Source organism: Cavia porcellus, unplaced genomic scaffold (genome assembly GCF_034190915.1).
Source record: "Cavia porcellus strain 051 isolate PalLab524CR breed Dunkin Hartley unplaced genomic scaffold, mCavPor4.1 scaffold_31, whole genome shotgun sequence".
NCBI classification, from domain to species: Eukaryota; Metazoa; Chordata; class Mammalia; order Rodentia; family Caviidae; genus Cavia; species Cavia porcellus.
The window spans coordinates 17,550,550-17,694,728 of record NW_026947514.1 but is presented as its reverse complement, the minus strand read 5'-3'; the positions used below and the strand labels follow the sequence as shown (position 1 = coordinate 17,694,728).

The window sequence follows — 144,179 nt, the reverse complement described above, 5'->3', positions numbered from 1 at the left end:
TTGATCCTTAACTGCCAGCTACATGGCCTACTTCTCTTCCCTTCTTCCTTCTTCCTTTCCTTTCATATATATTATCATGTATTCTGCTGCTGCAAGAAAAGGAAGAAAAATAATCTATGGACATTGTTCTAGAAATGCCTTACTCTAACCAGATATACATTTTTAAAACTTTAATATTTATAGGCATCATTTGGATATTTTATTAAAATGCAGTAACAATAGGCCTTGTCTGAAATCTGATAACTCACATTTCTGACAAGCTCCCAGTCCACAGGTCCACAGATTGCATTCAAGACTGTAGTTGAGTTCTTTGAACCTGCAGTTGTTGGAGTCTGAAAATTCCAGTACTTGTATTACATGCCCAACTCATTTTGCACTGGATCCTTTGCTAACACAAAACAGAAAGTGAACAGATAATTTGCATTTCCAAGAAAATATTAACTACCAAGGCAAGTTCATGGGTATTGTCACACTTAGAAGCAGTAAAGATATCATTAATAAAAGTATCATAAGAACCATGAAACCATGCCAAAGGTTATGGATTTTTAAATAAACAGAAATGTCCTAGACTAGATTTAAGTCTTAGTAAAATTTCAATAATGAGCAACATTTCCCCTGATGTCTTAACCATGTTTTTAATGCAAAGGCATTAAAAATATGCAGGGGATCATAGGACAATAATATATGATGATAAACTTGTTTGATTACACTACCCAGTTGCTGCTGGGTCCAATTATCTTGGTGCTAAAATATCCTCTAATTGGGTGTGAAACACGTATCAGAGTTAATTATACTGTACACCACTATATGGGCATGAAATAATTAAGAATGTTTTCCTTTCTTAACTGGCCTAGAAAAGGTACATGCATTTCAAGTTTCAATCCTTAGAGACTTCTCTGAAACTCATGAGATCAGCAAGATATGAATTTATGTAAATTTCTAACCCTAGAATCATATTGAGACTATAAACCTCTTATCACAACCTAGATACTTGATCTATAAAAGTCCAGCTGTCAGTGTTTTATGAGGAGCACGTGCCCTTTGAAGCTTGAGAAGCTATAATAGAATGGGAAATTCCTTTTAAAATTATATTAGTCACTTAAAAGTACAAGTCATTTAGAAGTATTTTGGAGAAGCTCAATATAACAACAAATGCATCATATAATACTGGTTATATAAAGACTGAAGAGTATTGAAAGAGTTGGTTGATAAAAAATTTAAATGGCACCTAACTCTAAAGGAAAACATGGGCGGTAGGTTAGAATTGGGCATATTTATCACTAGGAGGTCAAAGCAACCCCTCCATAGTGCAAAGTCAAAAGACAAGCTCCTTGATCTCACTTACACGTGGAATAGAAAAAAAAAAGTGAACTCAGAAGTAAATAACAGAATCACAATTATCAGAAGATTGAGAGGCAGTGGGAATGGTTAGTTGCTGCTCAAAACATAAACTTTCTATTACAGTAAATCTAGAAATCCACATACAATAGAATTATAGTGAATAAAATGTGTACTCAAAATGACTAGAAAATTAAATATCAAATGTCTAATCACAGGAATGATGAATGAGATGCCAGATGTTAATTAGCCTTATTTAACACTTCATTTTGTATGCATATATCAAAATATCACATTGTAACACATAAACATACACGATTGCGATTTGTCAATCAGACTTAACATGAATTTTTAAATATGAAGACATAAATAACCAGGAAGATACACTGTTTACCAAATTCATGTGCATTAATCTCAAATATAAACATACATTTATATATTAATGTAGAGTTATGAATGTACAAGTAGCAAACTTGTAATTAACATGAATCAAAAATCTTCTGAAAGATCATGATTACTTCCCAAAGCCTCTTGATCCATTGTCCTGAAGGTTTTCGCTGACCTTGTTGGACTGGACCATACTGTGCTGGGATTTTCCCAGTCTAATTATATGTTCACTAGCTGATTCTTCCGCGGTAGATCGGTTTCTCCCATTAACTTTATGTTCCCACACTTCGTCCATTACTCTCTGCTCTCCTATCTCACTGTATCTATGCATAATGATGCGAAGCTGCCTGAGATCTTCTAGTTCTGTCTTTCTGCGGTTGCTCATCCCAAGCATGGTAAAACATAGCAACACTTAACTCATCTCCAAAAGTGCACATTCCACAGCTGCTATGGAATAAGGAGCCCAGTGAATCCTAGGTATTTCTGCCTGTTAAATAACTTCAAAAGTTGGAGTTTCTTGATAGGAATTTGGGAATGTTATCAAGTCTCTCCAGAATGATGTGATGAATCCTAAATCTTTGCTATATTTTTTAACCACCAGTATTGGAATCTGACTTTCAGAATTTTTTTTCTATGTGAATTCAATGAAACAATTCACTCACTTGATCCAAAATTATCTGAAACTAACCAAACCACCATTAAAAAGAAACTCATTGTCTATTACACCACTGTGATGTAAGGAACATTTTTTTTAGAAGGCCATGCATCTTGCTTCAAAATCTGTAGCACACAAACCATTACCAAGAATTACTTGAACTGTCATTTGCTCAGTTTGTAGTTAAAATTCAAAGTGCTTAGAATTTTTATTAACATTTTCTCTTATTCTTCTTGTAAATCTAGTCAGTTTTCACCACCTATTTGAACTGTAATCTGCCTTTTTGAGAAGATAAGTGGAGGGCAAAAGGGGAAGCCGTAATGGTGCCCTATTAATGTTAAAAAGCCAATTAACTGAACTCTTACAATGAAAAGAAAAAGTACAGTTGCCTAAAATGATTATATGATTATTAATTTACCAGAAATGGAAAACATTTGGTATTCACAATGTAAGTCACCTTTCCATAGTAAAAGCAAATTCATTTTCATTTCATTTCATAATATATCAGAATTGGGTGTTTCCAAAAGCTAGCTTAATTGCATAAAGTTTTACATAACTAAACAGTCAATGTAAATATTTGCTGATTATATTTTTGGTTTTGAATGCCACTAGAACACATATTCTTTAACTCATTCCATGATTATTTATTGTGCATCTTGCATATGCCGTGTATTAGTGACCTAAGTCTAAGGAGATTCAAGACCTTTACCATGAGAATTTATACTCTGTCAGATGAAACAGGAACTAATTCAACATCCAGATTATTATTTTATGACACATTATGGAAATACAGAAGAATATCAGATTTAATTTGGAGATCAGGATTTTGTAATGAAACATTATTTGAATGAGAACTGGAAAGAATCATTTAATCAAGTTGAGAGAAAGTCTTGCTTTGCAGACAGAAAAAAATGTGCCCAAGGTCCTGCAACTTGATGGAACTAACAGTGCAGAGAAGGAGGATCAAAGCAAAGGAATCAAGAGCAATTTGGGGTTTAAAGAATAAATCCCATGTTGCCCAACTCTCCATATCCTCTATACCACTCCGACTCTTAATCCCAACCAGTTTATTCTAAAACAGATCAGTATCAGAGGTCCTGTACATTTAAGGCTACCTGATAAGCAGTAGTTTGATCTGTCCAGTTTGGATCCAGACACCAAGACCACTTAGCTTTCCATGCATCTGGGCTAACCGTGACTCATTTCCTCCGTCTCCACAAGATTCTCTGCACAGCAAAGGGTTTCACAAAGGCTTTGTTCTGGGAAGATGGCTCTGAAAATCTGACGTCCAAACCAGATCTGCATTTTCCCTAATTCTGTGCTAAAGCAGATTGCATTGTAGCTGGCCTTTAAGTGTTCTCGGAGTCTAAGAATAACTTGAATGAAGACAAGCATCTGTCCAGAAAAACTTTTATGGGCCCTTATTTAAAATGCTTTGCCATGACAAATTCCTAGAGTTGTGATTTAAATTGTCTCCTTCCATTTTTACCATAGGAATGCATACGAATTTTGAAGTTCGGGAAACACATTCCTTTGTAACTTGGCAGAAGCCTAAGTGTTTTACTCTTTATAAATATGCAGTTACAGGACATAGGCCTGGTAGAAGTACGGGTAGTAGAACAATATTCCCTTTTCAAAAATTATTTAAACATCATAGATTTTAGATGTCATGAAAAAAATAGATGATAATACCTTTAAGACCTAGATTGCATTTTATGAGCAAGTTTTACAGTGCAGAGAAGGGTAAATATGATAAACAGAAGCAAGAATTAATAATTGGTTGAATGATTAGATACACTTGAAGTACATTAAGCACACTAAAAATATGGAATGAATCCTAAAGTAAACTATGGATTTTGAGTTATAATGAGGTGTCAGTGAAGGTTCATTGCTTGTAACAAATGCCCCACTCCAGCAGGGAATGTGAGGAGGAAAGGAAGGATGTATATATGTAGAGAGAGAGGTAAAGGGACTCTTCAAACTCTGCACCTCCTGCTTTGCTTTGCACCTGAAATTGTCAAAAAATTAAAAATAAATAAATAACATTAGCGTTTAAAATAGGTGAAAAGTTAATCCACGAAAAATTATTATAATTATTTTGAAAATCATATTTTCATCATGGTGCAGCTTCGGATTTGGAAACCACCACCACTTCATCTACCTCCATTTCAGCAGAATTGTTGAGAAGTTTCTGAGGGATGGATGCTCGAGCAGGGCATTTCTCCAGAGCCTCTTGTATTCTAAATACTGTACAAGGCACCTCTGTGAGACTTATGAAACAATTTTCACTTCTCTTCCCAATTTGTACATGCAAACAAATGCCAACTCATGGGAAATTAATTAAATTTCTTAATATGACACAGACAATTGATATTAGAGGGGTAAAAAGTAGGTCATGAACACATATGAGTATCTACTTTGTGAATTTGGCTTACAGGAGCACACAGGAGAAGGTCTGAAGAAAGAATACCTTCATGCCTATATATTATTTGCTTTTCTGGAAAAAAATGGAGTATAAGGGCAATTGGTGAAGCTAGGTTTGAATGTAAACTTTTAACTCCCAATGGAATAATTAGATAAGTGAGTTCAAAGTACAATAATGTCCTGGTAAGTATTTTTACTGCAACTGACGACCCAAGAACACCCCTCTCCTGAGTAGATTTTAAGGTGTGTCCAGTTCTAAGCCAAGGTAGGAAGAAGATGAAGAATATTCCGGGAACCTGTGGATCAATGCAGAGAAATATGCCCGAGACTCTGGGCATGGTGATTAATCTACTATCCTCTCAAGAGCTTCCAATTCTGAGATTTTAGCTGGATTAAAATTAATCACAAATACGTCTTATGAAAGCTCCCTTCGTGTCTCTTACGTGATTGGCATAATCATATGGGGACAGACAAAGATTTTTTTTGTTGTTATCCTCTACTTACAATCAGAAGAGAATAAGGTAATATTAAGTCAGGTCAACCTGAACCAAGAAAAGAAAAGTGTTTTGAATATCTGGGTGGCACTTACAGGAAAATCTCAGGGAAAAAAAAAAAAAAAAGAAAGAAAAAAACCACAATGATGTAAATTATCTTTTCCACTTCCTACGTCTGCTAGACCCAGTTCCGTATTTTATCAAAATAAATCCAATTTTGCAATTTCTGCTTTTAGAAAAAATAGACTGAGAAATCAGATTTAAAAAAACCTGGGAGAGAAATTCTTCTTTATCTTCCTCTTATCCATACCTCTTTCATTTTTCTTTTCTATTTTTTTTTTTTACATCCAGAAATAAATATTATTCAGTCCCATCTGGGAGCTGTAGTCATTTTTCAAAACCAATTTTTATAGACTCTTTTGTCTTATGCTTGCCATGCAGGTGTCTACTTTCTCAAGGTAACTAAAAGGTTCACAAGGATCCTTATCTAAACCCGATAAACAGAAGCAAACAAAGCCAAGCCTATCTGGGCTACCACAGACCTGATGGACTAATTGCCCTGATAGATCATTCTCTGGATGCCCTGATGTTGTTATTGCACCCAGCATAGCTGAGATAGCACATGTTTAACCCCTGACCTTCCAGCTGCCTGGGCCATGCTGCTCGGGAACTCACCGTTCTCCATCATCACTTCCTTCCCATGGCAGCCAGAAAGAGATCTGTTTCTAAGCAAATAGCAAAGGCTCTGACCCCGTCATGAGTCACCGGTCTGTCTACCCACTTCCAAGATGCCCCCTCTATGTATTTATTCAGCTTGTCAGAGTTCCTAACAAAGAAGATAGTGATTTTGTGTTAAGTCAGTTCATGCTCTCAAAATAGTGATTTCATACATCTGAAATATCTTAAATAGCTTGTGTAGGTTTCATATGAACAAATCCATCTTAGCCTAGCCTCTACTTAAGGTAACTTTTTCTCAAGAAAAATTTTAAAAGTAACAAATGTCAGGGAAAGAGCAAAAGAAAACTATTCCAGAGCCATTTATTATAGAGGAAGGAAATACCTAATTATTTTGTGCCTTAGGGGTGCTAATTTATAATTACTGTAAGACAAGCTAAATACTACTAGCAATAGCAGAAGTGAGAAGGGAATGTATTTTATGTGAGATAAGTCATCTTTCCCTTACTGAGTGTCTCACGCATCTTTTTCACAGAACTTCTCCCAGTCTAACTTTACCAGATACTGCCAACACATGGTGATTCAACTGCTGATGGTTCTGGTTGAGCATTTCTGTGCAAAAACTTCACTTTATGCAACCTCGCAGAACCATTAAACAGGAATAACACAACAGCAAGTGATGGTTCTTACAACCATTTGTGCTAATAAATGAAATTACATTGTCTTCAGGGAGAGGCAGAACACAAACAGAGAAAGAGAAAAGCATAATCATTACGGAGTTCATTTGAATTTCTGCTCATTTTGTTTCAATATCTCAAAATTAAGTAGACATGAACTACTGCAGGCTATTGCATTGGGAGAACAGATTCATTTGGGTGCATACTGTGTGCCAGTTTTCACTAAACCATTTCACATGCAATCAGAACATAATGCCTTAATGTTTCTCTTTCCAACAGCATGTTTAACCTGGGTTTTAGACCATTAATAATTTTTCACCCCCAAAATAATAAAGCATATTTGAGTTGTGAAATAAATTCCAGAGCACTAATGTTGTTACCCATCAGGATTATGCTTCCCACATAATCAATTCTTCCCCATTGAGGAAGCAGAATTGCAGCACTTGAAATACTGCATACAGCAACAAGAGACTATAGGTAAAGGAGAACAAAACAAGACACAAAGATAAATGATCAAAGTTACTTGTGCCTGCGCCTCCATACATAGGAGGCTCAGCATCAGCGCATGGTGTGGGTTTAGTCTCATCAAGGAAGCTTCCAGCCTAATTTTCTAAATCTGTTTTCTCCTCAATGAGGCTAATGAAGGCTCTCTAAGCAGCTTCTGAAATTTAAATGATGAAAAGTGCCAGGGAGGTGACTAGAATTAAAGAAAAAATCCTCAGTTCAGTCAAAACTCTGTCCTGCTTCTACTTGTACCACTAGCCAAAAACTCCTCATACAGTTTATCTTCAAGCTACTTTGGGAACAATCTAACTGGATTCATATACACTTTGGAAAGCTTAATCTATAGAGAGATAACTCATCGTCTAAAAAGAAAGTAACCTGAAGTTCAGTATTAATAAGATAAAAATTAGACAAAATCTAGAAACAATAACAAATTTATTTACTAGAAAATTTGGGGGACAATGCTAAACAACAAAATCCAAATTTAATACACTTTTTCACATGTAAAATGGGATAATAATACTTGCAGTATTATTTGCTAGCATTAAATAATACCGTGTAAGAAAAATACATAGCCCAGCCAAAAAGTCAGGCTTAATAAATGCTATTCTACTAAAAAAGTATTAATGATTGTTAACGTGAGTATGAGATGATTCCAAAGTAATTGAGAAAGCCTTAGTTCTTTTTAGTTCCCAATTCTTTATATTTCTCAAATTTCCACTGATTTAAATCCTTAGCAATCACCTTTTAAATATTGATTCGTGATGATGAAATATCTTTGCCAAATTCCTTTGCTCTGTTTCTTATCTACCTCTCAGGCCATCAATATTAACTCCTTCCATTAGGACAAGCTCTAGAATGTCAGGTGAACAAGAACATTCTTTTTTTACTTTTTTATGATTTATACACCCAAAGCCTAAAATTAATCACATCCTGTCATTGGATCTGATAGTGTACATCATGGGGCAAATAAATAATTTACTAGATTTTCAATAAACTCAAATAAAATTTGACAGAAAAATTGGACCTCAGTTTTCTATATTTTCATTTGTCTCTCTATTACCTATTTGCTGTAATATTTTTAAATGATAGGTTCATAGAGAAAATTTTGTTGTGTGTAGTACAATTTTTCTTTGCAACCAAAGGAAGGTAATATTTTTAACTACGTGATTGGTATGCTTACCAAATTAATACTCATTACTCTGCCAATTTAGATGCAAACACTCCATGGGAAAACCACTTTTTAATGTACTTTACTGAAAGGAATACTCACACCTTGCTCAAGGACTACAAGGGGTTAACATGCCAGTAATGATGTTTTTAACACTTAGCTCTCAATCCAATAAATGTAGGTAGCTGAATTTTCTTCCATATGAAACAAATGTGTCAGATAAATGTTGTAAATATAAAAGCAGAAAATAGGGAAGAAATAGTACTTTATATCCCACAATGAAGTGTTTCACAGTTTTTGTTTAACAAAACATATTTTACCCCACTTACACCTTGATCTATAGGACCCGACTGATTATAAGGCTGTAAATTGTGTGAAGAGTTCTGCATAAAAAAATAAAAAAATCCTAAAAGGACAGCAAGGAGGTCTTATATCATGGAGTCACCTGGACCCTAAGACTGAACTACGACTTTGGTAGTTAGTCGAAACACAAACTCTATATTCTTATTGATAATGAATAGAGCTACTTGTTTTATTTTCATAGGCCCAGTGCCCCTAAGCTGCTGAAATCTCTATTACCCACGGCTGGGATATTAATCCTTTGATTTACACTTTTTTTTTTTTAAGTCTCCATTTCTCAAATGTTGACTTAATGCTGAAACAATGAGAAATAACTTTCCCAGCAATTCTGGCAAACTGAACAGGGGAATAAGGGTGACCATTCTTTGTTCATTTGAAGATTTATTAAAAATGCTTTTGGTGCAGGAAATACTTTTTTTTCTTCCCCAGAATTAGGGGATATCTTCAGGAAACGCAGTAGATTAATTACATGAGCCCTGGCTCAACTTTATTTAAAAGTAAAACACAAGCTTTTAACATTCATCCAAAAAGGTAAAATTGCTCATTCAGCATTTTATGATGCTGAGGGATTTTTGTTTGAATGTTTTTTTGTTGGCTCTGAAACTGATAACTAGAGATTTTCTTTTTTCTTTTTTTATTATCCTTAGTAGTAGGGTGAGAGAGAGGGAGAGTTTGAGAATGCTGGGAAATTTGCCTGGGTTTTTAATGCGAAACAGCAATATTTTAAGATGTCCTGTATTTTTTTAAATCGACAAAGCAATGCATTAGTCTAAGCAGAGAAGTCTTTAAAACCCTAAATCTCAATTGACTTGATAAATTGACTTCCACAGGTTGGATTCCAATAAGTTGCTGAATCAGAAAACTCGATTCAAAGAAATTCAACTCAAACTGGATTTTCTTTTTTGCCTTTGGTAGAATTTTAACAAAAAGCCCGGAATTTTGTCTACCTTTTCTAGAATTTTTCTAAGGTATGTATTTCCTTGCATTTATAATGGAGACATTATATGACATAATTTTGCTAAAACTCGGGATCATTCCCCTTGGCTGAGATTCAGAAAGAAATAAGCAGGTATTGCATAATTATAGCACTCTGTGCAGGGCTAGACGCTGTGGGGAGAGCAGTTAGGATTGAGGGCAAGGCCATGGGAGTGGATCTCAACTCTGTTTTTCAGGAGCATATTTAGAAAACTAGAAGGGTCCTGAACTAAGCAAGAAGTGATTTTTAAAGTCACACGTCAAGACTGCAGCTCTAACGCCACATGGAGAGTTCAGGCTACTGAGAGACTGAATTTAGAACACTGTGCAGTGTCTTGGAAGATGGTAGGGTCAAACGGACCCAAAAGAAGGCGTGCATACTAACCTGCATCTTTTGAGAGGTCCCAAAGAGGAGGTTTAGCCCCCAGCAGTGAGTGTGGTTGTGACCGAGACTTTTCTGACAATCCCAGCTATGAAGCAGTCCAACCATTGCGCATGCGCTCAGGGCATTTGGAAAAATATATGGAAAAGGTGCTGTAAGTGTATATTTATGTTTATTTATGCAAGTTCTTCAGGTGCTCAACTTGAGTATAATAATTAAGGACTTATATTTAATTTTATTTTCATTTTTGCTTTTATTAGAAAATGTCGGCAGTTCATAATTATGACATTCCTTGTGGAGAGTTAGTATATGCACGAAACACATCTTAGATCATTTTAATCTCCTTCCTGTCTCTTCCATCCTTATCTTTTCTTTTACCCTTTCTCTTTTATGAAGGATCTATCTCTCTCTATGTTAAAAAAAAAAAAAACTGTTGGCATATAATTTCAATTCTGTCCTACTTTGCAAATGGACAATAATTCCATGAAATTGACCTCTGTGAAGCATAGTTTCCATGTTTGCAGAAAGGAGAGATTCATACTGGAATTATTTAAGGCATTCAAGGTATTTAGTCAAATGCCTGGCACCAAGAAATCACCCAATGTGTGCCTACAGTCAATATTTTAATTAAAAATATCTATTCATAACAGTAGACATGCCTTGGGCATCCTGGATCATCATTTGTAATCTTTTGCCTTCAACTTTCTGCATATGAACAGGCTGAATGCAGAAAAAGAATGAAGCCTTTACTAACAAGAGATGTGTTAGCTTATGTATCCTTTTGTAACTTGATTTGATGTCTGAGCTTGAAATTCCTTTTTTGTTGTTGCTTCTTTCTTTCTTTTTTTTTGATACCAGGGATCGAACTCATGACCTCGTGCTTGCTGGGAAGGTGTTTGTGCCACTGGACTAAACCCCTGGCCCCCAGGATTGAAATTCCATATTTTGGGCAAGGGATTTAGCTCAGCAGCATAAGCACCTGCCTGGCAAGTGCGAGGTCATGAGTTCAATCCCTGGTACAAAAAAAAATTCCATAATTTACTCCCCAACTACCTTCTTCTCAGATTATAATTACTACTGTAGGATGCATTAAAAACACAGGCCACATTTAGACCCTGGGATAGTGTGTATATTCCTAAACCTTTAAGAATTAATGAAACTAAACATGTCACATGCTACAATCCCAGCACTCTGGGAAACTGAAGTAGGAAGATAAATTCTTCAAACCCAACCTGGACAACTTAGCAACTTAACAAGGCCTATTCAAAACTAAAATAAAATATAAAATGAAACAAAATAAAATAAAGCTTTTAAAAAGAGCTAGCAGAGTGGCTCAGTGCAGGGTTCCTGAGTTCCATCTGCAGTATCCCCACCCCAAGAAACCCTCCCACAAGAAAATCTGAGTCTGAAATCACTCAAGACCGTCACCAAAGATGGTTCAAAATATCCCTGAAAGAACAGACTGAGCCAAAGATAACCATGGAATATTTTATCTCCTGAAGCAGTCAAAAATGAGTAAATGTAATAGTTGTAATCTTGTTGATTAAAAGGAAACTCTGCCTTCTTCTGTTCCATTATGAATGAAAACCTTGGCATTTAACACTGTTTAATGCACTTTTAAGATAATTCACCTCAAATTTTGAGATTTCAATGGTAGTGTTTTAAACCACACTGGATATGGGAATAATTAAAACATTTTTTGAAAAATGTTTCGATCTCTTAAGGTCTTGGCTTGCAATACCCTTTTGCACAACTCCCCCAGCCACCAAATTTCTTATAAAGACTAGCTCAAGCTGAGAAACTTGAACGGTAATATGTCAAATAAAATAAAAGATCCTCAATATATTTATCTTTGGAGTTAATTTATAATAAATCTGGAATAGATATTTTCTGCCAAATGAAACACTGCTAAGTGGATTTTTAAAAATTTTACCTACAAATCTTAGTCAAGAGACTATAAACATGGTTCTACTAGTCAAAAGACATTAGTTTGGAGACTTATAAATCCAAAAAGGTCAGGCACCTTGCCCCTAAGAATGCCAGCTGGTCAGGAGACAGCAGCCCACTGGGAAACAGGGGAGGGAGAAATTTTCAAAGCACTCAGCTAAATTCTGTTACAAGGTTTCCCATTAATAAAAGCAGGTAGTTCAGACACCAAATATAGTTTCCTCTGGAAAAAAAGGAATACTCATTTGGAGTTGAGGGTCTCTGTTCCCCAGGAACCAAACCTACTTTTAACTAGAAAGAGTAAGAAGTGATCAGATGTTTCCTTTATTTTCTTAGACAAGCAAATGCATTTTTTAAAAACTGAAAAATCAAATGTAGGCTCAGAAAAAATGTTAGACTTACAAAAGGATTTTTTTTAATGACACCTAAGGATCAAACATGGTTTTTTACCAGCTAATTAAGGTAATTACATATGCCATTGCATATATTCATTTGAATTAGCAAAGAAGAAAATAGCCATTCTCTAAATGCTGGTTGCTGTTATAATTTAGAGGGCAGGAATTAGTTCTGTTGTGATTGGAGAGAATTTATACTAGCATTTTCTAAGCATAGTTAGAAATATATTCTTTGGTTATATCATTAATAGATAAATTTGAAGTCAGTCATTACAGTAATATCTATTTTTTTTAAATTTATACAACTCAAAAGTCAGAACCATGTCAATGTGTCCTGGCAGCACTGGGCTCATCAACATTTAGAATGTATTAACTCACCAAGAAATGTACCTTACTTTATTTGGGGTAAAAGGGGTAGCAAATATATTTAGCTACCATGTCCCCTGTATGTTTTACAAAGCAAGAATTACTACTTGTTCACAAGGAAGCATGGAATCACAGTTTGACAGTCTGACCTGAGATAGCTTCAAACATTTTACATATTTCCAATAACCACTGAATCCGAGAACACAAGAATGATTTTTATCCTTTATTTTCCTATTCTGCAAGGACAATTCAGTACATGTTCATCCCTGAAAGGCTTTCTAAGACTTCCAGCTACAAAACGCGAACGCATGTTGCACCTCACAGATAGTTGTCAGGGAGCTCAGAGAGCTGAGAGCCCAGTTTTAACCTTTGTGAAAAGGCCTGGGGGGCCAGGAGGCAACACATGCTCAGTCAATAGATGCATCATCAGCCTGACACCCTTACTACGGGAAAATCTGGTAAAAGCATTGTAGACTGGAAATAACTCGCCCCAGGCTGACAAGTTTGAAACCTGATTGTCTGATGTTCCTGACATAATCAGTAACAATGTGACAATGATCAAAGAATATAAATCTAGTTATTGGATGTATAAGAAAATCTACATAAAGGATTGAATGGCAGAAACTGTGAGATTCAAAGGCATCATATTTCTATGCAGTTGGACAAATGATAGAATGATAAAATGTTTGTGATACATAGCCTAGGTTTGGGACTTCTTGTCCTTTCCTGGTAGACTGTGGCCTCCTCTGAAAGAACTGTGAATAAGACTGCACAAATGGAGATTTAGAACTTAATAATTTATCTCTTTATAGCACCACAGCCTCATAATCTTCACTATTACCCTTCTTATTTTTCCTTGAAAGTAAAGAAGAAGCTGGTCGCTGAAGTTTTTTCCAAGTCATAGACTTCATCCTCTCTGATGCATTACCAAATAAATGTATTCAGCATTTATGATATGCAATGATTTTCACATCATTTCTTTATAAATTTTCATTAGTGATGTTATAGATTTTTTTTTAAAAAAGCTCTAAAGCTGAAGGAGTTTAAACAAGTTGTTTAAAATCATATATACTTCTAAGTTTTAATTCTAAATTCAGGACTCAGGTTATCATACTGAATTTACCGTAGTGAATTTACTCTCAAAAATGTTAAAGAAATTTGCTCTTTAGGCCTGATTGGCCCTTAATTGGAGGTACTGGTGGACTGCATCACTCAGAATATATAACCTGCATTCTCACACTCTTTAGTTCTATTCTCAAATTTGATCTTTATGCAAACTCTGTCAGATGACAACAAAGTGACTCTAAACCATCCTGGAAGCTGTGACACAAGCAAGCAAAGATGGCAATGTCCTGCCATGCTTGGCATTCCTGAAAACTCAGGACAACGTCTACTCTTCAATTTCTGGAGGTATTAATATAAATATGCACTATTGCCTTTTTAAAACTTGTTCAAAACTCTTCTGAGCAAGAGCCCAACTAGAGCCTAAGTGCCTACCCACTCTATCCTTCAAGCATTCTTTTCCTAGTATACAAGGGAAGCAGGGATTTTATTTTGCAAACTCCATAAAATACTGACAATGAATTATCACTTGTCTCATCTCGCCTCATGCAACTTAGTCAAGTACCATCCATAACTCTAGGTAGAAAGCTAGTCTGCTAATGGGACCAACAATCAGGTCACCATGAGATTATACAACACTCCCTGGTCATGATTTGTTAGTGTTGCATTTAATTTCAACAAATTATATTAAAATGCATAAAATCATACATAAAATATAACTTGTCGTATAGTTCAAGTTAGCTACAACCCAATACATAATGTTCTCTCCACCCAGTTTTGAAACAATTTACAGGTAAACAAAGAAGTTAATCATGTAGAAGTAAAAATAGCTGTTATGTATGATAAAAATTGAAGGACATGATGTCCGTCTCTAACTGTCACGGCCTCCTCATAGTTCCTGGAATTAGCAGTGCACCTGGAAGCTCAGGTACACTGATCAGTCGCTGCAGTCTCCCCCACAGTGAATCATCCCTGGGAAAGTGGAGCCTGGGGCCAGGCTGCCTGCATCCTGCCTCTGGTTATGCTGGATCTCCAGGAGGGACAGAGACCAGGGCCACTCTTTGATTACCAAGTTCCTTATCCACACACAAACTGACAGCTCTCTCTTCTGTCCTAGGAAAAGAATATATGACAGAGTGGAATAGAAGGCCAGGGATGTTTAGGGAAACTAGAAAAAGGGGGAATAATTGAACTCCCAAGTCATAAGAGGCATACTAGGAATTAAATGAAGTCACAGGAAGATCCTTTCACATCTTTGATCTCTACATCTGCTTAGGTATTTGTAGCTCTCATATAAATCTTCAAAAAAGGCAAATTCTTCTATCTTTTATCTAATCACTGCTGTAAAATCAGTTGTCTGTTACTGGAATAGGCACAACTCACTGGAGAATGGGTGACATACACTGGGATTTTCCTCTTTCCCCACATTAATGTATTTTTTTTTCTCTGTAAGTTTCTCAGACTTTCCTAAAAACTTTCAAGGGACTTATGCCACACAGTCAGTGGGGGCACCCAGCATCTATGCTCCATGACAGAATCCAGAGGAGCAGGTAGGTGCTTCATGATGAAATCTCAGTACTCCTAATCTAGCATGGATGTTCACCTTTCTCCCTCCTTTCTCCCTCTGTGTCCTTTGAGGTTTATAGAATCACCTCTCCATTGTCTTGTATTATTCAGTGGCAAGGGATAAGCATAGGCTCTCTGACAGACAGCATCCAAGGACAGATTCTTTCAGTTAAAATCTCATAGATGTAGTTTACTATTAACAGACATAACGACCAAGCACTAAGAGTAATAATCTTTTAAAACTCCTAAGACTAGCACTGAATTAATGCTACTGCTCGATGAGGGTGTTTTTTTTCCCCCAATATAATTTTTTGTCTATTTTGAGAACCAAATCAGGACTTTCTAGAACTTTTGTATAAACTCTCCAATCAGTACATTCAACCCATCTAAACCTAGTTGATCCAAGGGCACCATGTGAGGTCTGTTTTGATAACATTTTATCAGACAATTCTAGACTGAAGACTGACTCTGATCTCATACAGTAATTGTCTGCTTTGACTGTTTTGGCATTGTGTTATTTGTCCTGGCATAAATGAAATTTGTTTTCAGAAAGCATATGGTGAGCTCTTGAAAACACTGACCTCATCTTCTATGTCTCTCTGATCCCGCACGACGTGTGTTCCCTGAATGTTAATTGATTGGCTGAAGAACTTGTCCCTGCCTGACACTGCGTTTGTGAATAATGCTGCCTAATTACTCATATTTCTTTATCAAGAGTGTCATGTTTTCATACAACTTAATGGGGATAGTAGGAGGAGGAGGTGGAGGGAGAGGACTAAGGAATTAAAGCCAGATAATTAAAATGATTTAGCCCAGAGATATTCTGCTAGTTAACAGCAGATGTGGGACTAAAGATTTTATTCTCTTGACACTTACTGTGATGAAGATTCCCTGTCACCATGCTAAATCTTTCTGGGCTACTCTGGCAGTTTTCCTAGTCTGGAAAGCTATCTTTATAATCAAAATGCATATTTTGAGAACTGATGCCCAGAGATTGAGAATGAGTAGACTTGAAGCGAAACACAGAAGTCAGCATTTGGAGCAGTTACTCAGCGTTCATGTTAAGCACATTGCTACTGCATTGTAATCTGAGGAACACAATCTTAGTCTTATGATCAGTCTGTCTGATTACCTCCTAATTATTCTGTTAGCTATTTTCCCTTAGGTAAGTGCGTGCATGTGTGTGTGTGCATGCACACACGTGTGTGTGAGTATTTAGAAGTGGCCAAACACACCTGTCACCCATACAACTGACTTTCATTTTAGTACAGCAAAAGTGACTCTGATCGTCCACCACCATGACTTTGACCACCGTGATTTTTATACTAAGTCAAAACTAAGCCAATGAGACCAGGATATAGAACATAAAATTATTCCTGCTCTCCATTTCAAGCTTCTCATTGTAGTGAGTCAATTAGAATGAATTAATTTGAAAGTTTCTAATATGCTTGACAAAAGAAATAATAGCAACATATTTTCCAAAAATTGTTCAAACAAAGCTAATTTCACTTACTATTGTCTATTGAAGGGTAGGAGGCCTAAATTCCGAGGCAGCCTCATAACACAAAATGTCCAACATGCCGTAAACTTATGTTCTTATTATATACTGTGGTCTATCCTGATTAAAATACAAAGTACGTAAGATTAGGAAAAAATGTCTGTGTGGCACATTCTTGTAATCTAGGGCTGGCATGATGTCTAGAGGACAATGCATAGTCAACAAATCTAAAGAAATAAAAACTTATAGGAGGCTCCCATTACCCATAAAAAACATTAGCACACAAGCGTTTATGGTTTAGTCCAGCATCCAGCTGCTGTTCAACAGGAAAGAAATGCAGTTCTCTGCACTGCTGGGAAATTTCAGAATGCTATTATGACATATATAAAGGACTGGCTGTTTTATATGAAATATAAGTGAAGTGTTTACAGTAAAAATACACCCTCATTGCATAGCTATAATCATAATTATTGTAGCTATTATTATAAATATTGGGCCTTAATTAAGGGAAAACTTTCTCCAAAAAGACTTCAGGTAGTTCCTGAACCATGGAAACTAAGGATTAAAGTCTTCATTTTATAAACTCTTCTGAATTCATCTGAAGACTTCATCTTCAAAATTCTTTGAAGATTATAAAGTCAGGATTCTCTGATATATAATTGCAAGATTTTCTCTGAGTTAACAAAGTTATGGACTTCCCATCAGTTTTAAATAAATGTCTTCCTATAGCTCACACATACTGAGAATAGTTTAAACATATAATGAATAATTTTGTGGTATTTAAGAAAGTGTCCATAGCATACAACTTTCAACCGGACAGTCTATATGTACATAAAGATATATCAATGTATCCTTAGAAATATATTTTTAAAATTTTAAATTTTAAAATCTTCATTAGTATATGTTTGCAGTACATGATGACTACTGGAAAGATTGTATATATCCATAACTTGTCTTCTGTAGTTCAGAATGGTCTCTTTTGATTTTTAGTATCCCAAAATTCAATTTAAGTTAAATATAAATACAGAGACCTATGCTCTATCCATAAATCTTCACAGTGAAACTTTTAGACCAACGTTACACTGCAATAAATTCCAGTTTACCCACAGTCCAGAACACTAGGATAGGGTATTAAATGGATTTTATTGGATTTGTGTAAATGCTCTCTTCAGTTTTATGTTAAAAGGAAAGGAAGTGTAACTAACATACCATTAAGGCTGTGGTCAGAGGAAAACAACCTCCAGGTTGCATCACGGATAGACAGAATCTGCCCGGTTTTCATGGCCTGATCTTAGCTTTTTATTTCTTATGAATCACTTGGAAAATCCTAAGGCAAGCATGAGTTTCCTCTGAATAGGTTCACTTGTAAATGTATAGTCTTCAAACTGGTTTATAACTTCAAATTATCCCCAACTCCTAGAGAAATTAAGTTCAAAGTCTTACATATTAGCATTTAAAAGACTTCTAGCTGAGGTCAAGTGCCATTGCAGGATGCAAAACTTTCTTTTTAAATGCTGCTTGCACAGAATGCTTCTGTTGGTGCGGAGCCTTCAAGAAGCTTAGATCTGAGAGGGGCGCCAGCCATGAGAGCTGCTCCCTTAGGAATCATGAAAGGCAGCTGAGTGCAAGACTGGGTTTTCCTTAGGGAAAGCATCCCTTGATCTCTTTTTCTTTTGGAAAAAAGTCTCAAGAAATAATCTCCTTGGGAAATTATTATAAGAAGCATTTTCTTTTTGGATATTTTTACTTATCAGCATATCAATCTGATGTATGAATTACAAGTGTTTGTGCCATGCTTGGTATGTCTCTGGTATACTAGCAAAGTTGTAAGAAGTATCAAGGGCCTTAGGCCTCGAAGAAATGCAGAATTATTTGTGAGTTTTGAATAAATCTTGACATAAAGATACACCTACTAAAAAATAGAATGGATTAAATTTAGAAACTTTTGGCATTATCATGTGTATCAGTGGACAAATAAACAACATGTTTTAGGTTACAAAGTATGATGTCACATGTAGGTACTTAGTTGCCACGGTGTATATGGGATCTATCCATCTACTGCTCTCTGGTTACAAGAGAAGAGGACACATTTGTTAGATCTGAAGCTAGAGGAGGATTTTGGGGAATAATCGCAGGAAAAAAACTCTTATCCTCATTTTCCTTTCTTAGTAGCTAAATTTAGAGTGTATATACCACAAGCTTTTCTAAGAGACCCACACTGATTTACCTGGGAATTTTGAAAGTGTGCGATGAGGTAAATTCTATCAGTGTGATGATTGAAAAATAATCAAGTATCTTAGGTTCAAGAAAAATGGTACCTGGATGTATCAGCTTTGGAAGATTTGGATGCCTAGACTGTGCCTTTGACTGGTACATTACTCTGTTTAGAGGATGGTCAGCATGCATTCTTCCCAGACAGCTCATGAGTCTGGGAAGAAAACATTAATGTCCCACTGTGGCTGATGATGCTTCCAAAGGTGATCACAGCATGTCCCATTCCATTTCACATGCTTCACATTTTGGTTTTATCAGATCCCCACCGATAGTTAGATCATCTTCCTGTGGAACTGAGGGAGCTCTTTCACCCCTCTGAACTACTGATAGAGCAGAGGATCTGAGATTTCTGAGTCTAAGTCTTAGTGAGGCCTGGAAACTTCTCTCTGTGCTTGGTAGAACACTTGCTCTTGAGGCACTCTTGTTTACATTATGCTGGAAGAATCCCAGTCCATGAGCACAGGGTGTGTAGCTGCTCTGCAGACAAATGCATCACAGCTCACTGCCAAAAAACAGCATCAGTTTCCAGAAGCTGGAGTTATCGCCTTTTACAACTGGCCCAATACAGGGTCAGATGACTTCAGCCCCGGTGCAATCTAAGTACAAAGGTACTTTGCTTCACCTGACGTTATCAGGTTTCTAAACCTTTTCCTAGGCCCCCAAGGGTGTAGAGGGGATGATTTTAAAATAAAGATAATAGAACTGATAGTACTGCAGACTGATGACATGAAGGCACAAACAACAGGATGGAGTCACAGATAAGCCCAAGTTTTCAGGCTGCTGCAATTTTTGGCTAATATCACTACACATCAAGATGTGGAACAAAGACCAAAAAACAGAAATGAGATAAAGATAAGGAATAAATTTTGAGCATACTGAGTTTGGTGTGTCTTTGTGGTATCCATGCCGAGATGTCAAACAGCTGGATAAACAAAACTCTTTGAAGTTCAAGACAGAGATTGCTACGAACACATAGAATAAAGACACATATGCAAGTTATTACTAAATTGCAGGAGTGATTTAAAACTCAGAGAGTATTATGATGCCCCTCCACCCAAATTTGCTAGGTAAAGATTCCAAAGAAAATTGGGTAATTCAATAATTTAAAAGAGATTATAGATTTAGATATATATGTTGATACACCTTTTGACATTTTAACTTCTCTGAAATCAGAATGCTTCTTAAAGTTAATGAGTTGCATAGTGTACTTGACCATGAATTTTCTTAGTGTTACCAAAAATCTGTATCTTACAATCAGTGACTTCATAGAATCAATAAGATAAAGTAACCCTTCAAGCATACTGCCTGCACTATTTTCTATATACATTTTTCATAACCTTTTAACACCTTAACTACTACAGTGTTATACTAGGTAATCAGCAGATCCAGGATGCTTTCAGTTTTCAAATGCTAATTTTATGGTTTGAAATCCAAATGTCCTGCAAATGCTAATGAATTAAAAGTTTGGTCCCTAGCTTGCAGAGCTATTGGGAGGGATGGAAACTTCGGGAGGTGAGGCCTGCTTGCAGAAAGTCCCTCATTGGGGTCCAGCTCTGAAGGATATGTTAGAACTCAACTCCCTTCCCATTTGCATTTCCTTCACACCATAAGGTGTGTACTTTTGCTCAACCACATTTCCCACCATGATGCTCTACCCTATCATAGGACCAAAGGATGTGACCAAGTAACCATGGATTGGAACTTATGAAATCATAAACCAGAATAAATCTTTCCTCCTTAAGCAGTTTGCCTCAGGCATTTTGTCACAGTTATGATAAATTGCTTAACATAGATAAGATTATTTGAACTTCCAGGTTATAAGCAAAAAATCGTAAAGTAAAAAAGCATAGACATTTTTTAAAAAGAAAGGTGTTGTTATTTAATCAGATGTCTATTGATTAAAAGTGAAAAATTAAAGTATTCAAGAGAATCCTACTATTACTAAATAACTAAACTATAATATGTGCTTATTATGTGTCTCATGCTATATATTTTGCATCCATTATTTCAACTCTCACAATAACCAAATCAAGAAAGCCTGTTATTATCATACCTGTTATTATCCATTTGGAAATTAAGTCTCTAGTGATAAAGTGTAATTCTTTCCAGGTCTAGGTAGTATAAATAAGAATCAAACTCAGATTATTAGCACTGAAGCTCATTATTCTTCAGTATTATTCTGGTCGTGTACATTTTTGAAGTCTCAGATAAAATTTTAGCTGTGTGCAATATAGGATAACAAGCTCTTCAATTCAAAAGAGAAATGGTGAAGGACAATGATACTCTGGATAGATTTTTGCTAAAATGAAGATAGATTGGAAAATTTCTAAGATTTTCTGTACAGAAACACCAATAAATAAATAAGCCTCAGTGCTTTCAAAATGCAAAACAGTTTGCCAAGGAGTCCCAGTTTTTATGAAATTTCGATGTTAAGAGAGAAGAAAAAAGTTAGATTCATAGGGCTCCATGTTGGCTTGAGGTCAGATTATAATCTAGACAAAAATAAAATCCTCTGTTTGGGGCTGACCAAATTGTAAACATCAGCTAAGTCACAATTTTTATTCTACCTGTGAATGCAGAATGATTTTTGTATTTTTAGGTGGCCATGATAAAAAAACAGCACATACAAAATAATATGAGATCCAAAGTCCAGCATCCATTAATAAAGTAACCCTGACCCTTGGGTGTTGACAAGATGCCCAGGGCTGCTTTCATCCAGTACCAGTAGAAGGAAGTAATTGGGACAAAGACCTTGGTTTACCATCTCCTCCTGCTTTATGAAAAAATGTTGCTGAGCCCACATGCTAAATGAAAATGGAAAAAAAAATACATATTTCAAACCAATCATTCATAATACCTGAAAAAGTAAACACTAACAGTAAATGAATATATTTCAGCTTTTAAATTGTTTTAGGGAAAACCCATCCAATTCCTGCTCCAATACCTGGTCTCCTTTTAGTAACTCCAATTCTCCATCCAATCACGCTTGACTACACTTAGGACCTAAAATATCCTCTTGCTGTCTGCCTGGTGCACCTTCCCTTCCTGTTTGCATGTATTTTTGTTATTCATGGCTCAGCCATATAACCTTGCAATAAAATATATACATATAAATTAAAATTTTTAGACTTCCTATAACTGTAAATCTATAAATGTGACTTTTTTCTTCTGAACTGAGTTATCAATATAATTACAATCATGTATAATGGACCAAATGATGTAATTATTTTACAGATTTGATTAACATTATTAGACTATCAAAAGAAAAATTTATTGTACAAAAACTCTTAATAAGATAGATTGGGTTGTTTGATCTATGTCTTTAGATTCATGTGTTATGAATATCAATTTCCGATAGAATAACACAGGACTCAGAACTCAATTTCTTTACCCTCACCTACCTTATTTTGTTGTGGTCTTTGGATTTTATTTTTTTGAGATGGGGTCTTGCTAAGTAGTCCAGGCTGCCCTTGACATGACAGTGATCCTCCTGCTTCAGTCTCCCAAGCACAAAGATGCATGAACCATTTTGCCCAAATTTCATTATTGTCTCTGTTTATAGATGTAGAAGTAAGAACATTTGTTACATGAAATCAATAGTTAGGAACTGCAAACATTGGAGAGATTCAGTTCATAGACCAACTTCTCGAGATTGCATAGCGATCTAACAACCGAGATTATTTTGTGATACATCAGTCTTCTATTCAATCCAATTCTTTTTTTTAAAGCTATTTTTAGGAAACCACTAGACTTTCAATGGAATTTATTACACAGTCCTCAGTGACTCATTTCCCTATCATTAATTTTTTCATATCTGGAAGGTGCCTGCCTGCATTTCTGGGCAGATGCATGGAGCCATGTATTTATCTTATAACTGGACGTAAAACTACCTGCCATCCAAGGGAAACAGAGAAGTCCCATGCCTATATGATTAATTTTAAGGAAGTAAAAGGATGATTAAAACTTTAGTGCTATAGGGTTCTCTTACCTACTATGAAAATCTGTGCAAATTTCTAAGATACATGTATTCCAGTGTGAAGATCATTGCACAAACAGATATCATCATTTTCATTGTATTGATTATACTCAGCTCTCTAATTCCACATGGCAGGCACAAGGTCTATGTAGTTGTGTTTAATAAATTATACTTCTATGTTGATTCTATAATAAATTATACTTCTATGTTGATTTGGTTATGTGACAATATTCTTCCATTTAAATATGATCTCTTTCTCCTTTGTGATTCACATGTGAACTATAAACTTCTAGATTTCTTATCTTAAAAACATTCCAAATATCTCAGATGTCTGAGACAGTTTCCCTCTCAAAAAATCTCCTTTTAAATGCAATACAGCTTTTCTTTAACAAATCCTATTTAAAAATGCTTCCAAACCTTTTGAAATAGAGGAACAATGTGCTTTGAGCTGTGACAACATGATAACCTTACCTTTTAAAAGTATATAATTATTGAAATACCATGTTAATTAGTACTCCTAGAGTTAGGCTATGTTCACAAGGTAAAGAACTCAGCAGAGGTGGCTTCTGGCCAAAATGAGACTGATAAGTTGTTAATTAGCTTGGCCTATTATTTATATGAATGTGTTCATTCTGCATATGAGTATAATGTATATATATGAGCTACTTAAATTATTAAGAAACCTGATACATTACTAGTTAAAATGATGTAATAAAATAATCTGAATTTCTAATCTCCATTTTCTAAAAGAACTTATTTATATTCTGCCTCTTTGCTATGATTATTCTGTATCCAAAAAGTAAACGGATAAATTGCAACACAGATCTTCTGTTCATTACAGAATAATTTTATGTACCCAAACACTCACACACACACACACACACACACACACACACACACACACACACATCACATCTTTGTCTAAAAAGGCAAAAAATAAAATTGATTCCACTCAATTTCACCTAAACCTGCTGCTTCACTTTTATAAGACTGAAAAACCAATTAAACTATGTAGTTTTGCTACCTATAGAGGTAGAATTAGTTGAAGTCTCTGTTTTTGTCTTGACAGACGAGCCACATATTTCAAGCTATCGCCTTTTTTATTTTGTGCCAGAAATTGAACTCAGGACCTTGTGCTTGCTCAGCCTTTGCCTTTCTGTGTCTATATATGTTTCTTGGAAATACACAAATAAAGTCACTGAACCCATTAGAACTCCACGGTATTTCTAAAGTAATCATTGAGCTTTTTCTTTTCTTTTTACTTACCAACAGCAACTTTTGTTTGAGGACTTGGATTATTTTCCTGAGATGACCATTGCCTTACACAAAATCCCTGACCATACATACTGTGGACGAATAAATCTAAAATATTAAATTTATATGAAGTTAAATCACATGTATATTTATATTTTATATAAATTATAAATTCTGGTTTCATTGCAAGAAAAGTTGGCCTAAACTTTCTAGACAGGTACCATTTCAAATAATATGGTTAATAATGTGTTATTTTGTCTCTATTGCTTTGGATATAAAAATTGAAAACTAATTATACAGTTAAATAACCAGGATACAAGGGTATTAAAACATAAATATAGATTTTCTGTCCCTAAGTTCACTGCCCATTTAAAGTACCATGCTACAAAAGCACTTTAATTCAAAGAAAGAAACTATCACCTGTGGGCAAGCAATTAGAGCAAAAGCATTCAGTATCCAAAATAAGATGAGACTCTCCATATCTCTTCCTTTTAGTAAAAAGTAACACACAGAAAAGATGGTTCAGAATTTTCCAGGTATATGCAATTAATCAAGTGTTGACTTATTCTTTACTAAACATAAATCAATGTAATTCACCTAAACACAGAGCAATTATTTACAGTTGGGTTAAGGCAAGTAAAAGTCACACATTTGCAAGCATTTCAAAAATGCCCATCCTTTATCATCCCAAACACTATAACAAAAAGGCACATATTTGAATCAATAAATTCCACACTATGTTTGCATAAATGGGCCAACAGAAGTTTATATTACAATAGTATCTTAAATCCTCCAACACAAGCCTGAAATTTGAAATATTCAACAGAATTAGAAAGTCCATCAAATGTCTTCCACCCCATCTCAGTTGTTCTATAGCCTCTAGTTCCTCTAATTTCAAGATCACCACAGCATCAGAGCTGATCATTTTGCAGTGTGAGAGGCAGATCAGCCTTCTTATCTAACTCCTTCTTTCCTACCTAGTAAAAATGAGATAAACAATCTCTTTCTTCTCTACATGCCTTCCTTTAATGGTGGTAGTTATTTGAAACTGTTATCCCCAAGCATTGTCTTCCATCCTTGAGGAAACCCAAGTCAGCTTCCTTCTGACGCTAACTTCGAGACACTAAAACCATAGTTATATATAAAACATCAACTATCTCTGTGATGTACTGAGCTGTGTTTCTCCTAAGCTCACATGTTGAAGTCTCACTTCATCAGTGTGATTAATTTGGAGACAGGGCCACTAAAGAAGTAAATGGGGTTATATAAATTCCTAGGGCTCGGCCTTATTCCAGTATGACTCGTCTTTTTATGAGACAGGAGAGAGGTGGGGGTGTGGGTGCACAGAGAAAAGGCTCCATGAAGGCATAACAAAAAGACATCTTTGGCAAGCCAAAGGGAGAGGAGTTTTAGGAAACCAATCCTTTCATCGCCTTGATCTTTGAGTTCTACCGTCAAAACTGTGAGTAAATAGATTTCTATTTAACACAACCCAGTCATGGTGCTTTGATATGGTTGTCCTAGGAAAATGACACATCTTCCACTCTCTCAAATCCAAAGGTATTACTTTTCATTATCCAATGTTTTTTAACTTCTCAGCAGCACTTGATAGAGTTGAATATTCTCCTAAAATGTTTCTCTTGAGGAAACACAGTCAACTAGATTGTATCGTATCTTCTCACTCATAAGCTTTTTTTTCACTCCTTCTCATTTCTCCACTTGTGAAGGTTAGTGTTTTCCATTCCAGGAACTCATTCTCTTTACTAACAGTGCTCAGTTGCTAGGTGACCTCACCTGGATTCCTGGCTTCAGTCAGTCATCAACTACATGTTGATGATGATCAAATTTATGACTCCAACCTGGAATTCCCACCCCTCCAACCTCCACACCTAAGTGTTCTACTTGTTGTAAGACATTTATGCTTGATTATCTTACAGACATCACAAACTTAACATGTTCTTCACTCAGATTTGAATAGTCCACAGTAACCACTTCCAACTAATCTATGCCTTTTAGAGTGTTCTCAATTCATTTCATGGAATATTTTGCTCATCCCCAAAGACTGTATTTTACCTATGATCTGAATTTTGTCCATCACCAAATTTGTTGGCTTCAGATTACATCACTGAGTTTGTTTTAAAAATGAAGGAAAATTTAAATGGTCATGAACAATGAACCAAACTATTGTGCTACACACAGTTTAGATCCCTATCTGTTACAGTTAAATGTGTCTCTGAAAGTTAATCTCCAAAGGAAAAAGTACCGGAATGTGAAACCTAGTAGGAAGTGCTTCGGACAGGAAGGCACCATTTATTTTGTTGGTTTTATGCTGAATGATTATAAAAGAACATGTGTTGCAAGTGTGATTTCTAGTACTTTCTCTCTCTCCTTTTCTTTCCACAATAAAATAGTGCAATAAGAAAGTTCACATCCCACATTGGAACTTTGATCATGACCTTTTGGCCTCCAGAACTATTAGGAAATATGCTCCTATTGATGTTACTCATCTTTAGTTACTCTGTTGTGTGCACTGGACTAAACATGCCGTTCATACACGTGTCTTATTTTAAGAGGACACCACCCTTCCATGCAACACTAATTAAGAGGACATGTTTTTTTTTCCTTATTTATTATTATTCTACTCCTAACAGATTAAAAAGGAATGGGTTAAAATCCAAAGTCAATGAAATCTATAGTCTTATTAACCAACCCATCCTCACTGTAGCCTCATCCAAAGAAGCTCAGTTGGTTTAGGAAAGCTGAGTGATATAATCACTTGGTAAATTTGGGGTAGAAAATGATCCAGGAGTAGTAGTGAAAGCTCATGTGCACAAAAAAGCTAAGAACACAGCAAAGGACAACACACTGATGCATAAAGAATTATGTATAAAGAAACAAAACTGAAGGAAGAAAAGAACATAGCACCTATCATACTCTTAAGAGAAGACTTGTTTCCTAAACATACCAATAGGTCTATAGTCTTTTCAAAGTAATAGGAATAGATTTCTTTTCTTAACTAAAAGCTAATCTAACAAAGTTACCAGTTAAGTATGCTAAGAAGTCTGTATTATCTCTACTGGAAATGAGTCTTTCTTATGTGTGAAAAGAAATGTTAATGCTTGCCAGAGAGTGTCAACAAACAAAAACAAAAATGCAGTTCAGTGATCAACTGTTTAGCTTATTGGGAGCAAGCAAGGCTTCACTGAAAAGGCAGTTTGTTAAAACAAGCACAACCAATGAACTGCTTGCAAATGGTATCGATGTAAAAAGGTAAGGAAGCTCAAAATTATGCAGTCATCTTTTCGATGGAACTTATAGTAGGTGTAGCAACTGTGTAGTCTTTCACTTTGCTTTTAATTTTCAAGTACTCTAAGCTACAGACCAATCAGAAGCAGGAAAGATTGAAGATAATCTTTTCTTGGAGGATGGAAATTACATCTTGATTGGTGATGCTGATTTTGTGGCATCTATTGTGTGAAGGTGACAGAGAAAAATAGACAGCCGAGACATTAATCACATAAAATCTGTCACTAAGAAAGGACACAACCAACAATTTTACCATCAAAATGCAATCCATAATCAGGAGGAAAGGGAATTACTCACTGTGTGATTCTACCCCTGATACTAATTAATTAGATGCCAACTGCTAAACATTGGAGCCAAGGCAGACAAAGGTCTATTTTTTCCTTTTGCAACAAAAGCATTTATCAATGGACAATATACATTTCTGCAAAATTTTATATGTCAGCTTGAGATTTTAAATGACACATTATGCCTCTGGTAACTAAAGCTCTGATAATTAAAATTTCTAAAGCCTTGAGTATAAAATTGCAAGATGAAAAATTTTTCAAAATTCATCATTTGTAGTTTCCTCCTATTTTTGAGACAGCATAGTGTGTTGCTGAGAACAAACTTCTAAGCATTTGTCATTAACATAGGTTTAAATTTTAAACCAACAGAAACAAGTTTTACATAAAGACTGGAGTGGCATACATTTTTTGTAGACATGTGGTTCATATTTTCTGTTCAGAGTTTTTAAAAGAAGTAAAATATGAAGAACAGTGAAGTAAAAAAAATTGTCTTTGGTCTTTAGATTTCAAATTCATTAAAAGATTTTAGAGAGGTAGTTATTTTATCTGAATTGTTTTTCTTTTCTTTTATTCCTACCCTAGTTATTAACCAAATTAGAGTTATTACCCAAATCATAGAGGTCCTAAAATCAGGCCCAGAGGGAATTGAAGGGCAGCAGCTTTTGTGCATGAATCTGTGGTTTTCTGTTCAAAGAAAGCCATTCAAGCATTTGACAAGTTTCTTTCTTGTCAGTGTTTTGGGGAGGGGATATTAATACGGTGTGTCTATGAGGATACTTGGGATATGAGAGCTGAGTGGCCTATAGGAAAAACCCACAGAACTGATAGGAGTGAAGCTTCAGTGTTTCCCCTGGAATGTTAGACTTAGCATGTGTTGTTCCATCTAGTACCAATCAAAGCTTTATCTAGTAGATCTGTGAATCAATGTTACTAATCCCCTTTTGTACTTCTTCACACATTTTCTGATGCCCAATAAGATCTCCAGACTGTCTGGATCTTCAACTAAATTAAAGGCCTCCATTCAAAATATTAGTTAGTTCTTACTAGACATAAATCATTTCATCTCTGCTTGGCACAAACCATTCCATTTTACTGAGGACTCAGCCGGCACTTCCAGCATAATCCAATCTTTTAAAGATGCTTTTCCTCCCCTCATGGAATCTTATATTTTCTGCAATGGACACAGAGCTAACACAAGAATTAACAGAGAGGGAAAAGAATTGGGGGAACAGAATACATTGTGATGCTGACTTAAAATGCAAAATAAAATCCTTATAATATGTCCCTCAACTCTAAATTCATTTATAATTCGAGTACCGTGATTGTAAATAAGAAGCAAATTTTTTCATACTTAACGTACTTGTTTAAAAATTGAATAATTTATATTCTTTAAATTTGAAAATGAGAGAAAAGCTGGCTTCCTAACAAAAATTTCTTCTGTTCATGTCCCCAGTACTAGTTTATTTTTTAATGACGTATTGTTGTTGAGGATGAGCAAATCACTAAGGATCAAACCTGAGATTTCACATAACTGACCTTCATTTTCTAATTCTAAACTCCACCTTTGAATCCTCTGTTTCCAAGAGGCCACCAACTGCCACTTGGAGGTGCCAATAATATGTTTTCAATGGTTTGAAATAAATATTTGATTAGGAATTTCTTCACAGTATAATACACATTGCATATTTGAGTAGATTTTTTGAAGCATGTCTACACCAACTTCACTTGTCAGAACACAACAATTTTAAATTATTTTATGGTGTTTTGTGTAAATTTCGCATTTGGGTCATAAATATCACTTAGGTTTTAAAATGTATGCAGATGGGTTATATCATGCCAGGTTATACTATGCCCATTCACTTATTGAGAATGCTGTGGAGTTTATGTATTTCAAATTGGTAGACCTTTTAAAATATTATATATAGTGATCACTTTACAGATATTTTTAAATTTTTTGATTTGTTTTCACAAAATACTAAAAATTTTTTTTCTAGGAATGAGGAGATTAGATCTTTATTCTGCTATATTGTTTATATGTGTTTTCAAGGTTTTCTGACTTTGGATAAATTTTTAATGATTAATAGCAATAATATGAATTGAGCTATATAGCTAGAGCATCAAAATATTAAGAAGGGTTGCTATGGTAATATTCTATGTTGGCAGTGATAAATGAACATATCATCAGGAGCATAATGCTTCTTAAAAAGTGAGAAATTGAAGAAAATATTTTCAATATAATCACATTTATGTGTATATAACACATGTAAACACCAACATGGCACCATATTCTTTTTCTCGCAGACATACATGTATTTAAAAATAAATCCTGAGAATTACAGTGAATGTCTACAGGCTGGAAACAATGAGTAGACCTCAGGGATGCGGGGAGAAAACTCAATGTAGGTGAAGGACAAGAAGTACTTTGCTTAAGCACACTGAAAATTAGATGCAAGGAGAGAAGGGGATTATCTCAGATCTGTGTATGTGGTGATCGAGAAAGGGGTAATATATGTGTTATATGCAAGGAAATATGCCTAATTTCTGTACTGAGAAACCCCCATATGGACGCTGTGGATGTTCAAAGATCTCAGAAGTGGCAGACACAAGCGGTCCATGCTGGTTGCCAAACCAATCACTGTGCCACACACCCCTTCCCTTTCATTCTGATGATGTGGTGATTTTGGAAGAAAGCCATTTCTGATTTAAACAATGAAGACACTGAACCAAGATAATGTTTAAGGAGTATCGTCACATCATGGGAATGAGAGTTGTTTTAGCTTCAGAGGAAAAGTCTGCCCATCTTTTTTACAAGCTACAGGATATTGACTGAGATGTTTGTTTCTGTTTTATAAACTTTGGTTTCCTTATCTAGCAATAAAGATAACAGTGCTTGCAGTGCTACCGTGAGATAACTCATTTATTTTATTCAAAAAATATTTATTGAGAGTCTTTCATATTCTACTATATCTTGGGCTTGTATGTAGCACCAAACCAATTAAGTTAGTTAAAAAATTACCCTTATGAATTTTAGTCACAGGAAGATATGACAATAAATAAAATAAGGGTAGTGTCCACCATGGTAGATAGTGATAAGCTTGAGGGAGATAAGGAAAAAAAAAAAAAAGAAAGAAAAAGAGCCACGAAATGGGGCAATTTCACTTTAAGTAGTATTGTTGAGAAAATCCTGGGGCAGAGTTTTAAATAAAAATCTGGAGAAAGGCAAGATAACAGGGAGCAAGAAAGGGAATTTTGGTGACCAGAGGTGGAAGCTACTCTCTCATGCTGAGAAAAAACAAGGAATCACTGTGACAACACAGAGTAGCAAGGAAAAAGCACCAGGCACTAACGGAAAAGAGGGTTTTGTGGGCTCTGGCACTGACTTTGACCTCTACAGGTAGGCAGGAAGCCCCTGAACTGATCTGAGTATGGGATGCATTTTATTTGAAGAGAGAATCTTCCAACAGCTGTATTGAGATAGACTGAACCAGAACAAAGGTAGAAGCAATAAACAAGCCTGAAAGTATTTTCAGTGACCTTGGTGAGGAATGATGGTGACTCAGCTGCATTTGCAGGGCCCATAAAAGAGGCAGGTTCTGTGTGTGAGTTGAATATGCAGACAGAATTGGAAGCGGAGTATGAAGAAAGAGAAGTCTTCAGACAAATTTCCGTAGCTACTTTCATAGCTACATTTGGAATTCAAACGTTATTTTGTATGGAAGTCACTAAAAAGAAACATTATAGGGAAATTCCTTGGATGCAGCATATTAAAATGCAAAGTGATGGAACCCCCGTTTCAGCAGCTTTCCTCCGTATGTCTGAGTGCTCTCAGGAAAATGCATTTTTTGATAAGCATGCTAGATAACTGGTTGGTCTACATATGCTTCAAAAATCACTGAAGTAGAGGATTTGCTGTTGTTTTCAAAATGTTAGGCATTCTTGGAAGAACTGATTAAATCAGAAAAAGTTAAAGAAACTCCTGGGAAGATGTTGCATTTTAATTCTAAGACAGGAGAAGTGGACAGTTGATAATATTTATTTCTAAGCCTGAGAAGTGTTGAGGTAAATGGGAAATAAATACAGTCAGTACTTTTTTCTTCTAATGAATGTAAAACACAAGAGCATGTCTGTGAAGAATATTTTTAATGCCTTTATACATAGGATCAAAGGATGGCATAACAATTGTACCAGAAGCAGAGAGGAGGAAAGAGGACTTGCTCTTTGCCAACTCTTTTGCCATGATTTTATATTCAGATTAAAGTTACATCTGAATGAACACTCGCTGAAACAAAATGAGAAGTGTATACCACTGACAACCCAATCTTACCCTGCACTTGAAGAGATAAATTGAAGCAGGAGAAAACATTCTTAACCATTTCACTTGTGATATGATAGACTTTCTCTTTAAAATGCAAATTATTAGTGCCATTTTAGTAAGGTTTACAAACTTGTTGATTGAAGGCTTCCAAAGAGATCCTAGATTAAGACTCCTTCTGGTTCTAAATAATATTCCATGCTAAACAATGCCAAGTGAACAAATGTCTGTTGTATTTTTTAATTAAATATCAGAGACTCATATACAGAAATCCTTTGTATCCACAAAATTCCCCTGACTTAACTAGTTTTCTTAAATCTAGTGAACTCAGGGAGAGAAGTTGCTTTCTCGTTTTAAACTGAGTACTTGAAAAACGAGATTCAGAACAGCAAGATTATTGCAATAACTCCTGGTAAAGATCTTAACATCTGTGTGTTTTTGAACTTTTTGTATTTGACCCTCTTAACGACATCTCCTCCTTCTGAACTGGAAGGTGGACATTTGTGAATAAAACACAGAGGTGGCTATTGCAGATGAAGTATGTGGATAAACATCAAGCACAATGGCAAGAGTCAGGTTTGAATAATTTTTAGAAATAAAAAATATAAAATAACTATCACACTTTGGCTTGGATATAGCGAGGAGGTTATAATCAACCTTTTCTCTCCCAGAAGACTAAAAACAAAGGGTGCCAAAGATACCATCTATTCACAAAGGAATATTGGCAGATTAGTGCATAACCAGGTAAATACCGTACAAATGCAGATCAATCAGAAAGCTCAGTGCAGACAAATGAAGAATAATTATGACTTTGATGAGTCTTCATGCCACAAGGCAATGCTTTGTAAGAAATGAAATATGAGACATTTTTCCAGAAGGATAAATAAAAGTCTTTGGAGGTATTCGCTATGCATCATTAATGGAGAAAAAACAGAATGAAAAAAACAAATCAATACAGTTAACAAGTCTTAATGGCTCCATTGTGTATTCACTTCACCAGATTTGAACACTGGAGAGAGCACAAAACAAAAGAAAACTTTTGAGTCTCAAAATCCTAGAAATGAGGAATAGAGGTGAAAATTCCAGCTAATGTTTGAATGGCAAAGATTTGTCCTAAATCCTCTCAGTTTTAGCTTTGATAAGTCTAAAATTAGAAACTAATGAAGCACACAAGATTTCCCAATTGACAACACCTAAAAATGTGTGGTAGTTATCTCACCTTATTGACTACAGTGAATTCAATAAAAAGGAATTACGTTTTTATGTTGAGGACGGACATGGAATCAAGACAAGGAAAATGCAAAGATTTAAACTAGAGGAAACACTGGTACTTTATATGGGGCAATACCAGCACCCTCCAACCTGAGTTTGGGCAATATCTGAAGACATTTTTTATAATTATGGCTAATAAATGTATGCTGCTATCTTGTGAGCAGGTAGTAGGAAGGATAGTACTAAATCTTGTACAATGTTACGATGAAAGTTCTCCACAAAGAGTCATCCCACACCACAATATCAGTAACTGCTGAATGACATTTAGCAAGTCAGAAAACTGAAGGCACAAACTCATTTGTAAATTACTCACTGTGTTAGAAAAACAACAATAAACAAACAAAAACCACAAATCACACTTTCCAAACTTGATCTTTGTTCAACTGATAAAGGAAGATTAAACAGGAAATGTCAATCTCTGAAAACTTTGATTAGGAGATTGGACTTATACTATTGCAACTGTGAATCCATTAGGAGTTTTTAAATATTAGGAACATATGCTGATCATCCAATCAAAGTTTGAGCATAGTTACTGGAGCATTTCTAACCATTGAGGATCATTCTATAAAAGTTTTCAGTGGCCAAATAAATGTGATACATGCTTGGTTAAACTACATCAGACAGGCTGTCCTCTACCACATTACATCTATGACACTTTGCTTAGCTATTATACCTTGTGATGCTTTGAAAGAGGTGGTAATAAATAGTATTTTTCATATGTATTCAATGAAACATTCATGGCTTTTACAATAAGTTTTTGTTGAAAACCACTTTATAATAAATTAAATTAAAGTTTGGGGGATACAATGGCAATAGATTCATGTAAGAGATATTGAGATGACAAAATTAATTTTTAGACCTCCAACTATGGAAGACCATTCAGAGTCAAGATGTTTTTATGCCCATTAACATGTAAATCTAGAGGGAGGAAGAAGATGGCCTAAGAAACTTCTAGAAGGATGATTATGCATTGGTTAAAACTGATATCCCAGTACTGACCAATTAGTTTAATTTTCTAAAATTCTTGGTTAAGAAGGGCTCCAAAGCAAAATCAGGAATCAATGAGGTCACACGTCTAGGAATTGCCTCTGTAGAAGCAAGAAAAGTACATGCAGTACAGATATCAAATATGTATTTTATACAGGCCAGAGTAGCTGTATCAAGAGTTTGTCTAGGGGCTTTAAAAGTTCTTAGCTCATGAAAATTTTCTTCAATGAAAAATTTCCTGTCCTAGAAATGTAAGTAGACAAAAAAATAAAAGTAAGAAATATTCAAGCACTATGTAGTCTAGACACCTCCTCATTCTATCTTTCCCCGTATCTTCTTTCCACTGACATCACTACAGATGATAGTATCTGGAGTTAATTAACTAGTCAAAAAAAGATAAGGCTCAAAGATTGTAAGGGAACACAAGATAAGCAAAAATATTTCTATCTTATCAGAAAAAAGATTTTTCTCTTTTTATTTTTTATTATTATTTTTATCTTTTTTTTTTACATTTTGTAATGACTTACTTTTTACCAACATTCAGTAAGGATTTGGAAATTTCCAGAGTAATTGAGTTTTATCAATAGACAATCAAGAGAAAAACACTTCAGTTTACAAGTAAATATTAGTGTAAAAGACTGAAGTTAGAGCTGAGGAACCCAATGAACTCTGGGTGATAGGTTGGGAAACATAAAACAAAAATTGGGGAAAAACCCCTTTAAAGCAGTACACAGGACCAGGGATGCAGCACAGCATCACAGGACCTGCTTAGCAAGCATGAGGTTGTCATTTTGAATCCTGGTTCCAAAATTAAAATAAAATAAAGCAACACCCAGTATATGTGACAGGCATAATCGGCAACCTCCTCTTTCCTTGGCAATTGTTTTTGCTGAAACTTAGAAATTTTGTAATTTATTTAATTACTCAGAAATGAGTTTTTTTACATCTTCAGTTTTTAGCTGTTTATCCTGTAAATTCATAGTAAAGAAAATTATAGGAATGACACTTGAAAATTATAATTTGTCTTAGAAACAGTGGAGAAGTACTTCAAGGATAATTTGTCACTTTGACAAGCTTAAAATTGTTAATGAAATTGGCAGGTACTTGTTTAAAAAAGATTAGATCTAGAATAAAAGCAAACCAGTAATTTGCAGTTGGACAATAATTGATGGGTTTATCAGATACATACTTACTATTATTGTCAACGAAAGTAATTTAATGTTCTTTCCTTCAGTTTCAACCAAACAAGCCCTGAGGATCACAGCTAAGAGAACTTTCTATTCAGCTTTTCATCTCCAATACCGGGCATAGATGTCCAGCAATGCACATGAGGGTCATTGTTCATATTTGCAGAGTTACTGTTTTCTGAATATCTACACCTTATGTGATATAATAGCAGATATCTTGCTTCAGACTCAAAAACCAAAACAACTGAACATTCTAGTCTATTTTGAGAGGCTTTGTAGATATCTCTAAGGACATAAAAACTGAGCTCAAGTAGATATAGACTCCAAAATACTTATTTTCTAACCATTTTTGAGGGGTAGGACTAGCAAAGTTAACATGGAGCAAGTAATTTTTTGTACACTACAAATCACAGCCTAGTATAATAGAAATCAATAGAAGCATTCGAATCAATAAATTTGCAAATATAATCCAAATAACTTGAGTAGTTACTTCCAAGACATGGCTTTTAAAATGTTTTTTTTTTTAAAGCATTGAGTTATGTAAAATGTATTCTATGCACTAAAGCTATGAAATTTTCAAGAGTTACAATCCTGATCACCTACTTGGAATTGTTCCACAAAAGTTGTTTTACAACTAATTATAAACATTATTTTTCAGTGGTTTTAATGAACCTAATAATGAGATATGGAAATTTTCTGCTGTATTGAAACACTTAACTAAGAGGAAATTAAGTTTAAATTAATGAATATTAGCCCCCATTGATTAGTCAGAATATGGATATATTGGTAGAACTTAAGACACTGAAGTAATGTTATATACGAATTTGTGAAATTTTGGAAATGAACATATTACATTCTTTCATATTTGTGATGTGATGGAATTACTTCTTACAACATGGAAAATAGTTAAATGTCCAAAGGACACTCTCTAAAACTGGATAGATGCAGTCTCATTCTAACAATATACTTGTTAGAAATCTATCACTATTTCTTTCTTTCTTTTGTAACCTCTGGCTCTATTTCATTAAAATGAACCATGTCATCAAAGAAAAAGCTTACAGCTGTGTTGCTAGACATATACTCATCTCCGCATGGCAGACAGCATAACTAGGAAGATCCTTTGAAGTCAGTGAGAATAAAATTAACGATAATGGTAACAATGATCTCTAAGATCTGCATTTTGGAACATGAAGACATTGTGCATTTAACTTTCTGGACACTAGATATTTTCTGTGAAATTGTAAACCGATACAGATACAGATATAGGTATAGATATAGAACAATATTATATATTCTGTCCAGTACACACACATATACATATACACACATACAGAAGCTCCAAGTAAACAAACTTTGATGTCTACCTGCACATTCTTTTCTAGATAAGCCAAAGGAAACCTCATCCACACACATCTGGAGGTCCTAAGCATTTGTTATAGCAGAGCAGATAATTAGACATGATGTCAGCCCTGCTGCCTTTGGCTCCTGACATTGATATCTGTGTCCTCCTTTTAGTATGAGTGTGTGTATAGTTTCTGAAGGGGCATTTGAGACCTAAAGCCCATTGATATGAATCAAACTACAGGAGATAAAATGTTGTATTGTTAGGTGGATGTTTCAGCCAAATGTTTCCGTACACTGAAGATTCCCAACAATTTGACATCACACTTTGGCACAACCTCATGGACTCTACATTCACTGATAGAACATGAAGAATGAAAGCAAAATTGCAGATGAAGAGAATAGGAAAGATACCGTGGCAGTGCTTTGCCTTTATGGCACCACTAGAGATGTTATCTTGAAAATTGGTAAAAGCCTGATACTGAGTAAAGGTAAATTCTCGATGAAACTATTCCTAAAAGTAAACAAATGGAACAGAAAATATGCAATGTTTATTTATTGAGAAAAGGCAGATTTTTTATGCATCTTATTCCCTAAAAATGAGACATTGCAGCATCTATGTTCCAAACCATTATTCCTTCTCGCTGTGGATTTCTCCTTGGTCTCCTCCCAAGTGTTTCTCTGAATTTTCAGATTATCTCTCTTCCTGTGAGTCACATCTTTTCTTTAAACATTTTCACATTTCCCCCTTTCTTTGTAGCTTACGTGTAACTCCTTGTTAAGCATTTCAAAATAGTACACATTACTATGCTGGAATATTTGTCTCCATCTCACACATTTTATTTTCAAAACTTAGTGGTCTTCAAATACTGTCTCCCTAAGTACCATAGTAAAATAAGGTTTATTTATTCCACATGAGTATGATTACATATTCGTTTTTTACAAGAAAGGAATGGTTAGCTCACCATTCGATTCTACAGTGCTTATTTTAATTCCATGTCTTTGTAAGGTCATTTCAAAATAGTCTCCAAACTATAATTACTTCTATGATTTTGTTTGTATTTGTCAGTTTTTCATTGCTAGAGCAAATACCTGACATACACAGCTTAAAGTAAAAAGGATTGTTTGGGTTCAGAGTCAATGTTTGTTTGGTTGCAGCGCAATAACATTATCATGGCAGGACACTGCAGAAGAAAAAGCTGCCCAAATCATTGTGGCTAGAAGTGAAGAAAGTTAGGAAAATCCAGGGAGAGGGCAAGGCGCTGGGCTATACCTCCACCTGCTTATCTCCTTTCACCAGGACCTGCCACCTACTATCACATTCAGCTACGAACTCATGACTGCATTAATCCACTGATCAGGTTGCTGTTCCTGTGATCAAGTCACCTTTCAAAAGCCACACCTCTGACACATGAAACTGTTGGGGCTCATTTTAGATCCAAATCATAACAGTGCCATTATATTTTTCTACAACATTCTAAATGGTATTTTAACACATGTGCCTCATGTTTACTCATAGATAAGTATCTGCTGCTTCTGTTCACTTAGGCAGAGACTTGACCTCTGTCTTACCCTTGCAATTTTAATCTCAACAGCTCTCTTAAATCTTACCATCTATGACCTGTTGCTCAATCCTAGTTAATTGTATTGCTTTTATAAATAAAGTTTTATTGGAATAAACCCATATTTACTACTTGTTTTCATATTGGCAGAGTTCAATAGGAAAAGCACAAATTGGATCATATCACCATCCTATTTCAGAACCTTTGGTGACTCCTTATAGCTGTCAATATAAAAGGTCACTTTTCTGAATTCTATCTGAGGACACATCACTCCATTCCTTTCTTTTTCCCTCTCTACACAGATTATATTCCAGGTACAACATGAACAACTTTAAATAAATTTCTGCAAAATTCCGTGTAATATCAGAAAACCCAAAAGAGTGTGTTAGGTCTCTACTGCAGGTTTTTCCATATGATTTTATCTTTGCTTAATTTAGCCAAATGTGTTGATGTGCTAATTCAATAGCTTCTAGAATTGCTCTATAATTTTAGCTGGTTATCAGAATCCTCAGCAGTAATTTATATTACAGTTGGTATTATTGCTGCCACATTTACTAGCACTAAATACAGTGCCTTGAAGAGAGTAAGGCTTCAGAAATGGTAATGATTTAAGTAATTAAAATATAGGTACCATTCACATACTAACAAAGAAAGGGAAAAATGTATTACATTAGGATGAACTTTAATTTGAAAAATAGAAAGGAAAAATCAGAGAAACAAACAAATTCTAAGAGCTATAGAAAAATATTTTTATTAACGTGATTATGTGAAATAATGTAATAATATGATATGTAGGAAGCAGTAAAGAATTTCATAGCTGTAATTCACTTTATTTAGTCCATGTTGTAAATATCTTTACATTTCCCATTCTATATTGCCTTCTTATGAGTCATCCATTGAAATTATTTAGGTATGCAAGTATTGTTGTTTGCAATACTTGCTTAGAGGAAATCTCACTACTTTGAAATATGCATGAAGTGCTTAGTACTTCATAAGGGAAAACTTATACTAAATCTCTAAACTTTGTCTTGTTATATCATCTTTAACCATCATAGGCATGAGTTTACCTAGAAGATGCATAAATGGAAAGGTTCAAATGAAAGAAAAGCAGTTCAGAAAATTAATGTTTTTACTCAGTGTTGTAGTTAGGGGTTGAACACAGAGAATAATTAGAATCAGGACATGGAGTTAATAATATTATTTTTATAATGGTCACCAGTAGTAAACATAAGAACCTGCAGGAAATCTATCCACAACACCAAAAGCATAGAATATTCAGTCAAGGCCTGTATCCTACAGTAATGTCTCACATGAGTCCAGATGAAAACCCAGAGCTCCTGACAATGCCTCCCATAAGTCCAACTGGAGGTCCAGAGCCCAGGACTCACACCAGTCTCTTTTACGCATCCATGCTAGAAAGGTCCAAAGATCAGTGGTGGAAGCCAGAAAGTCCATGCCAGCAGGGTAAAGGATCTGTGCTGGTGGGATGAGGGTTCTACACTGGAGCCCAGAAGTCACACTCACAACAAAGGCCAGGGCTATGTTGAAAGGTGCCACAGCCATCCTCAGCAACATGGAGGCTCTAAGCTCCTCCCATGACAAGCACAGTCAGGTTCATGCCAGGAAGCCAGCATGAGGAGTTCATCCTGGAGACCAAGTGGCACACATCTTCCTCTCTGGAGCCAGGAAGCAATGCTTGATGTGAGAACCAAAGCTTCTCCAGGAGAACCAAAGGCTCAAACAACAACTTGTAGGAGAACCCACAATGCCTCAACACAATGACGCATTAATGCCCTAATGCTCTCCTTCTCCTTCTCCATCTCTCTATTTATGCTGGCAGCTTCCTCAGGTGGAGCATCTTCGTTCAGTGCCATGCTGATGTAATTCAGTCGGCGTTAAATTGACCACCTGTTCTTAAACCATAACACTCAGAATGGTTCAATATCTGAATCTGGCAAAACAACTTCAAAATTGATCTTGGTATATTCTTCAATTAAATTTTCAGATTAAGAGTATTGAGATATACATATATATTGTGTACAGATTCCTTCCACACAATTATTTAAATGGTGTTGTTAGAGGTAATTCTGTTTAAATCTTTGCTATGATAGTTATAAAAGACAAAACAAAACTAAACTCCAGCTGATACATTTGGAATAAAATAGTTCTAAGAAGGAAAATATTAATCGAGTATTAGTAAATAAACAAATGATAAAATATTTAGAAATTAGAATTTTAGGACTTTGGAAGGTAAGTTTAAATGAAATATAAAGGACAAACTTTCACAGATGATTCCCACTGAATTTTAAGTCTATAGTATCAGAAGTGGCCTGGTTTCTTATTTATGTCAAAATAGCCCATTATCCATAAAAGGCTATGCCAAACAATTTATGAATCATTTGGAACTTTCTTTTTAATCTCACCCAACATATCCATGGGAAGGATTATTAGCATTCTTTTCCTAACTACAACTTCACAGCATTGGTTTCCAAAGGGAAATAAATGTGGAATATTATGTGATTCACATAAACAACTTGACTTATCCTGAGAAAGGAAAGCCCCCCTGCAGGTCCTAATGGTTATATGACTGGGACAAGCCATGTTTGAACTGTTTGAATGCATATCCCCTTACGTCTGCCTGGTGGGATTCAGAGTCACCCACTAGGCAGGGTTAACTAATGACTGAAATGAAATCCAGTCATTTAAGGAAATCTCAAAGGCTTCCTGGGGTTAGGTTGGAAAGATGTCACAAAGAGAAGGGCTGTACTTGATGCCCTGGCAGTGTTTACAGAACCTATAACACAATAGAGCGTGATTAATGAGACTCTTCAAACTCTACCCTGTGCAACAAGACTTTGTACTTGTCATGTCTACAGATCAGCCTTTATCACCACCATAATGAAAGAAATGTAAACCAGAACCTAGTCATTTCCTAGAGGACTTACTCTGGCTTTCATCTTTAAGTAAACTAAGGAGTTAAGGAGGAGACCTTCTCATTTTTTTCACGAGAATGACATTTTTGCTTTAAAAAATGCTTTTCTTTGAAATATCTTTACGTTTATCTTTTTAAATGTATATTAGGTAGCTATATAGATTACATATATTTTAAATGTATATTAAGTAGCTATATGGATTACATATATAACATATATAAATATATTACATATAAATTATGGATTAATATGTTCTTAAAACATGTAATTTATGTTAATAGAATATATCACATGAAAGTTATATTAATATATTTTATAATTTGTAAATTATGTTGATATATTTATATAACTATATTATATGCAAATTATATGTGAATATATTTATTAAATATGTCTATATGATTTAGCTAGAAATTGTCACCTTGTGACAGAGGGAACATCTAGGCCATGAAGTTGCTAAGCAATTTTCCTAAATTCTTAAATTGTTTGGGAACATATTTGATCTTGGAACCCTGTTCGATGCTGATTAATAAACTGTCACATATTTTTTTACTTGCACACGTTTTATAAGGCCTCAGTAAAAGAATCCGGCCAATTAGCAAATTTTCTCAATAGCTTCTGTAGTTTCTACTCTTTTTCTAAAGAGTGAGTGTAATGGTTCAAAGTTGGAAAAATGTGATTTGTATCCTTTGTAAAACATTTTGTTTTAAGAATTGGCTTTTAAAATCATCAGAATTTTTTTTTCCTGTGCACTGCAAACCCACAGCTTGTTAAATTCACTCACGCTCAGCTCTTTTCCATGGGGATACCATGAATAGGTGATAGCTGGCTCACAGGTCCAGTAGATCTGGTTATAGTTCTAACCTCCTTCATCATATGAACAGTTTCCCAGAGTCTGAAAAATAAGGTCTTCTTGACATAAAAAGCAAAGTGCATACAAACTCAAAGGAGAGCATAGAAACAAATTTTCAGCATTCAGTGGACAATGCCTGTTTGAGAAAAATGAACACAGAGTACCAACCAGGGCCTTTCCAGCAAAGAACCGTGACAACAGTGGTTTTGAAGCTCCTCTAGGAAGACTGTAAATCTGTGCTTTGTATTCTTCTATATCGTTGAAGGTAGATGTAGATTATTTTTCCTGGACATTTTCATCAACAGCACCCGGCAAAGCATGATGATAGTTTCTGAAAGTAACAGATATGACAGGTCTCTATTGAAACATTTTTTCTTTTGCTATTGCAGTTAAGTTTTTTTCAGGCCATCCTCCTGACAAAATGACATGTTTTTCTACTCCAGACATTACAGTAGGAGCCATCGAGAAGCACATCCTGTAGCTTTGCTTATTTATTTTCTGATAGCTCTGGAGGTGTTATCGTTTGAGCAAAAAAAGACCCTTGATCTGAGTTCCTCGATGGACAAGATGTTGTCTTTATTTTTGTACCACTCTGACAACTGACACTATGTCTGCTTTTCTTCTTAATTCATCCATATCATGTGTTCGTATTTTGCCAGAGAAAAGAAAAAAATGACATTCTTATAAATTGATATTTATGTTGCCCAACTTGTCAGAGAAAAAAGAAACAATTGTTGAACATTTGAAGGAATTTAACTGTTCTGAGGATATGTGAAAAGACTTCAAAACCCTATTGCCACAAACACATTTTAATAAGCAAACTTCTTACGGTAAGTCTAGTAAACAGGTGCTCCATGGATTTGAGATACAGAGAATCTTTTGATGTAAGAGTGTGAATAGTAAGTAATTCCATGCAAAAACAATAAAAGGTCCCTTTTGGATTCACAAATCTTTTTCAAATGTTGCCTTTTTTTCTTAGTTTATGTTTGCAATACATTTATACACATATTTATTTCCCCAAATACATATGGTGGCATATCTTAGATCGATCGATAGATAGATAGATAGATAGATAGATAGATAGACAAAACACCCCCATATATATCCCCAAATATGCATATATATATATATATATATATATATATATATATATATGTGTGTGTGTGTGTGTGTGTGTGTGTGTGTGTATCACATCTTGGTCATTTTTATTCCTTTTAACAGAAGAGAGAGGAAATTATATATCATTCATGCTTTGTTTTTTACAGTTGAGTTTTACATATCACGTAGATGGATTAAATCAAATTGGAATTCACCTGCTATTTTGAAGAACTCGGGAACCACAGGAGAAACTGTTTAGACTAGTGTATTACTGTCAGATTTCTACTCTTATTTACTGCTCTTAAGATAATTCAAGTCCTATGCATTGAGAATGTAAACCTAATGAGGACTTCACCAAAATTAAAAGTTCATAGATACTGACACCGTCCTTCTTAATTTTTTTAAAAATAATTCTCTTTAAGGGTATTTTCTACCTCGTGTAATTCATGGTTTCCAGTCCAGTGATTTGCTTCCTTAGTTACCCAGTTATGCGTCCATAGTGATGAATCAATTTTAGAACATTTCATGATATTATGACCCCTCATGCACATTTGCTGTTAATACACATTCCCTCTCTCTCTACCAGTCTTCCTCCTTACCAGCCAGTCATCTTATTTGTCTTCACAGCTTTATCTTTTCTGCATATTTCTACAAGTTAAATTGTAATTTAATTCATGTTTTCGAGAAATACCCATGTTGTGGTGCATATCTTTTGTGTGTTCCTTTTTGTTGCAAAGTACTATTTGATCATTCACAAGTTGATGAGCAGCTAGGTTGTTCCCAATATTTGAATATTATGAATAATGCTAAGAATAACATTTGTAAGGATGTACATGGACATAGTTTCATGTCTGTCAAGAAAAATCCCTGAAACTTTAGTTGTGAGATCATATATTATGTTCATATTTGACTTCTTAAGAGACCATCACATCAAACTGTTTTTTGAATTGGTGGTACTATGATACATTCCCACTGGTAAGGTATGATCTTAATATTTCTCTACTATTTGCCAACACTTGGCTCTCTTTTACTACAGTCTTTCCGTTGAGTATTAAGTAAATCTCATTTTGATTTTGCTTTAGGTGTATCTGATAAGTTTTTATAGGTTTATTTCTATAGATTTAAAAGTCATTTGTTTTATGAGGGTGGCCTGGCAGCCTTAGGAAAATATGACTTTTAATTCAGAATTAACTCAAAAATTTTAGAGGATCTTTGGTTTTGTCTATAATGACAAGTATAAATATTCTTACTTACATGAGAATAAAACATACTGCAGCCAGTGGGCCATCCTGTCGCCTGAGTATTTCAGAGATCTGACATCTGCTTCTTGAGGTCTCACTTTTTTTGCGAACTTGAATATATAATTTACACTTAACTCTTTATTACCTTGTCATGTGCATGTGGGCTGGGGAAATCCCAAATAAAATAAGTCCTTTGGGAAAGCTCTAAAGAATAAAGGCTCTACAAATAGAGGAATTTTAATGCTAATTGTCTGACTTTCTACTAGCCTGATATATGATCTTATTTTGTGTTTTTTCTGTCACACTTAAAATATCAAATATTAGGCCATTTATAAAGCGTTAAAGGAGGAATGAAACCCCAACATATAAACAAGAAAATACAGCATCCATAGAAACAATAAATAACTAATTCAAAACCAGAAAAATCACAACCTTTCTATAGTTTGATACTATGTTTGGGATCCAATACATAGCTTTTTAAAGCACCAAAGAAAATGGAAAGACTCTTTCCAAAATCATGCACTGATGATTTCTTCACAAAAAAAAAAATTTCCTGGACTTTTCTTATCCTACAGAACAAGCTCTTTGATGCTCCAGAATGAAATTTAATTCCTGGCCCCAAACCACGATAAAGAGCAACCATTGAAATAACAATAATCTCCTATACATTCATGGCAAATTAAGTTTTAGTCTATTTACAAAACACTCTATTAGCGGAAAGTCTCAAAACCCTCAAAGTGTGGAAGAAACACTATCTGTGAGCAGCTATTTCTTTTAAGATTTATCGTCAAGCTTTACTGTTCATTTTATTTTTCAAAAAATGTTTTAAGTGGAGAAAGTGGAAACATGAAAACCATGTCGTTCCAGCTGAGTAACTAAATGAGCTGACTCAACCCAGAAAAGCCAAACACTGAAGTAATTGAAGAAGAAAATAAAATAACGAAATAAAAGAACCACTGAAAAAGAGCATTACAGTGACTTCTCTTAGTTAAAAAGTGAAAGTGTGAAAGAAAATAGGACAAGCAATTTGTGTGAGCTTTTAAATGGTAGAATGAAAGATAAACTCAGCGTCCCCTGGGTCGAGGACGTTTGTTTTTTAGGTAGAGCAAAACTTAGTAGCAGGAGATGAAACTTAGGTTTATGTGGTGAGGCTTTGCAGACTAGGCAGTTCCATACCTTTAAAACCTGGAGATGTTTCTTAGAAGAAAATTACTAGCAAAGCAAGAAATTGCCACATAAGTAAAACTCCATGAAGAGTCTTTGGTTTTACAGAGTAAAATATGTGTCACCTTAAATTATGTTCTGCAAAGCACGCTAATTATATAAATAATGACAGTTAATTCTTATTTTGGGCTTTGAAACAGCTCACTTCAGTTGATCTTTGTATATCCACAATGGACAATAGCTTTAGGTTTACTTTTCTAATTGGACAGGAGGGAAATGAGACTCGGAACTATTAACCACAGACATAAAATGATGGAGTTAAAGTTAGATCTTCCAAGCTCACGGCTCTTTGAGAGTGCATACTGCTTGAGTGATGATAAAATTCATTACTGAATACTGCCCTTGCCTTATTCTGTAGGGTATAATTTATATTTTGAGTATTTTGACATGCACAGGGAGAAAGTACATACCATTTTAATGCAAAATCTTATTTACACATTCAATTAAAGGTGTTTTCTCAAACTAAGTTTCTGTGTCTAAGTTTCACTTCATCAGCATCAAACTTAGACACAGAAAGCTCAGTAACATTTTCTGCAATGGTAGTATCTAGGACTAAATAAGTCCCTGCGTAGATCTTTCATCTTTTTTTATACTCTTTTGAAAAAGGCGTTTCCTTCAGTTATTCCTCCCACTGTGGTTGGAGAATGTTTGTGTCAGATTTTGCCAGCTTCCTTTTGGAACACTGAGCAACTGCTCAACAAATGGCAGGTTTATGTCGGGAGGAAATCTCCACAGTTTAACGTGCTTTTGTTTCCTGTCCGTGTGTACCTTCTGTTTTGGTTCACCCATAATGTCTTGTAACCTGCACAGAAAGGCAAAGAAGCCAAGGCTCCGGGAAATAGATATTCAAGCAATTATGTACATACTGATTTTTCCACTGATTTTCTTGGCCTAAAAGGCTTTCCATGAGACAGAAGCTTCCAGGAGCTGAGGCTGCTGTATGGAGAAGCTGAGATATGAAAATAATGTCCCAAAATACCTTGCAAAACCAATATATTATCAAAAAAAGCCTCATCATCACTTCGATAAGGTCTTCTCACTAGTGAAAGCTGTTTCAGGGCACTAAAATACTGTGTACATACCAAATTGTAGTTCTGTAATGAATGTAAATATGTGCCTCTACTAGATTAGGAAACTTGACAGGATTGGGACTAGATGTATTGATCAAAAGATTTCTATATGTTTCCTATAGAAGTTTTATGGGTAAATAAGTGCTCTAATATATCATAGCATGGTGTTTCAGAATCAGAAGAGCATACATTTTTGTCATAGATTTCCACAAGTCAAGTAATACAAAGTGAATGTCGTAGATTTGGAGAATTTCCTACACATGAGAGAAAAGAAAAACCACCTCTCCAAAATACACCAGCCATGAATATCCTTACTGTTGTCTTCAGCTTACATGAAAGCATGCATTTTTCTCTATTTGCCTGAGAAGCATACTTGTAACACCAAGAAGTGTGTTTTAAACATTTAGCAGGTGAAAAGTTGCTGTGTTGGACACTTGGAAAAAAGGAATGGGAAATTTAATTATTTCTCTGAAATACCAGGAGCTTGTTAAGACAAATACATGAAGAGCTAGAATTCTAAAAGAGAATGAAATGAGTGCCATATTAATAGAAAACTAGAGACAAAAGAACTGAAAAAAAGGAACATTTCAAAAGAATCAATAGGACTTGAAGAATGACTAGCATTGAGAATTATAAAACACCTAGGAGTTGAAAATCACTTCATCATCAGTACACAGAGGAGTACTTTCCTAAGAAATTATGTGAGGTGTTACCATTCTGCACAGGAAGAATTCTCTGAGAGATTCTTCCTGAGTGAATGTCATATTTGTGACGTTTCAAGTAACATTAATGCTTATTTTGCTCATTTTATAATCCAAAATGCATAAAAATGGACTGGGTTAGTTACTCACTCTAAAAGAACAGGGTGTGAAAAGAACAGACAGTCTGACATGGGAGAATCCTGGAGCAAAATATCTTAGGTGGTATTAACATTGCCTGTGTTCCCTGACTGAATATGATCAGTAAAGACTATTTCTTGTCTAAGATCCCTAACTAGAATTTGGTCGTGAGAAAATATCAAACAAACTCAACTAAGGGAAATGCCTCATCATTACTTTTGAAAACCTGCATTATCATAAAAAATAAAGGAACTGACTGTCCCAGAACAGAGGAGATGTGATGACTAAAGACCATGAGATGGGCCTTTAGACATCACATCTGGAAATGACTTTAATAGGGAAAAATGCCAAAATAGGAAAAATTCTGCAGCTTTGGTAGGGAAAATGTAGCCATGTTAATTTCTTAGTTTTCATAAATATTCCAAGGTGCTATAAGGTGATCATATTGGGGGAAGCTGACGGTCTTTAGATTGGTGTAATCTGCACATTTTGAGGGCTGAGACTGCGTGATGTCATGATAAGATCTTTAAGAATAACAAGAAGTGAAACTTTTAAAGCGCTTTCATCTCTGCTGACTTAAAAGGTACAATGGCAGAAGACTGGTGCAGCCTGGAAGTTGAAAGTCCATTTTATAAGTGACCATTAGTGGCTCATAGCTGAACTTACCCATCGTAACTGTGAAGCATTTTGAACTTAAAATAGTCTTCCAAAGCACACTCTGTATTACTTTTACTTTCACTAAGTATTAGAAAAACAGGCCAATGGAGGTGTGTTTGTAAATAGATGAAGAATAATCCAAGAAACACAAGAGGCAGGGTAAAGGCCTGCAATCCTTGTTTTCAGTTGAAATAAAAACTCTTCACAGACTGATAGCTTAAGGATAATTAAAGAGCCAATCTTTGTTTTTCTTTTTTAATATCCAGCTTTCATTTTCATAACTCCTCTACCCATCTCTTTACCCTTATATGTCAGTGATATTTCTCAGCAATAATAATCTAATTATTAGTTCAAGGAGTCTGCAAAATTTTCACACTTTGGAGCCCCTGAACGAGTTTCCTGCTCTTTCTGTTCTTCTCTCCTTATCATCAGATTTCTAAACCTGACTCAGATGCGTCAGGTGGATAAAAATTTCATTTCAATGTGTTTTTTCCTGCTATTCTGTCTTGAACTAAAAACCTACAGAAATATACTTCCATAGGGAGAATACATTCACAAGACGGTTTATTTACAATCTAAAAACAGCAAGGAATGAAGATACAACTTGTAAACGTTTGCAACCATTTCCTCCCTCCTTGTGCAGTTCATTCATTTTCTGGCTCAGCAGCATAAATCTGAAAGTGAAACCTGTGCAGGTTCCATTTCGCCACGACACAGAACAGTGTTCTCAAAGAGGAAATCATTATTCTGTCCTCTCAGATCAAGGAGGAACCTCATGAGGACACTAGTACACTCACACAAGACGCTTAAAAAAACAGGTAGGAGAAGATCGGTCCTAAGATGTGGCCTGTCTTCCCTTCTGTGGTGGAGCTCCAGGAACTATCCCTAGGCTTTGCTGCCACCTTGGTAAACTAGAAGGATTTACAACGGAATTCTTCGCAGCGAGGGCTGGGCGCAGCTCGCCAGGGCTGTCCGGGCTGCCAGGGCTCAGAGAGACATCTGAAGTGGCTCTTGAGATTCTCACAGCTCCCAGCAGGTCGCAGAGAGACATTAGCACATCTACCCGGTGGGAAAGCACGCTTTCCCTTTCTACAAAACCCACGTGTCGCTCTCTAGTTTTTCAAAGCCTTCTTTTTTCTTTAGTCCGGAGTGGAGGTGGAAAGAAGGTGCTGTCCCTGGAAGGATGTGAGTTGGCACACTCTCCGAGAGGTCCCGGCTCCAATGGCTGTGACAGTGACCGCAGAGTCCTTGGAGGGATATTTTATTCTTCAAATTTCCTTTCTTAGTCTTCTAGATGCCTGGCTCGCAACCCCAGTTAACTTCCTGGAAGTGCAGAGCACTTAGTGGAGGCTGCTTTCTAAATGCACGGCAGCTAGGTTCTTTGCTTTAACCTCTTCGGAAGGATTTGGGAAATTTTTGCCAATTAAAATCTAAGCCCTTAGCGCCAATCTTGCTGGCTCAACGTTGGAACTCGGTGGTTACGTTTCTGCACCATCAGGCTTGTTTCTGTTTCAGCTGTTCTGGTACGGATGGGCCCCTCCCCACTCATTCCTGCTTTCCTCATTCACACATTCAACTCCTTCATTCGCTCTCCCAACCTGCCTGCGTCTCAGTCTCCCTTATCTGGTTAGGTCTCCGTTATTTTGTAGGTGTCATTTGCCCTACTCGTGCCCTGGCCGGATAAGTGGAAGGCACCTTTCCTGGTAGCTTCATTTAAATTTGGCACCAGTGGGTGGTGAACCCCACCATTCACCTCGCACACACAGTACAAAGCTAGAGCAGGAATCAGCTAAGAGTTCCACAATCTTCAAAGCACAGCAAGGAGAGGAAATAACACAGGGGGCGGGGGATAGAGAAAAGAAGTAAAGGAATTTTTAAAAAAAACAGCTTTGCTGGCAACTTCAATAAATCCGGTTACTGGATATATATATATATATATATATATATATATATATATATATAGAATTCCGAGGAGGGCTGGGTCTGGTCTGGATGAAACGCTAGGGCTCCTTCGCATCCTGGAGTCTGGCGCTGGAAGCCCGCCTCTGGCATCTTGCCTTGCCAGTGCCCTAGACAGCTAAAGCCCACACTGGGAACGCACGTGAACAAAGCTCTGGCCCCAGGAGCCGCCTGCGGTTTCCTAGTGGATTCCAGCTTCTCCCGGGAGTGGAGAGCGCACACAGGGTTAAGTTAGTTCCCTCCCTGGTAGGAGGGAGAGGAGGGGGAGGGGAAAGAGAGGCGTACAGTCTGAGGCTGGGTACCTTGTAGTTAGTTGTATGTTGGGAACCTGTCGCCTTCACTTGCGCGTTCGGTATCATCCATTGTCACCGCGGAGGACGGAGCGCTTGGAGATAACAGCCGTGCCCGCAATCTCCATCTCCGCGCCAAGGCACCGATTTGTCCCTGCTCAGGGTGCACTGTTGTGCCCGCACCAAGTGTCCAGCAGCGACAAGGTGGCATCTCCGTCTGGTCCACCGAGACCCAGGACCAGGGCAGCAGTTCTCAACGATGGGCAGGAGGGACCTTGGCGGCGACCCCTAAAACAATACCATGCCCCCGGAGCCCCACTGCTGCCGAGCCAGCTTCTTCCCTTTCCACCTCCCCGATCCTGTGGGATTCGGATGAGCCCATTGCGAGGAGACTCGGCCGCCAGGTAAAGGGACTGCGGTGTCAGGCGAAGTTTCTAGTAACCCCTGTAAGTGCGGCTGTGTGGGCATCCCGCCGCCTCTGGGTGGGGGGAGTCTGAACCAGTGGGGGTGGTCAGCCGGGTAGGGGTGTTTTGGGCTTAGTCTCTAAACCGCAGAAGAGAATAGGCTTCTTAGAGACACCCTGCTTTTAGAGACGATGATTTGCAGGTCACATCTAGCTTCTCCTAAGGAGTTTTGGAACTAAGCTCTGGGTCACATCTCACATCTCTTTGCTACGCGCATGGATCCTAACTGGGCGTTTCTAGAACCCCTAGGCTTGTGGGAGTCTGGCCGCTCATTTTCCCAGAATAAATCTCTGAACTTTCAAGAGTAACAACCTCCCTTCCTCATCTGCTTTTAATGCCACCAGCGTTATCAAGCGGTTACATCTAAAGCCACCAGCCCGCCCCCTGCCCGCAATCCTGGATAGATTAGCGGCTAAGAAGACGCAGCGGATGCTATTTCGTTTTCCCTAGAGTTGGGGGTGGGTGGTTCTTCTCTCAAAACCAAATGCCTCGACCCTTCTGGTTCTCCTGGGGCTGGCTGTCTCTGAGCTGGGGCGCTCACGCCTACCGGGGCCGCAGAAGGGGTTGGCGAGTGCGCGCTGAGCTCCGGAGACTGAACCTGAATCCTTTGCCCCGCGCAGAGTGCATGGGGTGGGGGGCAGGGCTCTGGCTGGAAAAGCAACTCCCCACCCTCTAGCCGGTGCTTAACACAGGGACTGGAGTCCCCCAAAAGGCTGGGAAAAGGCCTAGCCAGCTGTCACTGTGTCCCAGCTGGGACTCCAGGGCTTCCCAGAAAGATCCTTCCGCCCTGCTGACCACTCTAACTCGCCCTTGCGCTCACTTGGCGCCGGCGCGGTCATTTCTCTTTTATAATCAGACCTGAGATCAAGGTGTCAAGTTGAAAAGCCGGATCTAGACAGGGAAAAGAAACCACTAGGGAAGAGCATAGAGTGGGGCGGGCTAGATCGACACTTGACGCCTGGAAAACTCTGGGAGCATGCGAGGCTGCAGCCAGCTGCTGTGGCTGGGGGAGGCCGAGGCCACCGCTGCTGTCTCTGTGGGCGCTTTGCTCCTGGAACCTCCAGGCAAGATGGCACTCACTGTCTGCCCCCCTCGGGTTAGCGTCATCATTCGCACCCCCCTTCCCCTGGGAGATGAAAGGCTATGCAGGTGTAAGCCAATGCGTTTTACAGTCACCCTTGCATAATGCAATCGAAACCTTGCCCAGCGCTCTTGAGTTCCAGTAGCACAGTATCTCCCAGTGTGTGCACGTGTGAGCGCGGGTGTCAGCGCGCGTTGGAGGGATACGTGCGTGGTTTGAGAGACGAATCCAAGTGGTTTTAAATTGACGTAGGCGCTCGAATACATGAAAGCACTAGAAACGACAGGGATGCACAGGAAATAAAAACAATCGGGGAAGTGGTGCCAAGTGACTCAAGCTTTGAACTGAGGACCCTGAGTGCGGTCGCGCCAGGGGCGCGTCCGGAAATCATCCTCAGCCTGTCTCGGGCACCACCCTACCCCGGCTCTTCTACCCTGAATGCGATCCCAAGGGTGTTGACCCGGGGCTGCTTTCAAACTTGAAGGTTGCCTGGCCACACTGAAAGCGCGTCTCGGCGCAGCCGAGTGCTTGACGCGGGCTCTTTCTCCCTCTTCTGTTCAGATTCAGCCTCTCTCCGGACTTGTTAAAACATGACAGCGATTTACTAGAGGCTGTGCGCGCAGCGAGGAAATGGGGTGCACACTACACTCTGCCTCTAAGAAAGAGAACTCCCCCGGTTTCCTTCGATTTTTCCTTTTTAAGCTTTGCAAAGAGATTACGAAGCAGAAACGTTGGGCTTCTTTAACTGTCCAGCCAGTTTCTTAAATCTTTAAAACAGAATTTTTGATTTTCCATTGCAACCTACAGGGACGTAGAACTACGGTCTTTCCAAGCAGTAGACTATGCGATAGGAGAAAGTGCGATTTGTAAAATTATCGTGTCAAACTCTGGATGATAAAAGTTTCTTTAAGAAAAAAGTCTGGGACGAGGGAACCTCCGAGGGCCACGGGGGTGGGCCATCTCCCCAAGGCTGTCTGCTTTTGAAATAACGCCATTTTGGTTGAAGCCATGCTATATTTTTAACCTCTAATCTCACATTTCGATCATTGCTCAGAGTCTCAGTAATTGATCCTCCCGCCTGGAAGTACAGCATTAAACAGACACAGGGGAAATCGCCTTTCATGGTTCAGAGGGTGGCATTATCCCTCGGAGCTGGGGGGCAGGGCGAGCCTGTGCAGCAGAGAGGCAAGACAGGATGCCTCCGGGTCAAGGTGGCCCCCTCTGGGCTGGCCCCGGAGCTCTGCGATTTTCTCCTGGGTGCACAGGGTTAAAAGCTGAGTCTGACTTTGCCTCTAGGAAAGCTGAGGGTTGCAGCCGCTCCTCCCAAGCATTCTTTAAACCAGAAAAGTGGGAGGGACTCCGCGAGGGAGGGAGAAGAGGAGGGAGGAGGAAGGGAGGTAAAGAAGGCTCAAGGAGAGGAGCGCGCCAGAGCGCGAGGGACTGAGGGAGAGGAGGAGCGCGGAAGCCGCGGAGGCGAACCCGCGAATTCATTACTGTAAACATCTCCCGGGGGTGTCAGAGGGGTGGGGGCGGGGACCTCGGCGCCTACATTAGCCTGGACGCGCCGGGTCGAGGCAGCAGTGGCTTTGGAGCGGCCTCTGCACCCGCGCCGGGAGGGCGCAGCACTTGGAGAGGCTCCGCGCCCGCCCGGCTCCGCGGGGTCCATGCACGGAGCCCCAGTAGCGCCCGCCTAGCTCTCCCGCAGACCCGGGGTCTTTGGTCTCCAGGAGTCCGGGCGCCGCCCGCCGGGGGACTGCTCTCCACCGCCTTCCCCGCTCGCGCCCTACTTCTCTTGGGGTCCGGAGAGGGGGAGGCAGAGGAAGCGTGGAGGCGGGAGCAGTCGCGGCCGCAGCCGAGAAAAAGTGGCATGCCGGAGCCCTGGAGGCGGAGGTGGCTGAGGACGGGGGAAGATGATGCCGCGGCTCCGTAGGGGACGTAGGCGAGAGCGAGCCAGGCGAGCGGGGCGCCCGGGCGCCCACGGGCTTCGGGGAGGCGCGCGGCGCTCCAAAGCTCTGGCTTCCGCTCCCCCGCGCCCCGACGCTGCGGGCGACCGGGCTCGGCTCCTGCAGCCGCCGCCGCCGCCGCCGCCACCACCAGAAGGACGGAGCAAAAGTTTGGATCTGGGGGAGGGCGCAGCGCTGAGCGGGATTACCACCCGGGCTGGAAGGAGACCTCAGCAACCTCCGCAGGTAACGCTCCTTGAACCTTCTCCCTACAGCCAGTCTGCTGGGCTCCCGCTCCCCGTGGGTGCCTCCTTTTTTTTTTTTTTTTTTTTTTTTGCCCCCACCTCCCAGCACTCGCCAAGGTTTGGCTGAAAGTTAAAAGGGAAGCTAAGTTCAAGATCTTGAGGATGGGTACCTGGTGCTGGCAGATCTATGATGACATTGGGGGTGGGGGTGCGCCCTGCGCCGGATCACCAGCTGCGTGGGGAGATGAATCCCCCGCAGGAGTGGGCGAGAACCCGAAGCCCCAGCTGGTGCCCCATCTTGTTTGGCTCTTGGGAAATTTGGAATGTGAATCCAGGGGCTTATAGTGTGTGCCGCGGTGCGGGAAATGATGGATGTATTTCACCCCCTCCCCATTTACTTCTTCAGAAAAAGTGATTTAAGCCTACACTCATTTGTCTGCTTTGTTTAGCTGGCTCAGGACAACAAATTTGGGAAGAAGTGTGAATATTGCAAGCAAGGGGCAATGTGTATTTTTTTTTTTTCCTTTTGACATCAGTAGCCCTCTTTCCATTCACCTTCTGGCGTCATAAAATAGGAACTTCAGAAGTCACATTTTCCTTGAGGGATGAGATGAAGCATGCTAGACTAGTCCTTGGTGGTGTGAATTTGTAATGATTATCCCTTGTGTACGTGTGTGGGGGAGTGTGCTGGGGGTGGTGGGAGGGAGAGGGTGTTGCAGGGATGCGGATCCTCCTTCCCCTCCTTGATAGAGATGGCCAGCTATGCTGGCTTGGTGAGTGGCCTCCTGTGTACACTGAGCAAGCCCAGGGGCGCCACCGAAGACAGTCCACATTTTCCCCACAACAGACTTACTCAGGCTAAGAAAATAGTGGCTGCTCACTCCTGGAGAGAAGATTCTAACCCCAACTCCCCAGTCCCCTTTGGAGCCTCCACAGAGTTTAGAGTTTCATCGCAGCTGCTATCATCTTTATTATGATGATCATTATTAATTCACCTGGAAAGTCATCATGCCTTCGCCTGTGAATGGGAAACGGTTTCCAAGAGCTTTTGATTGATTTTAATGGAGGGAATCTCTTTGTAAAGCTTACAGTAAGCTAATCAAGTAAGTGCAAGGCAAAAATCCATGTAAAGGCTCAGGCAAGAGTGCAAGGTGCTGATTAGATTTCTTCACATGCTGCATTTGCTATGCAAAGCCTCTTCTAAATGGGAGCTATTGCTCCCCATTCAGCTGGGAGGCTCCTTAATCACACAGGGTTTCAGGGAGCTTTGGAGCATGTCCACTAGCTCACAGGCTTATTGCTAAATTTATTATGTCTAACTTCTCCCAGCCAAAAGCTAATATGAAGGCTAGCTTCCATATCAGGACCCAGATTGTCTGTGGGCTTAACTCCTGTGACCTTATTAAATCTCCAGTGAAAGGATCCCCAAAACATTCAAGGTAAATAGAATGCAGCTGGCATTTTGTCCAGGAATGTATTTGATGGCTGCACTAGGAAGGTAAAATTTTAGGTCAATATATGAAACATTATAATTGGATTATTATCATTTAAATTATGGAGCAACATATGCCAGTTACATATGATCAGCTGGCCACCATGTTAGAAGAAAACCAGCCTTCGGATAATTCAAATAAGAGGAAAAGTTGCTTATTTCCACACAGTCCTCTTGCTCCTGAAAGAACAACTTTTCTTTCTCCCCTCCTCAAATCCTGAAACAGGAGAGGGCTGAACCATTTAAGAAATTTTAATGATCACAGATGACAGGCTAACACTATATTGTCATGTTGAGTTGCAAATACCTGTAACTGGAGGAGGCTGGAAGATGACATTGCAAACATTGCTCCTTGTCTCTGCCAGTAAGTACATGGGATTGTAAGAAGGATTGAAGTAGCTGTACTGTAACAGAACCTATTACAAGCCTAGCATGGAAGGAACGGCAGCATGTATTTTTTTTCTTTTTAATGTCTATATCTTAACACTCCAGTAGTTTCATTGCAGTGTTTGAAATTCCAGGGGATGCTTTTAATCAAAGAAAACAGATTACAAATGATTCCACACTGGGCCATCCTGGTGTGGTGTCCCCAAAGCAGTCATGGCTTTTCCTGTGTGCTAAGTTTCAGATGATGTGATCTTATCCGAGTTTGACTTTGACCAGCTGGATCTAATTTGAACCTTCTCTGATGCCCGGTTACATTTATATTCTGTCCTGCTGAAGAGTTTGACTTAGGATGTCGACACAGCTCCCTAAAGCAATCTTGTATTTTCTCAGTTTGAAGTTAGGGTTTCAAGGAAGGTTCTGGGGTTGTCCAAGTTCAGAAGCCTCATTCTATAGAGACTCAATGTGAGCATCTCATTTAGTATGACTCTTGTGATCTGTATTTTGTCAGGAAAATTGCTACCTCTGTGCTATCAGCAGCATCTGAAGTAAAAAACTGCAAGGATGCCTGGTGTCTTTTGATTAAGCTTTCTGTTTAGAGGATTCAAGAAAGGTCAAGGTGATGGAATATGACTTCTACTCCAGTTACATCTGTCAGGATAATCATCTTTTGGTATCTTTAATTTTAATTTAAGTTCATTTTTTCACTCCATTTTAATAACTGTGGTTTCTACCACAGTGATTCAAATCCAGTCCATTAGTGACCTCTATCTGTGAGAAGTGAATACTTATTGTTTTTCTTCTTTCTCATCAGTTTGTAGACAATCAGAGGGGAAAATCCATCAGCTTGTGCATTCTTTCCAAATATTTCAATTTTTCAGGTTTTCTAATTTGATTTTTAATGCTGAGTTCAGTGAGGATCATATTATTTAATATCAGTAGTAAAATGGGATGGGCTAATAAAGTTCACTAAATGATTTCTCCATATAGTGTCAACAATGTGTGCACATAAATAAAACACCAGTGCGATCCACAGGTAATAAAGGGGCTGTAGAGTTGGATAGACTGTTATTTTGAGACTCACAAAGCTGCTGAATGCAAGTGAAATTTTATTGCCCCTAAGTGCTTACATAACAAGAGAAATTTGAGACGAGCTCAGAACATACATGGCAACTAGACTTCATAGTAGCTGCATGTCTGTCTTTAAATCCAGCTCTGCTTCTGCTGTGAACTCATGATGGTGATCCGGGAAGAGGAGGAGTGTGTGTGATATTTGTAAACACATGGTCCTTTTTAAAGAGACTTATAAAATCTGACTCCTTTGTTTTCTGAGCATATTCCAATAGAAATTTCAATTTTAGCAGATTATTCTAAATGCTAACTTCACTGAATTTTTTAGGTGGGTGGATACCATTATCTGACATTTTCCAGATGGTTTTTGATCTAGTGGTATTTGCTTATATGGAATTTTAAGGAGGTTTTCTTTCTTTTCCCTTGGGCAGATTTTAAGAAAAAAAAATTTTTTTTAAAGACCAGCCATTGTTATTATTGCGGTTAAACAACCACTCTAAGTACCTTAGCCAACTTTCCTACCCTTTCTGTATTCTACATTTTTTTTTGCTTTTGTCCAATTATATTTTCTTCTGAAAGTACATGTTGGGAGTAGAAGTATCAGCATGTTATTACTTGTTGCAGTAATAAGCGACCTCTAATTAAGTACCTGTTTATAGTAAAACATACACGCATACACACCCCAAGAATCATTTTTCAGACAGAAATTCTTTTCAAGGTTTTGAGTATGTGCCTTTTTTAAGCTCTATGATACAAATATTGTAATAAAAACATCCTGTGTTCTGACGAATACAGAGACCTATTTCAGGGGCACGAACAGTAAAACACTGTATTAGCAAAATAATCAGTGGTATTTTGAGTACATGCTTAAAATCTGTTAGAAACTTCATGGCTCTCTCTCGGCAAATTTCACATCTACTGGTCTTTTGGTTTTCTTTGATTCCTTCTGCTGTGGCTCTTTGAAGTGATTCAGAATTAAACAGTAGCTACTTTTTTAGGGAAATTCATCATGTTATGTTCAGGATTCCAGAAGAGTTAATGATGCAGAAAAAGTCCTGTAAAACATCTTTCTAAAAGAAGTCCTTCTCCTGCAGGCTTCTCACTTACTGGTCTCCTGTATCATTTGCAGTGAATTGGAACTCCGTTATTTATTTTTCAAATACCACCTCTAACTTAATTTAATGTGGGATGTGTTTCCGCAAGAGCACGCAGTACCATGTGTCCCAAGCTGCCCAGACAAAGCCGTGTGGTTGTTACCAATCTGTAATAAGGGAAGGTCAAAGAAAATATCCTCATATAATTTGGGAAGTCAAAAGGCCACATTCATGATTCTCAAACACTGGTCAGTTATTCTGCTAATACTTTATAAGGTTATACTTTTCCTGGCAGCTTAGTGGTTAAAGACCTTAACCAGTGTTGGAAGCGTTCACAAAATAAATTTCTGGAGCTGTTAGCCATTAGGTGTTTATTAGAGCTGACTGAGTTGAGATTTTTCTTTTCTTTTTTACATTTTCCCCTTCACTTTCTTCCTAGATTTCTTTTAAGGGTATGTGCAAGAAACTTGGAAAAAAGATCTCTTCTCAATCCACAGGTTATATTGTTACATTCAGTTCTCTTCTTTAGAGCTTTCAAGACAGAGATGAAAGGATCTCCCATGTACACCTTTGAAGAACCTCAGGGCTTTTGGTTCTAAATCCACTGGAAAATATCAGATCCTCAAGTGCCACAGGTGAAATTAAGGCCTCCGGACGCTGAAACCACTTTTCACAGGGACTAAAAGATCAGTGGCTCCCTGGATTGGTTTGTGAATGTCCTGTGCACTGAAGTCTACAGAGGTCACATGGCTGTGGCTGAGTGGAAAACATTAGACACATGTCAGTCCTGAAATAGGTTCACATGCTGGTGTCACTCCTAATCCCAGCTGCCTATGGATGTCATTTTCATGAGGGGCCAATGTCAAAATAGCCTCTGTGATCCTTTTCTCTCTCTCTGCTCCAGAATGTGCATTCAAGTAGTCAGAAGAAGGCATTAATTCAGAGAATAACTTAGAGTAAAACTCATCACACATTCTAGATAAAGAGAAGATGAGGGACCAGGGGAACAATTTGCATGGATATTGGTCATAGAGGATCCAAAGAGCTCTTTTTAAGATTGATTTCAGTACACAATCTTATCACCCCATGTACACCAACTCTTGTATTTTTTTGTTCTTTGATTAAAAAATTTCATTTGTTCTTCAGAACTGTCTCTGAAGTTGAAATACCTAACTACCTAGCTTCTGACCAGTTTACCAGAACACTGAAGAAGTTAGGGGCCCAGACAGTGTAGAGTTCATGATGAACATGTATCTGACATTTCATTACACAGATGGAGAAATCTCCAGATACAGTTTAATTCACGCTTTACAAACCCACACTAAATTATTAATTATAAAGTTGAGTGTTTTCATTAGAATAGAAAATATTGCAATGATGGAAATATGTAAATTTATAATAATAGAATTCACTATTTTGCATTAGATTACAAGTTTGTGTGTTCTCAGAAATTTTATGCGGGTGGCATTTGGCCTCTTAACCATGGTGGTTAAGTAAGGAGTAGAGGGAATATTTTGGAGGAAAAAAAAAAAGAAAATCTGCATATTCATTTCAGCATAGTCTTTTCCTATGTTCGACCTTGTATGAATTGCTTATCTCCTAGAGAGTTAATTTCCTCTGTGGAGAGCTCAACAGAATTGGTGAGGGGTCAAAAAGATTAATGTGTGTGAAAATGTCTTAATAATAATAGTGTTTATATTCTCATAAAGAGGAGTCCATTACATTTATCACTGTGTGATGTCTTATGCTCTCATAGGTTATTTTATTTTAGACAATAATTTAAAGTGAGAACTCTACCCTTCAGGAGATTTTATTCTTTCAAGTTTGATTCAACTTCTGATGTACCTGTTGAAACCACCTACAATGTTTTTTCATTTATCTAATGATAGCAACTATCCTTTATGACGTTGCTGTACTTTGATGCAACGACTATATCCTTTTCCATCGTGAAGGATAGTTAGGGTGGGTTGTGCTCAAGATCCTGACTGTCTTTTTGTGAAGCTTTATTTTGCTGATGAGAACTGAATTTGGTACAGTTTCCACCAAGGATCTATTTTGAAAGAAATTTCATCAGTATTCCCTGAAATGAATAAGATGGCTTCTGTTCCTTTGTCCTGTTTTAATACTATTTTTATTTTGGGGGAGGACCAGGTTCTCACTATGCACTTCAGGCTGGCCTTGAGCTCACTGTGTAACTCAGGCTGTCCTCAACTCACAGCAATCCTCCTGCCTCAGCCTCCCGAGTATACCACCACCCTTAATATATGGTTTCTGTTTTTCACTGGTTTTAAACTTTAAGCACATACATTGTTTTTTGTAAAACATCTGACAATTTAAAAAATTTGTTTAACAACAACAACAAAAAAAGGCAGGCTGGTGCAAAAGACCACCTCTTAATGTGTTGGCCAATCTAACTTACTATCAGCAAGTAAAAAGGTTTGATTTATTAGGATGCCAACATATATTCCAAAGATAGGTCTTATTTTAATGGTACTTGTATCACTAAACTCTAGTGGGAAGAATTTTTGCATTTATTTCTGTAGATTTTGTCCTGTTGGAGTTTTACAGTTGTTAGATGTGAGACACTTAATTTGAAATGAGGCAAAAGTGATCTTGCTTATTTCATTTTGCCAAAATTTGTTTACATTTAGGCCTTTATAAGGTTAGCTTATTGTTTTGTGTTGCTTAGTTGAAGGCTTCAACAACCCACGTATGTGTGAAGTGTATATCTGAAAATGTACGAACATGATTAAAAGTTGTGATTCTTGGTCAGAAGGAATATTTCAATCACTGGTTTGAGGTACCAGATTGGTGTCTAACAATGTCCCCTTCCATTTCTGATTTGTTGTTTTTGAAAATTCTGAAATCTGCTTTCATTTTTTTTAGATGATAGCTTTTTTTATAGTTCATTGTAAAGTACATAGCCATAGAATTATATTTTAAGGTAAAATTAATTTCACAGCTTGCAAAATTAATCTAAGTATCTTTTGTTTTGGCATTGTTGAGTGATGTAATAGTATTTTAGGCAAGATAGTGTTTTCTGTTGCTCTAAGGAGTTCTACTAATAAAATGAAAGTATCTGGGAATTAAGAATGCGTTTGTGTCTGTCTTCGAAATGTACAAGTGTAAGATTCAGGTGTGTGAAGAAGGTGGGTTGTTTCCCCCTACGGCGAGGTATACTCATCTTATTTAGCTACTATCTTTTTGATGTAATAAAATAATGAGATAATCTGCATCATTTCAAATTGGAGATTAAGGAAACTATACATGAAAAAAAAAACACAACACAGAACCAGAAAGTAGACATTTGTGTCATTTTCATGATCCCAATACAGATCTTATTTGTATAGGAGCAGCAGGTATAAACCAGATGCTGAAGAAATATTATTCATTGATTCATGCATGATTGACGGCTCCTACCACGGTACAGGCATAGACTCCAGGCTTGGCCTAGCAGTAAGATTGAAGAGTGCAAACCTAGAGAAGGCAACAGCTGTCCACCTAAGGATAATGGGCTAGTGAGGAGAGAGGGAAATACAGGACCAGACTGCATCTCTGTTTTGTACATGATTGAAAGCAGTGCAGGCAGTGCTGTTACAGGCCGTGTGCTTCCGGTGTACAGTAATAGTGAAAAGAACTATGTTTAAAGGGGATTGTCTCAGGGTCTAATGCTGGCTCTGGCATTTGTTCACTCTATAAGTGGGACCAAATTCTTAAATGTCTGTTAGTCTTGGTTTCCCCAACTAGAAAATGAAAAAGTGCAGAAACATAGCTTGTGGTGGCGTGCTTGTCTAGCATGGACAGGTCTTGGATTCAATTTCCAGACCCACAAAAACAAAACAAGGCAACACAACAGCAACAACAAAATTGGAGAAAAATATTTTCTACTTACAAAGCTGTTTTTCTGATTAAGATAATTATATAAAATATCAGCACAAAGTATGGGCTTGATAACACTGACTACAGGTCACCTCGTTCCCAAAATGATACCTATTCCATTATGTCACCTTTATCATTTCCCTGGAAACCAAAAGGAGGCTTTTCAATGGTTGAACATGATACAGCCTTTTCTATAAAGTGGTTTCATTGCTCTTGAGCATGGACAACAGCAGAACGTGAACAGGGCAACCAAGGAAATAAGCTTTCACACAGTGATAAAATGCTGGGGGTGTGTGACGTGGGATGATCACTGGGGAGGAAACTCGGAAGGGAGAAGAGAAAGGAAATGAGAAAAACTTCAAGTCAGGAAACCAGAAAGTGGGCTCAGATAGGCCCTGCCTGCCTGGGCGTTGTTTTCTCTTCATTGAAAGCATCATCTTTCCTAACTGAAAGTTTTGCCTCCACCTGTCCTTGGTCACTTAAATGTGTTCTTTCACCAAAAACTAGTGTCCACAGCTTTTGTGGAGTCCTGTGTCCAGACAGAGACTCAGCCCAGTCAGCCGTGGTTGTTATGTCTTTGCCAAGGTGCAGAGATTTTTATCCAAGTGAATTTTAAACTCTTACTTCACACAATTCACTTCATACATGACTCTTGGCAGTCATGAAGACATTTTATTGTAGAAGATTATCACATAAATTATGGATATGCTTACCTAATGCTTATTCTGTCCTTACAGAATGGTTGTACCTTGCTTACATAATGAAAGACATTAAAAGTGGGGTGTTACCATTGAGTTATCTGTCCAGTGTGGAAATATTTCTTGCGAAAGGTAATTTTCAACTAATGTAAATAAAGGAGCCTTTTCCTACTTCTGTACCAAAAACTTCTGAACAAATAAGCACCGGTCAAATGCACTAGTAAAATATACAATTAATCAATTAATTTACCATTATTATCAACATATATAGCATAATTTTTGCGTTCTAGTAAATTAGATTTATTTTTTTAAAGTATGTATCTGTAAATTTACTGATGGAGGAAGCCTCATTTAACAAGACCTTAGGCATACTCTAGTCCTCCAAATTGGAAAACACAGCTTTTCCTGAGCAGATCACAGATTATATAATGGGATATAAATACATATAATTAATCAAATTGAAGCAACAAGAAGCGGGCACTAGAGTATATTTTATAGGCTGCTAATATCTTAGTAGCTTCTGAAACCCAACATAAAACAATAAGACCTTGTTTTGCTACTTTAGAAAATGTAAGAGAGATTAAAATTCTTTGAGAAATGTTTTTGAAAAGTATTTTGTATTCTTACCCAAGTAGGTAAGGAACAAGTCCAGCAGTGCTGACAGCAATGGAATTTGAAACTCCATTCTAATAATCTTAGTCCCCAAGGAATGCCAGGCAGACATCCGTTCACGTCAGGAGCTTGGAACTAAGGATGGACAGTAGTTGAGTCCTTGCCTTGTGCCAGGGACCATGCTGTGTCCTCTTGGGTGTTTGGGATACTTTTTCAAAGGCTCTATTCCCACTCAGAAGTAACTCAGATGAGTCAGTTTATTGTCTCTCTTTCCTAAACTTGATTCATTTATTTTAATTAACTGGAAGACCTGGTTAAAAATACAGCTTTCTCAGCCCTAGCCTGGAGATTCTCATTTACTGAGGCCCCACTGGCGCTTGGGCTGTGAATTCTTGAAAGCCCCAAATTGGAAATTATTGACCTGGATAATTAATAATTTTTAGAAATTTTTTTTTCTGACCCAAATATTTAGTGTTTTTTTTTTTTTTTTAATCATTTGGTTTAAAATCACTTGTGACTTTCTGAGAGTAATTTGTTAGTGTGCTTCACCACTTAGGAAATATTGTTCTATTAAACTCCACTCTTCCAGAAAAGAACTTGATGGATCGGATATCAGAACGGGCTTCATTCTTAGTAACCACTGTGTCCTCTGTTGTCCTCTTCCTTGGGCTCCCCATCCATTGTCACGTTTTTGGTGTTCACAGATAAACACCAATTTTTAATATCATAAAAAAACACAATTATCACTATAGAATTTTAGTTATTTACCCCTTTGACTCTCCTGTCCCTCTGAATGTGTTGTCATAGGACATCGATGAACATCTGGATCTCAAACCAATACTCACACCTTGTTCCCAACCATCTATTCTGTGCAGAGAACCCATGTTCTAGAAAACGTGTGCAGAGCTCAGCTAGTACTTGGCCTTTCCTGTGTTATACTGTGGTGTCTATCTTACCATTGTGTCTCCATGGTGCTAACAGAACTTCCCACAGGCATCAGGCTTTGCATAAATATAAACGCAGAAGTTTGTCATTGCACATGTCTGCCCAGAAAGACAAGATCTTTGTAGACTAGGGCTTCCTGAGACTAGGGCTTTGTCATTCCCCTGGGTAGGTTGCCCAATGGGAAGAAATAAAAGTATCATGTTTCTTCTTCAACTCTAAGCAGGTTTGTCAGGCAAATGCTGACTGGGTGACCCAACCCTGATCAGTTTTGAGAGTCTCCAAGCCACACATGAGGTGATTTAGATGCTACACTAGATAGAGCTATTTACAGATTAAATAATTTCACTTCATGATATAGCTTTCTTGGCACCAAATAAAGCTACCAGTTAAGTAGATGCTCACACAGATATGTTTTATTTCCCCATAGGATGAAACATTTAATTCATAGCATTAACTTTCTGTATCTGCCTTGGCAGAATTAAAAGAAGGAAAGAACTTGTGAATTTTTTTTTCTCAGCTTTTCGTTCTTTGTTTTATTATATGTATTTTACTCTGAGTTTATAATTTCCTGATTATTTCTCTGAGGAGCCAGGTCCCTGCAGGGAACAGAGTAGAACTCTCTGGTCACTCTATCTCCGCAAAGCAGGATTCAATTAGATCGATTTGCACTTGAGTATGACAAAGGACATGTGAAGGTTTTGATAAGTTCTAAACTTATATGGTTTAATATGACTGAATCAATAATCATGATAATTATAGAAGTTGGCCTTTAGGTCTTTCTTATTTGGACAAAAGACAATTCAAGTAACACTTTTCTACCTTTGTAGTGAATTATGAATACAAGTGGTCTGTTTTTAAATGTACCCTAAACATACTCCATCATCCTCTTCCATTTTTCATCACAATTTTTGGTGGCTGAATAAACCAAAGAGGATGGGACATAATTTGATAGGTTCCTATGTCCTTGTTTCCTTCTGGCCTGTCAATGTATAGGCAATACTTTTCCATTCCAGTGGAAAAGACAGGGCGTGCCACCTGAGATGACTTTAGTAAATCACTCTTTACATATTGGCAGCTTCCATCACCCCAAGTTCTTAATGTTGCCTTTTCAGGTTGTTCAAAAACAGTGTGTTATCCTGGCTCTTTGAATCATCCCGAGTATTAACAAGGCCATTCTCATCCAGAAGATCAACACTGATAATGATGATCATAATGGTTAAAAATTCTAGTGTTGATCAAACATAGATTTTTTTAGGGTGTGGCTTATGTAGTTTGTACATATTATCACATTTAAATTTTCACAAAACTTCTATAAAGTAGATTCTGTTGATTAATGTTACTAATAACTCCATTTGGCACATAGGTAAACTGAAATAGAGTTGTTTATTGTACTTTGTAGTTATTGTCAGTTATCTTTATAGGGCAGGTGTGCATTGTATGACTTCCTGAATCAGTTCTAGAGGTTATTTATCCTTTGCTTACAAATCAAATGCTAAGTAATGACTACTGCCCAGTAAATATGAATGAAAAGCTGTTAACCAGTGTTCTAGCTGGTATATTTAACTGTTCTAATAGGCAAGTGTCTGAGGAATTAGGCTAGTCTTTGTATTTTTGAGTAAAAAAGATCTTTGAGCCCCTCAATGTACTTCTATAAAATGGGAATAGTGCAGAAAATCACTAACTGGAAAATAAAATGTGGCGATTTCTAGTACATTTTCAACACTCCGAAAGCCTCCAGAAAAAGCCTAGTGAATTAAGGCCTATGTTTGTTGTAAAATGACTTTCCACTCTTCTCCATTATCCCCTTACCAGCATTACTAATAAATAGTTAAATGGATTGACTTTAAGATTCACCTCTTTTTCCCTGTGGAGGTGATAATGGGCAGTGAAATGAACAGAGGCCAGTTAATAGCATAAAGAGTGTAGTCTCAGAAAGGGCCTGGGAATAATGAGGAATTGACTATGTTATAAATAGGTCATATTTGCTTCTTCTCTAAATCTATGTAATTGCTCAGGCAGCAGACTTTTATTGGGTGAAAAAATGACCCAGAAAAGGGGTTGGAAAGGAGAGTTTTATATTGATAGTTTGAAAAGAAGCATAGTATGAGTTTTTAGGTCTTCACCCGTTGAACTAGATTTTTAATAATCCTTTCCTTTTTGAGTTTCTGCTGACACACTCATCTGTGCATGTATAAAAGTCATTTTTGTTTCAACTGTAGGATGGTAATGAAGACCCTCAGTTATTTCCCCATGTTCTTCATGTGTAAACATTATTAATACTGCTGAAGTTATTTCTTCAACTGTTCACTTTTCTTAAGCCCCTAGACGGTGGCTTCTGTCCTTTCGTGTTCCTTTGTCACTCTCTGCCCTTTATCTGTCAAGAAGAAACTATAGATTCTCTTTCTGACCTGCATTGGTCTAAATAGGCTCCATGGAGGAGCTGTTTTGTGGAGAGTACTCCTAACTCTCTTTTGTTCTCTGTAAATTCTGTGGTGTTTTTATCTAGGGTTGGGCAGTGAGTAGACTCTACAATTTGGCGACTTGAGGTTTGCAGTGAGGAATGTTCCAGCCACGTGAATGAACCATGGAAGAACCAGTGTGGCTCATACCTGAAGCGGCTGACTAGTTTGTCTGGACTATCTATGTGCATCCTCCAAAGGTCAGCCTGGGGTGCTGCCTCTTCACCCTTCCTGCAGCACATGCTGAGCCCCCTGGAATTTCCGGGCAGTCAGTGTCAGTGTATTGTAGTCCAGCTAATCAATTCTCGGTAAAGTTCTTCCCGTACCTAATTCACCCTTGTGTACCAAACAAGATACGGTGACTAAGACCACTCCTGGGAGACATCCTTGTTTTCTTTTCTATTCTTTCTCAAGTTTTCTATCACAACTTTTATGCATTTTGGAAACAAACAAACAAACAAACAAACAAAAACATGTTCTTGTTGTCCACCTCGCATTGCTTCTGCTTGTGGCTGTTGTCGTGATTCACACATTTGTCTGTCTCCTATCATGTTCCTTTCCCTGACCTGTACATCACAAACGTGACTGCTTCTTGTTTCCGTGCTCCTAATATTGCTCCCCATCACTTACAGCGTTTTGTCTGAACTCCAGAATCTGACACTAGAGTGCCTCCTTCTGAAGTTTTCCTTTAGCTTTCCAAAGTAAGTTACTCTTCATTTCTGAAGTAAATTTAGGGCATGCCTTTACTTTTATGTTTATAGTGGGTTCAATCTGGGTATAAAATTTCAGCAAATACTTGGTCTCCATGCTCTGACAGCTCACTGAGGGCAAAGACCATGTCTAATAAATGCAGAGATGAACTGGGCTCAGCTGTCTATGAAAAACTTGCCTCTGAGAAACTTACAAATAGTCCAGTGCGGTGTCCATCGTTACGTGTTTTGATTCCCATCAGATTTTAAATCATGAATAACTTAATATTTATAAGTCGTACAAAAACTGACGTATATGATTTTTAAAATGATCTAATAGAAAGATTCCTTTGTTCTCTCCACGGAATACTTTTTTCAAAGTAGTGCGGTCTCTTGATTTCAAAACAGGAAGGTAGAACATTCCAACTGCATCATGAGTCCTCTGTTTGTATTTGTAAAACCTGTACTCTTTCCAAGCCTCTAGGCAAAAGCAAATAGAAATAATCAGAGGCATTAGAACTTGATTATGTTGAAATGGATTCTTATAACCAAGGCTTGATAGCCAAAATTAGTGGTGTGGTAGTTTATTCTGAAAGAGAGGCTTGTGATATTGCAAAACCATAGACTCCAACTTGTTGTAATCTGTGAAGACATCTGGATGTTTTGAAAAATATAATAATCACATGCTTTTTATTATCTTCATAATAAAAAGGAAGCACTGTATGAAGACATAGAGTGGGGGAGGGAGAAGGTTGGGGAGCTTGCATTTAAGATTGGATTTGGAGCCTGCTTCTGCCTCAGCCAGAAAAAAATTCTTTGAGTATATTTCTTCATCTTGGGGTCTGCTTTCTCAATTTTTAAGTTGAAATAAAAGTACTTGTAGGTCTGTCCTTGATGTACAGATCATGTGATACCTGGTACAAATCAAATTCCAGTGTGCTTTAGCTCCCTTCCTCCTGTCATTCAACTTGGAATGGTATAAATGTTGTGGGTTATAAACAGCTATTTTTTTCCCCACACAGCTAAGACAGTTCAATAAGACTATTACTGTTTTCCTCAAAGATCTCTCTGTGGGTCCACACTTGAGTGCTGCCTAATTTCTTCATAACTATTTTTTTCTGGGTCTAGAAGCAGATAAAGTATTTTAGAAATAGTCACCACTCTGTCTCAATGAGGACACTCATTATTGAAGAACTATTAAATAAATCACTCTCCTCTCTGGGGGGTAGTATTTTTCAGTAATTCCACCATGCCAAAATAGTGAGTCTCAGAATTATCAGAAAGGAAATACTCAAGCAAAATGGTCTTAAAAATAACTATGTGTTCAGGAATTAGGTTGATCAGTAGGAAAAAAGAGTATTTTCCTACTAAATTTCAGCCTATCGCTTTAAATATGAAAATAGTAATGTTCATCACGTATTCTCTAGGGGACAAGGCTGGGAATGTTTGCACTGGGTGGAATTCTCAGGTAAGAGCTTCTAAGAAGGAACATTTAGCCTTAGAGGGCCCTAGGGAATTTCCATGAGGAGACAGGTAGGGAAGATGAGAGCCATTGTAAAGAAGGATGCAAAAAAGGCACATCTATATGAATAGATTCCATCCACTTAACACTGCAGAGAATAGGGTACACATTTTATTTTATTCAGGATGAATAATCGATGTAATTATAATTAGCTAATGAATATTTCTTCTTTTTCTGCATAATATATCGCCCAACATTACTAAGATATCTTCTGTACAAATTCCACAATCAAGCAAAATTATATTTTTAGGCATTTTTTTCTGGTGGTTACAGAGAAGCCAATGATATTTTTTAGCCTTTACATAGGTTCTGGTTTAAAGTCTTATCAACAATCTAGAAATGCAGTGTTAGAAGATAAAGAAGGATCTGTAAAGCATATTTTTTTAACCTAAAACAAATTAGCAATTGTATTTTTTTTTTTTAATGAAAGGACCAGTTTCCTACTATAACAACACACTTGGGAAATCTGTCAGATTTCATGGGAAAATTCTAGCATTTCCTACATGAGCGGTCCTTAACAAGAATAACTAACCTGATGATTTGCCTTCAGTTTGTTCTTTGTAAGACAAGTATGCAAATTGGTTGGACCTTTTCTACTGCATACCTGTGTATTACTGGAACATGGCATTTGTAGAAAGATGCTTAGGAAATAGATTTCTGAAAATTTAGTTTGCAGTTAATTATTCTTCTTAGGTGACAAAGAGACTTCAGAATAATGAAATCTAGTAATAAATCCTAGACTTCATTTAACTGGTCATTTAGATGGGTTTCTGATTCTACCTTTTATCAGAACTCCTAACAAGAAGATGAAAGGATCTAATCTTCAAATCCCATTTCATTCTATCATTGAAATTAAGAGTGTCTTGCTGCTGGTGGTGGAGTGGCAGTTGGTATCTGTGAAAGGTGGATAATGGGACCACTTTATCATAATTGAAGCAATAAAAGAAGCAAAATTGTCTGAAAATATTAGGAAATGAGGGGCAGGTGGGGGTGGTTGAGAAAGACCCAGGCTGGTAACACATAGAAATAACTCAGTATTTTCTTTTCAAAGTCTACACGTAGCTCCTTTACCCTTCTTCAAGGTTAATTTATTGAAAATTTATTTCAAAAAGGAAAATATTTTCTTTTTATGTATCAATGCAGGATTTAACTCTTGAAAGCCTACATGATAGCAGTAGAGGCTCCAGTGTCACCTCCATTTCTGAGTTTACATTTTGTGTACATTAGTTTACTCTCTTGCCTGTTCTACTAGGTAGAGCTCATGTGATTATTCCTACTCCTGGGTTCCCAGAGAGAAAATGAAAAAACCAAAAATCATATTCCTTTGTGTTTAATGTCACTTTATGCCAAGTAGGTATCTTCTCAACAATTGATGCTGTGAATTGGACTGTCAAATCAGTGGAAATACTTGACAGATCCCTAGGACGGTGGGCAGTAACCCTGCTTTCTAGTGTTTGTGCAGCCTCTAAAACTATTCTTGACTTCTATGAAATTACTCAATCTTGTGCCTCAGTTTCTTTCTTTGAACTATGCCAGGCAGTTGTAGTAATTCTCTGATGTTCAGAATCTAGGTCACAGCTTGGTCTCAGAGCTTGGCTCTGGTTTTAATTTGCCCTTGAACATAACTGCCTTCTCTACCTTATAGCTTAGTCACATTGCTAATACAGGGAACCTATTGGATCCTTGCCCTTCTTGCCCATGCTGGGAGGACATTAACGATAAAACTGCCCCCAAAGACTTCTCCTGAGGATTTAATGAGCTAATCCACAGGAAGCCTTTAGCATTGTCCTCAGTATAGTTAATTGCTCAATAAATATTAGCAGTTTTTCTTACATGGCTTATTCAAAAATATTTGAGGTAAGTATCATTGAGATTTTCAGAAAGCTGTTGACATTAACATGTTTCTGTATTATTTACTCAGCAGCCTCAGTCACGCTCATCATAGCTCCCCAAAGGAGAGAGCCATCATGGCTAATCTTGGAGGGTCCCACAGGCTTCTACAAGGAGAAAAATAGTCCATGTAGGAGCTCATTGATTGAGGATGGCAATCTTGGTGATTCTGTGTATCATGGGTTTTCAGGGGCAGACAAGTAAGGCACAGAGATCTTTGGGTCTGTGGCAGGATTTGGAAGGGTGGTTGTGGTGCCTGTGATGTGAAGGAGCTGTTTCTGAAATCCTGCAGAGACTCTAAGCTGCCCTAACTAATGGCTCTTGTTGCTCATCTGTCTGAGGCTTCTGCTGCTGTATTGAGTCTCTGAGAAATTCACCAGCCTCATACTCAGGATCTGGTTTTAGAAGATGGCAGGAGCAGTGGTCTTCTTTCATGTAGTGCTCAGTGCATGACTCCTATGCTGATATTAAAGATGGGAATTTTGTGATCTAAAGAGAGTCAGGTAGAAACAGATACAGTAAATAAGGCAGATTGGAACTGAGGGCAGCCGCCTTCTGCCTACTGGCTCCTTTTCATTTGATGCTGTTAAGCTGTATGGGTACCTGTGTAAGTCACGATTATGTAATATGCATCTGGCTCTCCTCTGCAACATTTGGGCAGAGCAAAGCGATTCAGTGAATGGTGCAGTGATAAAGGTTTATTGTCCAAGAAACCATGAGTGAGGGTAAGATGTGATTATAAAATCTTAGAATACAAACAAGATTTTTAGTGTTCCCCAGCCTTTAGAAGCTTGTCTCCAGTGATCCACATGCACTTACTCTCTATGCCACTGGCATATTGATTTGACTTTGCTGAGATCCCTGAAGGCTGCAGATACCAAATTCATAGTCTTATCTCTAGATTCAAGCAGTTGGATCTGTAATTTGGATTTGACAGATATCTGGAAGGAAGGCATGGGAATGGGAGAGAGAGGGAGAGGAATGTTGAAGGAGAGAGAAAAATGGATAATATATCCACTTACCTCTAATAGGAGATCATAAATAGATTTTATTTTGGCAGTTTCTTCAGCATTGCGATTTTGGAAGGGGATAATCTTTTGTGTGTTGTTAAAGACCTAGCATTAACAGGCAACTTTCATGGAGCACTGAAACTCAACTCTGCCTGTGTGCTCGGCCCACTTCTACAAACTACTGTAAAAGTAGAACAGATTATGTTTCATTAGCTTACAGGGCAGGGTAGACACTTGGCAAAGGCGAATCTAAGGCTTTAAATGGGAAAGAAAAATCTCATTAGTAACATAAAGCTTCCCTTTTTATTTTCAGGGAAGAGAAAAGGGAAAACATTTTATTTTTCTTAAAGAGTTTAGCTTAGAAGGAGGCTTTATGACCCACTGCAGGACACTGCTTGTATTTAAAGTGAAAGGTCTCATGGGTGGGCCAACATTTATCAGGTGTCTATTGAAGTTCCAAGTGTCAGAAAGTTCTAAGTGCTAGGCCAGTGGTCTTCCTGAAGGATATCACAAACTGTCTTCTTGCAAAATTCATTATAAAATATAAACATTTGTCAGTGAGACACTGTAGCCTGCAGATGGTCCTTACTACAAAATGGAAACGCATCTGTCATTTTCCTACATATTAGTACCTCTAAGAAGCCTGGTCCCTCCCTCCTGCACCACCCTTTCTCCTCACCTCTTTCTTTTCCTTTCTAACAGGCCACCAGCCTAAAGGTAACTCTAATGTCCTACCAGACCCCATCTGCATGGTTTCCATAACTTATTTTGAATCTTCTGTTCCTTTCCTAAGTTGGATCTTGATGTTCGAATTAAAACTGACTGCAAATTCAGCTCTTTAGATAGGGTTCAGGATGTCTCCTACTTAAATTATATTATTTCTACTTGATAGATTTAATTCATTGATCAATTTTTTGTGGTTTTTAAGCTAATTAAAACAATAGTTACCTCTTTGGAACTATTGCTTCCCCCCTCCTCTCCCTCTTCCTCTTCCTCTTCCTCCTCCTCCTCCTCTTCCTCCTCCTCCTCCTCCTCCTCCTCCTCCTCCTCCTCCTCCTCCTCCTTCTTCTTCTTCTTCTTCTTCTTCTTCTTCTTCATGGTATTAGACCTTCACTAAGCCACATCATCAGCCACCTCCCCCCCCGACTTTCACTTTGTTTTTATTTTGCAACAGGGCCTCACTAATTCTCAGTTGCCTAGCCCGGGTTCAAAGTTGAGGTTCTCATGCTGTAGACTCCCAAGGTGCTGGGATTACAGGTGTGCACCATCGTACCCTACAGTTTCTCCTTTCTGAATGTAAAAAACAAAGATTTGCTACTATGAATTTCAACAGACTTGACCTCCTTACAAGAGCAGTTCTTTATCACTACAGGATGCCCATTACAGTCTGAGGATAGGTTTCTTTGCTCTGTGGCTAAAAGTGGTGGTTTGCTGTCCGACAGGGTCAGGGTGGCACATCACATGCCGGCATCACATACTCTAACCCCTTTGGTGTGCATCAGAGCCCACAGAATGCACTGATGTGGATTATAGACCTACGGCATCATCTAATCATTGCTAATGGCATCATTCTAGCAATGTAATTTTGGTCTTTGGAGAGTTGGAATGTGAATTAGGAATTTGATTTTACTCTGTGTAGAAGCTATCTTTATTGGGAGAGAGAAAGAGAAACTCTTAAGATGGTAACACATTGAAGGTTAGCTTTTTGATTCAAATTTCAGAGGATGTTAAGATTCTGACCTTGGGACTGTAAGAGTCTAGGAATCGTAAAATTCTGCTGTTAACCTAGAAAACAAACCAATCAATAGGTCAGGAAAAATCTAGATTCTAAGAAGGTAACACAGATAAGCAGTATTAGCAGTTCCTCCACATAACATCTAATGTTGAATCCAGTAAGGAGAGAAGAAAATAGCAAACCAACTAGAAAGAAAGAAAGGGGAAAAAAAAAAACCCTAAGGAACCAAAGGATGAAACATGGACTAAAAGGTATGCAAGTTTTTATTTTCTAACAATGCTGTGTTAGTATAATATGAGTAGAATTAAGGAGTTTGCATTGAATTGGTAAATTTTGTGCTTACTAGATTTTTGTACTTACATAAAAATTCACGGAATATACAAATGAGTCTCTTAAAAATCAAAACAGCAGTACAATAAGCTATATTGTCTGGTCATTTAAAAAATAATATGTCCTAGTGACAGTGATGTAGATCTCACTTGCAATACTCACCATTCTGAAAGTTTGCTCAGTGTTTGAAAAATAAGCTTTCAAGGGCTATGCTTTTAGCGCAGTAGTGGGAACTTTCCTTTACATTCCTGGCTTGCCTTTTGACAGGCTCTAGCCTACATCCCAAATATCCCTTTTTCTTCCCTATGCAGTGGGGCTCTGTTAATTTGAAATGTTAGTGTGAAGTTCTGTTGCTAAAAATGCTTTAATTTGAAAAGCAGAACCATTCCCTATGCATGATCTGGGGATGACACGTTTCCGGGGGAGAAGTCACTGGAAGGCTGTAACTTTCTATATGCTGTGCACTAGTGGGGTGTACCCTGCCCAGCAGCAGCTGGATAAATACCTAAGCTCTCTCGGAGCCAGACTCACTGAGTTTGAACCCCATCTCTTCCATGCACTAGATTACCTTGGCAAGTTTCTCGCTGTGCCTTAGATTTCTCATTTAAAACACAGAGATAGGAGTAATATCTGCCTAACACAGTTGTTGAGAGGATTAAATAAGTTGATGCATAGAGTGTGTTCAGTACAGTGCCTGGTACATGATGTATGGATAATACATATTAGCTGTTGCTGTTAGTTATAAGTCATGATTCTGCACCATTTTGTAATTGGTCTGGTAAAGGATGTTATGAAGAAAACCACAACTCACAAATCCTCTTACTGAAGTGGAAGCTTTAAAACCATGGCCAGTTTCCAGAGTTGTTTCTTAAAGCATTGTTTTTCCTTAAAGCATTATTAAAATGTTTGTTTTTATCATTTTTAAACAGGGTTTTAGTGTAGTGCAGCTGACCTTCAAGTCACTTTATAGCTCAGGCTGACCTCGAACTTGCAGAGATCCACCTGCCTCAACCTCCCAAGTGTTGAGATCACAGGTGTGTGCCACAACACCTAGATTGCAGCATTTTTTAATGGGTAGCTATGTCACTATTTTACAAATGTAGAGAGAGGGAGGTTCATGTCATTTTCATCGTGTAATATCTCTGCCGTACCTGACTGAAGTGATGAATGAATCTTGAATTACTCCTTCCTTAAGTTTGCATTGTGAGCATGAGAGAATGCCTAAAGATAAATGGGGTATTATTCTTATACAGAATGAGATAGAGTATAAAAAACAAAAGCAGAAACAAAAACCAGAGGACAGCTTCTCAGAACCACTTTGCTAATATCACATGGTCTGATTAGAAGCAAAGCAGTGATTTTAGAAATAGGCTCAGAGCCTTGTCAGGAAATGAAGCATGTAATGAACTTCTGTAGAACACACCTCCTACGATGTTCTAAGATCAGAACGTACTGATCTTGGAGTCTCTGTTCTGTTTTGTCCTTGGGTTGTATGTTCCTGTGGGTTTGTGAATATGTGTGTGATTGTGTGTGTGTTTTCTGTTGGGTTATGTCCTGGTTTTTGTTGGTATTTTTATTTTGTAAGCAGCAAAAGAGGCAAAGGGCTTTCACTTGCCTTCAGAGTTATCTTCAAATATCTTAGGGAATTTTTTTCTACCCTGTGCTATTTATCCTTATGTTGAAAGTAAAATTTAAAAACAAGTAAATGCAAAGAAACAGAGACAACAAGGAGTAGAGGGGAGGGAAGGCTCGGAATGGTGGGGATGGGCAGGTGCTTAGATGATTTACAGTGAGATAGTAAAGCAAGGGCCGGTGTTCCTGGATAAATGTCGATATGCATTATTAAATGAAACAGCGGTAAAATATAGACTGTCAGAAGCATTTTTCTTCTGGAGACACAGGGAGAATTGAAATGCAGTTTCAAAGGAGAAGTCTCTTTCAGTGTCTTTTCAATCATTTTCTGTTTGAAGCTTTAATTACAGGACTCCTTGCTACCTAATGCTTTCAGTTTAAAATCTCATCACAAAAGAGAAGGAAGGTGCAGTTGCTCAGATGAAGAGCAGCCATCCCGGCAGTACTGAGGAGTGTATTCACTGGGAAGTTCCTGCTACATGACTCCTTTCTGGATCAACATTTTGTTTTTGGAATGCTTTTTGCATCATGCATATCTGATACAGTGTTTCTTCAGAGTGATTGCTATGATATTGCTATTGCCAGCACAGATAATAACCTTTGGGAAATGATCTATTCTGAAATCAAGGAACTGGCTATTTGCATAGCTTTCTCTGAATCAGATAATGTGCGCAGCGTGGCTAGTGGCTTCCTAGGGATTTAGTGAACATCCTCCTGAAAACCTACATTTAAAATATACTTACACAGAATACCCACAGAAGTGCGTGTGTGTACATATGAGCATGTAAACCACAGACATACGCGTCACAGTGTTTTTTTTAACCCTGTGAACACATATTTGTGTGAGCGTGTGTTTGTATTCAGCATATGAGTAAAATGTGTGAAGGATTGAGCCGCTGTTCTCAGTGTGCTCACTGTGTGTAGTAGACTGAAATGGCACAAAGGTGACGGGCTGTTACAGCAGGCCGGATATGTGGCAGACTAGAAGCTGAACAGAAGTGCGGTGCTTTCCCCAAGGAACCTGGGACAGAATCCAAAAGGTGTTAAAACTTTGAGCTGGTTCTTGATGGAGGAGCAGGGCTTAGCTAAATAGATAAGCAATGAAAAGGTACTAGAAGAGTACATAACCCCTTAGAGATTAAATTTGCACTAAAATAGACTTTAATTCTTTTGTGTCTAAATAGTTCAAATGTTCTTTTCATGTGCTGAACTCACGCAGTGAAGAGTGCAGTCAGGGAATTAAACCATAGTAACAGGTAGTGAAGATTCTATTTAATATGTCATGTGGAGTTCATACATGAAATATGTCTGTATGCATATATGTATTTATGTAAACGTGAATGTATGCATTGTGTATGTTGTTTATGAAACCATGATGCTACTCATAGCAGTTGGTCAAGTCAGAGTAACATGTACATTATTTCTCAGGAAAGGACAGAGAGTGTCACAGACACTGCTAGGACCGGATGACTCAGTTCCTTTCTAGCAGGGATCTGGGTTTCAGTAGCCTTATTTGAGTCTATGCTCTTTTTATTCACCTTGAACTCAGAGGAAGGTGCCAGTGAGATCTTAGATTCCCTCATAACATTGGCAGCATTTCGTCAGTGACATTCCTGGGCGTGGTTCACTCTCACTGCTGTTCTTCTGTCTCAAGAAGCCCACAGATTTAAGCAAAATGTTGGCTTCTCAGCCATTCTGCAGAGTCAGCCTGCTTTATCACCCCTGGGACTGTCAGGGAGTTTCTTAATGCTGCTTCTTTATTTCTGTGCTTCAGAATGTTTCTGCCAGAGGTACCCTGGCTGTCCCATGTCTCAATCTTCAGAAAGGATGACTAGCTTTATTTATTTTTACATTCTTGCATGACTCCTCTATGTAAGTTTATACATTATCAGGTAAAAAGTTTCTATATGTAAGAAAGTGTGAACATGTAATTAATTGAAGACCCATAATCAGTATAAATGAATACAAAGCACATCTTAGCCTACTAGAATTGGAAAGTAGTACCACACAAAAGATTGACTTGATACGGTCATCACATATACAGTCCTTATTATGTGATTAGGAATTTGTAGCAGCTAAAGAAACATTTGCTCAAAAGAGAATAACTGAGGAGGGGCTTTTGAGTTCTGTGATGCTTTTGAGTTCTTAACGCTCTTGAGAAATTTTAAGAAGTATGTATGAAGAATGTTCTCTTCCTTTTTTTCTACAATTATATGTTCTTGACTAAGAAAAAAACTACAGAAGAGCAATTACTTTGTTACGTTAATTACTCTCCTAATTATAATGATAACCTTGTCACATTATCATAATTCCCCAAAGAGAAAATGCAGGCTCCAAATTGCACCAATATTTGGTAATTTCACCTTGCTAACAGCTTACTGTTAGTACATAAGACACTAATTTTTTTTCCTCCTACCTTTCTCTTGCACAATGTATATTTCTTTGCCTTGGGAAATGATAATACATTCTGAATAATATATTTGCGTTCCACCACCACATGGTTTGCATACAGCCTGTCCCCAGATTCTGACACTATCTCCTGAGCTGTATGTAATTCTCTCTGGCTGTTTGATAGTAATGGGAGCTGTGCATGGAACTGGAGGGAGGAAAGCACAGCCTGGGGTGAGAAAGGAGCTATTTATCAAAGTATCTTACAATCTCAGTTTATGTTGTTATAAAATGTTACTGTGCATGTTCTGTGAGATTATATCCGCTGGAAATTTGTCAGCCATTGTCAACATACTATAAGGAATAAGGATGTGTATTATTCCAGGCAACTTAATTTTATTCTACATTTTTTAGCCCTCATTTGCAAAGAGACTATCAGGGACCCTCATTTAATTGTGTCATCTGTTAAGACTATGCCCTGTAGAGAATATGCCTAGCAAAGAGCCCAGAACACTTCCAGGCCCTGGCAGGTACATGACAAAGCAGTCTGATACATGGCTTATGCCAGTGTGAAAATTATCCTTCTATTACTACAACAGATGATATTGCTGACAACCAATAAAGTTACTGAAAGGCTGCCTGTGATACAATGACAAAGTAGGAAAGAAATACCAATAGAACCATGCCATGTGTCTTTCCCAAATACGGTGGCAGATTGCCTTTATTTTCAAACGTATCACATACAATGTAGCCTTGAAAATCATTATGTCACAGTACAGCCCCAACCATTGTTAAAATTATGATTATTATCTATTGGTATCACAGTATTTATATTTTGTTATTGTTTTTGTTAATTTTAGTGTCCCCAAACTTTCAGAGCTTTCTATTTTCACAGCCAGAAGGCATTTTGGTCACATCATTGTATTCTACCCTCAAGCTTTCTTACCATAAACAAGATTATGTTGAAGCTAGTTTCAAGGTAAGGTGGAGACTCATTCCTTCTATAGTGAATCTGATTGACATCAAAGCAAAATGTTAGCTTTCTACAGGTGCTTAGAGTTTACATCTATAAATATATCCTTGGGCAAGATGCAAATTATCTGTTGAAGTACAATGCCAGGCAGCTTCTGAAAAATTGAGAATAAAAATCAGGATGTTCATGGAAGGAACAGCGTCATTATTTCTTCACTTTCTGTGAGCAAGTGTGATGTGAATCTGCTCACTATCTTGAGTTCCTGTGAAGAACTCCACTTTCAAAAAGGACATTCCATTTTTGCACAGACCTAGACATTTCTGAAATTTAAATAAAAAGTAGTTGAAATGTGATGCAAAAATCTTAAATGTCTTTGGATCTTGGATATGTCACAGTCAGTAGAGAGGACTCAAGTTTTTGTGTCATCTCTATCATGTTAGCTTGTGAGGACCTCCTGCCGGTTGATTGACGTAGCAAAAATTCAGTCCACCTTGTTTATTGAAGTTAATGGCCCCAACTCATAGATTCCTCCCAACATGAGTTTATATAAATGTTAGGAAGAGTGGATAGGTAGATAATGTCAGCCACTTGGGGCTCGTTTGCAACCTCTCTTTATCTCACTTTTCTTTTCTTTTCTTTTCTTTCTTTCTTTCTTTCTTTCTTGCTTGCTTGCTTGCTTGCTTGCTTGCTTGCTTGCTTCCTTCCTTCCTTCCTTCCTTCCTTCCTTCTTTTTCTATCTTTTTTGAATTAAATCTTTGGTCTCTGATTCATTTCATAGTTTCCTGAAGGACTATGATGGTCACGGGCATCCATCACCCATCACTTTCTTGTCCTTTAATACATTCTTCAGGCCACAATAATTCACGTGATCGTGCCCTGTTCTTCAACATGAGATCTGTTGATGGCTCACCGGTATAAACAACAAAGAACATAATGGTCAGAATGACCCAGGGAAATGGCCCGATGAAATTAAGTAAAGGAAATTTTATACTGTAAGTAAAAATCGATAGGTTGTAACACAACCTTGTGAGAAGAGACAAAGCATTCAAGTCCCAGAGAACCAGAGGTGATTGTGGATCAGTTACTGGGATTCTTCTTTCATTTTTCCAAAACTGCTATTGCTCTATTAAATATAAAAAGGAGTACTAAGCAAATTCAGGTTTTGCTTCTTTTTTATTGTTGCATAAATTTAGACAACAGAAGATTCTATAGGACATTCACTGCTTAAAAGAAGCACGTTAGTCTTGAGAACTAGGACTTCCTGAACATTCAAACCTAACACGATCTTAATCACTATAGAAGCTTAATGAAATATGAATGATCATAATTAATACCTCCATCAAAAGGGCCACACAGTCAGGAGGTGGGGAGATTACAATAGACGAGTTTCACAGTCTATGCTAAGTAACAAATACCAACTGCATTGAATCATTTCTTTTTGGTGATTGACGTGATTCAAGTTTTCTGTTATTCTCAAAGCTTATATTTTAAAAAAACAAAACCATAGTGAAGCAGATAGTGTAGATGTCTCTTGAGGTAGATAAAATGTTACATCCTTTGCCTCCTTGGAACAGACAATGGAAATGTTGGATACTTGCATATAACTCAGCGCATGAGAATTGGTTGTAATCCCAGCGAAGATACTAGAGTTAAAGAGAGATGGTGTGGCAATATTGTAAAAGTCCTAGACCCTTATGAATGGTGGATACTTGAATGGCAAGTGAGGACAAGGGACAGATTATGTAGGCAGGTAGTTTTCTGCTACAGTGGCACTATTTATCATGTTTATTTTTTTCATGGCATAAAACCAAAGTGACCCTTGGCTACTTGCTCTTCTCTGCCTGTACTTGTAGAGGGTTTCAGTCAAATGGCATTTATTTTTGGCCAGTGACTATGTGTAATTTGAATGTGTGTTGCATGCGTTGGCTTGAGTTGCCTATCATTTAGAAGCTTTAGCAGTTTTTAACCTGCAAGTCAAGTAGCAAAAGCAATGCCAGTTCCCCTCATTTTGGTATACATGAAAAAAATTAGATAATTTTAGCAACTTAAGCGTTCACTTAGAAAATAAAATAAAATTTGAGTCACTGCATCTCCACTGGGTCACCCAGTACTATTTCAAATGTATTTATGAAGGATCAATTTAAAGGTAGTTCGAAACTGGCTAAAATTAATAGTTTTCTGGTGGATCAAATTCTTAAATAACATTACAAGAAAATATTTGAAAGGCAGCTTTGTTATACACATTACTTTCTATGTCCTTTCTTCATTTCAGTAATACTGTTACAGAAAGATGCTATTACACTATCATGATTGAAACAAATGGTGTGCAAGTTAATTCAGTATTCCTTAAACAGTACAATTCTGCATCCTGTCTGCAGACCATTTGCTTTGTCTATACCCTGAGATATACACTAGTGTTCAACTAAAAGGCTTTTTGTAGGTTTGAAAGATGACATCTAGAAGAGATTTATAATTTGAAAAGTACTATTTACATGCAAGTCCTAGTATTGATAATTATTGTGATTCTTTGGGAATGTTTTTGTCTTATTTCATAGGATTTATCTTTATCTTTTTTTTTTTTTTTTTTTTGTCTTTTTCCTTTTTATCAGTACCGGGGATCAAACTCACAACTGCCTGCTTGCAAGGCAGGTGCTTATGCAGCTGAGCTAAATCTCCAGCCCCAGGATTTATCTTTATCTTAAGCTCATACAATAATACTCAATTTCAACTTATTTCCATTTGTTTCACTAAATTATTCTCTCGTATTTCCTGTACAGCCATGAGTTAGTTCTTATGTGTGATTCTGACTTTCCTGAAGAGCAAATCATTTAATATTGTGACTCAGTCAAGTCTGAGAATTTTAAATACGGCTTCTTCAGTAGTAAAGATAATTCCAATTCATGAATTAATGAGTCTTACCTACTTTACATAATCTTAAAAGGAAGCTACTGAAAATATATTGGTCATTTTATAGTAAGGAGGAGATACGATATTTATCATGGGTCTGTAATTTTGTTCTGCAAATCTAGAACTCTGTAATGGCAAGAAATGAATAGCAGAGTTATGAACTATTAGGTACAGAATTTTTAATGTATGTAGAATAGTCAAGGTACATAACCATAGGAATCATAAAGTTTATTGTTATTTTCAAATTAGACTTACATTTTTGCTTTGTCATAGCGATCTTAGGAAAGGCAATGAAATACCTTGCTTTAAAAAACTAGTTATTGTGATTTTTTTTGTTTGTTTCTATTCAAATGGGTATAATTAATGTCTTCCTGACTCAAATGGCTTGCGGCCTAGAGTATTATACATTGTTTTTTTTATAAAGTGATATGAATAATCTCATTAAGTATGGAGTCATGAAAGTAGTTTCTGTCATAGTATCACTAATTGCTATCACTTTTCTCATATCTGTCACATTCATTTTAAGTTAAAATATGTATGGGAAACAAGGAGATCCTGCAATTGTTTTAATAAAGTGAGTGTAGAAATAATGATCTCAATATAGTTATTCCGATTATTCAATAGTGTCTGAGTCTCTAACAGTTTCTTAATCTTGTTTGTAGTAATATTACCACCTTTTTAATATATGCAGATTTCATATCCAACTTTATTTAACTTGTAAATTTTTAAATAATTTCAGGAACAGAGTTCATGGAAATTTATATTTAGATGTATGTGCCTGAAAGTTTTGTACTCTGGTTATTGGTTATAAGAATATAGGTTGCTAACTTTAAAAGAAAAAAATGCTATTTCAGGTTGTCATGCCTGAAAGACACTTGAAAGTAGCATAAAAAGACTCCTAGATTGAAAGAGCTGTCGCAAGCCATGAGGGAAAATTCGCTTGATGTGACACTGATATATTCACACCAATTGAATCTAAGGGGTCTTAGAGCCTGTAATGGAATTTATTACCAAAAACCTACCATTGGCCCTATTTTAAAGGAAAAAAAGATACTTGTTTGTTAATCCTCTGGACCACAAATTCATGGCTTGAGGAATGATCTCAGCAGTGGATGAATATGTACAGTGTTCATTTTGTGGGGTTTTCTAACCAATCATTTAAATAAGAACAATCCACTTATGTCATGTGTCTTAGTTACTTTTCTCACATTACTGAGACAAAATGCCTGGCATCCAAAATTAAGCAAGGAGAGGTTTATTAAGCTCACAGTTTATGGAGGTTTCAGTTCATGCTTAGCTAGTTCCCAGGCAGTGTGGCATGGCCAAGGGAACACTGTTCATGGCGGCTGTCGCACATACCAAATGCTACAACAGTCAAAAGAGCAAAAGGGAGGAGCATGCCTCTTTCCTTCCCTTATATTGTATGCAAGCTACCTGCCCCAAGGCACTCACACCTGCAGTCCCAGCATTGGCCATGAAGCAATCACAAACTCTAGAAGACTGCCTCTGAAAAGCATGCCTCCAGGACTGCATGAGGCTTTGGGGGGACATCTAGACACAAACTATAACATCATGTTAGCAGATAAGTAAGTAGAAGAAAATGAAAATGCTTCAGGGAATTTGGAAATGCCAAGAGCAGTTTTCTCATAAATTGACCTGATGATGCACACATTAGAGACAGGAGAGCAAAGCAGATTTAACCTGGATAGAGATTTAGTTTATTTTCTTGCAGTATACATCTTCATGATGGTAATTTGCCTTGTTCTTTCTGGATGAGGGCCTCAGGGAATGAATGCAAGCCAACAAATAGTGGTGTCTGGATGTGATGGGGGAACAAAACCCAAATATTGTGACCTAAAGTACCCTGATGGACCATAAATCCATGGGTCAGGGAATATGGAATTTATGAGTATTTGTTGAATTTCACATAAACAAAGTACAAGGGAAGGTTTTACTGAGAAAAAATACACGTGCAATAAATATTCTGCTTAAAACATATCAGCGATCATTCTCTAAAAATGCAAAGACTTCATAAGTGAATGGAGAAAATTGCCCTGAGTTTTTAGCTTGTAATAACACTGAGCAGATACTCTAGTTTAAATTTAGAGAATCAACCTTCATTGACCTTGTGTGTGTATGTGTGTGTACATACATGTGCATGTGTTCTGGGCATGGTGAATATTTACACTATTTTGGTGAAATCATTTTGGGAGTTGCAATATTTAGTGTTGTTCAGTCTTGGAGTCCAATGTGTGTGGTACGGTATATAAGAATATAAATTCCTGGCCTACATGCAAAAGAAGAAAATGTCATCTGGTGGCTAAAAAATAGTCTCAGCTTTGGGTACTTTCAAATCTTTGGCATGAAAAAATGGAACATATCTTTTCTCTGTATCAGCTTCTTAGGAGTGAAACAAGCATAAATATTTTTTCATTTTGGACGTTCGTGAATTAGTCATGATGAAAATGCAGCTCATTTCTGCCAGAGGAAGAATAATACAGTGCAGAACTCTCAAATAGTTGTTAATATTTAGATTTTAATGAAAGGCAATGAATAATAGTTTCCACGGATCATATAAAATTTCTCATGATTCAAATGTTGAAGTTTGGGTGAAAGACATATCTGTTAGAGGCTATATCAATGAAGAATTTATTGATATTTGTACTCAGTGTCAGCTTTTTCAAATGGGCTGAGGTAGGGGAAGGGTACACATAAACACATGCAGACGCTGGGAGCGGAATGGCAGATTTGGGTTTTGCAGAATTCCTTAGCACTGTCCTAGTTCAGCTATCACACTTGCCATAGCCCCTCAGAACCCTGTGGACACCTGGACAGGGCTTTGAACACTGTGGGGTCCCCATCCATGTTGTGTCTGCACATAGTAGCAGGCTAAGGATATTTGGAACCACTAACCTTCCATATGTTTCATTTGTTAGCCCAAGATGGAACTTTCTAGGAAAATGTACTCTTTGAGTGTAGGTGCAATTTGTATGTTTGCCCCATTGCCACATTACATAGGTGAAGTGCATGGATTATGCACCCAGAATGTCTTGGCTCCTATCTCAGCGTAGCCACTTACTTATTAGGAGTTAGGGCAAGTGACTTTGCACAATCAGATGGTTATGTTACCTACGGATAGCATCGTTATCATGAACGAATGAGTTAATATCTGTAAATAAAAGGTTTGACATAGAAGAGGATCTAACAGACAGTAAGTGACTTACAAGTGATTGTTTCCCCCTAGAGATCAGGGCAATGTTTCATGTGATTAATTTTTCCTACAAACAGCACAACTTGTTCTCTGCTTGGCAGGCCTGGGCTGAGAAGGCCTGTGCAGTACCCTCGCAGGGGGCTGACTGCTGACTTAAAATGAGCCATTTCTCTTCTCCTTGAAGTAAGTTCCTTGAAACTCTGCCTGCTTCCCTGTTTCATAAAAGGACAATAAAGCCAAGGAGGTAAAAGACGGTGGTAGGCGCTACCTGTATTCACAGTACCTTTCTGATCTGCCGGAGAGATGTGGCAGGGAAGGAACAAGAGAGCTTGCTGCATGACATACAGCTTGGCTATTATTCTGCTCTGAGTGACTCACTCAGATTTTCACTTGGTGAGCACAGCATTTCTTTCCTGCTTGGGCAACCGGAAGGCTTATTATCTGATGATTGAATACCGAGATTGTAAAGTCACATACAGCCCGAAAGATTTTGTATGAGGCATTAGTACCAAGGCAACAGTAATTGCTAGACAATTAATTCATTCTTGAATGAATTTAACTTTCTTTTATATCGTATATATGAGAATTAAAAATATGCTTTCATTCAAGAAATGTGGGCCAGCTAGAGCAAATAATATAAGAGATGGTTGAACTTTATAACTAATTTCCCTGATGTTTTCTGTCTTCTTTTTTTTTTGTTTCTGTGAACTTTATCAAGGACTAATTCCAGACTGTGCATCATTCCCACAATTAATAAGAACAGCTTGTGGTGGAGCCCAATCTTGGCTTGGCTGCTGTCTTCTATTATATGTGGTATCTTTGTCATTCATTACTTCAAATGTTGGAGTGTTAAACCCAAAGCATGGCTCATGCTCAGCATCTGCTCTGCCACTGAGCCACACCCCAGTCTGCATTTTTTTTTAACTTCTTGAATATAGATTCACCATTTTCAAAGTGAAGAAACCATTACTAACATTAGAGATTAAGGAACGTGGTAGAGTTGACCCCCTATTTGTGAATTCTGCACCTTCAACCAAGTGTTGGTCAGACATATTGGAAAAAAGAAGTATCTATTGAACATAGACTCATCACCTAAACCACCCAATATTATAATTTGCAAGTAACATTTTACATTGTATTCAGTATAATAAGAAATTTAGAGATGATTTAAAGAGTATGGGTGGATTAGCATAATATATATGCAAACATTGCACCATTTTATACAAAGATTTGGCCTTCCATGGATTCTGATATCATATTGTCCTGGGATCAATTTCCTACACTTCCTGAGGGACATTGGTATTGTGTAGTTCCCAGTATGTATCCACCACCTCACCCAGACTGTCCTGTGTCCCTTGTGCCATCAACCCTTTACCTTAATCTCTTTGTCTCTTAGTGATTTGCAGGGCAATAGATTTTTACTTTAAAACTTTATCTGCTAACTGATCAGCAAAACCTTTAATGATAGTAGTCCTTATTTATTTGATTTTTAATTTGTATATATTTATGGGGTACATTATGGTAATTCAATCCATGTATTCAGTGTGCTGAATGAGTGATAATCTAACCAGGCTGGTAAACATTTCTATCTCTTCCATTGTTTATATTTTTATGCGTTGGATACTTTGTACTCTTTAATTTTGTCTTAGCAATTTTAAAATATATCTTAAGTTGTCTTACACAGTAGTCACTCTACATGTCCAAGAATAACAGGCGATTCTTCCATTTTATATTTTTGGTTCCTTTTGGTGAACTTCTCTGTCTCCTTTCGCCACTGTCTTTTTCCAGGCTCTAGGGGCCACTGTTCCATTCCATTCTTCTACAACATGGATAAATTAGGTTCTTCAAATGACTGAGGACACGTAGTACTTGTCTTTCTGTGCCTTCAAGTGTATCCTTCATGTAAAGAAAAGACTCCATCGTAGTTAGGTCTTTTAGGCTTTGTGAGAGGCTAGTAACAGCAGGCCAAGGGCTCTTTACCTGCTCCTGTGATTACCACTTTGCACTCTTTTTGGACTTCTCCTGGAAAGAAAAAAGAAAAAAATGGCTGCCCAAGCAGCTCTGTCTGTTACCCCACTTCCTTAGTGTCTGCACAGTTACTGTCAAGGCTATTGCCGTCAGTGCAGGTTTTCTTTCTCACCCTGACTTGGCGGACAGTGCACAGTGGAGCTCTTAGGTTCCCTGAGCTGACCGGCAAACCCCATCAAAGCTGGGAGTGACCAGTGTGAAGTCCGCTGGCCGTTCTGGGACTGCAGGGCTTGGGCAGGGCAGGAGCAGGAGAAAGGAGAGGTCATTTTGTGTAGCAGGTGCTGCCCACACCGGTTGCTTTCACTTCAGTCCTTAGAGGTAAATGTTAGCAGCAGGATACTTTGGAATCAGGCCTTTGTAAGGGTGCTTTAAGAGTTCTAATGAAAGCCAGCAGATAGTCACAGGAGGAGCATGTTTTAAGAATTTCAGATGAGGTTTACTTTGTCTCTGAGTCCTTTGGTAACCACAGTTTGCTTTGGTTTTTTCGAAGTTATTAAAAAATACATTCATCTTGCTAACAGTGATGAAACAATGGCAAAATATGAATCATGAAGTAATATTATTAAAGCATTTTTCTGTGCTTTTGCAGGGATTTAGTATTAGCAATAAATAGGATCATAAGAGGTATCTGTAACCAAGTCGTTTTCTCTTGGATGTTTTGATTGGGTTGGATTTTAGGATCACGTTAATTAACTGTGATAGTGCATCCTAATGATATCTGTAAAATATTTCTGTGCCTGTTTTGCTTACTACAATACCCTTTAAACGGTCTTACTCCAAATGGACATATCACCGTTCAATCTTAGAGAAAATCAAGAAGCAACTTGAGAAGCTTTCTTGCCAAATAATTATGCGTTCCTGCCATCCTCCTCCTCTGCCTTCCAGAAGTGACAAGCATCTTATGAAAGGGTAGGCTTGCGATTTTGACACATAAATTATGACTTGGCACTTTCAAAGATGTTCTCTTGCTTCTTTGCCAAGTTTGCATTGCGTACTAAAGATGAAAGACCTCGATTTTATAGATTTAAAATTCCAATGGCAGATGAGAAGCTTTGTGAAGATACTGTAAATAACTCACGAAATACATGTGAAAATTGAGCAGGTAATAATTCAACTCTTTTTTGTTTTAGGCTTTAGAATGCATAATCATGCTTTCTTACCTCAGCTTGAACACAGTATTGGAAGCATCTAAATGGCTTCACATTTAGAGATCAGTTATTTTTTAGAACACTGCATTAGTATGCTTTAATTTGTATAGCTAATGAAGGAGCCAGGAGGGGAAGTGCACGGCTTAAGTAATCATATTTTTATCTTTTTCGTAAATTTTTGTTATGTTTTGAAAACAGCTTTAGTAGCTTAATTGAATAGTCCTTTAAACTTTGTATTGCAAGTCATGTTAAGTAAAGGGTTTAGGCTTTTAAGCATCTGTTACTTTTAGTGTCTGTGTGAACTACCTCTTAAGAATGTGTCTGTTCGATTCTCAGGTAAAGTGGTAACAGCTACATCTTGAGGATGTGACACCCGTGCTTTGCATTTGTTTCACTTAAGGATGAAATTATTTAAAATGGATATTGTTTACTTACACACAGAGGTAAAGACCTTGTTCATGAATGTGCTTCCATAGAAGAGCATATCACTTTTCTAGTGCATCATGATGCTAGCCTGGGGACTGCTTCATTGTTGTCTAGAATTTCTTCTAAAGTTGAAATTATTACATTCTTATATATTGATTTCAGATAACTTATCCCATATTAATATAAATGTTTTCTGGGTTTGAGGGAGTTTTGAATTATTATGTCCCAATAATACATATTATAACATTTTCTTTAACTGTACCTCCTTGACACAAACTGTAAAGAATATAACCTAATGGATGGAGAAAATGGTATAGTCATAAGAAAGGAGAAATTGTTTGTCTAGTCTCTGGGCTCCTTGCTTCCATTGAGATGCCCCAAAGCTGTTCCAACAATTGATTTTAAAAAGCAAAACCACTGTAGCTGTTCACTTGGTGTTGAATATTTCCTTGACTTTTTATCATGGTGGAGTAAGAGAAATCCCAACAGGTAGACTGCTTAGGTCACAACAAGGGCACAGCCATAGAGCAACTCTCTTTATCTGACTTCTTGTGCACTTGATGTCTGAAGAACACTCTTAGCGCCTTCTTTCCTTATCAGGTGTCTCCTGATGTGGCTTGCCAAGGCTTTAGTGGCTCCAGGTTCCCACAGTAGTGACATAAACCATATGTCTAGAAACCCCCTTATTTTGCACTCAGTGAAACAGCAGTATACGTGTTTATGTAGTTGAGGGGCTAGGGTCATGCTGGGTTTCCAACTTTATCATATATTCTGCCTCTATTCTTATCTGTGCAACTCCAAATATTTTCAGGTAGATCCTTTCTAATGGCCACTGTTATTAACTGCCTATTTTATAGTGGTCAGATAATGGATAGACAATAAAACATGGAGAACACCAGACTTAAACAGCAGGGGCATATCTCTTGTGCCTGGCATTCAAAGGTACAGATGATGTCAATAATCCACTATATATCTCTGAGTCATTCCTTAGGCCTGTGTTTGCTCATGTCTGGGACTTTCCTTGTACCGTAAGCCTTGGATTTCCTCTGCCCTGCTTATCTAAATTCCTCTCCTCTTTCAAGGCCAATCTCAAGTGGTTCATCTTCTAAGAAGAATTCCCAGACTCTTTTAACTCATGGTAGTTACCTTCTCTGAGCTCACAGTTATTTTCAATGGTATCACTTCTGGCTACTCTTTAGGTGCTAACTTGTTTCCATTTATGCTATCTTTTCAAAGGAGTTATTTAATCATCCTTATCGTCCATTTCTCAAACAGATGTGCACTATCTCCTTAATCAAGATGTGAAGGGCACAAGCAGTGTATCTTAGAATGTTTTTGATCTGTTACGTAGTGAATTCCCATGTTTATGGCAGGGGTTATTATTACTTATGCACTGAATAATTGATTATAGGACAGTTATATGCAGATGGTAGGTATTGATATTATAGCTCATTTTTCCTGTAGATAGCTAGGCAGACTGTTAATGTGTTCTTAAGTATTGATAAAAAAGGGTAATCGCCTGATGCTTTGTAGACACAGAAATATGTACCCTAACTTTTCGTTCTTCCCCTTTGGTGAGCCATGTGGCATGCTGTGGGTAGCCAGCACTTTAAACATATTAATTTATTTACCCATCATGGATGACTGAAGACTCAGTGCTCTAGATCTATCTCATGACCAGTAAAGGTATAACTTAAGTTTGATCACAGGTTGGAATAGATTTCAAGAAGCTTTTATCACTCACTGTTTTTGCCTATATTGATGTTCTATTACATATATGCCCATGCTTAAATTTTAGCTTTCCAGAACTTGGCATTTTTATCACTAATTCACATGGATTTTGTGTGAGGTGCTTTCTTTAGCTGAGTCATCACTGGACATCTGGAACTAGTAGTGGGCAACCCAGAATTGTCAACCGTAACTTCCAGGCAGGAAACCCTCATTGATTATAAATGGAAAGGTAGATAGTAGATTATATGTCTGTTTTACATGGCCAAAAGATCAGTCACAGAGAATGTATTCTTCTGATGGAAATAAAAGGAGAGATTCCCTTCCCCAGCTGACTATTCCTGCCATACACACAAACACAGACAAAAATGCACACCTGTGCATATGAATGCACATAACACATACCCTTGGAAACAAAAAATAATTAAGTTTTATTTTCACTGAAGTGCAATTAGATTTTTCTTTATTCACCTTTAGCGTTATATTAACATTTGTTGATAAAATCAAGAAGCAGTTTACATCTGTTGAGATAATTCTTGATTCAGATGTGGATTTTTTAGTATCATATTGTGATTGGATGGTTCCTTTATTGTGAAGGAGTTAGCACTTTGTGCAAGCATAGAAAAATGTCTCAGCTCCTTCTGTTGGGTGTGTCAGCTCTTTCAGCTGTTCAAGAAACAGGATGTCATTGGTTAGCAATGACAGAATGAGCTGAGTTTTTGAATCAGGTGTCAGAAGTCCTATTCTTGTGATTCTGAATTGCTAATTTAGGGTGAGGATAGTCCCCAAATGTAACTCCGTATCATCTGAGTATTGAGGAAGTGGCCACTGCTGTATTCTCTTAACCATCATTTGAGCATACATTGTCTTCTTTTGACAGTCCTAAATTAATATGCATTAAGATTTAATACTCCTGAACTGTTCAGAGTGCCTGATGAAACAATTTGAGCCATCAGAGACATTTGGCTTTTTGTGACTTCCTCATTTTTTATTAGTCTGGGTACAGCAGCTGTTCTGATATGGGTATGCATCAGGACTGCAAACTTACAGTGTTTGACTGATGAAAAAAACTGACCTCTAGTTTGAGTTTGCATTTTCCGAGTGCACCCCAGGAAATAAGAAAGCATACTAGTGGATAATGTGCTTGGGTAGCGCCATAAACCAACTCAAAATATTGTTCATTCAGAGAACTATTGCTCATGACTATTTGTTCTATTATTAGAGTGATAGATTTATAAATAAAAATATAGAACGATCAGTTACATAAATGTGAATTTCTATAAATAAAGATTTTTACCCCAGGTACTAAAGAGTGAGCCTAGGGCCTTGTGCATACTAAGGGAGCACCCTACCACTGAGCTACATCTCCAGCCCCTGTGAATATATTTTTGCATACATGTGTCCTATGTGATAATTGCATCTCACTTTATCTGCCAACCCTTTATGCTACAGAGCCAGAAAAATCTCAGTTCTTTCAAAATGTTAATGAGGAGAGGTCACAAAGTATCCTGAGACAAAGCAGGGATTGTGGAGGCTTGGGCACTGCCCATTAGCATGTGCTCTGAATCCTTTTGAGCACCATTATGTTAGAAATTTGGAGATGTCCTTCTTCTCTTTCTGCTGTATTGTGCTAACGAAGCATTCACTTTTATTCCTTAAATAAATTGAAGATTTGTTTTTAGAGTGCAAGAGAATTTAGCCTCAGAGCTCCCATTACGCCATCGCTTCATAAGGAAATTTGTTCCAGCTTTTCTCATGTGTTTACAACCACCTTCTCCTACACTGCAAAACTTTATTTTGATGTAAAGAATATGAGCCTACCCTGTTGGACAGTTTCTTGTCTTGGATAGTTAGGATTCCAAATGAAATATTTTCCAAAGTAGTAGACTTTGCACCTCCTTAATCTTCTTTGGGGAAAACAATAAATGCGCTCAGGACTATACCAGGCTTGTGCTGGGACAAAAACATTGGCCATTGTTCAAGAGTAAACCAGGTCAGCACTAAGAACACAGGGATTCATTTCCGTTGAAATTGATCTCTCGGTGCCTCACACACTTATTACAAACTCACTCGGCAGGCGGCAAAGCCCCGCAGTCATTAGAAAGCAAATATTTTCTCTTTGACTTTTAGTAAGTTATCACTTGTGATTTTCTGGTATTTCATAGGCATGCTTGTCTTGTGAATATGATAGACAATAATACGGCACCGGAAGTCGGTAGCTGTGATAAGCAAGGAAATAGTTCATCTGTGCAGATCCAGCGTTAGTCTGAGGTAGTTCAATCCCAAATCTGTCCCCAGGCTCTCACAGTCTCACTGAGATTGAGAAAGTTGTGCCCAGACCATCCCACACAGCAGTCTTCCATCCGAAACAGGACTGATGTATTTTGAATGTATGATCTGCTCCTGATAAGTTCTTTGGGGTAAAGAGAGCAGATGCAATAGGGGCTGACCTAGAACCCTTCCTTCACCTTCTAGGGCTGCTAACAGTCTCAGTAGTTCTTATTAAAGTATTTGCTCTAGTTCAAAAATATCTACCAGTACATTTTTTCCCTTGAAGTATTATTTCAGTACAAATTAAGGAATTCTGTAGCTTGAAAGAGTCCCAAATTTGCGTATCATTTTAATAAGTGCAAGGTAGTTTGGAACTGAAAAAGTAAAATTGTTGTCTGCTTTGCCCTTGGCACCTCAGCCTCCCTGGAGGTTACGCCACAGAGAGGGTAGCTAAGTGGGGAGATGGGAGATGAAGGGTTTGGAGGCTCTTAGCCACATACCAATACATTTTACAGTAAGCATTGAAAAGCCTGCCTTCGATTGTACTTCTTCCCATGGGGTGCATGGATTGACAGCTAAAGAACCTTCTGCCACAGTTTGAAACCTCTGCATAGGAGCTAGAGGTGTGTGGGAGGGCATCAGGACCTCCTTCTGCTTGCTAGCTGTCACTTGCTAACCAGAGTATCACCATTATGGTCCTTCCTTTTGTGAATGTCAGTTGTCCGCCTGTAGAGAAAAGATACTACTACTTACAGGCTGGGTTAAAAAAGTGATATAGGCTCAGTGCCTAGCACAGTGCCTTGAGGGCATACCCTTGAAGGACTTCAGTAAACCTTGATTCTTTTTTGCCTTTACAACTTCATTTGTGGAAGCATATTGTAGAATTGGTAAGAATGATTATTGGCTGACTCGTTAAGAGATTTTTCAGGGACAGGTTTATTTATATGCTGTGTTTCCTCTGATTAATGATCTCCCATTGAACTCCTAACGACCTATAAGGAGGTGAAATGATCTTCCTTTATTCACAATCTGTGCTATGTTTGCAATTCTGGCTGACAGAGACAGCCTCAGGAAGTCAAGATCAAGCCCTCAGTTATAAAGATATTTTTTTTTTCTGGATTCGGTGCTATTTTAATTACGTGGATTCTTCTTTTTCTTTTCAGCAGAAGAGCTATGTAGTTTCATACCTATAGTTATCGCCTAATGTCTCAAACTATTTGGCTGTTTTCCTTTATTTGGACATGGAAGCAGAGGAATTTTAATTTGTCCAAAAGTGTTTGCTGTTTTCAAACATAGAGAAGAGTGACTTATATTTATAAAGTGCTAAAACATTATCATTGTTTTGTGTTTGGTGGTTGCAAACTCAGAACTTTAGGTATTATTAAGAGCTTTCAACACCTTCTCTTTCCCTTTGAAAAATAATCAGCATATTGCTTGCCACTAGCATTTTTTCAAGGAAAGCCAAAGACAGTGTTTTTTAGTTTCTGAAAATCTAATTCCAAATGCAATCACAGTACAAACTGGTTATACCTTTTGGGGGTAGGTTAACAAGCTATTTGTCCTTTTTGTTTTTACTTTCAAACTCATTTTATATTTTCAGCTTTCAGTAAAACTAATTGCTTTCTTGATGATGCAGATTTTTTATTGCATTAGAGAAAAGACTTGATAGATACACCTTGAACTTATGCCAGACATCCCCACAAGCACCCTGACATACGGCCATCAAAGGAAAGCAGAAATTCACACACACACACACACACACACACACACACACACACTTTATCCTTCTGTTTAGAGAAAATAGAAAGCCAGCTCCGTCCATGTGTACTCCGACTCTTATATATTATTATTTCTCTAAATATAGTTCAGGACATTTGTCAGTGAACTGTGAATCTCTTGTTAAAAATAAAGTTGAAATTCAAATCTCAAAATAAACCAAGAATTATCTGTAACTCCTTGTCACTTACGTGTTTCATTTTGGATTGCTGAATTTAGGACCTGTGGAATTCCATTGTGGGCAAAATTATTTAAATAACTATTCAAAGGCTATCAAATGTTGTAAACTTAATGGTTATATTTGCTATTTCAGGTGAATACTACAAAACTCAATTGATTTTCTAAGAATGTATTTATATTATATATATATGTATATTTATAGTGGAGACAAGGAAGTAAAATGATTCATTTACAGTGACATTTTAATCCATATTTTTTCTTTCTGTATTGCTATCACAAAACTCCTCTTGACACTGGAGTTGAGTGCGTGTATGAAGTGGAGAATTCTTGTCACAAGCTTTCCTCTGTTGTCTGTAAAAAGAGATGCATGTGGTTTTTATTAATTCCTCGCAGCCACCATCCCTTCCGTGTTCTGCTTTGTAGGCAGTATATTCTCTTTTAGTACGTTTAGTAGCTTTCAAGGATCATGCCTTGACTTGGGAATGTGTGCTTTGTGTTCCTAACTTCCCTCACTGTGGGCAGGACTTGCCTGAGAGGATCCAGGAGGGACTTTCGCCTTTATTCAGCAAATGTCTATTACTGTTCTTACAGTCTGTCAGGGTATGAGTTGAAAAGGAAAAAGCCAGATGTTTTTAATGGTGCACTCACTACCAACTTTTTGTTATCATTTATGTACAAAAGGACATTCACTTTGTTTCCAGTACACTGGAACTTTTGTTCTGTTTTGTTTTGCTTTGATTTTCCCCAGTTCTATGTGTAACCATTCAGGAAACTGCACATTGCACTACAGTAGCTTTTGTGACTTGTGCCAGTGGAAAAATCCTAGGCATGCCATATTAACTAGGCAATGTAAAAGCATATTGCAAACATTATTATCAGAAGAGAACATCTTTATTAGCCTGAAATCATTTTGAGCAATCATGTCCGCAGTAACAGTGATAACCAGTGGATGATAAACTGAGAATGGATGCCTGAATGCCGTGAAGAAGTCAGTTTGTAAATCAGAAGAGGAATGGAGAGAAGCAGATACTGTCCTCAATCTGAGCACATTCTCCAACCTCTGCCATGAGCTAGGAAAGATGCCCTTGCAATGCTCGGTGAATAGGCTTGGGGACAGTAATGAAGCTATTATAAGGTAGTTTCTGGTTATTTCATATTCTTATTTTACATGGCTCAGTTTAAAGGCTTTATTCGACAAAAGGAGTGTGACTTAACCTTCCAGAGAGACATGAATGCACAGGCAGCTCGATGGATGGGGAAATACTGCCACCTTGTTATGGTAAGGGTAAAGTGAGTCCAGCTGACAGCAAAATGACTTTCCTTGTTCAAAACCCGAGCATCCTAAGCAAACCTGGAAATACCTGAGCAGCGGGATCACATCCTTCCCGGCTGCAGCTTCGTGCCCTTCATGTGCCTGGCAAAAATCAGCTTTGCAGAGACCCTTTGAAGTCCTCTTTTGAGAGGACTGGCATCTGCAGTGAGTCTGCACTCCTTCCCCACTCTGCCTGCTGGATGAGGTCCTCCTTCCAGCTCGCCCTGCCAGGCCTGCATGCCGCCTCCTTCCAGGCGCTGGCTTTGAAGTCAGTGGGAGCTGCGCGTGACTGGTGGGAGTGGGGAGTTTGGAGGGAACTAGGTAGGCTGAGCTCCTTCCACACTGCTGTGTGGGATTAGAGGCTGCTGCTTCTCTCTCTCTCTCCCTCTCATATATTTATTTTTGCTTTGAAATGTGTGTCTTGTCTTGGCTAAAATAAAAAAGGAATTGGCCTGGCTTTAAAGAACTCTCCATCACTAAGTTGTTTATACAAAGTTGACTGTGACAAGCAGCTGCCACCAACATCACTGGTGCCAGGATTTGAAACTTGGGCGTTTACCCATTTCGTGTATGCTTAGATTATGTAGAGGCTGAGCAAGGACTGGGGTATGTCAGAAAATTTGCAAACGAATCCTGATGCTGTCTCTTGTTGCCTCATTTTCCATCTGCATGAAGCCAGTTACTTCTCCTCCCGGAACCCTTATGCCTTATTTGTAAAATGAGGGTTGGTTGAAGAATTAGGTTGTGTGGTATTCTGCATATGCTTTACATAGTTCTGGTCCATCTCAACTTCTTAATATCTCATGTTTTTTGTCATGATCAAGACTGTATTTACAACATGGCAAAATCTTTACTGCATACCGATTAGGGCTAAAGGGCAACCTTTGATTGGTTTTTAAAACAATACCGCTGAAATAATATGAATACTTCTTTAGGATTATGTAAATAGTACTCCAGCTCAGCGGGAAGATGGTTATTCCATACATACAGTATTGGGATTTTCTAAAATGAATGGTTACCGGAAGAAGACACCCATGTCATTTGTAGATTTGTCCTTGAATGTGGCCCAGCCTGGTTTAGGTTGTTTCAGTTTTGTCACTCAGATTTACATCTTGTCTTTCTTTCTGTTTTTAGTTGTTTGGATTTCTCCCAGAGTATTTGTGGCTGAAATTCCTTTTGGACTCTGAGCTGCCTTTTTTCGCATAAGCTTTGGACTGGAATCAATAGAATGTCAAGATGCCAGGCACATTCTGCCTAATAGCAGGTGGGTGTCTGCTGGACAGTGTGCCTGATTTGCCTGACAGTAGCAAATTTAGGCCAGAATTAATGAGCCAGAGAAGGTACTGTTGATGTTGCAGGATTTCGGCACTTTTCAGACGTAATTTTGCTTTTCTCTTCCAGTGGAATTCTGTTTGTGCAAGAAATATGTGTTCATGTATGTGTATAGGTGTGCATGCACCTATATTTTGATGCCTTTATGATTATATTGAAACCACTTATTGGAAATTTTATTTATATATATTTAAAAGACTTTAGCAGGGGGTAAAGTCATGGTTGGTCTTAATCTGTTTCGTGTTCAAAGAGAAGACACATACAAAAGCTTAGTGAATTACTGAAGTTCTTTATTACATTTTACCAGGGCACATTCTTATTATATAAAAAGCTCATGTTAGAGACTAACTGATGTGCAGAAAGCAGGTCTCTTGGGGCTGTAAGTAAAAGGAAATGGGTTTAGAGCCAGACATATTCCATTTGAATCTTGCATCTGCTCTTTACAGTATGTTGAAAACCCCCACTTCCTAAGTCCTTTTAAAAACTGTATATGGGTATGCAAATGAAAATGATGCTTCTGTATATTGCAGTCACTGCATAAATACTGGCTTTCTAGTTAACCCTTAGAGACAGAAGACCAGAGTGATGATTTGAGTTTCTTTCATGTTTACACATTCCCTGGGCTTTTTGTTTTTCTTGTTCTCTTGTGACAGCCTTTATCTTGTTTCAGCTTTCAATTTCAAATGTAAACTCATTTCTGCAACTCATACCTTCTAATTGTTGACCACAATACCTTTTAAATGTGTGTGCCTTCCCGCAATTGGATGGTATTGAAACACTCTCATCTAGATTTGGGCTGAAGATACAAAACTGGAAATGCGACTTATGCAAAGCAGTATTCATTTGTTGGGAGATGATCTGAGGAGGCAGCAGGCCCAGTGTATTCCAGATTCTAGAACAGAGCAAGTGGCATTCTGAATGACAAGCCTTGGGCTGGGCATGGCTCGTTACAGAATGCCACTTAGCCCAGAAAAGACTAGCCTCTCTATTTAGTGGTCAAACAAAGGAAAAGAATAGCTTGCTGGTACCATGAGAATCTCATTTAAACATTTCAGAAAGCTCTACCATGTCTCTGCTTTTTGAAAGAATATGGTGGTTATTCCTTTTCTGTAGGTTCACATCCTCTATCTTCTTGGGCTTTCAAGTCCCAAGCATAAAATAAGTACCTGAGATTTCAAAGTATCATTTTCCTGGGAAATGGAAGTTTAAATTCTCTGTATAAAATGGTGACCTGACATACCTTCTAATGAAATTTGTTTTACAAATACCAAGTTTTAAACTTAGAGCAATGGCCTTTATATAATAAAGTTATCAACTGTGATTCTGGAAAACACTGTTGATCTGTAGAGTTGTGAAAAAGGTGTCACAGAGTTCCCTTCTCATATTTCATTAGAGTGAAAAATTGTCTAATATTTTGGGTCATTTTGCAGTGTCATTCTTTCTTAGGTTCCGCCCTCATATGGGAGTTACAGCAAATGTGGAATTAAGGCATTTCATTTTAGTTCGGGTTTTAACTTTGAGAGCTGAGTCTTGGCTGGGGTTGACAGTTGCCCCTACAGCCATAAACCCATTTCAGTGAAGTACAGTGAGGAACCTGGAACAAGAGCTCCTTCCTGGGCAGTCACTGCCACTCTTCAGTCTGTGTGACATGCAGAGTTAAGTGTGTGTGCGGGTCCTGGAAGTTTGGTATTATTCTGTTCATAGTCATTTCATCCTATTCAGTTTAGTCTTGTGATTTTATGATTGGATGTAAGTGAGTGAATGTGTGGGCATGTGAGATGTAGTTGTGGTTTCTTTCATTTTAGGAATCTCTTTTAAAGTCCTAGAAAGCTTGAGTTGGAGACCTAAGGAAAAGGTAGAAGTTATTCCCTCGTGAATTCTCATTCTTTTTTTTAAACTCTTCTTTTAAACTCATTCATTGTTTTCATTTGCATTTTGTTTGCTGTGGAAGTACACATAATGAAGTTGTTAAGAAATCTAGAATCGGGACACGGAATTTTAACTCCAGGGGCATTTATTCACATAAATTTTGAGCAAGTCACGTATCCGTGATTGGGTCAGGTTTTGCCTGTGCATATTGAGAATAACTGGGGAACCAACCTTTGAATGCTACTGCGTAGGTTCAATGAAGACATCTCAAGCTACCTACAAGATAAACACATACTCAGCCACTCAATAAATGGTAGCTATTGTTTTTGCTACAATCATTTCCATGCTGTGTGGAGTGGGAATTACAATTAGTCCTATCTTAAGTAGTCCTTGTGGGGATGCCATGAGATATTGTTATACAGATTTGCTCTGCAGGGAAATGCTCAGTAAATTCTGTCTGTTTTATTAACTCAAGAAGAATGCATCTAATTTTGAAAACTATTAAGTACTGGCTATGAGAAGACTATCACTTTATAAGGCCTTATGTATGCTAGATATAGTTTAATTTTTGCTGCGTATTTCTGTAATTTTCTGCTCCATTTTTTCATTCTAAAACTGTAGAGGTCAAAATTAAGCTGCTTCCTTACTCTGTCCTCCCTCTCTCCCTCCCTGCCCTTATCTAAAATAGAAAACTCTCTGAAAGGAAAGAACTAAGGGAAATTCCCATGTGAGGAATGAAACTGTCCGTGTGAAGGGTTAGGGCTTTAGGAATTGTGTGCACGGAATCGTTGAATGATAATCTTTACAGGATGCTGAAAATTACCAGCAAGAACCAACTTTCAAGGTTAAATGGCTTCTCCCAGGATTTCTACATGTACCTAAGACTCATGGATTTAGCTATGGTGTCCGCCTCATTTTTATGCTGTCACACAGAAGCACAGACAGAAAAGAACATTTAAAATGTACACATTTTCTTAAATCAGAAATCAAAGAAACTCTTAGTCTACTCCAGAAACCTTGCTGCTGGTAAATTGGAGCAGGCGGTTTTCCCTGAATCATAGCTACAAGGAGTTAATCCATTGAGCATCCAATGGATGCTCTGTGCCTTGAACAGAATTCAGATGTGCCTAACGCAATGAATTTCAGCAGCAAACACTTCTATTTTGGCAACCATTGCTCGAAGCTCCAAGTACTCCAAGAATCAGGCCACAGATGCCTTGGAGAGGCAGAAGCTCTGAGCACATCCCAGGACTCTTCCAGGCTAAAGTTAGAAGCACAGCTCCCGGTCCTCTTCAAGAATGTTCCTTCAAAGCACCATGCAAGAAGGAAGCAGAGCATCTTATTGCTCAGTGTGGACTCATGCTCTGGAGAGAAGAAAACAGGAATCTCTTGTCTCTTAAACAGAAGTTAATCTTAAACTAACCGGAATCTGACAGTGGCTATATGGATGTTGTAGGAATAGTTGGTGATTGGTTTTAGTTTTTGCTACTGATGGATGCTGTGGTGTTGTAGATTGTCTTTATCCATGCAATAAGATTTATTTATTTATCTGTCATCGAATATGGGCTCTGACATGACCAGTGAGGTCGAACGCTCCAGAAGGAAGGCCCTACACTTAAAGCACTGTTTCCTTAGCCTCTCTAAGCTCTGGTGAACTAAGCTACTTTGCTATCTGCCTGGAAAATGAATGTGAACCAGTGAGTTTGTTAATGTTTACCCAGGTCTAGGAAATGCATCTTCTGAATCTAATTGCATGTATCAGGTTGCACATGCGTGTACCATGTATCAGGCTGTATTTCCCTGTTTAAATCATTAGAGAAAGAAATTACATGAGAAAATTGCTGAAAACTCTAACAGAAAAATGTAGGGGCCAGTGAAAGCTGGGAAAAGCTTTTTGAAATCTGCAGTGTCTTATTTCTATATTTCTGTGAAGCAGCAGGCATGCAGGGCCTAGCTCGGGTGATGGGAAACAGTTGGACTGTGAGTCCCTTCCTTGGATAGTCTGCCCTTCTCTCTCCCCTTCCTGTTTTTCAGGACATGGCAATATGACCTCCAGGGGCACAGAGGACAGAAGTTCTTCTCTGGGCTCTGGTACCCGCTTCTCTGCTCACAGGCAGGCAGAGAATCGCCCACTGTGCAGTGGCTGGCGGCTGCCGCAGATGCCCGCTCATTCACACAGGGTCCTGAGTGTGCTCCAAGCGGCTTTCTCAGCCACGCAGAGTCAGTTGTGCAGGTCTGCAGCTGCACTTAGGCGAGGAGAATGCCGGTGGTTCAGGCATCTCTAGCCCCACCTTCTGTGTGGGAGCTATAGGAGGCTTTTGTACTTCTGCATTTCACTGCAAATGGGGCAGCATCCGAAAGTGGGAGTGTTTGAAGGGCTGGTGGAAGCAATGCATAACGATATAAGGGCACTAAAAAGGCAAGGGACAGGCAAAGGATTGGTGGCAGGAAGAAAGCATAGGATATTTAACTTACCCTGGGAAGTGTGATTGGCATTGCAGCCTACTGGGCACTGGCCATGGGACTTCTGGCCCAGGTTTGTTCCTTTGTAAAGTGGTGGCCCCAGTAGCTACCTACCACGTGGGGGGAGATTAAGGAAGATGATGCCCATCAAATCCTCTGTCCTCAGCATTCTGTAAGCCTGTCCTCTTGGAAGTCCTCTCTCCTCAGGTGCAACTCAGTGCAATATCTGCCCTCTGGGTGGAAAGACAAGAACTGTTTGCCCAGTCTTTTTATTTCTCTTACTGATCTGTCTCAGATTAGGGTTATTCCAGACCATCACTTTTCTCGGCAGTATTTGTACTATACTGTATTTACCCTGCCTTCTCCACTCACTCCTAGAGAGCTATTTAATGTACTGTTATAACACTGAGATTATCTTCATTTTTAAAATGTGAACCTTTTTATTTCTGAGCACAAGGGTAAGGCATATGTATTTTGGATAATTCGGAATGTCTCAAGTCAAAGGATCAATTAACCACGAACTGGAATATCATCACACTGAAAGGATCATTGCATGTGTTTATTATGTATGTGTGTGAGCAGAGATGGGGAGAGGGTACTTCACTACATGTAATATTTCCAACAAATTATTTAGGGTCCTAGATGGTGCAAAATAGTTTTTATAGAATGAGTAGATGTGAATTGTGTTTTCTTCTTGTTTAACTAAATCTAAAGCGTAAGAGATTTGGTAAGGAGAGAGATGAAGCTACAAAGCGCTCTTGAATTTCTTCCCAGAATCTGCTGTAAGGTCCAGGTGAACAGCTGGGAAGCCAAAGATGAGTGGCTACATTTTCTTCTTTTGCTATTCTTCAGGAGTAGCAGTGTTTCTGCTTTGTGGTGTCAATGACAAAGGTAGGAAATATTTTGATCTGCAAGGGGTGACAGAAATATGCAGTACAGTATGCATTTAAGTTAAAAATACTTACTCAAGAAAAGATGCATTACCAAGAGAATGGAAAAGTATTCCATATAAGGGAAGTAGTCTGTGTACTTTGAAGAAAGGTTGACTATAGAAAACCCATTTCTGTCCTCCATGTAGTCCAGGAAGCTTCATATTTGTAATCCCAAGGAGAATTTATTGGAATTCTAGTGAGTTAATTCCAATCTACCACTTCCAGTGCAACCCACAGAGAGAATGAAGACATTAAGACATATATACAGTTGTGGGGAGCCAAGGGGTCTTAAGTCCGGCCAAGTTGGTAGTTCACTAGAACAAAGGCCTGGCCCAGAGCCCAACCTGGGTGTTATTAATTCTCCATGAGAGGAGTGGCCCAGGCGTGAGTGACAGTGAGAGTGACAGAAAATTATTTCCTGCCCCTCTATCACTGTCACTCTGTAGTCTGCCATGACTACAGGAAATAGCTAATAAGTTCGTAGTTTCAGTGTCAGTTCTGATGTCCTTTTTGCCCTGGAAAATCAGAGCCTCTTTCTCAAGGCTCTCCATTCTGCCTGACTTAACCTATTTGGGGAGCAGGGGGTGGGGTAACACTGACCTGTCACCTTGCTTCAGAGATTACACACATCAGCTCCTCAGTCAGCCCAATTTCCATTGCTAAAAGCCAATTGAAGGGACAAGAAAATGTCCTAGCCAGCTCTCTCTGTACATACCGATACATGGAGATAGAGCCAAGTTTATCCAAAATGGGGAGGGTTGTGTTTTAAAAGAGAGTAAAGGAGAGTGGTCTAGGTTGTTCCCCAGTTAACCACAAAGTACTTTTTTTTACTATAATAAATTTGTAATTTCAACATTCACTATACTTGATCAACCCTTGTTGTTCAACTGCTTATGACAATTTCTGTCTAATAAAGCACCCTGAGACGTGTCTTCATCCATCTAATTCATTGAACCTTGCACCTGTGATTTCTGGGTCCTCCTTAAAGTCAAAACGACCATGAAAGGTAAATATTTTGAATTAACTCAGGCATCCAGGCAATTACAACAGCACAACTAAAGATATTTACAAAAGCAGATTTCACAAACTGCTTCAAAAAGTGGTAAGGATGGTGGGATAAGTCTGTTCAAAGCGAGGAGAAGTATTTTGACGAGGATTAATGTCAGTAATGTCATGTCAGTAATGTCTTAAGGTAATGAATAAAAAAGCATTCTTATATTTTTGATCACATATTTAGCTCACTGGCATTGATACTAGTAATGAATTAATGTATATTTAATTAAATATATAATTATTTAATGCATAGTCAATGCACATACATAGTTTATATATACTATATGTACTCATATAATATATATCCATTACATGTTATCTATAAGTATGTGAACAGCTCTTGTAAGAACTTTATGATAATAAAATTATTTTATTGTTATTTTCCATCTGAGGAAAAAGAGACACAAGAGAAGTTAAATAACTGCCCACCAGTCACACAGCCAGTAAACACTGGAGTCAGGTTTCAATCTCAAAGGGCTGTAGAGTTTGAGCTTTTATCTACTTTGCTTACCTCACTGAAAATGATGAGGCAGAGAAGAATGCTCCGTTAGCAGGCAAAATGTTTCATGCACAAAAGATGAGCACATTCTATATTCTCCCATGTAATACCGTGCCTGTATTTAAAAATATTTTATCAAACACTTAAACATTTGTTAAGGGGGTGGATATGGTAAATTATATCATAGTTTATAAAAACAGAAAAAATGCTTCAAATTAAAGATTCAGAGCCCTGAAAAATCTCACCTTCCTTCATATACCAATTTTACATAGTTTAGGAACTGAAAATGTGGCATTTATATTCATGTACATACATATTATATAGTTATACAGGTATAATTTTTACATATATAAAAGGCATTTTTTTTTTTTAAAGAGGTGTCTCTGTTTACCATTTTCTTTTTTAAACCAGTGAAGCTCTACCTCCAGCCAGGCAAATTCTCAGGGGCACTGTTGTCAAACTGGCATCAGTTTAGTAGTAATGGTCCCAAGGTCTGTACAATGAGGCCATGGTATTTCTCAAAGCAACAAGAAAGCAGTTCACATCCACAACAGGGGAAGCAGATAAGCTGGTTCTCATGGCTCCCCCGTGAGCTGGGGGAATCCCCAAGGGGCTGGTGAGTGTCAGGAGCAGTGGATTTAGTTCTGCATCTAGTTCAGTTGGTTTACCCTGATGAAACAGTATTCTTCAGTGGCTACAAGAAAATCTACGCTATCTTATCCAATATAAAATTGATAGTTGGCCCTTCCCTGTATTTCAGACAAGGTGTTATTTTTTTGACATCAAAGAAGGAAGCTCAGTTTTTGTTTTGAAAGTGAGATTTGAAAACACACACACACTCACACACACACACACACACACACACACCTGCACACATGTGCACACTTATGACTACACTCAAACACTCAGCATTCCAAGATGTGGACACAAGTGGACTTTAGCCTTAAAACTGCTTTGTCATTCAGTTTGTAGCTGGCTCTGGAATGAAAACAAGGCTCCTCTGGGTCACTGTAATTGGCAGTTGCAGGGTGTGCCAGTGCGCCCACAGCTCCACAGAATTCCTGCTGAAGTGCTCCTTCGTCTTTCTGAGATCTTCCTTATTTGTTTTGTTTGCACATTTCCTGAATAATCTGCTAGTTTCTGGCTCTCTTCTCCACCTAAATTAGAAAGACCTATTATATCCTTAGGCCAGTTTAACAGAACTTGCTGTTCAAGTGCCACCTATTTCAACAAATTAAAGGATTTGTGGATGGAATTTTTTTTTTTTTTTCTTTTTCCCAGTGAACATTTTGCTGTTACTAGAACCCTACCACAAACTCAGCAGACAAACACAGGCTGGCTCTTTAGATGTGGTCACAGTTGACAGTTTAAACCAACCAAATCAAAACTGAAAGAAAGAAAAGAAAGAAAGAAAGAAAGAAAGAAAGAAAGAAAGAAAGAGAGAGAGAAAGAGAGAGAGCGAGAAAGAAAGAAAAAGAAAGAAAGAAAGAAAGAAAGAAAGAAAGAAAGAAAGAAAGAAAGAAAGAAAAAGACAAAAAAGGAAAAAACACCTCAGATTTGGAAGAAAGTTGATCATATTTCAAAGACTATATCAACATGACACTGATTTTAAAACCATGCTAGGCACAAGTTTCTCCTTCTTAATCTTCCTTTTGGTAAAATATCTGAAAAAAAACCAAGAGGAAAAAAAACAAGAGAATGTCTTGGGATGATTCCTTATATTTTAGCTTCCTGCCCAATTCATTGGATTAGATTAAAACATTCTAAAATGAACTGATTCTGAGTATTTGAGCACTGAATTTTATTTTCTTAATACAGCTGTAAACTTAGTTTGAGTGTTCATTTTTATAGCCTCTTGGAGAGTCCTTTTCACATATCATGTGTTGTTAAGTGAAAGATTTATGAATATCATTTTTAAATTATTGTCAATAACTTTAATAAAAACATTCCAATAACTAGATGAAGTACATTGTCCTAGCTATCTCTGACAATATCTTACCCTTCCAATGTTAAGTAGTGCTATTTTTAGTTTAGTATACAGATTAAGTATACAGATTTAGTATACAGATTTAGTATACAGATTAAGAAGCCTTGAATTTTCAGAAATTCAGTGACTTGGTCAAGACCTCTATTCATTAGGGTTTTGTAAAGGAACAAAACTGAACATTGCCTATAATTATTTATGTAAGTGGGTTTGTCAGGTCTACAAATCAGTGGGAGAGAGTCCACGCTGGCCATCTATGAGCTGGAGAGTGAGAGGACGCAGTAGATGCTCGGTCCAAGAAGCTGGAAGGAACAGACCAGGAGGGGTCAGAGAGGCATCAGCGGTGTAAGACAGAAGCCTGAAAACTCCCTCGGGAGTCACTGGTGCAGATTGCCAAAGGAAGGCTGAAGCTACTGGGGTCTGATGTCCCCAAGCAAAAGCAGCAAAACACATGGCCATTCAAGCTGAATGAGTTGCCAAAATATGCACTGAACTTTTTCTTTTCTACCCTTTCATTATACCTGGGCCATCAGCACGGTGGATGGTATTACCCACAGTCACAGGTGGTTCTTTCCTCCTCTGCTTGCTGGCTGGTATGCCAGTCATCTATGGAAATACTCTGCAGATAAACCCAAAATCATGCTTTATTAATCTGCTAAGTCGGATCTGGTCTGTCTGGTCTTGTCTTTTCTCTTTGTGTTACCAGAAACTAAGTCCAAGACCTTTGCCAGGAGCTAAATCCGGGTTCTTTAATACTTTTGTGTTTTTAGATGAAGTTGCCCAAAATGGGCTAGGACTTGTGATCCTCCTACATCAGCTTCCCAAATGCTGAGATTACTAGTGTATACCACCATCCTTATGTGTTTCTTAATCCATTCAAGTTGATTTAGCGTGACTAATGGGCAGGGAGTCCTGTGCTAGTTCAGTTCCTTAGCTGCAACTCTGCTGGCCCTTCAAGTCTTTGCTGTGAGATGCTGTGCTGTGCTGTGCTGTGCTTTGTTTGATAGGAGCTATAGGAGCCTCCGTGATCTCTGCCCATTGAATGTCAGTCACGTTGCAATTCTTGGCTATCAAAAATGTCTCCACCTTGTCTCTCTCCAGCTATCTCCAACAGCTGTTTGAAGTGAGGAGATGAGATAAGATTGCCACCTCTGAGAACCACAGCACTAGATACATGGTAGTGCTCGGGACTAATTTCCTTTCTCATGATTGATGTGCTGGGTGCTGCCTTTCCATGTAACCTGTGTGTAATGATAGCCATCAGCTCTTTGCATCCCTTTCTTTTTTCTGGACATAACATGTTAGCCTTTAAAGAGATTAATAATGCCCACTTGTTCATCTGGACATCTGGACGGTGTGTTAAGTGCATTGAGAATAAACATCTTCCTTCTCTCTTTGTGGGTATCCTTAGAACTGCACGTTGCCCACGTGTCGTGAAGCCCAAGCACTCACACGGCAGCACGTGAGGAGGTATGTAGGAAGCAGCTTTTAATCCCTGACTTCTCTTGCCTGACAGAATGTGGGCTTGGGGGATGTGGTAGCCATGCGTTCCCTGAGTCAGACATTTAATTACTGCTGCCCCTCACATGCTGAGTGGCCTTGAGTGAGTCACAAACCTTTGTGTTTCTGTATTTCCTCTGGAGAAAGTAAGGACTGTCCTCCAAGTGTAATACGCCTAGCCTACCTTCAACCTTGCAGAGTGGTGTTATGTTAAGTGCAAAATACTCTGAAAGGAATTCTAAGACATTCAATTGATTGAAAAGCAAATACAATTTCTGAGGAGGAAAGCATTGTTTATTCAAATTAATTTTTGAGATAAAATAGCCATTTGTCCGCGATCAATTTCAGGATACCATAAGAATAAAGCCAAAAGATAGTAAGAGAAGCTTGTTTCAAGTCAGCTTCTGGTTGGTTTCCACTTTTTCTGGGTGAAACACTTTCTCAGACCTTAGAGTCACTGAAGATTGAGTAGACACAAAGCTGTTTTTGCAAAACTGAATGCAAGCAGTGTCAATTGGTGACATCTACGAATCTTGCAGAAGCCGAGGGTACATCTTGCTCTTCTAGAGAGTAGGCATATTGGAAGTGCTTTTTCCTATGAGAATTTATTCTCCTCATTAGATGGTCTGCAGTGGGAAAAGATTTGACTTGTGAAGATCTGAAAATGTCTGCGCTGTACCCTTACATGAGAAATTTTCTTATTATATGCTTGAAACATGTCTTAAATGAATTCTTAGATCATGGAGCATCCACTTGCTCAAGCCTGAAAAATAGCTATCAAGTTGCCCTTGCCAGTTAGTACATAAAATTCTCTGAGGACAAAACAAATCTTCATACATTAGGATTATAGTCATCTAAATGTTTCTTTTTAATTGCTCTTGATATATTGAATGGCAGGTATACAGAGCTACCTAATTTATAAATGAGGTAAAGTTACTGCCTCATAAATATTTCATGAATTAAGTCCTGAATCTTATGGATGTGAACATAAAGGAGCATTATGCTTACATAAAATGTCATACATAACTTTAATATACATTTATCTTATTGTTTCAAACATATGTAACAGTCAAGAAATTAATAACTCGCACAACTGTATTGAAACAACAAAGTAAATTCAAACTGGATTTCGAAAGTGTCAAATTACGTTTTTAGCTTTACTTAATAGTTGATTTTACCCTGCCTCTTAAAATAGGTCGTTAAAATAGACACGGCGTGAAGCACAAATTTTGTGAGGTTATTTTCAGAAATAAGCAACTTGGTTGCTTACGAATGATCATCAATTTATTGTTGGATGATAGAAGATGAAAAGGTAGAAAGTGACACAAGAGAAGAAAGGATATAGCTCCATCTTTTTTTGTCATTGTGCCCTAAAAACCATAGCATGGTTTCTCCCCCAATCCAGTGACAGTTGGTTTACAAATTGGACTGAAGCACCGAGGTCTAATTTCTACAGAAAATTCAAAGGGCAGTTTGTAGACCCAGGTACCTCATCAGCCATGCGTGAAAATGAATGGTCTTTGACATGCACCCAAATAAGTTTTCCTGGGTGGAGAACTTGGTGCCAGCTGGGTGGGAGGAGTGCTGGGCTGGGTGCCCCACCAAAACTCTCCCCTACTGACTGTTGCTCATCACTGTTACTTTCTTCTTGGGATTCCCTGGGGCTCTTCTCCTGATAAGGGTGCATCACTAGTTATTCATGTTGTTCCAAAGAGGTCTCCAACACTAACGCATTTACAGTGGAGCAACTTTGAACCCCTGAAAGCTTGAGGGAACAAACTAGCTGGTGCACGGTGGGGGCTACAAAAGAAAACCAGGGAGAGAGGTTCCACTGACACACCCCGTGAAGGGACTCGATCTCTGGAAATGTTTTAGGTCTGCTTTTCCCTTTAAGGAAGCAGATGTGTGGTCAGCTCCCTTAAGCCTGCAAGTCTGGATTTTAGATGTTCCAGACTAGGCTCAGTTTGACCAGGGCTGTTTAAAATTGCAGCATTGCCCTTCTCTAAGTCTCCTAACTTCATAAAGTCCTTAGGCTGTGAGAACTTTCTCCCTGAGCTATGAAGGGAGTCACATGTTTGTATTTGTTTCAGTCTTTCGTATTTTTATTTGATACAGGTAGTATTGGTACTTTTGAATCAAGATTCTTCTTCATTAGTTTCCCTATAAAATTAATATGAACTAGAGTTTTTCTTTTCTTTTTGAACTGGGGACAGGCTGAGGGTTACAACACAACTGAGCTATATCCAGAGACATTTTTATTTTTAACTTTCCAGACTGGCTTGTAAGGTGATCCTCTTGCCTTAGCCTCCTGAGTACCTGGGATTCCAAGCATGTGACACCAACCTAAACTTTTCTTTATAATTCCATACACATTCATTTGGCTAACAGGAGTTGCATGTTATAAGCAGATAGTTCCTTGTTTTTGGAAGTTGTATCCCGGGAATCAAGTACTAATGTCTATATTAAGCTGCTTATTTTACTTTTTTCAACTTTAGCATTTTAAAAAAATCCTCAAAATGGTTAGTAATAGCTGCAAAAGTTTTATGAGGATTAGCAATAAGATGTAAAACACTTATTGATATATGTGCCTGGCATTGAGAGATAATCAGTAATTGGTATGAGCACATTTTGAATGCACATCTATCTTGTTTACTTATCTATGTGTATATGCATGTAGCTATCAGAAATCACAGATCTCTTTCAAAGATAGGGAAGAATCTTTTGAAGTCTATATAAAGTGCTTAAGAATTAATGCCTTGCTTTTATCCAAGGTGTAACTGCCTACCATGTTCAAAGGGCATCGGTGGGATTAATATTAAAAATATTCTTTGAAGTCCTAAAACAGGAGGGCTTGGGAATAAAATCCATGGCTATTGCTATAGGGAAGAAAGTTCTCAATATGAAGCAATAGGAAAACCAGGCCATTTTTGCTTTACTGCATTTTCTTGCATATATATATATCTCATGAAAAACATTTGGGTGTTCAGTTGACAGGCAGGAAGTGATCCTATATTCTTTGGTCAGTTGCTTGGCATTGAGCCCTACAGGGCCTAAGGGGCAGGTTTGCTGATCTGGGCTATTTCTACGGTTCTTCATTTTTATTCATATTTGGACAGGCTCGTGGCTGCATCTCTCAGGAAATTACAGCTCATTTTTTTTTGACAGTCCAGGAAGACACTTTTAAAATCCTAGTGCCCAAAAAACAAACAGCATCCTCTCTGCACAAGGCAGAGAGGCCTCCACCCACTCAGGGTCCAGGAAGCAGCTTCCTCTAAAGCATCAATCCTGTTTGTTTTCAGACCTTATCGTCTTCTCCAGATCTGGGGACAGACATAGAAACTGTCCCTGCAGGCGTAGGTCAGGTCAGTGCAACACAGACCAGCCTGATCCTCACCAGAATTTTACAATGAACCAAGCACTTCTGTAAATATTAACACAGTTGGACCTTAGCTTTTCCTGTATTTTTGTTGCCTTTTTATGAGAATCTGTACCATATTTCTTCATGCTTTGTCATATTACACCTTTTAGAATTATGGACCAAACCACAGATTAGATAACAAAACATGAGCCAGTTTTGGCATATTTGCTTCGTGTTTGTTTGCTTTTCATTGTGGAAAAGGATTTTAAAGGTGAAAATGTATTTTCTAAAAAAAAGGAAAGACAGAAAATGTATTTTCTGAATTTGTCCAATGAATAAAATAATTTCAGATTTAAACCATCATTGTTGTAGACATTTTCTTTTTCTTTAACATTTGCATTGTTTAAGCTCCGACTACACTTTGATGCCTTGGAGAATTCGGGTGTTTCGTAGGCAAGCAGTTAGCTACCTTGCAATGGCACACATCAGAAGGCCGTGGCTGTGGCTCATTACCGATGTGTTGACTTTCAACTGATTTTAAGCACACTTTAAATGGTAATGAGAATGCCAAGCTGGGAGATAGCGCATTAACTTTAAAAATTTGATTCTCAGGAAGCAAGCAAACATTTAAACGAAATGATAGAATTCCACGATAGTGAAAGTCAAGGTCAAATCAGGATGGTGAATAGCAGAAATGGTTTTTTTCTTCCTTATTATTTTTAGCTCTGCCTTTATTGTATTTTATTGTGTTGATATGGAAACTAATGAGGAAAGCCAGTCTTTGCTATCCAACTTTGGATCAAATTAAATGACATAATGCATTGTGCCAATATGTGACTACTTTGTTGCTTTCAAACTCAGAATCATTCTTTCAAGCAAAATTTAATATGAAAAAGTCAATTAAAACATAAGGGAAAGGAAGGTTAAAGAGCTGAAAAATGAGAATTTGTCCAAGCATAAAAGAAAGACAAAAGGAAATATTAACTACTTAAGCATAAATTACACTTGTACATATGTATACTCACTTGAACATGAACTATGTAGGCACCAGTTATATTTATATGCATGCATGCATGGTAAATTCTCAACTTATGAACGGTTGAGTTGCAAAATTTGTAGATGAGAATGGACCCTGTATTGCATAGATTGGAACAAATATTGAAGTAGCTCACATATCTGCTAGACACGTTCACAGCTGTGCTGCTGTGGGCCTCCTGTACAGTGCTATAGTGTGTAGCAGTACAGTGCTGGGTCAGAGCCCAGTATGTCCAGAAACAAGAGAAAAAGCAATTGTGAGGTAGAGGGGATGGCCATAAAGAATAAAACAGTAACCATGAAACAAGTGAAAATAATCCAGAGATTGGACAGAGTCAAAAAGACGGTAAATGTTGTTCATTCTTATAACAAGAATCACTCAGCCATTGGCAGAATTGTAAAGAAAAAGTCTCATGGGACATGTGAACTCTTATAAAGTCACTTTGTTGGTTTAAGAACGAATCCCATTTAGGAACATTCTCCAGGAGCAGAACCTGTGGGAGACTTACTGTATGCACACATGAGTGGAAGAAAATATGCAAATAAGGTGAGAAGGTAGCAACCCAGGTGACCACACTGGTGGAGGTGACCACATTGTTCTTGGTCACAACCACTATTTTGCCTACCTGGTGATCCTGGCACCTTTCAGAAAGAATGTAGGACACTCAGAAGAGCATTTCTTGCAGCCATTGACACCTAAACAGTTTCTCACCTGACATTTGAGTTTGTTAGTCATTTATGAGAAAGCCCAGATGTCCTCCAACTGACCCCAGCTCACCTTTGTTGAGCTCACATTCAAACCACTTCATCTTTCCTTGGGAGACCAGGACCAACCGGTCTTACTGTCTCCCAAGGCACATTCTGACCACACATCTTTCATAAGTGACTCTGTGCTACCCTGGATCTTTCTACGTCTTTCTTGAGTCTTACAAACCATTCCATCTTTGTTGGCTGGTTCTTGTACCCTAGGACTGGGTGTTTCTAAAATGGAGCTATTTTGAGATGGTCAGTTCTTTATGAAGAAAGAGATCGTCCTAAGTTCATTTTCTTTATTTGTTCTACGAGATTTTGCTCCTGCCATTCCCAACTGAACAGCAAAAGACTCTGCATTTGTTTTCTTAGACAGTCTTGTTTTCTTAGTTAAAAGATTGCTACTTGAAATAATAGAATGTCAATGTTAAGATCTTTATTGGATTTAAACTCGGGAGAAATCTAGTCTTTCAGCAAAAGCTCCATAGGTCTTTCCCATTCAATTATACTAGTTCTGTAGAAATCTAATGCAATTGGTGAATTATGCAGCAGTATGTGGCTTAAAATTATATGCAGTGGCTATTAATGGTTGAGTGGGACTGCAGAGATGGCATATTTTGGTGTTAATTTTTGCATCAGCAAAACTGATTTATTTATGGTCATAAACATAACTGTCTGCAGTTGATATTCATCTGAGTTGACCTCCAGACACTTTACTGGTTTGTGTACACTTGTCACTATTTTACTTTAGTAGATTCACTCAGAACTGTTCAGCTAGTCACTTCATATAAGCACAGCCTAAATCTAATATTGAAAATAATGATTACCTTTTATTGAGCACTTATTCCATTCAGGCCATTTACCGAGTAAAAACTTTGCATAAGTGGCCTCATTTAATCTTTACAGCTATGTTGTAAGGAGACTTTGCATTAGAGAAGTGAAATGACTTGCTAAACATTTGCTCATTAATGGCCTACCTAGTGTTTGGACCCACAAGTGTGTCTGGCTGCGTTTCATTCATCCTGGAATTAAACAATTTCGTAGCTGAATAAAGTAATTAAATTGGAATTCTAAACTTTCTTAAATTTTCAGGTAATTTTTGGTTGCAGTGCATGAATGATACCAGATAGAGAGAGCAGATTCAGGAAAGTAAGGCTTTTCTGTCCTTTTCATGAATATCTTATGTCTTCGCCATTCATCCTGGGCCGTGGCTTTTGATGACAACATTTTTAGGGCCTGAGAAGTTCTCCAGGTCATAGAATTGATTTTTCATTGAACACCATGGAGCACTAGGCCACGCATCACTGGGACTTGGGGGAATCTTAAGGTGAAAGAGACCTTGACTATAAAAACCTTCTTTGGCAAAGTTTTAATATTCAAGCTCAAACAAACTAAGTGACCACATAACTCGTGTTTCAGGGCTCTGGAATCCAGGATTCAACTCTTTTTGCCACTCAGTGTTGGCTGATAGGCTTAGTCATAAACAACATACTCTCCCTTTATGCACTAGGCTGAAGTTACAAAGCCAGGACATTTTTGTAGTAGGATGGTGCTATAATTTGGGTCTCAAGATGTTTCTCAGAAGTCTTATGTATTCAGAGGTGGGATTTGGGATGAAGATTGGATCATAGGGGCAAAGCACTCATAAGTAGATAAACCCTACTGCTGACTGTGTGGACTGTTAGTGAGATATGCTAGGAAGAAGCATAATTCTTGCTCCTTTCTTCTCTCTACCACGAGGCAAGTAACTTGCCTCTGTCAAGCTCTTCTGCTATACCATTTACAGGCTGGAGTCAGCCATGCATGGGCCAAATCCTCTGAAAACTGAACCAAGCATACCGCTCCTTTAAGTTTTCTGTGTTGGGTATTTGGCCCCAAAGACAAGGAAGTGATTAATATAGGCAGCAGGAGCAAACAGCTTTTGCCTCTATGAAGCACTTTTGACTCAGGAGGTTAAAAATATTTTTCCAGGGTCAAAAACGGCCACCTTCTGACTGTTTCCTCCTTGGGCCCTTGTTAAGAATATTTTTCACAAGGACCGTGGTCAGAAACTTACTGAAGACACAGCGTGTTGCTATTCCTAAATGTTAAATTAACCCTGGAGGGCAGATATTGCCAGTCCCACGTATTGATTGAAAACTATGACTCAGTGAATTAAGTGGCTTCTTATGTAACACAGGTACTTACTAGAATATTCGGGAAAGAAACACTGATTTCTCCAACTGTAAGGCTTGCTTGTTTGTTCTCTTCCCTACCACACTGGGCTGAGTGATGCAGTGTTAACTTGGTGTGGCACACAACTAAACAAACTTGTTAAACTGTATTTTAGCCATTCAGTTCACTGCTTGTGTTCTTACTTTTTTCTTTCTTTCTTTCCTTCCTTTCTCCCTCTTTTGGTCTTTTTCTTGAGCTGAGTAACACCTTTATATTCCTATTTTACAAATAAGGGACCCAAGTCATGAAGACATTAATTTAACCTCAGTTATATAACAGGGAACTGTTCGATTCAGTCTGTGATTTAAATCTAAGGTGCAAATAAACAGATGGGTTACATATAGCTGTGGAAAAGTAAGAATGATACTCACACCAGTTTCCAGAAGGACAGTACAGTAAAGGACACAGTGATATTTTCAATATCTTTTGTGTTACTAGTTGAGTGTTACCGGAGATTGGAGACTGAGTTCTCTAGGGAAGATGAGCACCTTGGCTCATTTATAGAGTGACAGTAACTATCTGATGGAGAAGCATAGAAGAGATACTGCACAGAAGAACGGGCCTCGGGAGGGATTCATCTAGGTGATGGGTTAAGGGGAAAAAGGAAGCAGGCGTGACTTCTGCATATGGGTAAACAGAGAGAATGTCAGTGTCACTGGTCGAAATGGAGGCAGTCAAAGAGCCTGTGAGAGGTGAAGTTGAAGGTGAATACACAACTGTCACTGTTCACGGGTTTGGAGATGTAAGGCTGCAATTTTGACTGAATATTATAATTGAGTTAAATATATGGTATCTAGATTTATCAGATTGAAGCAGTATCATTTAAGCATGTATTGAAAAAAGTGCTTGGGAATAAAACTAGAAGACTGTGCACATTTGAGAGGTTGGGAAGCCATCAGCTGTGGTCAGAGAAATAGAATATTCACAGAGGACATCAGAGAAGTTGCAGATGGGAGAGTTAGGTGTTAGGTGTATTAGTCTTTGCAGGGAAGTCAGTTCAAGGAAGTGCTGAGAGGCCATTGGATTGTGTATTATGAAATCATACCACTGACTGCTTAGAGAAGAGTTTCAAATGTAATTCAGGGTAGTGTTAACTGGGTGATACCCAGCCAGAGAATGAGAAACAGAGAAAATATAGTTGACATTAAAGTAAAAGGGAGAAATGGAGTAGGAGCTTGTTGGAATTTTCAGTGCTGGGAAGGTTTTGGGAATAGCGAAGACAGAATCGTGCTTTTCATCAAAGCAGAACCAGTGTGTGCCTGAAATTTAAACTTGTGCCTTGTGCTGCATAGAGTACTATAAGTTCTTAGTGGATGTCTGCTTAATGACTCATTTAGCATTTATGAAGCCAGAAAGATACTTACTGTTCTTATTTTACATTTGAAAAGTACTGTTGAGTCACTGAGACTAAGAAACACACGGAAGGCCACCCTAGAGTAGGCAAGAGGGTGGGAGGGAGTTGGTGAGGGTCCCAAGGTTAACAGAAAGAACTTCTTGCTAATGACAAGCAAAGACTATGGCAAAGGAAGGCAGAGATGGAACAGGAAGCAAAGGGCTCTAAGTGGTGAGAAGGAGGTGAAGGATGAGATGGAATGGAGGTACAGAATGCAAGAGACCCAGCAACAGAAGGTGGCTTTGAGCAGGTACCCAAGGACCAGGCACAAGCTGAACTCACTCAGGACTCGGACTATTGTTGAACCTATTTGTCAGCATTGCCTACAAGCTCCTTTGAACTTCAAATGACACAGCGTGATCCTCATAAAGAGGGTCTGGCACACAGCCAGACATCCGTGACTAAAATTGTGCTCCACATCACCAATTCCCTGGGGAAACCACAAGCCTCTGGGTAATGGAAGACAGCAGGCTGCCTCACAGCTGTTGAATGGCAAACTGCAATGGAGTAATGGCCTGGGGAGAAAAATCCTAAAACCTTGCCAGCCCAAAGGAAATAGTAGTCTTTGAGTTCCAGCACTGGGCTTTGAACCCTAGCTCTCTACCTGGGATTTAGACAAGCTTTGATATTTCCTGATCTCCCGTTTTGTTACTGACAAAGTATAACCAATGAAAGCTGAAGATATTGTTAGGTATCAGTAGAATGTGTCAAAAGAATATTTTTGAGTGATAAATTCCATATAAATATTAGTTCTTTGTAACTACTGTTATGGATAAAGCTGCAGAGATGTGGGTAGCTAAGAAAGAGCACTAGCAAAAAGCATGCCCATAGCTGGAATGCAGTACTCAGGAATGGAAGATAGGGTATTTAGCTCAAGGGCACCAGAACCTGCCTGGCAAGCAAGAGGTCCTGAGTTTGATCCCCATACTCCCCGCAAAAAAAAAGAAATGGGAGATTGTACTTTCAAGTCATCATGGGATGTTCTGAATACCAGGCTCTCCAAGTGGTAGTTCTGGAGGTCAGATAGAGGATATCATCATATAGAAAAAAACACTGCTTTTCTGTAGAGGAAGGGCTCATTTCATAATAGTTACTTGCTTTTCTTAATGGACTATACCCAAACATATGAATATTATTTGTTAAATAAAGAATGGTGAAGCACCTGTTCAGATGTATGGTGGCAATAAGCATATTTGCATATGTATTTGTATATAACCTCTACAAGTATATATATATATATATATATATATATATATATATATATATATATAATATATACAAATATATATATATGAGTATGCATGCAATTTGCAAAACATACCTATAGACTTTTGTTTTCTTTGCTGTCTCTCAACAAAGGTAGTTTTTCAAGTTACAATAAATTTATTCCATTTTCTCAAGGTAACCCATCTTGCTTAAAAATAACCTTAGAATAGTCCTTGTGCTGTGATTGGATTGACCCTTGCAGGAGAGTTCCTCTCTGCTCAGCATTTGGTTTGCAAGGTGAGAGGGCACCTCTGATTTCATTAAAGCACCCTATAGCTCAGAGAACAAATTGGAGAAATCAGGATTGATTACAGTCTATGCTTTTTTTGTCTTCCTCAGGATTTGTTCAAAGCCAAGTTGGAGTTTTCAGAGCAAGAGTGGCTTAATGGAACTCCAAGCTCAGCACAGGGAATTACAATTTGGCAAAAGGTCCACTTATTATAAGAGAGTGCAATGAAAAGTATATGATTTTGCTTTAGCAATGTACCCTCTCATCAGCGACTTTTGCTCTGATAACTGAATGGATTTGCAACCTGTAAGATGTCAGCAATTGATGGTGTATCCTCTCATATCCATAAATTCTACGTGAGATCCTTTATTATTTAGAAATGAAATTAATATCATTTCAAAAGTACGTTGTTGAGGGCACCATAATCCCAGGTGAATGATCATCTCTAACATTGATTTATTTGGGTACTGGGCATAGAACTCATGACCTTGCACATGCCATACAGGTGCTTGTGCCACTGGGCCAAATCCCTGGCTACAGATAATTTTCTTTTTACTCAGTGGGGAGTATGGGAAGGCCAAGTGAAACTTACCTCCAATGTAGCATTTTGTCCAGATCTTTCAGATTTCTCCAATCAAATAGCACCTCTCTTTGTTTTGTGCCTGGACATTATTTTCTTGATACATCTATTTATGGCGTTTATGATCTTCTGCCTTCAATTATTCATTGATTCTTCATCATGGTCTTCCTTGCTCATAAGTACTGATGCAAACTCGCATTGATTTGTATCGGAATTCCCTGAAGGTTTCTCAGCAGGAGCTCTCCATTTAGTATGAGCTCACTTAGTAACTACCACAGTTCCACTGAAGTAAGTGGCAGAGCAGAGTATATAGAGGCCACTTTGCCTCTCTAGAGGAAAAGAAAGTTGATCTTCAGGCATTGATTAAGAAGCGAAGAAAATTTTAAGACTCTTACATCCTGTACTTTCTAGAATGATGAGATTGCCTGAATAACTGATAACCACAAAACCATCACATAAAGGATGCCTCCGTCTTACTGTTCATTAAAGAGTGAAGCTTTCTAAGGAGGACAAGTTAAGAACACGTGAATAATTTGTGAATGAAGATGATAGGTCCTCTCCCCAGTCTTTCCCTTTTTGTCCCATGTTGGGAACCTGGGACCAGACTGAAGAATGGATAAGAAGTCAGAGATTAAATTTGAACATATTTCTGAGTAACAAAAAGTAACTTTTCCTTGTGTTTTGATCAGGCCTTTTGGCCTCTGTGGCCAAGGAAACCCTATATTCATTCTGTACCTATTTCTACGCTAACGAATCTATTTTGATGAACTGGAAAACTCAAGAAGTCATTTTTCCTAAATTAATCCTATCTTATCTTACTACATATAAAAAATGTTTTATGCAATGTTTTTGTTCTTTTGGGGATGGGATGGGTTGAAAAACAGTGACACGTTTTAAAATTTAAAAGGAGTTTAAATATAGTGAAGTCCATGTCCTTTCATACTGATGAATGATGTGGAGAACTTACGTGTCATGTCTGTAAAATTATACTTTCCTCTTTTCCAAATACTTCTTACATCTTATTTCCTGTGTTTTCCACATGTGTATGTGTTGTATGGAAATCTTCTCTACTGTGTCAATGTTGTCTACTTGACTAGACTGAGCTTCAAGGACTCTTGAAATCTTGTGGGAATGCATCCTTGACTTTATCACCTGACTCACATATTGAACATTATTCACAGTAGGTCACATTTTAAGGATAAATGATTGCTGTGGGCAACATTTGTTTCTCCAAATTGGTATGGGTGAAGAAATACAGAAATCATTGGAAAACTCCACCAAGAAAGGAAAAAAAAAAAAAAATCAGAGGCAAGATAAATAGGCGTAGGGATTGTTTTTAAAACCAAGATTCTTTTGTTGTTGTTGTTCTTATTGTGTTTGAAATTGGACTAATGGTAGAGGCGATAAAAGGATGCAGATGAACTAAATTGCTCTAAATGGCTGCAGTTCAGAGCAGCACTAAAGAAATACTTTCAAAGAGGCCATAGAAAATGAGAGAAAAAATAGTCTTTCCCGCTGTGTGTGTGCAAAGGACTGAAATAGAGGGGGGTGGAATAGGAGAGGAAAAAGGGAGCACAGCAGTGTCCTCCCCTTCCTAGGCTGGCTGTCAGTGCCTTGGTGCCACTGTGACTCTTGAACAGAATTATCACAGGTCACAGAAAGATGCCACAAAGAATTCATCGCCCCTTTGGGGCTTAACTGCAGTGAACCTGATAAATAATTCAGATTGTCGATGTGCTTGAGCTGTTTCATCGTTTCTATGGATAATATCTCACACTTTTCTGACTCAGTTAAAAATTGCCACCTGTCCCCCACACTCTCTAGTCAAACAGAAACAAAAGAAAACACCTGTAAGTCAGGCTGGAATTTAGTTTTCCTCTCAGCTACATGTTCTTTTGGTAACTCGCGGTGGAGTTGGAGATTGGGAGCTGAATTTCCATAAGTAACGCTATCTGTCTAAATATGAGAGTGCTCACCATTTCGGTGTCGGCTTTGGCTCAGTAAGTTACCAATTTTTCAAGAGTTAAGGCTGATAGAACCATGACTATGCATTTGGAAATTTCTAGAGTGTACTTACTATCAAATAGCAAGGAGTTTACTTCAAATGAAGAAATCATAAAAATATTAAACAATAGCTCGCACACAAAGCACGCTTATTTGTACATTAATTTGCTGGTTTTTTTTTTTAAGAACAGCTCAGGATTTTGCCTGCATATGAAGCCTCTGATTAAATTAGCATTGTTTTCTTTTCTAAAATGTGTCAATTATGATGGTCAGTTCTTTTTTCTTATATTGGAATGCAGGATTTTTAAAATTCTGCCTACTCTATCCCCTTCTGACGTCATTTGCCAGCAGCTGTAACTGATTTGCTTTTATGGGCTTTTCTACACCTCAACTAGACTTGATCATGAGTAGCTCCCAATCAGACCTCTATTTTATTTCTTTATAAATTTTTATCTTATATGATTATTATAAAAAATGCAAATGATATCTCATGGTTTAGGATGCTCCGTAACCAGAGAGGTCAGTAACTTTTGTAACTTTTATGCAGGCATGGTAATCTGTGGCTTTCTCTCAATTTGTGTTCAGAATTGCTTGCCAAGGAAAATGGCTTAAATGTTTTTCAGTATGTGTTTATGTATTATAGAAGTATATACCATAAGTCTTAAGATTTTTATCTTCTTTTCCCAAGAACCAGTTTTCATCTCTCTGGGCACCAGCTTGTTGTCATCTAGAATATTTTCTCTGTTGTACTTTCCCCAACCCAGATATTAAGAGTCGACTATTTATCATGTGAATCTGAGCACATTTTGGCCTGAGGTTCATGCATCCTCCTTCCAGGTATGTTTTCCTCCAGAGAAAGACACTTAGATCTGAGAGCTATTCATGCATAGGGGACAGTAAAGGATTGAAGGATTTTTAGGGTCTGAGAAAGCAATTAGCAGGAGGCAGTACTACTTATCTTAACCATTTTACAGCAGTTTTCGTTTTTATTAATGGATTGCCATAGAGGATAGTACATCCTTATTCACTAGCTGGAAAAATAGGCGCTGGATGGATCTTGGAACTTCTAGGGGTGGGGCCACAGCACCTGGGTAAGGAAAAGTGTTTAGGCCAAGAATGAGAAATTCCCCTAGGAGGGCTGGAAGCCGAAATTAGGTTCAAAGTGGAAGTCTAGACAGAGACTTGGCATCAGTTTGCAAACAAGTTTGCTTTGCAATCAGCTATGAGCGTTGCATCAAGTGGGTGTTTCTTAATCATGTCCTGTCAGGATTAGTTGGAGCATGCCTTTCTTAATGTGTGATGTAGTTTATGTACTTTTCACTGTATTATGAAGTTAAATGAATCTATGTTAACTTAAACCATCATGAGAAAATATCACAAACTGGTGACATGAACAACAGAAATTCGTTTTCTTCACAATCCAGGATACTAGAAGTCCAAAGGAAAGGTATAGAGAGGACTGATTTCTTCTGAGACCTTTCCCTAGATTGTAGATAGACTTCACTCCTATGTCTTCCCATGGTCTTTCTGCCATGTACATGTGTATCATGATTTCTTCTTATACTGGACATATTGGAACAGAACCCACCCTGATGAAATTAGTTTAACTTAACTAAGTTAAGTCTTAGAAACTACACTTCCAAATATAATCTCCTTCCTAGGTTTGAAAGGGTAGGGTGTCAACAAGTAAATTTTGGTGGACACATTTCAGCTCATAACAGACCACTACATATGTGATTATTGAATACATGAACAGATGAAACATTTTTATTTGATTTCGGTAAGTCCATAGCTAACAAATCTAGTGATACTTGTGAGTTATTTAATAATGTTCTCTATATTTTTTTTTTTGGTTTCTTCTATGCTGAAGATGTGCTTAGGATATAAAATTCTTTATTGATGTTTCTGTTTTTCATGCAACTTTTTGTATAGATATGTCTTCTCATTGTGCTGTCACCACTATCCATAGGTCTTGCACGAAACATACATACAAAACTATATCGAGAGAAGAGAAAAATGTATATATTGGAGGAGGTCTTCCATAATTTTTGAAGAGCTATAAATTTCATTAACAAAGCATTTTAGTGTAGTATATCTACTATGAATTCTCAAAGGCTTGGCTAATTTGACTTTAGATTTTTCAGATTCTATTATATCTTCATGAAGATCTACTTCATGAAGTACTGGAAGGAGCCTGGACCCACAGCTCTTTCCTTACCCTGAGTGTTCCATCAGGACCCCATGGCTTTCCATTCCTAACCGACTGTCTGTACATTCCCTTTCCTGTGTTTGAACAAACTCAGAGTTGTTGTAACTCTGAAGGTCAGATGAAGTGAAGGCTCCTTGGGTGCTAGGAGAATATTTGGGGCAGGCAATTCTTTTTTCTACGTACTCAAGATGTGGCCTTGAAGGGCCAGTGTATGCTTTAAATGTTTTGTTTCTTCACCATCCCCGCCCTACTGTACCTTCCTTTTCCTGATCAGCACGTATATTTGACAGTTGACTCTGGTCAGTTTCAGCTTTTTTATTGTTTTGTTTTGTTTTTAGATGACTTTCATACTCTGAACTCTCTCAGGAATGATCAAGAAAATTTGGAGAGTCAGGACATTCTAAGGAAGCACCAGGGACAAGTAGTTCATTATGGTGGTTGTATCACTGAGGGTTTGCTTCCTGAAGTCTCACCCCAAAATACCTCTGATCCCTGTACCTTTGAGACTCCCAAAGACCAAGAAATCTTTAGGCAGAGTCTTGGTTCTAGAAGCCATTGACCAGCCCTCAGATAGAATCAAAGCAAGGGGGGACATCTGCATCCCTTAAAGGGGGGCTGCCCTCACCCGCAGTAGCCTCCTGCTGAAGTGAGACTGAGCAATCTCTCAGGAAAGATGCAGCCCAGGACACCTTCATGAAACATGTCAAACCCTGGATTGTACAACTTTGGAGCTTATCGCCAGAGTCAAATTACCCGTGGTCGTTTGCCAGGCTATGTGTAGAACTTCAGAAAAAGAAAATAAAGGCCAATGCTTTATGTTACCACACAGAATAATTTATAGGTAGGGAGCAATTTACTAGCTAGTGAACAGTGGGTGGTCTGTGCCTTCTCCAGAGCAGGGGACATTATGCTAAGCAGAGTGGCGGGCTTCAGGGCTCTAGCTTGAAAGGGAAAGACCCTTCTAATTAATTAGGTGGTTATCTTTACCCAGCATGGGTACCTCCCTTTGTCATCAAAGTCCTTGTTTACGCAAAGCTGTATTTCTTTATTTATTATGTATACTTCATCTAGTTCCAAAAATAATTTGAGACTGCAGAAGAAAAACAAAACAAAACAAAACAAAAAAAAGGTGTGGTGTATTTGAGAGATTGTGAGACAAGACACACTGGAGAATTTTGACAGGAGTTGAAAGTTGTTTTTCCTCTCCGAGCTCCTCTTCTCAGTAAAATTTCCTGTTCTACTTGATAATTACTTCTTTTCTGGAGGCACTTTTTTTAGTTCTGTGTTGCACAGATCCAAGTAATGATCTTTATCTTCCGCACCATTCCCACCCTGCTGGGGTGTGTTTACTTGCAGGCTTTCACTGCTGAGATTAAAGTTCAAATGGATTTCCACAGCCTCGGAAAGCTATGCCTGTCCCGATCCATAGCAGTCGGGGCTGCTTCTGCCCTCTGCCTTCATCCATTTTCAGCCTAAAGATGGCTAAATCCGCCTTCCCTTGTTCATCTGTGCCTGCTCAGTTAGGCCTGAACTGTGCTCTTGCCTTTCTTCCCTCTGCGCTGCCCTCTATCACTCTGGGTCCCTGCTCTAATATCTCAACCACTGGGTGTCACAGGCAGCGACCTGCCTTCCGTGATCACCTTAGATGCAACTACTCATACGCCCCCACCTACCCTTGTTCCTTTCTTTCGTGAGGTTGTCCACAGTGCTATTGTCTCGAGCTTCAAGACTGTAGTGTTTGATTTTTGTTTTCTTGCTTTGTAAACACTTTAAATATTTTTCCTTCCTCTTTTGCCCCGCCCCCTTTGCAACACATGGTAGCCACTCAGTAACTCTTGAAGGATGAATGGGAGATACTAGTTTTAAGAGAGTTTTGATACCTTTTACCTGATTTGGAATGTGGACCAGAAACCCTTGCGTTTGGAGAGAGGTTGCTATTCTAGTCTAAATTAGATGGTCAATAATTACAGGACTGTATAAAGGTCAGAGAACAGGCTTTCAGGGAAATGGAGGTTCACCGGGAAAGGAGGACTTTTGGAGTCACTGCCTTCAGGTCTTTCCCTTGCCCTGTGGTTTGTCTCAGAGACAGACTCATGATTGGATTCACTACTTCGTAAGGGAAACCTCACTGGCCACTTAAACTGCTTCCGAGGACCCATGCCTGCATTTGAGCCAAGCTTGGAAGTGTAGCCATTGGAGGACTGAGGAACCCAGTCCCATTTCAAGCATATGACAGTCTCTCAGTGTTTTGTGTATAATTCATCATTCCAGACTCCACACGGCTCTCTTGTACTTAGGTTTTATTTTTATTTATCAGGGATAATCACAACTCTATGTTACCCAAATGTAAAGTGGTTAAAAAAGGCTGAAAAGTAAATCAAAGCTGTCTGCTCTTGTGAATTGTTGTTTTATGATGTATGTGTGCACACGCGTGTGTGTGTGTGTGTGTGTGTGTGTGTGTGAGTGTGTATGTTATTGTAACCACTCTTCAGTAGTGTCACCCTCGCTCTGGTAGCAGTTATGTGCACATGGGCTAGGAACACATCTCTGAATTTATTCAAATGAAAAAAGTCATCACTAGAATTTTTTTTGTTTTGTTTTGTTTTGCTTTGTTTTGTTTTGTTTTTTAAGGGCACCTTAAAAATAGGTCCTATATTTTTTGTACTCTACTTTGAGTTGTTCTTCTGTGCATTGTGCAGCTCTACTGGATATAAAACCAGTGCGGCTCCTCTGGGGTTTTATTTTAAGCTTTGGAAATGATTTGATCTTAACCATATCTCGTCATGTTCTGAGGGAGAAAATGTCCTTGAGAGAATGCGAGGGTCAAGGGTAAGGAATAATCATCTTTCTTCTGTTTCTTTCCCCCCTCATTTCTCACATCCAGGAATAGTCAGTCCCCTGAACATAGCCCGACACCTCAGCGTGACAGCTGTTCTAAAGATGAGAGGATTCAGGGTAAAAGCTTATTTATTCCAGGAGGAAATTTCATGCCATTTATATTCAGAGGCACACCTTTGATACCAAAATAAGCTTATGCAATGAATTGTTCACTTTTTAGCCTCAAAACCAGATAATTCACCTGGAAATATACACTGCGTAATTTCATTACATGGGCTTAATCAGTATTGAAGACCAGAATCTGCATTTTCCTTGTGAAAGAGACATAAGATTTTCTGAAACACTGTGTCTGTTACATATGTGGTGCAGTGTTTTGGGGGGAAGTAGGCCATATTTATGTTTTGGGATTCAGTTTATTTTTTTCATAAGCTGTTTTATATCTCTCAAAGATACTAGCCTATTTTTTATAGTGATTATAACAATATGGGATGGTAAAATGCCATGCAATTAAAGCTCAGTTAAACTGTCATAGGGAATTTATGTGAATATTTAAAAGTTATTGTTATTATGTGACTATATATGTATGTATATAAACAGTGTGGTAGATCACAAAATCCTGATATTTTTTAGCTCACAACCATTGTAAGACTGAAGCATTAGGTACTGGCAATCCTCTTACCAAACTAGTTTGTGATAATGCTTCATCCCAATGCTGTATTTTGAATATCGTATGTTAATCAAAGCATAGGATTCCACTTTATTTTATGCAGGTATTATAGTTCTGAAGGAACTGCAGTTATTTTCTAGTCTCATGCTCTGTGACTTTACTAAGTCTAATTTCTTTATGTTTGGGGACTATTTATCCATCCATCTATCTATCTCTTGTTCAATCTGTCCACATAGTTTAGGAGAGCTTAAAACCCTCGAAAGCTGTTCTGAAATATTATCTCAGTGATTTCTTATGGGACCTCAGATGGAAGACATTGAAGAGTTTTCACAGACTGCCTCTTCAAACAAAGCAATCACCTAGAGGTCGTTTTTTGATTCGTTCATTTATTCTACAAATGGTTCTTGAGTGCATGCCATGTGCTATTGTGGGCTCTGGGGAAATAACCAACAGCAAATGCTGACCAGCCTCTCCCTGTGTGGAGCTTTGCAAGGAGGCAGAATGTATTAAGACTTTTCAGCCTGTACCTGCTTTAGGTCCTAACCCTCTCCCACACTGATGGAACTAATGACTGTGGCCACATAGTTTCAGGGCTGATGGATGAGAAGAGGTATCTGTGTGTCACCAAAGGAAAGAACTAGTATTAATGAATGAAAGGTGAAAGTAAATTGAATGGATTCAAGAGGAGCAGCTCTACCTGATGAGAGGGAAAAAAAGAAAGAAAATGCTTCCTTGTACAGGAAGGTCTGTTGCCCTTTAAAGCTAAAAGGAATGATCAATGTTAGGAATGTGTCCCAGACATTGTTCAGTATTCTGAGTGACTTACAATCCTATAAATTGTTGGGAGATTGATACTATTATTTCCCCTCTTTTTGTGTGTATTTTGTGGGGCACATTGAGGTAATCGCTCCAGTAGCATTACTGGGAGGTGAAAATGCTGTTTAGGTCATCTGTCCCTGGGCTCCATCTGTCATTGCTCCCTATGTCTTCTCGACCTCTCTCAAATCAATTTGCTTTGTGCTTAATCAATACAAATCTTCCCAACGATTCTATAAACACAGCTAATAATAGCCACTTTGAGACGAAGAAAGTGAGGTTTAGAAAGGTAAACTGAGTTGTCATCATCCTGCTGTTAGGGAAGGGATGAGCTCAGTACTAAATTCTAATTGATTCCAGGACCTCTGCCCTTTCCACAACTCATTACTGATTATGCAGAAGATAGTAAGACCAGTTGTCTGGGTGCTTCCCGAAGCAGCTCCTAATAGGGAGTGGCTAGGTACACAGATGGTAGAGTGGTTGATCATCAGATGCTCTTGGGGAAAATTGACAAACTGCACACACCTTGCCTCTTCAGGAAACCAGCTGAACTAGTATTTGCAGAAGTGAAACGCAGAATCCTCCGTTCTCCATCACCTTCCCCTCGTGTCTACGCTGATCATCAGGATCTGGAGACTATTGTATCAAATGATGGCAAAGAATCCTTCTGAAAATAAGAATCTGAGAAATTGGTTATTTTCTATAAAACTTGAGATGTTTGATGTTCATTTAAGCAAATTAAGATTCTGAAGGCATTGCACTGTTACTCCTGGAAGTGGACTGATAAATATAGACATAGGAGCTATGGGAAGGCAACTTGTTATGAACCATGTACTTTTGTATTTTGTTGGGACTCTCTCAATTTATTGTTTTCCCCTAAAATTCTGCTTTACTAACTTTTGTTCAGGACGGAGAGTCAAATCTCTAGTCTATAACTTTGAGAAATTGCTGTCCAAGCATAAAGACAACTAGTGATTCTACCTTCTGCATCAAATGTACCTGTGAGTGGTGGCTGATACGGAAAAATGCTATAGTTTTGTTTTTTCTTTTTTGCAATTCCAGATCTAACGGTACATGGGGCAGTCAGGGAGTTCTCTAGTGAATGGAGAGAAGTGTGTTGTCATAGTGAGTGTGTGCTTAAAGTTTACACATTTAAATCTATAGCAGTGGTCATTTATTCTAAACCTACCTCTGTTTGAGCCAATTAGAAATCTTGTGAGAACGATTCTTAAACTGAGTTACAGTATTGTGTGCTTTGTTAGCATAACTCTTTTGGTTTGATCTTAATATTTTCAATTCTAGACTGACTGGAGCCAGGAAGTTGTCAACAGTTTAAATAAAGTGTTTCCTTTCTTTCCATCTTTCCTTCACTTTCTCTCCCATTCTTCACTTTCTCCTCCAATTTCTTTCCCTCTCTTTGACTTGGGAAAGAAAAATACTTGTCTAATCAGAAACTTAAACAGACTTGGTCCAGGAGAACGATAAAGAAAGATGGTTTCAAGTTGGTGATAACTATAATTGTGAACCTCCAAATTCCTTTTTAACCACCACATCTTGGCCAGAAAAATATAAAACTTTGATTGTCATATGAGTGATATTTACAACCTGTACTCAGGAATGTGCAAATATGCAGAAGATCTATAAATTGCTCTCATGTTTTCATATTATAACACACATTCATAGTGCAGTGCAGTTGCGTGGATTCTGCACCTGCAGGGGTCTGATTTTGAGCACTGATCACTTAACACCAGAAATTTAAATGGAACAGGACGCTGAAAAACTTTCTAGGAGAATCCTAGAAAGGGATTGTCTGAGATTGGTCATTTGTACCATGTCTTGCAGTATATTGTCTTGACACAATCCCAACAATGCTGAAACCATTAATATTTTATTGGACCATTAAACCACTAATATTTTATCTACAGTCTTATGTGGTTGGCAATACTTATTGACAATTCTTATTTTCTGTCCTATAATTTTTATACCCTGGGTTTATTAAGCGCTCCTGGAATCCTAGACTTCTGGAATTAATTAAGAGAAAAATCTTTACTAGGCAGCACTAGAAGAGAAACACTTTTGAGAAAGCTTTTACATGATTTATCTACTTCGAGCCTTTTTCCTGTGAAAAGAATTAAAGTAAAAATGCTTGTGATAACTGCTGCTGTTACTATCATCTTTATTACACAGGCAGAACAATTGCGGGTTGTCCTTAAAGAATATTTGTTCTGTGAAAGCTTTTGAAATTTTTCCCTACTTTCTATGAAAGTTTCTGGTTTTACGTGGCACCTTCAATTTGTTATTCTGTACAATTTCTAGTGTCCAAGACAGGAAAAATACTCCATAAAATCTTCAAACAAATAAAGAAAAAAACAAACTGAACACAGATGTTTGCTCTCCATATTTCAAAGTCATCTTATAAAACAGTTCTTATCTGCAAATTTAAAGATCCATAAATGAAGTGCCTCGTAATTAGCAAGTGTGGAATCATTACGTTCTAGAAGCAAAATATTCAATGTAAAGCAAAAGAGAAAGTGCTCCGTAGTTTAAATTTTGTTCCTTCTCTGAGCTGAGTTTCATCTCTTTTCTTTCTCATTTTTTTAAATTTTTTACAAGTTCATGTTTGCATTTTGTAATGATTTTATTCTTCATAGGAAGTTGGTACATACACATAACACATCTTAATTATTTTGCTTTTCATTCTTTTTACCCTCCTCTCCCGGTCCCTTCCCTCTACCATCCTCTTCCCATTTGAACAAAGTTTATCTCCCTCCTTCTTATTATATGTCTTTTAGTTTATTCTTTGTATGTTGGGATTCTCATATAAGAGAAGCAACTAGTATTTAATCATGTCTGTCTGATTTATTTCACTTAACATTAAGATTTTAAAATGCATTCATTTTCCTACAAAAGACTACAGTTGACTCTGTTTACTGGAAGTGTGATATTCCATTGTGTGTAAATATCACAATATTTTTATTCATTCATCTGATGGACACACAAGCTACTTGCAAGATTCAGCTATTATGAATTGTGCTGCTATAAATATGGATATGCATGTAACATTTAATATGATATGTTTGACTCTTGTGGGACGATACCTAGAATGGGAGTAAAAGGAATTTTTAGATGACTAGATTAAATGGAATTTTTAGTTTTAGCTTTTCAAACAATCTCCACACTGATTTCCATAGTGGTTCCTGGGGAATTCTGTACCCAAAAACATATTTTATTCTTTTAGTGTTACTTTACTACCTCTTCTGAAGACTAAATGTTCTTAATTACTCTATGAAAGTGGGCCGCTCTGATTGCAAGTAAGTCTTTAAGTTTCTGCTAGAAGTTTGTGCTTATTATCAAAATAAACATTTTTTCATAAGCTATATGCCATATACGATTATTATACTGCTCCACATAGAAATGTAATTTACATGCAAAATGAAATTTTAGATTATCTCTTGGAGAGAAAAGGGATTAGTACATCTTCTGCCTTTTCTCTTAAGAATCATATGACACGCTTTTGCATTTATTTTGCATTTAATAAATCAAAACAGGAGTGATTAATTAAGGCCATCACTATGTTTATGATAATGCTTTTGCAATATTAATGTGTCCACCCAGGACTCTTGCTAATATGCATATTCTGGGCCCAAGTTCTGCCTGTGTACCAGTTTTTCAAATCAGGCTCAGACTGCTGGCGCAGACATTCTACTTGAGCAGCAAGATAGCACGAATCGTTAAAATGCCTACAAAGCTGAGCTAAGGATGGCATCAGTTTGATGGGGTTAACTTCACTTTTCCTCTGAATCTTTCCTTGCATAAATTGTCCTTTAAACATGTAGAGAGATGGCTTCTGGAAAAAATGACTCACTTTCATTGCAAAATACATATTTGTGTCATGCACAGTGGCACATGCCTATAACCCCACCACTCCAAAGCCCGGGACAGTAGGGTTGTTGTGAGTTCGAGGCCAGCCTGGGCCACAAAGTGAGTTTAAGGCCAGCCTGAATTGCATAGTGAAACCCTGTCTCAAAACATGAAAGATACATATTTGCACAGGTTTTTTTTTTTTTTTTAGTGCTTCTCTTTAAAGAAAGCATCATGTTCCTTTGTTTTTTTCGGTAAAATGCTTCTCCTCTGGCTTAAAAGTTTCTAAGGAATCAAAAGCAAAATGAATTTTACCATTTCTGGTTATCAACGACATTTAAAGTGGTCTATAATCTTTTAAATTATAGAAAAAAATTATGTTATCCTTGACATTTAAAGAACATTTACAGTGACTTTTTTTTCTCTTTTAATTATATTTCTAAAGATAGCTAAGGGAACAATTTCTAATATATCCTCTGTGATTTTAGTATAAATCGTTTCAATTTCTGTGTGTTGGTGAGAATTAAGGGACTTGCGGATACCCATGTCCTATCACATTAACGCATTTGGTAGGAAAATCAAATCTGTCACCTTTCAATTAACTTCTTTACTTCTCTAATCTAAAAACAAATGGAACACATTCAGGAGTAAGAAGGCGTGATTGCTTCTTGTAGATTGCCTTTACTTTTACAAATTGTCTTCTATCATTTCAAAATTTGCTACAAGTCCCTATATGAACCCAAGAAAGCACTCACTGACAGGAAGGCTGTTGTGCTAGAAAATAATTTATTCTCAATCATGAGCTTGGCAGCTCTTCAAGGGATCACAGTGACACTGCTCATCTGTACCTGGAGGTCCCAAAGGAGGGGATCAGAGGAAAAGTGCCACTGATGGGAGTTTGGGCAGTTTCCTTGGTAACTCAAGTGTATGCTATTATGGAGGAAGACAAAGAGGAAGAGAGGCGAGACAGGACAAGAGAACTCTTCTCTCTACCTTTATGCATGCTTCTGTGTGTTTTATTTGTTATACTTCATCCTAGTGTCAGAAGAAAAGGAAAAAAGATTTTTTATTGACATGGAAAATGTTCCAATTGTTAGGAAAACAAAAGGCAAAAAATAAATACATAAATAAAAATATTTACTTTGATTATGGTACATAGAAAAAGGAAGTTAAAATAATGATTATATCTCGATGATGAGTGTAATTTTTATTATCTTTATTCTCTAAAATTCTTTAATAAACAAAAATAAGCTTTTCTATCAGAATTTCAAAGGACATTTGAAGAAAAATCGGAAGCTTACAAAGCTACCGTTTTTCTGCCTCACTGGATGTGAAGCACCATGTATAATAAATGTTTTTGGAAATGTACTGTTTTTGAAAGAATTTCTTAACAAGAACACATTTCAAATGTGAATTAGTCCCCAATTTTAAGATGCATAACTTTACAAAAGGGCTTCAGCCTTTTTCTTTGAGTTTTGCTAGTTGCTCAAGTCCCAAATGCATCTTGAGCAACACCGTGACCAACTGGATTTTGTAAGTGATCATTATCCACTTTTCAGTGGCTTCCACAGTGTGATGTTGTACTTCTGTATTTGGATATGCAAATCACTACTAAGAGAAAATACTGATGAGGTTGTAAAATTCACAACACGATTATTGACAATGTGAAGTAATAATACCATTATCTTTTGACGATATTTTAAGTGTTTATCTCTGGGATACATTTTCAACTAAATTACTGGTAAACTACTACTCGACTCTAACCCAACTCCCTTTAGTTGGTCTCAATCACATTGCTTTCCAAAGGCTTATATTTATATCAGTCATTCTTCTATGACTGCCCTTAACGTACTGTCTTCTCTCTCCTTTCCTACAGCAGATTGCAGCTTGCGCTTAACCACGAGATCAGTAGCCTGACCCCCAGCAGAAGACGGGAGTTCTGTCCGCCTGACTTGGGCGAGTGCTGTAAAGGCCGGTAGTTTGCCATCACCCGCTGCCTATGTGGAAAATTTTCCCTATTGAATTTTTTTGCACATGGAGCACAGCAACAAAGAAGGCAGCATAGGCTGATGAGATCAGAGACATTGGGAAGATTATTTCAACATCGGCCCTCAGGACATTCTCTCTAGCCAGCGTTCTGGACTTTGGCAGGACCCTGCCCGTTCTGATTTTCCTGCCTGGTTTTTATTTTTTCTTTTCCCCGCCACATTGTGTTTCGTTTCTGTGTTTCAGAAATGGGCTTACAGACTACAAAGTGGCCCAGCCATGGGGCTCTTTTCCTGAAATCTTGGCTTCTGATTTCCCTGGGGCTCTATTCACAAGTGTCAAAACTCCTAGCCTGCCCTAGCGTGTGCCGCTGTGACAGGAACTTTGTCTACTGTAATGAGCGAAGCTTGACCTCAGTGCCTCTTGGGATCCCGGAGGGCGTAACCGTACTCTACCTCCACAACAACCAAATTAATAATGCTGGATTTCCTGCAGAGCTGCACAGCATCCAGTCCGTGCACACGGTCTACCTTTATGGCAACCAACTGGATGAATTCCCCATGAACCTTCCCAAGAATGTCCGAGTCCTCCATCTGCAGGAAAACAACATTCAGACCATTTCCCGAGCTGCTCTTGCTCAGCTCCTGAAGCTCGAAGAGTTACACCTGGATGACAACTCGATCTCCACAGTCGGGGTGGAGGATGGGGCCTTCCGGGAAGCTGTAAGTCTCAAATTGTTATTTCTGTCCAAGAACCATCTGAGCAGTGTGCCTGTTGGCCTTCCTGTGGACTTACAGGAACTCAGAGTAGACGAAAACCGCATTGCTGTCATATCAGACATGGCCTTTCAGAACCTCACGAGCTTGGAGCGTCTGATTGTGGATGGGAACCTCCTGACCAACAAGGGCATTGCTGAAGGAACCTTCAGCCATCTCACCAAGCTCAAGGAATTCTCAATAGTGCGCAACTCGCTCTCCCACCCACCTCCTGATCTTCCAGGTACGCATTTGATCCGGCTCTATTTGCAGGACAACCAGATAAACCACATCCCTTTGACAGCCTTCTCCAATCTCCGTAAGCTGGAGCGGCTGGATATATCCAACAACCAGCTGCGAATGTTGACCCAAGGTGTCTTTGATAATCTCTCCAACCTGAAGCAGCTCACTGCTCGGAATAACCCATGGTTTTGTGACTGCAGTATTAAATGGGTCACGGAATGGCTCAAGTACATCCCTTCGTCTCTCAACGTGCGGGGATTCATGTGCCAAGGTCCTGAACAAGTCAGGGGGATGGCTGTCAGGGAGTTGAATATGAATCTTTTGTCATGTCCCACCACCACCCCAGGCCTGCCTATCTTCACCCCAGCCCCCAGTACAGTTTCCCCCGTGACTCAATCTCCTACACTCTCTGTTCCAACCCCGAGCAGAAGCCACACACCTCTAGCTCCTACTGCAACCAAACTTCCCACCATTCCAGACTGGGATGGCAGAGAAAGAGTGACTCCACCCATTTCTGAGCGGATCCAGCTCTCCATCCACTTTGTGAATGACACTTCCATTCAAGTCAGCTGGCTCTCTCTCTTTACTGTGATGGCGTACAAACTCACCTGGGTAAAAATGGGCCACAGTCTGGTGGGGGGCATTGTTCAGGAGCGCATTGTCAGTGGTGAGAAGCAGCACCTGAGCCTGGTTAATTTAGAGCCCAAATCCACCTATCGGATTTGTTTAGTGCCACTGGATGCTTTTAACTACCGTGCCATGGAAGACACCATCTGTTCGGAAGCCACCACCCATGCCTCCTATTTGAACAATGGCAGCAACACTGCTTCTAGCCATGAGCAGACCACATCCCACAGCATGGGCTCCCCTTTTCTGCTGGCGGGCTTGATTGGAGGCGCGGTAATATTTGTGCTCGTGGTCTTGCTTAGCATCTTTTGCTGGCACATGCACAAAAAGGGGCGTTACACCTCCCAGAAGTGGAAATACAACCGGGGCCGGCGGAAAGACGACTATTGTGAGGCAGGTACCAAGAAAGACAACTCCATCCTGGAGATGACAGAAACAAGTTTTCAGATTGTCTCCTTAAATAATGATCAGCTCCTTAAAGGAGATTTCAGACTGCAGCCCATTTACACCCCAAATGGGGGCATTAATTACACAGACTGTCATATCCCCAACAACATGCGATACTGCAACAGCAGCGTGCCAGACCTGGAGCACTGCCATACGTAACAGCCAAATGCCTGGTGACAGCAAGGCGGACAACCAAACTCTTGGGAACACACATGTGTGTGCACATAAAGACACGCAAATTACATTTGATAAATGTTACACAAATGCATTTGTGCATTTGAATACTCTGTAATTTATACGGTGTACTATATAATGGGATTTAAAAAAGTGCTATCTTTTCTATTTCAAGTTAATTACAAACAGTTTTGTAACTCTTTGCTTTTTAAATCTTAAAAAAAATAGTTGCTGAAGTACTGTACAGGGTTGTACAATGAGAACCCAACGCCAAGGCAAAAGAACGAATGATTCTTCCTTATGATGCACATTAACCACTTTGCTGTTGGCGCTGTCAGAATGAATTTCTTTCTTAGAGCTGAGGATCAGGTGAAAGGGCAGATTCAGATGGACTCCTTAGGGTAAGAAGAATAATATGAGTAAAGCAAGAAATGGCCCAGATATTTTCATGCTATTTCTATACCTCCTGGTCTGCAAGAAAAGTAAAAAGAAAAAAAAAATCACCTAATAAAAGAAGGAAGGTAGTTACCCTGATTTGATCCAGAGCAGGAAATGCAGAGAACATGAAGAGATGAGTTCCCATGAGATAAGTTAACCCACCTGACAGTTTCAAAATAATCGAAAGGAGGTTGGCAAAGATCCTAAAACCGAGGGGTTGGCTTTCTGATTGGAATTTAAAAACCACTCTTGATGCTTCTCTGGTCCTAGGTGATAACAGAGCAAGAGACCTGAGTATGGTTTCAGTCATGTTCAGGGACATGTATGATCAGTCCTAGCAAGAAAACTCCCTTAATGCGTGTCACTATTTAAATCATATGTCAGGTTGAATCACATTCAACAGAGATATATTCTAGAATACTTTTTTAGAAGAAGATAATAAAATAATTGGAAGAATTATATTGAATGGAATTATTTTTGATAACAAGAATTATTTGGGTAGTTTCACTGAGGCTATATCAACATGATATTCAGACCAACAAAAGAAATAGTGTTTGGAATATATTAAAATGACTTGTTACTTAAAAAATTACTGCTAGACAAAAAGATTGATGAGTGATTCTATTATACTATATCAACCAACTTCATTACTGTCATGTTGAAATAGCTTGAATTAATACCTGTACCCCTTCCCAAATTCTTGTCTTCCAATCATCTTGCATATATTTTTGTAATTAAGTTGTTTGTGCCACCTTTGTTTTTTTCCTCCTCTGCTCAATATTTCAAAAAAAATATGGATATCAGTTTGGGTTGCACAACATATTCAAATGTAGTCTTACATTTTAAGATGCATACTAATTTTCACTGCTGATAAAGACACATCAGAGATAAGAGAATGCATATTTTTGAAAGCAATACCAGGTTTTCACCTTGGATTGACTTTGATTCTCTTCCACGATGGAACCCATTTGTTCTTTTTCAATCATGGATGTTCCTCTGATTTGGGTTTAATTAACCTTATATTGGCAGGACCACTGATACAAAATGAGCGAGTCAGAGAATTAAGGCTTTCCCTAATTTTGCTGAGCTAATGGGCTAAATGCAGAAGGCACAGGAAAAAGTGTGATGTTTTTGCTTATTACTAGGTAGTTTTGAAGTACATCCATCTTTAAAAAATAGAAATGATCTACTTTAATCCTTGGCATCCCTTAGATATAGAAGGGCTATAGATCACATCCATCACTTAAAAAAAATACAGCCTTGGAAAACTCATTTCAAAATTACATTGAGAAATTTCACTCTGTGTTTCATATTTTATTTACAACTGATCATTATTCTAGGGACTCATGAAATGTGTGTCACCATCATCTTGCTTTCTCTCTTTCACAGCAAAATAAAACTGTGATATGTCTCCTTTGTAAAGGTTTAGGTATAAAATGCTATGCAAGTTTTTCTTTATAGTAAGAGCTTTATTTTCTTTAATAATATACCCAAATTTATATGTTTTAATCTCCTTCATCCCTCAGAGTAAGCAGAAAATATAACTGAAGCTATAAAGTTGTAGACGCAAGATCTGAAACTGCAGTCAGTAGAGCTGAACTTAGCGATGGATTAATCTAAATTAATTCTAAAGTGACTCTGGTTTCCATTTTAGGCTATTAGCTAGAGGGTTTTGGCTGTTGTTTTAAAGATAGGTCCACACAGTAAAGGAATAAGACAATCTGTAAGGATGATCGGTAAGTCATCAGAAATCAGGACAATGACATGGGGCTTTGTGTATGTAGCTGAAGAGTTCCCTTCCACTGTCCTCTTCCCCTTGGCTGTGTAGATAAAACTGTGTTCAAATGTGGTACTTTTACTTTTTTGACAATTTTAATTTCTGTTAGCCACAGAATAATCATTTTCATGTATTTGTATTGTATGTTTAACTTCTGGTGGAATCTTCAACTGTTCAAACTTCTTTGCTTTGGGCCAGGAAAAAATAAGAATGGAGAGTTTCCTATAATATTTTGTCAGATTTGCAGAGTTATTTGGGCTTTATGTGGTACTGTGGAGACTCGGTCATGTGAAATACTTAAAGTGGCCTGAAAGAGTCTCCCATTTAGCAGGTGTTCCTCAAAAGATGGAACCAAATCACAGCCTTTATTCTGATCTTGTGTGCAACATGGCCAAGATTGCTACAATTAAAATCAGAGCTCTGTTTGTAATAACCTACCTGAGGCTCTCACCTACACCTGGATAGAGAGCACGTCACGGAAAGCTCTGATCTCTAATGCATCTCATGAAGATTGCTGAACAGCCCTTCCTCATGGATGTTACCTTGGCATTTAAGTCATAAGAATGTGTTTCACAGCTACATATGCTTTGTATTTGGGCCTCTGTTGCTATCATTATTATGTGTTTTGATGTGATTAGTCAAGGGTCAAGGTTGACATTGCAGGCCAAGGTCCTAAGACAAAGCTGGCTTACAAAGAAGTTGTTACTATCTGACCAGCTGAGATATTCTTGACTCTTGTCACACTGTACAGATGAAATTCCAAAAGCAAAAGGCATACCTATGGTCACACAGTTTTAATAGATAGCTACTCATACCCAAGATAATCACTGATGCTCTGTTGTCGGGGGAGATGTGTAATCATGGCGACATCAGAGGCAGTGCCACCATGCTGCCTGGGAAAATGACAGGCCACATAGAGCAGTGTTCCTCGAACTATGTTCTGTGTTTACAAAGTGGGAAACAGTCTCCCTTGTGAGAAATAATGCCATCTCTTAATTATCCAGATGTTTATTGAAACTATATTAGACATTTCCCCCTGAGATTATAAACAGAAAGTGTGATATGAGCAGTCTGAGAAAAAGTCATAATGAAGTAGCTGATATTACATTTCCGTGTCCTACTCATGTGGACCGTAATGGTCTTAGTCATTTCGTGTAAATCAGAACTTCCTTCTCCGCTGGGGAAGACAAGCCCCTCAGGTTGGGAGCAAAGTTTCCCATCAAAACATAAGGCACATTTGTCCTCTGCAGGGAGCAGGTGTTGCATTGACCAGCAGACCTCAGCTGCAGCATCTGGAACAGCTTTGACAGTGAAGCGGTTAATTATCTTTGCTGTTTTTGTTTATAGCATTTTTGTCTAACCAATAGCCAGAAGACATTACATTTTACTTTACAACATGAGAATAACACATTTGCTTGTCCCTTTCTTTGCCAGCGTGGAAAAGCAAAGCTTAAAAGCATGTCCGATTGAGAAAAATCATATGCAAAACACAATTCCCAGTTCTTGATCTTTGTGAATCTTGCCTGGTACTCTTCTTCATGTTAAAATACTAATGATAGGAAACCCTAGATTGTATCCTTCTCCAGTATCTTCAGCAAGACTGAATGACAGTTGCTGGCAATGAGAGAAGCTTTTCACTGATGGGGGAAGTTTTGTATGTATATGATGCTGTTGTTAAGACAGATCCGATTCTTTTCCTGTAGTTTTTGTTTTCATAGCTGCACACCCACTAGAAGAGCACAAAGCAAGGCCATTGCAATAAGCATTTTAATTAGTATAAAACACCCACATGTGTGCACACAAATATACATGAGGGCATATTCAAAAGTGTCCAGGGATGTAAGATTTGTTAGCAATTAAAACAAGGTGAGGCATCCCCAGTGTGTATCGCCCACGGGACTGATATTATATTCACTGAGAGTTAATCCTGATGATTTGTTATTGTTTGAACTACATGTTGATTTGCTTCTGGTTTGTGTTTAGTGTGTTCTCTCTGACAAGGGACTGTGAGGGGCTGGAAGATTCTGATCACACATCCTCTGAGACCTACCATGTCGCACACTTTGTTAACTGCAAACTTCACTCTACACTATACAGTACCTTGTTGATATATTGAGTAAAGGCTTATTTTAAAAGAAAACCACATTGTGTTTACATGAGTAAGTTCATTGGGATATGTTTCATGTGAAAGAGAAATCAGGAATGCTTCCTGAAACAGCCTGATGGGAGGACAAAAGAGGTAACAGGACTTTCGTCTGCTGCCATGAAAATAGCTTGTTTCTTAAGGCCACTTGGTTCCTTTGGTGTGAGGAATTCATGTGAAAATCCTCCTGTTATTTTCTGTTTCCCCACTAAATTGTGTATTCCTATAAATACCATTCACATATACACACATCTATGGAGCGTATCATTTTATTTGTGAAAATGTATGGTTTAGGATTTACATAATGCCAGTGTAGTTATCCAATGTTAAGTGTCCTTTACCTTATTCATAATATACACCATAAGCTTCAAATGTCAATTTTTGAAAGAAATCTCATTACTTTCTCCTTTAGAATTGCTCATAGTTCAGCTGCCCATGCTTTCAATGGACTGTAATGAAGATGCATCTATTCATATGCTCAAATGCAATTTTGGATTAGTGTCCTAGGATTTTCCAGAACCTCCTTCTCTAAACTTTGGCCATTTCATCGGTACTTTATTTGACAGCTATAAAATTATAACATTTCAGGTAATTAGCACTATTTATTTGTGGAACCTTTGGTGGAAAATGAACTATGAATGACAGTATTACCAGAGCATTTTTAATCCATTCAGGAGATTTTAAGTGAAATAATGTCCTTGTTGTGCTTTGTTACTTTTGCCAACAGTTATAGACCTTAATCTATGGGGACCAGACCCTTAGCCAAGGAATATTATTCATTCAAAACAATTTGTTAAGGCCTTTCTCCTCTGTTCCAGGCTGTGTGAGATCAAAGGACTTACCAAAGAAGAAAATGCTGTCTGAGTCAAATCAGGCGTATCTGTTACACCACTGTGTCCCTAAAGAAAGCTGTTTGTTCATCCAATATTTCACTTCTCATCTGCTGTCTACATTACTATTTTAGGCTCTGTAAAGAAATCTAAGAAACAAATGACTTTGCCATAAGGGAACTTATAGGTCTTGCAATGAATACTTTTGCTAACGCATTCTGGTATCAGAGCCCATAGAATCATAGGACACCCAAAGTAACAGAAAAGACACACCTACTACTGGTATAACTGATGCTTTGTGTGTCTTAAAAGATGACGTTGAGTTCTTTAAATTTGCTTTTTTTTTTTTTTTTTTTTTTTTTGGTGTTACTAGGTACTGAACCCAATTCCTTCACAATGAGATATAACCTGCACACCCCACCTTTATTTTTAAGTTTTGAGACAGGGTCTTACAAAGTCAGTAAGTTGTAGGCTGAGCCCAAACTTGTGATTCTTCTGCCTCAGCCACCCAAAATGCAGTGATTATAGACATGCACCATCACACTCAGCTATCATCTTGCTCTTTTAGTACATAGTGCAAAGAGAGAGTTGTTGAGAAAATCAGAACTGGATTTAAGTTAAATACTCAAATTTACATCAGTTAAATTTTTTTAAAAAATTTTTTTGGTACTGGGGATTGAACTCAAGACCTCATGCTTGCCTAGCAAGCACTGTTGCCACTGAGCTAAATGCCAGCTCCAAAGCATTTTTTATACTAATTTAAAATTTAGAAACTACACACAATCTCTTTAATTTCTATTAAAGTGAAATCAATTTAAAATAATAATGGCACCTACCAATTATTGAAAAAAATATATATATATATCTTCCCAGAAATTTGATACTCATGCTTGCATTATATCTTTAAATATGTGAGACACTATATAATCTTTTAATTTTTTCAGATTTTAAAACTCAGCTTCAGGGAAAGTAATGATTAGTCAACAGTCATAGATCCCTTTAATCGGTAGAGTCAGGAATTAACCCCAAGCAAGACCTCATGGACTTTTAACAGTTTTCCTGGCTCTTAGTAAATCAACTATCCTTCAAAATGACTGTCCTTAAAGAGAATTATTTTGTCCATATTTAAAGATTTTTGATGATGGAGATATTAAATACAGATACTGATTATGGAAAATCAAGGAGATATTTTTCTAAATTTATCTGTAGTTTTTAAAGGCCTTGGTCACTCATTGCTATTTTTTATAGGAGCTCTATTTTTGTCATTATTTGATGCTTGCACATTTACCTGATTTAAAAGTTTCAGTTGGAATTGAAGTACTCCATCCCTGGGAGACCTGGAAGAAATATTAAAATGACTTGAATTGAGCTATTTTTAGTAGAATTTGTTACATACTTGAGGGGTTGTCCAAAGTATTCTGTAGATCCCACAGAAGATGCACACGTGTCAAAATCGATTAGGGTGTTAGCAACTGGCTTCAGAATTTATATATTTTCTCTGGTATAAATAAAGACTTTGTACTTTAGTAGATATTAGAGGAACTTTCTAGTCACAAGTTAAGGACATGGTATTTTTAGTGACATATCTCAAAACAGATGTCATTGTAACACATGTGCCAGTTATGGTATAAAGAATAAATGACAAAAATTTTTGATATATCCTGAGGGAGGTCTTACGATGTCAGTGGCATAAGAAGCCTCCATACTGAGTCAATTTTTTTCCTTGTCAAACATAACAACATGTTGGTACAGAGTGTTAAAATGCCCAGTTTGAATGATATGGGCCTTTGTTCATTTTGTTTTCATTCATCAAATATTTACTGAGAACTGGTAAATTTAGGGGTTGAATAAGACAGCCAAGATTTATAGACCTTAGACTATGGGGACCAGACCCTTAGCCAGTGGAGTTAATTTGTGCTTCTTCAAAATCTTTCCTGGAAGCTGCTGGTATTCAACACATGGCCCAAGCCTCCCCTCCCTCCTCACTTGCTTTAGGCACTCAGATGTCTTATGTTTAAATAATCCACCCTGCACTTGCCTGAGTCTCTCAGATGGGTTTTCTCTCTTCAGGTCCCAGCCTTTCCTACACATGGAGGGAAAAAGGGTGATTTTTGAAGAAGGATGATACTGTCTTGCTTTCAAAATGTCTATTACACTTCCATGCAAGGTAGAATCTAGATGTCTTGAGCAACATCTTGGCACCTTCCTGTACGCATTATCTCTGGTATTCTTTCTTGTGTTGTTTCTACAGTTGTTACTTTTCTAGACAAGACATACTTAACATGAATACAGACTTCATCTGTCAAATGCTGCACTTCCGTTAAGGGATTTTGTTCCCCAGCATTCTCCTTTGCCTTGGGTCATGATTATACTTAAAGATAGCAGTTAAATATCCCTCTTGGAAAACTGCTTGAATCACAGCTGGCAATTACCTGACCCCTCCATCCTCCCACACACCATGCATTTAAAATGACTTCAAAATCTCTTGTTTTTAGTATTTTTATATTTTAATTATGCATCTGTCTCATGGCTGTGGTCAGGATATGAAAATATTCTGTTTTTTTTTTTTTTTCCAGCTGATCTCATTTTGAGTTCAGTGACCAGTGCCTGCCCAGTTCAGAACCAGCCACTTCTTTACTGTCCTACAGCAAAGTGACATGTAGCTGAGGAAAACCGTAATGTGTTGAATTACCTTTGTTCAAACATTACAGTGTTCACTTTACAAGAGGAAGCAAAACATACACATTTATAAAGTAAAATCTCTTGACTACTTAGAAATTTATACAGAAATTTTGTTTTGTGGTTATCTGGGAGTTACACATTTATCTGATTTGCAAGCTTCAGATGGCATCTGGATGGTCTACACCTACAGGGTGAACTGAGTGTTCTACTGAATGACTCAAAGAACTTTTATTTGTTGGTCACAGGCAATCTAAAGAATCAGAGCCAACTTACAGCACAGCATTGAAAGAGATAGCTTTTAAAACATCACCTTGCACGAAAGTCACCAAAAAGTCCACAAAGCACAGCCAAAATCCATAAAGTCAAACATTTTAACAGTACATTGTTCAAATGAATTCATCACATGTAAAAAGCAAAAGTAGATGTTTTTAGAGTTTCCATCAACAAAACCAAAAGTCATTATTCACTGTCAGAGCCTACTATATAACATATACCATTTAGACGTTCACATTCTGTCTTCTGGGTTGTGGCAGTGGAAATAGTCATTTTTAGAAATAATATCCCCCCAAAGAAGCTGGCAGTGGTGATTATTGAGAACTTAGATTTGAATAAGGATTTAGCTCAGTTTGCTGGCAAGCACGAGGTCATGAGTTTGATCCCTGCTACCCCCTCCCAAAAAGAATCAGGCAAATATATTTTACAAATCCACCCCCAGGGACTGGTTGGTTAAATGACTTTGGCCACTTTCACTTACATTTATCAGTTTTCTGTTTTCTAAATGGGCACTATGATGTATAACCTACATAGTAGTTGTCAGATTTAAAGCCATGTAAAGTATTTGGTGCAGTAACTGGTACTGAACAAGCATTGAATAAATGACATTCTGCACCTTGAATATTTCATGTAA

General features: G+C 38.0%; 1 protein-coding gene across 8 annotated transcripts; it reads left to right on the top strand.

Moving 5' to 3' along the window:
* The first annotated feature begins 50,662 nt into the window (after nucleotides 1–50,662).
* Nucleotides 50,663–139,760, top strand: Flrt2 (fibronectin leucine rich transmembrane protein 2). Of its 8 annotated transcripts, none has more exons than XM_005004855.4 (3): nucleotides 50,663–51,199; nucleotides 97,453–97,582; nucleotides 133,047–139,760. In XM_005004855.4, exon 3 carries the CDS (start codon nucleotides 133,405–133,407, stop codon nucleotides 135,385–135,387), a length of 1,983 nt encoding a protein of 660 aa, XP_005004912.1. In that variant the 5' UTR covers nucleotides 50,663–51,199; nucleotides 97,453–97,582; nucleotides 133,047–133,404; the 3' UTR covers nucleotides 135,388–139,760. The 8 variants fall into 8 exon arrangements, with proteins under 8 accessions (XP_005004912.1, XP_063097195.1, XP_005004914.1 ...); XM_013155291.3 differs by lacking the exon at nucleotides 50,663–51,199 and adding an exon at nucleotides 54,390–54,529 and having other exon boundaries at nucleotides 133,050–139,760; XM_005004858.4 differs by lacking the exon at nucleotides 50,663–51,199 and adding an exon at nucleotides 54,390–54,529.
* Nucleotides 139,761–144,179: the final 4,419 nt, after the last annotated feature.

What these genes read in the sequence shown, in the direction of transcription:
- Flrt2 (XM_063241125.1), top strand. Translation starts at nt 133,405, where the DNA reads ATGGGCTTACAGACTACAAAGTGGCCCAGCCATGGGGCTCTTTTCCTG.